Here is a 143,537-nt window from a genome sequence, read left to right as displayed (position 1 = left end):
GGCTAGAACTGCAGTAGGTGACTCACCGCCATGGACTTCGAGGTAGCAGCTTAAGGCTGTTACAGCCTAGGAGGGGGAGTGCATTCGGTCTGGTTTCTGTCCCTCGCTCAGAGGTGACCCTGCGTGTGAATGTGCTGGAGGAAGGGATCGATGGGTGTACAGGGAATCACTTGTGGCAAAGCTGGGGATGGGAATAGACATGTAGGCTAGCAGGCTTTGATCGCAGCATCTAGCCAAGGTGGTTTGGGCTTCAGGGCTGGGTCACACTCCCCCTGCATCCGCATCTGGGCAAACCTTAGACGTTGGCTGGAGCATGGGTCTTTCCAAGTGTCAGTGCCCGGGCCCCTTTGAGCCTAGGATAACGGGGGAGACTCATCCTTGAGGTGGGAGGCGAGAGCAGAGGGAGACACCCCAGGGCACAGCCAGCCGCCTTCGCCGCAGACAGTGTCTGGGGAGCTGTGGGCTGGGCAGAGAGGTGGGTTTGAGCTTTGGCCGAGCTCAGGAGGCTAGCAGAGAGCTGGGGGGAAGCGGGGGCAGGTTTGAGGCGCTGACTAAAGATGCTGGCAGCTCGTGGTTTTGCCACCTCTAAGCACCTCTCTCCTATCAGGGCCTGGTGGCTGCGACACTGTTTAATCAGAAACCCCCCAAGAACGCAGTGGGACCCGGAAAACCCTTCCTCAACCGGGGAGATGTCTCCTGCCTGAGGCTCTGGCCTCTCTCCTCCGGTTTAAAACTCGGTTTAACTGCTGGAGATGACAGCAGGGGGATCGAGCCCCAGCCCAGAGCGAGCGGCTCCGCACTGGTTTTTACACACCACACGTCTCTCATTTCTCCCGTCTCTGCCTTTCCCTCTCCCCTCCCCGCGTTATTTCACAGAGCACCATTCTTTCCTGCCAAGATCCCTACTTTGTAGGGGGCCAGGGCCATGACTGCCCCTATTCCGACTCAACGTCAGCAGCCAGCGTTGATGTTTCCAAGGAGACTTGGGTTTCTTTCTGGGCTTCTGGTCTCCTGGACAACACCAGGGCGAACCCACAAGAAGGACAGGCTCCGGGTAAGTGCTGCTGCCCCAAGGCTGCCGGTGTGCCGCTGGGAGTTTGCCCCGAAAGATGCCGCGGGGGGAAGGAGCTGATAACGCTTTAGCGGGGGGAGGAAGGGCAGGTCCCCACCGTGGTATGCACCCTGGAGGGAGGGGACGTGAGCGTCTAGCTGGAGACCGTGCCCCGCTCCGCTGCCCAGAGCTGCGGGCTTTTCCCCTGGAGAGAGGGCGCTTAACTTCGGGGTTCTCCTCCGAGCTTCCTCCCGGAGCCCATTCGCTTTGCAGAGTCGGGTCAAAGCTTCCCGGGGCCCCGGCTGATCCCGGTCCGCGGGCGGCCCCTTCCCAGCGCGTGGGTAGCGATCCCTGCGCTGTGTCTACACGGCGGAGCGGGGAAGAGCGGGTCTGGCTTTTGGCAGAGGGCTGAGCCGGCAGGGACACGGGCCCTCAGTCGCGGGTACTTTGCAGGCAGCTCCTGGGAGATGTTCTCAAGGTCTCCGGGCAGCACCAGCTTCCGTTTGACTTTTCCAGAGAGACAGGATCCCCCCGAGGTTACAGGCCTCGGGAGATTTCAGTTCCCAGTTCTGCCATAGCCTCCCTGTATGACCTGGGGTACATCCCTTAGTCCCGTAGGCCACCTCCTCAAAGGTAGTGCAGTGCCTAACTCCCATGGGAATCAATGGGAATTAGGCACCTAAGACCCTTTGAGGATTTGGGCATCTGTGCCTCAGTTTCTGCATCTGTAAAATGGGGATCACAATCCTTCCTTTCCCCCACCCATTGTCTGTCTAGGCTAGTTAAGCTGCAAGCTCTTTGAGACAGAGACTGTCTCTCACTCTGTTTTTAAACAGCACCTAGCACACTGTGACCCTGATCTCACCTGAGGCCCATGGATGCGACCATAATATAACCCAATACTACTAATAATCATTAATAATTATACACCCTGGGCCATAGTTTTGATTTTAGCAGAGTTGTATAACAAAGGAGGGATTCCGTGACCGGGGCTTCCTGGGTACTGCACTGCACAATTTCCCCCTGGGGAGGGGGTGAGACAGAGAACAAACCACAGGTGACATTATGATCGTCATGTTGCCTATTGTCCACACCAGTGGAAAGCTCTCCGGTTCTACGGGGCGGGATAAAATAGAAAGTGCACTCAGTAGAGCATCCGGCTTTCAGTCAGAGAGGTTCTGGTTCGTGTCCCTGCAGTCCCTACCTTGGTAGGAAGGTTCGCTTGTTTCCTCTCTAGCTTCCATGATTTGAAATGCTGTTGGGAACTCACCTCTTGTACCCAGCACCATCTAGCCATAGATCTCAAAACACTTTACAAAGGAAGGTCAGTTCGCCCCTTTTGAAGATGAGGGAAACTGAGATAGAGAGTGAAGTGCCTTGCCCCAGGTCACAGCAGAGCCCTGAATGGAACCCAGATATCCTGAGTCCCAGTACAATGCCCTGGCCACTGGCCCAGGCTGCCTGACAAACAACTCTCCAAGCTTTGGTTCCTCTTGTAAAGAAGAGGAATTTTAAACAAAGAATAAAGAGCACAAGGAAAAAGATCTTCCAGATGCCAAAGGTGTCTTATAACAAACTCAGATGATTTACTAATTTATTATCCATTTTTTAAAGGACCACTCTTTGCTGCTTATCAAGCAGTACAATTTTTCCTTGATTCAAATGAAGTAAACGAGGGATTAAAATAAACATGATTGTGATTTTACGCTTGGTTTGGAAAATGTGGGTTTCAGTTTAATCACTTCGATGTCTGCTTTTGTCCAGATCAGTTCTGTGGCTTGGATTTTACTATTCCAGATGACACGTGGCAAGGAGATCAGCTGTCCTCCCAGCTCTACAGAAACAAACAGGTAACATTTCAAATAACTCTCACACTGGAGAATAGAACTTTTATTTACAGTTTTAAAATGTTCTTCCACCCACCATCTTATGCTACTCCTAGAATTTCCTTTTACGGTTGCCTAAAGCTCTGGTTCAGGAGAATACGTTCATAAATCTGTGGTTCTCTGTACAATGAGTATGGAAAACATTGACAGCCCAGAATCTTTTATTTTCTCTCCTTCCTTATGCTGATGTGTAAAACTAGAATGACTTCAATTAGCAGCAGCGTTGCTGTCTGCCCATGTCACAAGTCCAGCAGCTTCACACCAGATCAGATTGCTGGCTTCCACCAAAAAAGCAGAGGCATCACTGGGAACTGCTTTAGGGTCTGAGGCTGCAAAGACTGACACACGTGCGTAAGGTTGCTCACATGATTAGTTCCGTTGACTGCAGTGGGGGTACCCACTTGAGCAAAGTTCGTCACATGCATGAGTCTTCGCAGGACCAAGCACCAAGATTAGAAGTCACCTCTCTAGCTCTTTTTCCTTTTCCATGAGTGCTAGTAAGCAGCAGGAGAGCCAGTGAACTCTTCAAGCTAAGCGGTTCCCATTGTAGCTGCTTGTATCTAGCTCAATGTTTAGATCACAACAGCGTGACCCTGAACCAAAACACTTGGGGCAAAATCTTGGCCCCACTGAAGTCAATGGAAGTTTGGCCATTGACTTCAATGGGGCCAGGATTTCACCCTCGGTCCAAATATCCACAAACTTCCTTTCTCTTGCCCGTTATGTGTCTTGTCTACGTAGAACACAATCTCTTTTGGGGAGAGATGTCTGTCACTGTATATATGTGCTGGACCTGGCACACTGGGGCTCCAACTTCATTTTGAGACTTGTAGGGTGTGTCTGCTTTGCAGCAGGGAGCGAGCCTCCAGCCTGGGAAGACACACTCACGCTAGCTCTCCTGAGCCTCGCACACTAAAATTAGCAATGTGAACTGCTGCATCTTGGGCAGCAGTGACGAACATAAGAACAGCCAGACTGGATCAGACCAAAGGACCATCCTGATCAGGGGGCTGGGGCACGTGACTTACGAGGAGAGGCTGAGGGAACTGGGATTGTTTAGTCTGCAGAAGAGAAGAATGAGGGGGGATTTGATAGCAGCCTTCAACTACCTGAAGGGGGGTTCCAAAGAGGATGGAGCTCGGCTGTTCTCAGTGGTGGCAGATGACAGAACAAGGAGCAATGGTCTCAAGTTGCAGTGGAGGAGGTCTAGGTTGGATATTAGGAAACACTATTTCACTAGGAGGGTGGTGGAACACTGGAATGGGTTACCTAGGGAGGTGGTGGAATCTCCATCCTTAGAGGTTTTTAATGGCTTGACAAAGCCCTGGCTGGGATGATTTAGTTGGGGTTGGTCCTGCTTTGAGCAGGAGGTTGGACTAGATGACCTCCTGAGGTCTCTTCCAACCCTAATATTCTATGATTCTAGCCCAGTATCCTGTCTTCCGACAGTGGCCAATGCCAGGTGCCCCAGAGGGAATGAACAGAACAGTGAATCATCAAGTGATCCATATTCCTGTTGCCCATTCCCAGCTTCTGGCAAACAGTCTAGGGACACCATCCCTGCCCATCCTGGCTAATAGCCATTGATGGACCTATCCTCCATGAACTTATCTAGTTCTTTTTGGAACCCTGTTATAGTCTTGGCTTTCACAACATCCTGTGGCAAAGAGTTCCACAGGTTGACTGTGCGTTGTGTGAAGAAATACTTTCTTTTGTTTGTTTTAAACCGGCTGCCTATTAATTTCATTTGGTGACCCCTAGTTCTTGTGTTATGAGAAGGAGTAAATAACACTTCCTTATTTACTTTCTCCACACCAGTTATGATTTTATAGACCTCTATTACATCCCCCCTTAGTCGTCTCTTTTCCAAGCTGAAAAGTCCCAGTCTTATTAATTTCTCCTCGTATGGAAACCGTTCCACACCCTAATCATTTTTGTTGCCCTTTTCTGAACCTTTTCCAGTTCCAATATATCTTTTTTGAGATGGGGTGACCACATCTGCACGCAGTATTCAAGATGTGGGCATGCCCTGGATTTATATACAGCTCAAGCCTGTAATATACATAATGACACCTGGATCTGAATTTTGCAGTCTGCATCCAGGTCTAGTTTATAATTTGCTCTCTCGCCCCCTCCTTTTCTCTCTAGCCAGGTAGAGGTTAGTGAGCTAGGGGTCCAGAGGAAGCTTAAGTACTCTTTGAAACGCAGAAGGAAGAAAACCGGCAGCATTGTGAGTGAGAAAATCTCTGTGTATTTAAAGGGCTGTTTGCAGTTCATTTCCCTGCACACCTCTATTATTCCTCTGCAGTTATAGTTTTTCAAAATAATCTCTTCAAACATTTGCTAAAGAATAGGAGAAGTCAAATGTGAGACGTGAACAGTCATGCCACTTAGCTTTACAGGGACAAGGGGTTCTTGAGGATTGAATTCACAAAGCAAACACCAAAATCATCACATCCCACCAGGCCATAGAGCAGGGAATTTATCGGGTTACAAAGTCAACAGAGCTAAGAAACGTCTATTCATCGATATCTGTATTTCACAGCTTCAAGACACTTTGCTACAGAAGGAAGAGGAACTTGCCAGGTTACATGAAGAAAATAACAACCTCCGACAATACCTGAATTCTGCCGTGGTTAAGTGTTTGGAAGACAAGGCGAAGGTACCGTGTTCAAACCTGCCATGAAAACGTGTGTCTGTGAGAGAGAAGGGAACGAAGCATTTAGGTGAAATGCCTAAAAGGCAAATGCAAATAAACACAGGTGTAAAAGGCCACATTGTGGGCAGGTAGCATGCAAGTGGAAAGGCCCTTCTAACGCTTCCCAGATTGGTGACCAAGCACTACCGATAGTGTGTGTCGTCATGGTTGGCCTTGCCTATGTAGACAGGGTTAAGCCGTGTGACAGCCCTGATCTTTAGCATTTATAGTGGATTTGGTTTATGATGCTTTGAAAGAGGGGGTTTATAAGAAGCAATGGACTAACCCTAACCCCTCAGACTTCTAACCAAGGAGCAGAACTCATTACACTGAAAGGACACCAGAAAGCAAAGCATTTAGCATTAATCAGCTTCGGAGTCAATAAAGCAGCTGTTCAGAGAGCAGAAGCACAAACCTGGGGATGGGTAACGAGGAGCATTCTGTTCTCCGCTCTGCTGCTGACTCGCCCTTGTCCTTGGGCAAGTCACTTAGCCTTTGGCGCCCCAGCCCCACCAGTTGCAGAATGTGAATGCTAATCAATTAGCTGCCCCCCCCGGGGCCATGGGGGTGGGGGTTCGTTAATAAACATTTGTCAGGCTCTTTGGGATGCTGAGCTTGATGGTGGTACTGAGGGGCTGAGCACTATTGCTAAGGATGGGCTCAGTCCTTACTCGGGCAAAGCAAGTGGTACCACTGGGCATGTGGCATGAGTGAAAACTGAGATCCTTGACAGAGGGTGAGTGCAGAAGTGCTCTCCTCACCTGAATTGCCCTAAGGGCATAGAATCATAGAATATCAGGGTTGGAAGGGACCTCAGGAGGTCATCTAATCCAACCCCCTGCTCAAAGCAGGGCCAATCCCCAGACAGATTTTTACCCCAGTTCTCTAAATGGCCCCCTCAAGGACTGAACTCACAACCCTGGGTTTAGCAGGCCAATGCTCAAACCACTGAGCTAGCCCTCCCACCCTGTGGATCCCAGGGCTATCTATGCTGAGGCGTGCGCTGTGTTCCCCAGCCCCCCTCCCACTCACTGGGAACCAGGGGAGGCATATGCATATTCCCCTCCCACCCAGTCCTGGAGCTCTGAAGGTGACTGAGCCCCCCGGTGCCAGATCAGAGCCTGCTGGCAGGGTCGGTATTGAGGACGGCTGTACAGTGCAGGAGCTTTCATTTCATGGCTTACTGAGTGAAAAAGCAAACAAAGCTCAGGCCGTGTTGACACTGTCGTATTCTTATCTCGTAGGGGTTTGGGCTGTTTCCAGAGACTGTACAGCACAAAGTAATTAGTGCCATCCGCGTTCGCTAACTGAAAATGAGCTCCGGGTAAACGGTGCGCTTTGTGAGAACCATGTTCGGCACCTGTTCGGATAAAGCCCGGGGCCAGAACCATGTTGCTCCTGGGTGATCAGCTTTTAATCTGCTCTGTCTTCCCTGTTCTCTTGTATAGAAACTGCTGCTGCACAATGGCCAGAAGAAACATGCAGTTCTCAAAAGTGGCAAGAGGAAATTTAAAGAGGACAGTTACCTGGCCCCTCGAGAGACTCCTCACCCCTCCAAAGCCAGGAGGAACCTGCTCCGTGATTTTACTGCCTGCGAAGAACAAGCTGCTCCACCCGTGGAGACCTGGGTACTGCAAACCCTGGGACTGAAAGATATCAACACCATTGATGAGTCTTTATCAGCTAACTACAGTGCCCTGTCCTCTGAACTTGGGAAAAGCCCGTACTGCCAGAGCCATGGGGAGGCAATGGACTATTGTAATGATGAGGACCCAATCGCTGCTTATGGCTGTGATCAGATGACTCCTATAAACAGCGCTGCCACTCCTGGGAAGCAGGGTTTACCCTACATCCAACCACTTTCTTCAGCACCATGTGCTTCCTCGACGCTGCCCAGCGGTGCCCCTTTCCCGCCTTACGGATTGCCTTACTTCGCCAACGACGTGTCACCAAACAAAACCGACATGGCCTTTACAACCTCCCTGAGCCCCCACCGCAACGTCAAAACACACACCTTCCACCAGGGACAGGTCTTTGTGCGCCGAGAGGAGGACGGAGGCTGGAAATTCACCTGGGTCCCCAAGCAATCCGAGTGACTCCCCGTTGCCCCCACTTCTGAGCACTGCCATCAGTGACATGTTTACAAACACTTACAACTGCAGAAGCCTTTCTTGCACTTGAGATTGATGCTGAGAACAGAGGCAACATCCCCTACAGGCTGTTATCTCATGCTGTGTGAAATGCTACATTATATCATCCACCCATTCACCTCTGCACGGTCCTAATTCTTGCAGGAACGGCTCCAGATTGCATTTGGAAATGTATCTGCGCAGGGCCAGATGTACAAACTAGCCCTCCATTCAGTTCAGCTCTCTCCACATCTGTGAGACCATCTACCACCACTTATTCACAACCCTTCCGCCACCTTGTACCTTCCTGGCTGAAATGTACCCAACCATTCCTTTTTCTGACACTCTGATGACCACCCCTACCTGGACTGGGAAGCCAGGAGCTGGAGCAAGGTTTTTGGGAGGACTGTTAAAGAACAGAGTCTCTGCCACAGCCCTTTTGTGCCGGCATCCTAGGCGACCACAGACAGAGAATGAAGGCTGGTTCTGTGGCTGTTAGATCAGTGATGTTCTGGAGAGTGGAACCCCCAGTGGCTGCATAAATTGCGTAGGAGGAAAGCAATTGCTGATCTGTTGTCCTGTAATGTAATGCTTGGTTGGTTTACATACAGTCAATTATGGCTGTCGTTTTTGGATGCATCCTCAAAATGAGCAGGATTTGCTTCTATTGCCTTCAGGTTGCCTTGTAAGTTACAAGCAACACAGCGAATCTAGTGGGTTTTCTGCGCTAACCAAGCAGCCAACGCATTTACCGCATGATGCTTTTCAAAGCTATTTCCATATCTCTGGAAACACAGATAATGAGTCAAGCCCTCCGCAGCTGTCAATTGGTGTAATTCCACTGACATCACCAATGGAGGGTCCGGCCCAATATATTGGCAGGAGAGGCTTTAAAAAGTGTGTAAAAAAATATATATTTGGTGCCTTACTAGCCACCACGAAAGATACATTCTCTTCCACTCACAATATTCTCTTGGCCTCGCCATTGGTTCACGCGCTGTCTAATACTGAGTCACTTCCAGGGACATTCTATGGGTTGTCTTCAATATTGTGCTGTGGGCTAGTGGAAACTCTTACTCAGGAGAGCAGCCCTTATCACACTAAGTTTCTGCTGCTTTCACAGGGCTACTGTGGACAGTAAAAGCCACTCTTGTGAAGTTTGGCAGTTGCTTTCCATTCCAGAAAATGACAGGTAGCCCATTCGGTTCTGGTTTCTTTTGATGGTGTATGGGGATTCAACTTTACACAAGAGCAACACTGGCCCGAATGTTTGTTTACAGAAATTGCTGTTAGTAATGACAGAATTGGGCTTTTCTAGTACACTTACTATGGGGAATGTATCAGAGGGGGAGCCGTGTTAGTCTGGATCTGTAAAAAGCAACAGAGAGTCCTGTGGCACCTTATAGACTAACAGATGTATGGGAGCATAAGCTTTCGTGGGTGAATGCCCACTTCGTCTGACCCACGAAAGCTTATGCTCCCATACATCTGTTAGTCTATAAGGTGCCACAGGACTCTCTGTTGCTTTTTATGGGGAATGTATCCCTCGATTAAGGGGTAGTATCATCGAGTGATTAAAGCAGTTGATTGCGAACCACGATTTCCATGTCCCATTCTAGGTTCTACCATCACGTATCTCCCAGGGTTGTGAGGCTAAATACATCTCTATCTGGAAAGCGCTTTAAAATCCTTGGATTCAAGGTGCTATTCAACTGCACAGCACTTTTATTAAACTAACAACAAAATGAAGTCAACTTACATGAAGTCAACTTACCAACCACATGTCTTATGTAACCCTTATTTGCTAATTTGTCTTTTTGATACTTAAATATTGGTAGCATTGAAAACCAAGGGACCAGTCTGGCAATCCTTGCTCTCATTAGTTGTCCTATTGACCTCAATGCGACTTGGCCTTGTGTGAGTAAAGGTCCTCCAGTTGCTTATTTTAATATAAAATTTAGATACAACTTTATTCTATATTGATGAGGATTAAAATCCATTTTCTATCCAAAATATTCTCTTGTGCCTTAAAATCTCAGTATTTGAGCTTCTGATTCAGGAGCTAAACTAATTCCTCCCAGGGTATTTAAATCAACAAGCAAATCTCTATTTGTTCGTAACTTATTTTAAAATAATAAGGCGGGCTTTCTGTGCATAGAATCAACAGTTTCAATGCTTGCATTGGAGGGAACATAAATTAATTAATGTTTAACCCAGTGCAATAATGCACATGAATTAAACCCCAGGAGTTTGATGCTATTTCCATTGAAACCAGTGGAGGTTTTGCCAACTTGAGCAGGAGCCAGGCTACTGTTGTTCTGTAGCAATGTAATTTGCTGCTTAGGTATATTTAAAATGAAAGTAGAAAAGTTCCTGGTAAAAATAACTCCTCCTTGATTTTATAAGCAAGACATTAGCCAGCTCTAGTCCAGACTGTATAGGATGATGTTGAAGAAAAGTACAGATAGGGTGATGTTTTGTACTGTTGTTAAGGTTACTGTTGTACAGAGCGTAGACAATTCATTGCTTAATTCCCTTTCCTTAACATGAAATGTGTTTGTGTGTGTGTGTGCTGAATACCAGGCTCAAAGTAATTAGACAATGTGACCATAGGATTAATCCTCAAGCTAGCTGAACATTTCTTATATATTTCAAAGCAACTACACAATGTGAGTAGAGAGTGCAATTCTATTGCATGAGGTTTAGTGCTGTAGAATTGAGTGACTTTTACAACATTAAAAACAACACTTTTTTAATCCTATAATTGATTTTTAACCCTAATGAATTAAAAATGAGAGATTAAGTCATTCTCTCTGCTTAATATCTTTCATTGATATTTATAGATCACTTGCTTCTTGGAGCTGGGGGCTTATCTTCCTCTGTGTTCTTTACTATACACCATTGGGGTGAAATTCACCCCCTGCAGAGTTCAAGCACGAAGTCTATGCAGCACTTAAGTCCCAGCTAAACTCTCAAAATAGAGTTTAAATGAAACTTAAGTGGTGCCTAGACCTTTGCCAGGCCTCTGAACAAGGATGAATTTCACCCTTCGCATTTAACAAATAAATTATAAAGCTGAGTGAATAATTCAGAATGAATAATTTATCCAATTTTTCCTGCAGTTTTCTCAGTGTTATTCCACAACAATATTTTAACTCTATGGTTTCTCACAGATTGTTCTCTAAGTATTTACTGTTTGAGGTCACTTGTGGTAGCTGGGGGGACTGACCAGATTAAGTCCCAAGGCATTGCTTCTGTTCCATGATTGGCGAAAACACTTGCACATGCAAATTTAAAAGTGTGCTTTGGGCAAATATTGCAACATGTGACTTTGAAATTTGCTCTTTGCAACCACTTACACTAATTAAATTTAATGACATGAATGTTCACAGATAGCAAACACAAAAGGATAATAAGAATTTGAGATAATATTCCTGAAATATTTTTATTTGCAATATTCATTTAGTTCTCATACAAAAGCAGACCACATTTCCTCTAGAAATTGCATCATCAGTTGAGTTGGATTTACTATGACACCAAGAGCATTAATAATAATAAAAAACAAGTCTTTCTTCCTTAGTTGGCTTACTACTTTTCCACTGTAAGAAAGTGAATCATAATGCCAGACTTAAGGAACATCTATCTTTTACTGTTCCTCTAAAAAATTATATATTTCCCAAGGGCCCAATCCTGCTCTCATTGACTTAATCAAGAACAGGTTCAATATTAAAGTGTGATTTGGGGTTACACATTGTTCCTGTTGTGATAAAGTTGATGGTTTATGGTGGTCTAGTAAATAGGGGGCTGGACTGGGATTACTCAAGAGATTTGGGTTCAGTCCCTGGCTAACCTATATGCTTACTGTGTGACCTTGGGCAGGTCATTTAATCTACCCCATTCCTCCATTCCCCATCTGTAAAATACGGCTAGTCCTTCCCTATCACACTAGGTTGTGAGTTTCAAAAGCAAATCAAGCAGTTAGTGCAAGGGAGTAGGCATCGGAAGTTCTGGATTCTGGCATTGACTCTGATTTTACTGATCCCAGTATAAAGGGACCAGTTCTTATCAAACTGAATAGAACTTGGGACACGAGCTGCTGTACATTACGGGGAAAATTTGTTGTAATGCTAACTGCCAAGGGCCAGCAGGCCTAGATACCACTTAAATTCTGGTTCCGCCCTTAAAATGGGGTTTGATTAAGTGAGACTTAACTGGTCCAGAAGCACTGGCTGCTGGCCCTTTGTGTAGGGGTGAATTTTATCCACTGTAAATATCCATCTTGTATTAACATTTGTTTTATTTTTTTATCTGAAGGCGTTTTTTTTCATTATGTGAATGTAACACATGCCAGCTGCACACTTTAAAACCAATCTGTGTCTTTAGAAATGTGTGATAATATAAACAGCAATTAATTTAACACTTAATATTTGGATGTTTATGATTTGTGTGTATGTGTGTGATTGAAAAGAGGTTCTAATTATATGTAAGAGTCAATTTTATTTGCATCAATAAGTTATGTCTAATAAAACCTGAAATAACCCTTGGGTGCTGTAAATCCCTCTCCTCCCAGCTCCCATGAACCATCATTTATATACCGTAGGTTAAAATTCACCCCGTGACAGAACAGTGACTACGCACTTAAGGCCAATTTAAGTGGCACAGAAACCTCATGCTGGCCAACAATAAGTGCTGACTCCCAGTAAGTGAATTTGTGCTCATGCACAATATGTGCACAAAATATTGTGCTCACCCCCAAGAAAAGAAGTCATGTGACAATTATAAGTACACTCATTTAAGTTCTAGCTCGGCAACATTCCATTGACGTTATTCTAATAAAACTAAAGATATCTGTGTAAGAAAACCACCAGCCCAAGGGATTACTGACACGCTCTCCTGATATACTTCAGCTACGTAAGGATTATATCCGGTTTATGGTTCACACCTACAGCACCCAACCTCCCCATCCAGCTCCCACTGAAGTAAATGGGAATTTTGCCATCACCTTGGACAAAAACAGAATCAGGCCTTTCAATATGAATTTTGGGTGCTCAGTGAATGCAAGATTGGGCCACAGATCTAGGCTGGAGAAAGGTTCCACATTGCATCCGTGTGAATTGGCGTGGTCTCTGCCAGTTCCCATTGGGAAAGCATCCACTTTACGAAGCTACGGCTACTCCCACGGGTACTTTTACTGGCAGTCTGATAAGATAGGCCAATGATTGACTGGTTCATAGATACTAAACTAGTCTGATGGTCCTTTGAGAGCTGTGCTCAGATGCATCATTTGAACAATGTACTGTCTATCCCATGCAGCACCTGCCTTAAGAGAGGATATCAGCCTTCAAACCAGTATTTTCCAGGACATTCTCTAAAATGACCTCACTTCATTTTTAATCCAGAGAATTTATTTCCATGGAGACAAAAATTCCTCATTCTCCGCAGAAATGTATGTCCTCATCCTTTTCAATCTTTACACTGATCACCAAATGCTGGCTCACAAATGGAATTAAGTTATCATTTACGAGGCTGGAGCCGAGAGCGAAAAAGCTTGAGTCAAAAATGCAAATCTTATGTAAGTCAAGTATCAGGGGGTAGCCGTGTTAGTCTGTATCTACAAAAACAACAAAGAGTCTGGTGGCACCTTAAAGACTAACAGATTTATTTGGGCATAAGCTTTCGTGAGTAAAAACCTCACTTCTTCGGATGCATAGAGTGAAAGCTACAGATGCAGGCATTATATACAGACACATGGAGAGCAGGGAGTTACTTCACAAGTGGCGAACCAGTGTTGACAAGGCCAATTCAATCAGGGTGGATGTAGTCCACTCCCAATAATAGATGAGGAGGTGTCAATTCCAGGAGAGGAAAAGCTGCTTCTGTAGTGAGCCAGCCACTCCCAATCCCTATTCAAGCCCAGATTAATGGTGTTGAATTTGCAAATGAATTTTAGTTCTTTAATTCATTTGCAAATTCAACACCATTAATCTGGGCTTGAATAAGGATTGGGAGTGGCTGGCTCACTACAGAAGCAGCTTTTCCTCTCCTGGAATTGACACCTCCTCATCTATTATTGGGAGTGGACTACATCCACCCTGATTGAATTGGCCTTGTCAACACTGGTTCGCCACTTGTGAAGTAACTCCCTGCTCTCCATGTGTCTGTATATAATGCCTGCATCTGTAGCTTTCACTCTATGCATCCGAAGAAGTGAGGTTTTTACTCACGAAAGCTTATGCCCAAATAAATCTGTTAGTCTTTAAGGTGCCACCAGACTCTTTGTTGTTTATGTAAGTCAATTGTACTTGACACCAGAAGTCGAGTGGTGTTACTTATTAACTGCTTCATCTGGCACTGCACAGGTTTATCAGTAACCATGCACCTGCTGGGACCAAAGAGAGAGGCACTTTTCACTGGAATGGGAACTCCTTTATTGTTCATCAAGAAGACACACATTGAGTCCTCAGCTTTAACCCCTCGTGCCCTCTAGAAGTCACATTTGAGTCTTAAACAGACATCTCAGTCAAATCCTGGACTGCAGCCAGATACATCTCCTCCAGCCATAGGCCTTGAACAGCCTAGGAATCATTTATAGGATGAGGTGTGATTCACCTAAGACTCCATCCCCCAAGTCATTCATCTGGCTTCTTCACTGTGCATCATTTAATTATTTCAGTAATAAACATTTCAATGCAGTGTTTGCAACCCCAACATATCAGCATTGTGCCAGGGCATGAGAACCAGAGTGTCAAATTAAATAGGCAATGAATTTCATGGGATTTAGGCTTCTTTGAAAATCCCACTTGTAGACAATAAAAGGGCTGTTTGATAAGAGCAACAGAGATTCCAACAGCTGCTTTTGAACTTAGCATTAGGTGAAGAACACGCTGCCTAACACCAGTGATTTAGTTGGGGTTGGTCCTGCTCTGAGCAGGGGATTGGACTAGATGACCTCCTGAGGTCCCTTCCAACCCTGATGCTCTATTATTCTATAAGTCTATGATTCATTCACTTGGTAAGAGTGATATTTTCTGTGTGTATAGCACCTTCCCTGTGATGACTGATAAATGTTCTCTGATCTTTAATAAATTTCGATTCACAACACCTGTGTGAGATAAGGCAGTGCATCCCCTCCATTTTACTGATAGGGAAACTGAGGCACGGAGGGATCATGACTTGCCCGTGGTCACCCAGCGGCTCATCGGCAGAAATAGGAATCCAACCCAGGCCTCATGACTTCCAGTTATACGGCTTAAAGAAAAGGCCATCCTTCTACCCCCTTTCTTGGAGCCCTCCGGCCCCTTATTTAAAAACATGCTGATTTGAAGGACGCTCATTGCTCTGACCAAGGTGCTGAAACCAGAAGCTGGCTTGATCATTAAACACTCCTGCACATTGGAAACATTGGTGTCAGAAGGAGCCTCGCTACAGCTATTAGGAATCCCAGTTTCAAATGCACTTTAAACCATCGCGGCACTTCATTATTTTGCTTCGGCTGGTTAGCACATTGCCAGGAAACAGACAGGGATTCGGCGAGACAAGCAAATAAGCACCAGTCGATTCCAAGAAGACAAGAAGTTTTCTCTGAAAATTTCCTACTGCTGCTGCCACAAATGCCGCACGATCCGTGGGAGCAAAGATGGGAGCCCTAGATCAGCGACTGGTGCCAGCAGTGCTTTAACCACCATGTCATCTGGAGCTTCTCTGAGCACCGTTACATGCCAGGGAGAGAGCGCCCTGTCTACAATAGCACTCCCAGAGCTGCACTAGTGGGGGCTTCATTGTGTCTCTCTAAGGAAAAGAATGTCTAGTGTTGGTACAATCAATATGCCTTAGCCCGGCTGTAGTTAATTCCCACTAGTGTGTCTTAAGCCTGGCCTCCCGGGAACAGAGGGTCAGTCTCCAGACCGAGGACACATCGTTTGTGAGAAGGTTCGTTGTCCTGTCCCAGAGCCTGACCCAAAGTGCACTGAAGTCAGTGGAAAGGCTCCCACAAGCTCCAGTGCTCTGCCTCAGACCCTTCTCACCAGCCCCTGCAGCACATGGCCAAACCTCTGTGACTGATGTGGCAGTGGGCATTATCCCTGCTAAACCCGGAGGGTCACTCCGCAGGCAATGGCAGTATTGACTGGAAAGCTGCTCTCCTCAGTGCTACCATCTCCTAGTCTATCCTGTGAGCAAAGAGCTAGTCTCTATTTCCTGCCTGCCAGGAGAGGCCAGCCTGGGAAATCCCTGTGATCTGTGAAGCATTTTAGACCTTTGATTTCACAGCCCCTGTTTATTTTATCAGGCCTGGACTCCACAGGACACAATCATGTCATTGATACCAGTGACTTACGGTCATTGTTATTCAGTATTTGTCTGAGGGCAGCACCCGGAACGTCCAGCCAGGGCCCCATTGTACTAGGCCTGGTACACACATAATGAAAGTATCCGAGGGGTAGCCGTGTTAGTCTGATGCTTAGGCATGCATCTGATGAAGTGGGCATTCACCCACGAAAGCTTATGCTCCCATATATCTGTTAGTCTTTAAGGTGCCACAGGACTCTCTGTTGCTTTTTACATAATGAAAGAGGATCCCTGCCCCCAAAGAGCTTACAATCTACTAAGGACTGGCAAACCCTCAAAAGGTTTGGCTGGCTCATGGTCAGATTCTGTTCACAGTTGCACCAGTAAGAATCTGGAGAAACCCAGTTGGCTACAGTAGAGTCCCTCCAGCGTGACAGTGGTGGAAATGAGATCAGAATCTTGAGCTCAGTTTGAATGATGCTTTGAGGCGTCACTGCGCAATATCCGATTCCCTGGGCTTGGAATCACAGGAGAACCAGCCTACTCGTGAGATTTCCAGAAGTACTAACAGGATTGAAATGCGGTGAGAATAGCCTTTCTGCTGGTATTTTAGCCTTCTTCCTCTCATCCCACTTGATACCCAACAGTGCAAGGATACCTGAAAATTAAGCCTAACTTTTGTGAACCTTCCAAAAGTTCCTCTCCATGTCCATTCCACATTTCAACCAAAGGCTGGCTCCTGTTGCTTCTTTTCCCATCCACGCTGACCCGCTTTATCATGGGATGTGCATAATCCCAACTGAGGTGTAACTCTGCACACAGATATCCACATACACAGCCAACCATCCCTGGGTCAGATTCTGAGCCAACTGACCCTGGTGCAAATCCAGAGCCGCTCCCCTTCGTTGTAGCCAGTGAAGTTACTCTGGACTAACACCGCTGTCAGTATGATCAGAATTTGGCCCAAAGAGACTTGTGCATGTGTACTTGTGTGTAGGGTTAGGCCTCGCTGTGATGGGGTGTAAAGCCCACTCCAGGTCTGAAAGGGTGAAAGGGAGCTGGAGGTAGGGTGGCCAGATGTCCCGATTTTATAGGGACAGTCCCAATAGTTGGGGCTTTTTCTTATATAGGCTCCTATTACCCCCCTACCCCCTGTCCCAATTTTTCACACTTGCTATCTGGTCAGCCTAGCTGGAGGGCTTAATTGTGTACCTCGTTGCACCTGGAGGGTGGGCCTGGCCCTGTTAAAGATGGGTGCTTACTATATAGAGAGGAACCCCAGACTAGAAGGAGGGCTTCAGGGAGAGGGTGAAAGAACTCTGCACGTAGCAAGGCCAGTAGGCAGACTCCTGCAGGGCCAAGGAAGGGCCTCAGGGCACTGGAGGGGCAGGAAGCCCAGGGGGGTGTTGGCCTTGAGATCTCCCCTGAGTAGAGAACTCTGGCCAGGGACCAGGAGCGACAGGGAGAAGCCACTGGAATGGAGCAGTCCCTGGTGCAGGATCTGGCCTGCCAGGGAGAGAGTCCTGGGAGCAGGGCCATCCTTAGGCATACGCAGCATACCCGGCTGCGTAGGGCACTCAAAAATGTGGGGCACCACCGGGACAGCAGGTAAGAGCGGGTTGGCTTCCGCACACCCAGCATGCGCTGCAGTCTCCTTAGGCAGGGGCCGTATTCACAGAGCCAAATGGACCAGCGCCGCGCATTCTGCATGAGGGAGAGGTATGGGGGTCTCTGCGGGGAACTGTGACTCTCCGCCACCATGAGGCGGGCCGGGTGGCTCGTTATCCTTTGCTGCCTCGTCTCTCCCCCACCCCGGGCTGCGAGCCTGGACTGCCGCAGCGTCTGCTGCGTACGAAGCTTGGTGTGTGTCAGCATGGAGGGGTGGGGTGACTGTGCCCCCAGTCGGGCATAGGGGCACCAATTTAATAATACTGTGTAGGGCCCCATAAATCCTAAGGACGGCCCTGCCTGGGAAGTGTTCAGCTGAGGAACAGAGCAGGGGGAAAGTAAGTGGGACCAAAGGTCAAGCTGAGGAGGGTCGAAGTGGGTTTAAGTTTATATTTTCACGGGGGGGTTGTTGGGGGACTCAAAGGGGAGCCCCGTGAATGCCTGGCCTGAAAGGAGGGTGAAATCTGGGGAGAATGCAGAACCCAAGGGGCTCAGGAAAGGGCTGTGGGGAAATCTGCTGACAGGCTGAGGTAGGAGGAAGCAGGCGGCCTGCTCACTCCAGGATCCCTGGGCTGGAGCCCCGAGCAGAGAGGAGTACCTGGATCTCCCTGCTGGCCCCCAGAAGATCTAGTGTGCAGGTCCCGGAGAGCAGGGGACTGTTGTTTGTTGGACTTCTGTTTCCCCGTCACAGAATGGGGGCACTACATGGGACCTGGTCAGAGGGCTGAGACACGAGAAGAGGCAGATCTCCCAGGGCCACAGCCGCTGTCGCAAGGGGCTCCAGATGTGGGACAGCCAGCCATGCCCTGCTTTGCCATGAGGGGGTGCCAGCGGTGAGCCCACCCGTCTACACTCACTTATTTAGAATTAGAATTAACTCTGGTCGAGCAAGTCAGAGTGAAGTGGTCCCTCCATGCGCCAAAGAGGAGCGTGAATCATTAAGCTTTCCCATGGTCATTAAATATCCCCATTAATCCCCAGGTCCTGGCCTAATTCTATTATGGATAGTTCCGTTCTGCCTCCCTAAATGCCCCTGGACACGTCACGCTGATATTCCGCATTACACAGCACTTTACTCAACAGACGCCTTACTCTTCTGTGGAACAGTTGCAATGTTCCTCCACAGAGACGGTTGCATTTCTGTGCTAGTGAATTAATGCATTTAAAGGGACAGATTTTGCTCTCAGTTACCCTGGCACAAGCCCACTGAGCTCCATGGGATTTAGCACTGCAACTGAGAGCAGAATTGCGCACAAATTGCTTTGGGATCCTTTTGAGGGATATGAAATCCTTTTTATTACCTTTGTGGCCCATTATAGTCACTTCAGAGGAGCGTGAACATTTGCTGGCTATCTGTTAGCCATTTAATTACAAAGCTCTTGCTATTATGTAAATATTTAACTACAGTGGAGGAGAGTAAATCAGTGTAAAGTGATCCTGTTCCATTCCACTGGGAACAGTAAATCACACACTGTCCAGACTGCTGGACTACCCTGGCAGAGCCGAGAGAGGGGAAACCAGTGGTGGCAAACCTCTCGTGTTAGGATCTGTGCTGATACCTTGCTAACTGCATTGCCTGGTCGGTACCATTAGGCAAGATGTTTAGCTGGAAAGCTACTGCCAGGGTACCGCAGACAGCTGCGGAGGGTGGGTAGCAGCGATGGGGTCTACCACCGATCCAGGAACCCTCCCAGACAGCTCAGCTAACTTGGCCAGGCAGGCAAAAGCCTTTTGGGCTAGATCTACAGGGTACCTGGCCAGAGCAGGTACAAGCCCCAGAGAACAGAAGCAGTTTGGGTCTCAGTAAATTACAACACCCAGCTGCCATCTATGTGAAGGAGGAAGAGGAAAGGAGTGGCTAGTGGTGGGTGGACTCTGTTCTCATTCATTTGCTGGTATGGGCAAGTCGTTACGAATAATAATGCCTATTGCTTGCATAGCATGTCTCCTCGGTAGATCTCAATGTGTTTCACACTCTTCGTTTAACCCTGTGAGGTAGGGAAGTGTTATTATTTCGTTTCTACAGATGGGGAACTGAGGCACAGAGAAGCTAAGTGACTTCCAAAGGTCACACAGGGCATCCGTGGCAGAGCAGGGAATCCAACCCAGGTCCCCACCTCCTAGGCCAGTTCCCTAACCGTGGATAATCGTTCCCCTCTGGGGCAGCATATGCCAATATATTGTGAGACAGTACCACTGTGGGGCCCATGGTTATGGTTATGTGGAAGGTGGGTAGCAGTGGTGAGGTCTACCACAGATCCAGGAACGCTCTGAGACAGCTCAGTTTACATGGCTGTGTAAGTGGCATGGGTCTGTTTACTGCACCTTTCATTTTCTAGGAATCTTGCAGGGGAGCTGCCATTTTGTGCTGCATGTTACAGAGAGAGACACACGTTATGCTCTCTTTCTCATCGGGACTTGACATTTGTTCTGTCTTCTTTTGATATGTCCCTTAATCTACAGTAAATTGACAGTCTGTCCCACTGAAGGTAAATGACTGCTCTTTGGTTATTGAAAACAACAATAATAAATCCATGGGTCATATGTATCCTGAAACCAGAGCCACATGCAGTGGGTGAATAGAAATCAGGGACTTCAGCTCCAAAAACTCAGGTCTCTGTGAGCTGAGTGAAGGGGACTCTCCATATGGAGGCCTTGTCAGTAGTATTGGGGCTTCCAGTGCATCCTCTTTGGAGACCTCCAGACAATAGATGGTGAGATAATCAAAACCACTTCAGCAGGCGTGGCTCCTTCCCCGAGGGGGCACATAGCACCAGACGGTGTGTTTCAGGAGAAAATTCCCATTTTCCGGGAGCTCTCAGATGAGCGGCTAGGGCTGCCTCAACAGGTGTGCTCCCCTTCTCAGGAATTCTCTGTCCTCCTCACATCCCCTCCAGACCCCCTTGCGTTGATATCCCCGGCATCGCCTCATCTCAAAGCACTTCAGAAGGAGGACCACGAGAATCAGTTCAATGGTTTGTAGGGCTTGGCTGGCGTTAGAGAGACACAGGGGCTAGAGAGGAGTGCGCTTTAGCAGAACTCCAGAGACTGGGAACCAAAGCAGGCTTGCCACCCCTCTCTTGCTCCAGACAATAGCATGCCACTCCCTTTGCTGGTCACTATTTCCAGGCCTTGAGGGGTTCACACAATGCCACCAGGCCTGGAACCTTGTCTCTGTTCCCCACAGGCTCAGGGATCCATCCTTAGGAGCAGAGGGAAAAGCAAAAGAAGCCCTGAAGGATGAGATGGGCCTGTCTAGCATGCTGTTCTCCTTATTTTGCGGAACAAATTATCTTGGGAGAGCCACTTGGAGAGCCCATGTGCTTGCTTAGCTTCTAAGACGACTGCCATTGGACAGGGTTGGAGGGCGAAGCCTAGATGCCTTTAAACACGTAGCTTCACTGCAAGGAAATACAAATGCAGAATGGCTCTATTAATAGAAAAGCATCAACCCCCTCCTTTGCTCTGATTGATCTGTTCCTTGTAATTAACGTCAGCCTGTACAGCCTCACCTGGCGCTGCCCAGAGCTGATGTTAATCTTGCCTTCGCCAGGGTTGATTGCTCTCTCCCTCCACTCCTCCATTCATTTTCCGCTTGGCCCATGTGCTGGTCCTAGTTGAGTGAGTGACTGCAAGCCCCAGTGGATACAAACAAGCCCATGTAGCATCAAGTTTCAATCCCTTCTGCCTCCCACATGGCCTCCCCGGGCTAAAGTCAAAGAAAGGCAGAAGAATCCAAGTAAATGAGCCTGTCAACGTTTCTTACCAACTTTAAAATGTGCTCACTGGTGCCAAAAAATAAAAAAATGCTTCTCTGCAGAATCAGCCCTTCAGGGTGAGTTTTATTGAAGGCCATTTCTTTTTCACTTGCTGCTCCTCAAGATCCTTGTTTTCAGGGGCCACATTGAGCCAGATTCTCCAAAACAGCTGCCTACGTTGCACACACAAAATATATGCCTGTCCGTCAACAGCATGTGTAACCACGTGTGCAAACGGGTGTCTGTGCCTGCCAGCCTCCATCACCACACCGCCCAGTTGCAGACTGCTGCACCAGGCAACCGCCATCGCCCGGTCTCCTGTAGAGCCCCAACCCCCTTCTCCAGTGATGCCACAACTTCATGGAGATCTTCCTTGTTGAGGGGAATCTAAGCCAGGTGGCCAGGATCAGCTGCCGAACGCTGTGATCCCATGACTCTCCGACGGATGAGTTGTGCCACAACTGTTTGCTAGTAGCGGTGCCCAGGCAATTGATATAAGGGCCAAACTTGCCTGTGTGCTGGCCACCGTCTTGGCCAAGGCCAGAGATTGAACTGGGGACGTCTAGAACTATAGCTTGAGCTAAAGAGCCCGGCTGAGAGTTGTAACAGACCCACCTCCTCTGCAGTTCGGGCACACACAGATCCTGTGCAATGGAAAACCAGGCAACTGCTTCCCAACTGGAATTCTAAATATCTGGGGCTGCAATATAGCCCCTTGTCCAACAAATAATCCCATGCAACCGAACAGGAAACTGATACACCCTGCCCCCAATAGCCCAGGAGAAGAGGGAGGGAAGGAGGGTGGGATTTTGCAGTGATGTGGAGGACCAGAGTGGGAAGAGGTCAACATTAACGTTGAACGTTGTTTGCAGAAATGATTTGACCAGGTCTCTTCTCCCGGGTGAAGACCATGGAGCTGAGGGAACCCATCCTGCTAGGGGAAGGATTCAGCACCTGGCTTAGGACAGTATCAGATCACAGCTCTTTCCAGGAGCGTGTAGTCTAAACAAGATGAAACCAGCCCTGCCTTGGCCAGTGCTTGGGTCCAGCTGCAACGGCTGAGGGGTTTGCAAAGGGGTGGTGCAGAGGGACAGTGCCCCCGTGCCCCAGGGAGCGATATTTATTTATTCACCTCCTATTTATTTTATCTCTAAGCTGCCACGGATCCCTTTGGAATGGGCTGTTCATTTCATGCCGGCCGCACACAGCAGCTTTGCTCCGCTGGCTGCGTTGTGCTTGCCAGCTCGCGTTGAGCAATAACAGGAGGTCACACATGGTGTCAGAACACAAATAAATAAATAAATGCCCCTGGCACGGTGGATAGAAAAAGGCATTGTGTTCGTGGCGATGAATTCAGACCAACTGAGGGTAGGATTAATGAAATCCGTGGCTGGCACTCTCTGCAGCCTGGCGGAGGCTACAATGAACAAAGCAAATGGACTGGCCACTGGCCCGCCGGATCGGCAAACCCTGCTTGTCCAAGGCAGCTGGAAGCCCATTGCCTTGCCCTGCGGGCTCCTCTGTGGGGAGGAGAATTACAGTGCCTACTTGAGCTCTTTCCTCCAAGGGATACCAGGGAATGAACAACTGAGGCAACCAATGCCAGTCCGCGGAGGTAGCGATGGAAGGGCCAGGAGCGGTGAGGGGAGTTTCCTAATTCTTTTCCTTTCACTCTGTTGATTGCTTTGCCCCTCTTGTGATCCACCTCCAATCCAACAGTTCCCTCTCACTCCTGCAGCCGAGTCCCCCGCCGTCACCGAAGCCAACTCATCTCCTGAGTAACAGCATCCTCTCAACCCTCTGTGGGCTCCTGCCATCCTGTTGTCTCCTGCCTCTGTTCTCTCAGCCCTCACCTCATGGTCACAGTCACCCATGCTGTCGCCTTGGGAGCTTTCCTTGTCAGTGCTGAGCAAAGGAAACCGTCACGTGACCCTCTTCGTACGCCTCGCTGTCTAGTGCCCAATCTCTCTTGTCTTTCCAAGACCCTGAACAAATGGAGCCTCTCTCTGATCTACCCAGAGTCTACAGCAGAGGCTTCTTAGGCATTGTTGGCTTTTGGCTCCCCTGCAGTACAGACGGCCATCTCCAGGTGTTTCCTGGCCTGCTCCTCACATCTGACAATGGTAGAACTGGCTGGAAACTGGTTTCCTTTGCAGTGGAAAATTTTGGCTTGTTGTTGAAAGACCAAATTCCTTTCCGTTTTTGAGCCCTGAAAATCAAACATTTTCACCTGAAACCTGCTGAAAACAAACAAACAAAATTGTTTATCCGTTTTCTGATGCAAAAATCAAAAAATGTCAAGTATACCAGACACTGTCCACAAATTTTCGTTTAATTGAAAATTCAATTTTCTGTCAAAAATAGTTTCAACAGAACATTGTCGATCAACACCATCTTTTCTCATCCTATGGTTTCTCAGAGCAGTGATTCCTCACCTTCTGAGCACCTCAGGTAGAAGTTGGTCCTTTCCTGGCATGATCCTACCTCTCTAATCCCACTTTTATTTCCACTGAAGGCTTTGCATATTTTCCTTTAATCCTTTCTGATAAGCAATGCCTCCAGCCTCTAACCTTGGTCCTTTTTTAGCCTTTCTCTGCTTTCTATTTTCCAACCAGCTCTCTTCTCTGAAACATCTCATTGCTTCAGCCTTGGACATCTTTTCTATATAGAACACAATCAAGCTACATTTACCCAACCCTCTGTCTGGTTCCTCTATGTACTATCTGCTTGTCTACCATGACACATCCACCTCTAGTCTATGCCAAATTTCTTGCTATCAAATGCACCATAAAGTAAAGCCCAACTTCTTGGAAAGTCCTTCCTGTCTCCTGTATGTAACCCTACATTATCCTTCTTACCGCCAACTAGATCCAGCAATGGAACCCAGAAATTCCAGGTCGCTAGCTTCCTGCTCAAACCATTTCAAAACACTCCATAATGTGCCATTAATTTCTGGTGGTTTCTGTATTAACCCCGGCTGCGTGTTCCTTCCCTTTCAAAAGGATGATTTGATCCCTACTGTTGTTTAAAATATAACTGCGTGCACCAAGCCAGTCACAAGCTGGGGGGTTTAATCCTGCAATATAAACAACTGAGATCAAAAAACCCTAATGAATTCCTCTCCTCTAAGATGTTTAAATGGGGATTCTTTCATGTTTAATGTTTAATATGACTGGATAGAATTGGTTATCTTCTGTTACAGTGTATTAACACCGATGATAGAAGCTAACTGCTCAGATGTATCCTAATTGGCCCCATGATGGTAAATGTTCCCAGCCAGTAGTCCCACTGCTGGAAAGAAGCCACTCTTCTTGAACTGATTTTAAGAGGGCCATTAGCTAAACATTAAGTTAAAGTTTGAAATGAGGCTTTCGCCAAGTGCTGATCTCTTACTGAAACAGTAACCCCTTGGTTGACTGGCATCCCAGTGGTAGGGTCTGATCCTTTTACTTCTATGGACATATGAACACGAGAAAGATTGCAGGATCAGATTCAGAGTGACAATGGAAAAAATGTCTTCATAACAGACGGTAGCCTTTACAGCTAGACCTTTTAATCCGGCCCTTGAGCTCCCGCCGGGGCGCAGAGTCAGGGGCTTGCCCCGCTCCGGCGCTCCAGACGAGGAGTGGGGTCAGGGGCTTGCCCCACTCCGCATGTGCCATGGCTCTATGCGGCTCCCAGAAGCAGTGGCATGTCCTCCCTTTGGGTCCTACATGTAGGGGCAGCCAGGGGACTCGGCACACTGACCCTGCCCCAAGCACCAGCTCTGAAGCTCCCATTGGCTGGGAACTGCGGCCAATGGGAGCTGCAGAGGCGGTGCCTGCGGATGAGGCAGCGCGCAGAGCCACCTGTCCGGCGCCGCACCTCCCTGTAGGAGCCAGAGGGTGGATATGCCGCTGCTTCCGGTGGCTGTGGGGGCAGCACCTGTGTACGGGGCAGCACGTAGAGCCATCTGGCTGCACCTCTGCATAGGAGCCGGGGGGAGGGGGGGACATGGAACTGCTTGAGGTAAGCACCACCCGGAACCTGCATCCCTGACTTCCTCCCATGCCCCAACCCCCCCCCCAGCCCTGATCCCCCTCCTGCCCTCTGAACCCCTTGATCCCAGCCCAGAGCCCCCTCCTGCACCCCAAATCCCTGACCCCAAAGCCTGCACCCCCAGCTGGAGCCCTCACCCCCTCCTGCACCCCAAACTCCAATTCCGTGAGCATTCATGGCCTGCCACACAATTTCCATACCCAGATGTGGCCCTCAGGCCAAAAGGTTTGTCCACCCCTGCTTTACACCCTTTTTACTGTACTATTATCAATCATAGTGTTATAGAAACGTCGGGCTGGAAGGGGCCTCGAAAGGAAATCTAGTCCAGCCCCCTGCCCTGCGGCAGGACCAAGTACGTCTATCCCCATCCTGACAGGTTTGTCTAACCTGTTCTTAAAAACCTCCAATGACGGGGATTCCACAACCTCCCTGGGGAGCCTTTCCAGAGCTTAACTCCCCTGAGAGTTAGAAAGTTCTTCCTAATGTCTAACCTACATCTCCCTTGCTGCAGATTAAATCCATTACTTCTATTCCAACCGTCAGTGGACACGGAGAACAATTAATCAGAGTCGTCTTTAGAACAGCCCTCAACATATTTGAAGATGGTTATCAGGCCCCCCCTCAATCTTGCCTTCTCAAAACTAAACATGCTCAGTCTTTTTAACCTTGTCTCGTAGGTCTGGGTTTCTAAACCGCTTATCGTTTTTGTTGCTCTCCTCTGGACTCTCTCCAGTTCGTCTCTTAAAGTGTGATGACCAGAACTGGACATAGTACTCCAGCGGAGGCCTCACCAGTGAGGAGTACACGGAACAATGACTTCCTGTGTCTTAGATGTGACACTCTTCTCAATGCACCCCAGAATGATGTTAGTCTTTTAACACATTGTTGGCTCATATTCAATTTGTGATCCACTCTAACCCCTAGATCATTTTCTGCAGTACTACGGCCTAGCTAGTAATTCCGCATTTTGGATTTGTGCACTTGATTTTTCCTTCCTAAGTGTAGTACTTTGCACTTGTATTTAATGACTTTCATCTTGTTGAATTTAGGCCAGTTCTCCAGTTATGCCAGGTCATTTTGAATTCTAATCTTGTTGAACTCCTCCCACTTTGGCATCCTATGGAAATTGGTTCTATCAAAAAAATGTCAACCAACTATTCTCAGCCTTTAATGGATAGAGAGGGGTAATGTGTTCCCAAGGGAGATACCCTTCCACTGAGAATGCCCTGCCTCCTACCCCAAAGAGACACGATCCACCTGCCTACAAGTGAAAGTGACACAGATGTCTTAATGAAGCTTATCACTCAGGATGGGACACAGAGAAGGGGAATGTCTGTTAAATAACCAGTTTTCAAGCGATGTGGGACTTTTGCCTACACTACATTGAAGGATGTAGACAGGGTGTTGATGCTGACTAATTATTTGTTGCTGTGCCGCTGTTCCTTCGTAACCGTCCCGTCCATGAGAAACTCTGATCCTCAGCTCCAGCGGATCCATCTGTCTTGTGCAAATACACTAACCAAGATAGAACAAACGCTCTGGCCGTGGGGTCGCCACACCCTTTTGAAGAAGAAGGAGGAGGTTGCGATAGGTGCGGATAAGACCAGCAAACTCAGGGCCAGGGGCTTTTGTTTTCTTTGCTGTGATCCTGAAGAGAGGCGTGTGCCCGAGCCTGCACAGAACGTTCCCACTGAACAATGTCAGCCACACGCCAAACTGGAGGAGGGCCAGCCCGCTGCCACCTCACTGCATTCAGACTTGGAAGGCAGCAGGAATGCACAAAGACTGGACCTAGGTTATCGCAGTCTTCCCAGTGAAGGCCAAAGCAGCTATTTGTCATCATTAAGTTAATGCGCTATTCTTATGTCTGTGCACCCTTGAAAGTCAAGAAACTCTTACTGAGGAATTAAAATGAGGGAAAGAACAACCTGAATCCCTGAGGCCAGCTAACTTGATGGAGAAAGTGATGGACGGCCGTCATCCCTGACATGTCTCCAGTGTGCCCTTCGTGAACATAGCACTATCCGCTGCCTGAACCGCAGTAAAGGTTCCATTTGCAAACTACCATGGAGACAAATGGTTTGGATCACATGGTGTTTGTCAATTGCCTTCTGCTAAAAAACAAAGCCAGCGTAAATTCATCACATAGCTGTAAGGTGCATAGTAACCTTCCGAATGCTACACCCAGCTTCTGAGCACGCTCACGCCCTGACCCAGTAAAGCACGCTAGCAGATGCTTAACTTTACACACGAGAGTTGTCCCAGTGGGTGCCTATTGTTATTTCTTTCTTAGTGGGTTGATTTTTCAGGCCCCTCTCCTGCATTCTTAACACCCCCTCAACTCCCATCAGAGTCACTGCAGGGAGTGCCCAAGAAAAGCAGGATTGAATCTGGAGTGAAGCTCTCCCCAGGCTGCTGTCCCCAAGTTTTCCTACAAGAGGTTTAACTTCTGCAAACTTTCCATAAAGGAAACTGACTGGACTTGATGAGATCAAGTGCTGGAGATAATGACGTGCTAGGACCTCTCCATTCCGGCAGACCCTAAAACAACACAGACTTGGGACTAGGGTGACCAGATGTCCCGATTTTATAGGGACAGTCCCGATTTTATAGGGACAGTCCCGATTTTTGGGTCTTTTTCTTATATAGGCTCCTATTACCCCCCACCCCCATCCCGATTTTTCACACTTGCTGTCTGGTCACCCTACTTGGGACCTCCAGCCTCAGCGTGCCGAAGCCATGCCACTGCACAAGGTGACGAGAAATGAAAATACCAGGGTTAATGGGAAACCAAGAGAAAGTCAAACAGAACAGGTGAGGGGCACTTGTGGAGACTCACTCATTAACTTTGCCATCTCAGATTTGATCATTTACAGTAATAGGCTTTGATTAGCTGCTTCCATGTTGACATTAGGCCTGGGTGAATGGTTCAGAGACGGTCAGAGACCTTTGAATTGTCTTCATTCAGACCAGCTGAGCTGAACTCAATCAGGGTGGCTAGGGATGGGTGAGCTGATTCAGAAAAGAAATCAGAGTTACTCTCTGTCACGGACCAGGGTGTGGGTGGCCAGGCCTAGTGATCGGAGCTGGAGCCAGCAGCCAGGACCGGCGCTGGGGGTCAGAGCTGGAGTGAAGAACCAGGAGTCAGAGCCAAGAGTTGTGGCAGGAGTCAGGAACCGAGCAGGGGAGCAGGACTGGAGCAGGACAGGAGGAAGGCCGGGAACAAGGCAGACACAATCGCAGCTGCAGGTGTAAGTGTTGAGCGGCTGCTTGCCTGGTGTTGCTGCTGGGCTTCAGAGCAGGCAGGGGGTCTGGTCCATCTGGGTGTTCAGTTGTAGGTCGAAGTGCTGGTCCCAGGCTCGTCTGCAAGCCCTGAGTCATAGAATCATTGAATATCAGAGTTGGAAGGGACCTCAAGAGGTCATCTAGTCCAACCCCCTGCTCAAAGCAGGACCAATTCCCAGCTAAATCATCCCAGCCAGGGCTTTGTCAAGCCGGGCCTTAAAAACCTCCAAGGAAGGAGACTCCACCACCTCCCTAGGTAACGCATTCCAGTGCTTCACCACCCTCCTCGTGAAATAGTTTTTCCTGATATCCAACCTGGACCTCCCCCACTGCAACTTGAGACCATTGCTCCTTGTTCTGTCATCTGCCACCACTGAGAACAGTCAAGCTCCATCCTCTTTGGAACCCCCCTTCAGGTAGTTGAAGGCTGCTATCAAATCCCCCCTCATTCTTCTCTTCTGGAGACTAAACAATCCCAGTTCCCTCAGCCTCTCCTCATAAGTCATGTGCTCCAGACCCCTAATCATTTTTGTTGCCCTCCGCTGGACTCTTTCCAATTTTTCCACATCCTTCTTGTAGTGTGGGGCCCAAAACTGGACACAGTATTCCAGATGAGGCCTCACCAATGTCGAATAAAGGGGAACGATCACGTTCCTCGATCTGCTGGAAATGCCCCTACTTATACAGCCCAAAATGCTGTTAGCCTTCTTGGCAACAAGAGCATACTGTTGACTCATATCCAGCTTCTCGTCCACTGTGACCCCTAGGTCCTTTTCTGCAGAACTGCTACCTAGCCATTCGGTCCCTAGTCTGTAGCAGTGCATGGGATTCTTCCGTCTTAAGTGCAGGACTCTGCACTTGTCCTTGTTGAACCTCATCAGGTTTTTTTCGGCCCAATCCTCTAATTTGTCTAGGTCCCTCTGTATCCGATCCCTACCCTCTAGTGTATCTACCACGCCTCCTAGTTTAGTGTCATCTGCAAACTTGCTGAGAGTGCAGTCCACACCATCCTCCAGATCATTAATAAAGATATTAAACAAAACCGGCCCCAGGACCGACCCTTGGGGCACTCCGCTTGAAACCGGCTGCCAACTAGACATGGAGCCATTGATCACTACCCGTTGAGCCCGACGATCTAGCCAGCTTTCTATCCACCTTACAGTCCATTCATCCAGCCCATACTTCTTTAACTTGGCGGCAAGAATACTGTGGGAGACCGTATCAAAAGCTTTGCTAAAGTCAAGGAATAACACATCCACTGCTTTCCCCTCATCCACAGAGCAAGTTATCTCATCATAGAAGGCAATTAGGTTAGTCAGGCACGACTTCCCCTTCATGAATCCATGCTGACTGTTCCTGATCACTTTCCTCTCCTGTTTCATAATTGATTCCTTGAGGACCCGCTCCATGATTTTTCCAGGGACTGAGGTGAGCCTGACTGGCCTGTAGTTCCCCGGATCCTCCTTCTTCCCTTTTTTAAAGATGGGCAATACATTAGCCTTTTTCCAGTCATCTGGGACCTCCCCTGATCGCCATGAGTTTTCAAAAATAATGGCTAATGGCTCTGCAATCTCACCCGCCAACTCCTTTAGCACCCTCGGATGCAGCGCATCCGGCCCCATGGACTTGTGCACGTCCAGTTTTTCTAAATAGTCCCGAACCACTTCTTTTTCCACAGAGGGTTGGTCACCTTCTCCCCATACTGTACTGCCCAGTGCAGCAATCTGGGAGCTGACCTTGTGCGTGAAGACAGAGGCAAAAAAATCACACTGTCCTGCCAGTCTCACACACAACTGCCCCAGCCCATGCTTTAGGCGTTCAGTCAACATCCATGTTTCATTAGCTTCACTTCCTCGCTCAGCGGCACGCCCTCGTGGAAACCCAGCAAGTTCCATTACGATCCATCACCTGCTTTCTAAGGTTTCTAGAGCCCTCTGCTGGTTTCATTTGAAGAACCAGTGGCCCCCAAGACCAGCCTTGCCAGGGAGAGAGCGACCAATAGAACCGCTGCTCCACTGGGGTGAGTAGGAAGCAGTGACCATTATCAACAGGAAGTTCCAGGAGGGCTCCTAGGTTTCATGAACAGGGGCACCTGAATATCTGCTATTATGGAGTCTCTGGATTGACAAGAGGCAGGAAGTCCAAGAGTTCTTACAAAGAACCCTGTCTCGGGTTGTTCCACAGTCCAGTTTTTTGGCTCCAAGGGGTTTGGATAGGTCGGAGGAGAATCCAGACCTTTGCATGCTTATCCTGCCTGAATACGAGGCTTGGCTCAGCTAAAGGTCTGAACCCCAGCTGGTGTAAATCCTTTGAAGTCTAGGGAGTTGACTTATTGGGGGGGAGAGGAATTCCAACACAGGCAGCGGCATGCAAGAAGGCTGCAGAGGGTATGTTTGCATGATGGTGGTGGCCCAGCAAAACCTTTCTCCTTGGAAGTCTGTCTGTCCCCAGAAGGGCCAGTCCTTTCCTTCCATCCTTACTCCAGGGATCGTCACCGCACTACATGAGCATGGCACAACATAAACACCTTCAGGTTTGTGTTGCATTCACCTCGCTTTGAGCAGGGCAACTGGACTCCCCATCAATGGGACATCAAGTGATGCCTCCTCCTTTTCGGACATCTCCCAGTGTGACGGAGGTAAGCAAAGAAACGCACAGGAAATGCACTCGCCCCATGTCAAAAAAGAGGATAAGGGAGCTGTTCAGGTTAGCCAAGATAAAAGAAAAGATTTAATTATTTGGTGAACTGCTAACTCATGGAACTCACAGCCAAAAGAAACCATCAGCAATTTAGAGGAGACAGTGTGGTCAGGAGATAGGGCATTGGCTCAGAGTCAGGAAAGGTGTGTTCAATTCCAAGCTCTGCCACTAAATTTCCATTTGCCCTTGGGCAAGTCATTTCTCCCCTGTTGCCCCTTCCACTGGCTGTTTGCACTGTAAGCTTTTTGGGGCTGTCTCCTCCTATGCGTTTGTGCAGCACCTGGCACCGTGGCACCCAGTCCTGGTTGCAGTTTCTAGGCACTGCTCTAATATGCACAATAAAGGTGACTTTTTCTGAGATCTAAAAAATAGAGTTAATGCCCCCCCCCCCAGCATCTTTCAGGACCCCTTCACTTCCCAATTCCGCTGGGATTGGACGAGTCAGAAAGAACCATGGGGCAGGGTTGAAATTTCAGGAGGAAGTTTGCAGATCAAAGACGTTCAGATAATTTGGATAGGAGTCAGCTAAAAAGATTCATGGCCTAATTTTCACCTGGTCCCCATTACTGCAATCTGTGATGTGCACAGAGACCCCACTTCCATGTCAGCGTGCAGACGAGAAATAGGATGAATAATTCTGCTCTTATGCCAGTTTTACACTGGTGTAGCGCCACTGAATTCAGCGAAGTTACCCCCGAAATACCCTGATGTTATGTGGGAGGAAGACTGTGCGAGAGTTATAAAAAAGGAAGTGCCAGAAATGATTGTACTGCAAGTACCAGAACGGTGTCCTGGCTTCTCAAAACACACCGGAACGGCAGTCTGGCACGACTCGAGCCATGGAGGGAACTCAGACCCAGAGACCTGGGGCACTAGACGTGGGTAACTGCAAGGGTACTAATGGCAGTTGGGTGAAAGTTTGGCTCCCAAATTTGGGGGGAACTTATTCAAACCAAATTGCCAAAACTTGGGAGGGGCGGGTTGCCTGTCACTAAACTGCTGACCTGGCCATTGTAATTGGGCAGAAATGGATTGTACTGCATCGCTTTGGAACAAAAGTACAACCCAGCCGTGAAAGGATCTTTATAGGAAAATTGGTCTTAAACCGTCTCCTGGCTTTACTTCCGCAGGCTGCGCCCGTATGCCACTAGCACCCCTCGAGATATGTGGCTCTGCCTTTCCTCTTTGAAACAACTGCTCTAGAGAAGCTCTGGAGTTAAAGTTGTGACAAAACCAAAGCACCCTAGGGTACGTGCTTTCAAAATACACCGAGCTGAGAGCTTGGTTTGGAAAACCTCATTTCTCATTGCCATCTTCTGGCCAAAAGCATGAACTGAATACTCTCCCTCATCCAAGGGACAATGTAGGAGCAGAGAGAGGAGAGAGAGATACTGGAGCAGGAGCGTGACATCTGATTGGCTGGAGTCCTCCTCTGGTGATGATGGCAGGAGACTCTTAAGTTCTCTGTCTATTAGAGTCAGTCAAAAACTTCCAAAAGGGGGAGGGGGGGCTTGAGAAATTTTACATTTGTTTTTCTTCTGGCGTGTTTGAAACAGAACCAATTTTGCTTATTCGCATTTCCCGTTTCCCCCGCCCCCCACATTGGTATCAGAAACATGATTAAAATGGTTATCAAAGCTTTTTCCATTTACCACCCCCCCTAATATAAACACTCCCCCCCCCCAAAAAAAAGCACCACTTGGTGTCTGTCTCATACCGCAACAGCATCTTCATGCAAACCTCAAAGGAGATAAAGGGATACAGCTGAGCTAAGACCATATTCCATGCACGAGCCTTGTGTCCAAGCATCATGAACTTCTGAGCCTTACCCAAAGCAGGAGGCTAGGGATGTAAGGAGTGCACTTGCTGAGACATGAGAGGGAGCAGCCACCCCCGTTTTTTGAATGCCCGTTTGTGACGGTAGCAGTGTAGGAAGGTGTGGCCCCACAAGCACTGCCATGCCAACGTGCCTCAACTCTGACCTCTAGGAGCCAGAGGGTAATTCAATCTCCACGGCCCCATTCCATCTTTGGCCTCGTCTGGGCAAAGTTTGGTCTTCTGTGCTCTAGGTAAAAGAGACTGTCATTGCTTCTTTCTCCTCTGCAGTGGATTCCCGGCCATGTACAGAGAGAACATCGGCCCAGAGTTGGCTTTCTTGACTTCCCAGGATTTTTTTTGGTACACGATTGTAGCAACTGTCGACTTGGATCAGGCCTTAAAGGTTTCTCCTGGCTCTCCCTCCAGGCTCAATGAAGTATTTAAAGTATCACATTCTGTTGGGGGGAGACTTTGTGTAATATTTGCCTAGGTCTTACTCAGATGCACCTGCTCAGCCACTGTGATTCACACGTACAATGGAGGAACCTGTTTAGTATTTACATATTTCATACCTATTTAAATCCTTCTTAATTTGGGCAATTTTTGGCCAGTTCCCAAGCTCTGCTCCCTTTATCCTTTAGTTAAACAAGCTGGTGGGTTTAGTTAGGAAAGTTAAAACAAGTTCTGAATGCTATTAGAGGTCTAAGTGAAGAGGAATAAAAGGGAATCGAATTAAAGGAGGAAAAAGATAAGTATCATCTTGATAATAAAGGCTGTTTTAGCTACCCAGGAATCAGCATGCAAGGTGGCCCCCACGCTGCAGGCCTGGTGCAAGAGCTGGGGACAATGCTAGTATCTGAGCCCCTGGGAGTGCAGCAGCTGTTCCTCTCGGGCTGCCCCTAGTGGAACACATCCCCGAAATCGGGTAGGGAGGAGGTAGCGTCACGTCTTCCTATCCCTGCACCCTGCTCTGCACAGCTGGGTAACTGCAAATGGGGTGCACACTGCACCAACCGAAGAGATGAAGCAGCTTATCCATTTCCTCAGGCTCTGGGGAGCTCAGACGGGGGTTCAATGGACAGAGCATGCCCTTCTAAACAGCACAGACCATACAGGGTTATACTCATTCAGACAGAGCCTCAGCCCCTCCTCAGGAACTTCCCTGCCAAGCAAAGCAAAGCACATTCTGCTTCACTGCTGCAGAAGCCAGCTCCATGGCAGTGCGTGGACTCTTCTTCCCCTGTTACCCAGAGGGAATGGTGCTTTTTGCCATTTTCACCAGGTGGGCTGTTCATTTCCTGGTTCTTCCAGTGAATCGTGAGAATCAAATTGGGGTTCTTTCTCCCTCTGGTTTGAAATAGTTTCAACCCTTAAGTTTGCTTAAAACCAGGATTACAAAGACTTTTACCCTGAAGGGTTTTTTCTTAGACTTGGGGCCTAGTTGAGTGAGCTCCAGTTGTTCCTGCCTGTTCTATAAATGGCCAAGTTACAGAGTCAATGCATGCTGGGCTCTTTTCTTTTTAGTTTAGATACAGCGGTGACACTAAGCACCTCTGTATTCACACCCTCTACACTAGTGTAATACTCTTGGTACAAAATATGCCTTGTGAGGTATCATTTAAAAACGAAGAACTCGTTGATCATTAATATTCTTGTGCGATGTATGTGCAGGGCGGGTATGAAGAGTTAGGATTATGTGCTGGGATTACCCAGCTGAAATGTGTGAACCAGGTTTGTCAGGCGGAGTTATTAAGGTCTATCCTAAACAGAGGAATGGGTGTTGACCTCAATTTACATATAAGCAGTAAACGGGACCATTAAGACACCAGGGGAGGAGACAGGGGATCCCCAGTCAGTGTTTTTCACCCCACTCCCTGCCCTGCCCCATCTTGATCCAAGGCAGAATGGCTCTCCCCTCTGTGAGTCCCTTTACAGACTCCTGCTGGGGTCACCTGCGTCTTTTGTTGGTAATTTTCTGCTGCTCTCACTCCCCCCTCCCTTCAGACAAGATGAGGAAATTTTGTCTCCCAGCTAGAGCAAACCCATTGTCCCAAGGTGCTCTACTTCGATCCTTGAGTGCTGATCACTCGCCATTGTCTCTGGCCCGGCAGAGACATGGCACTGCCCTGCTAGCTCATGGGGGATCCACACACATATAAGCTTCCATGACACAGTAATTTCATAAAACCATCCGCAAGTCAGGAGTGGTATAGACAGAACCAATTCATCACACCAAAATCCAAGCCATCTTTGGGCTCTCCCAGGCCTGCCCAAAAGACCTGGTTTCGCACTGGAATTGGAGTTTAATAATTTGCCCCAAATGAGTACAGTAGAATCTCAGAGTTACGAACACCTTGGGAATGAAGGTTGTTCGTAACTCTGAAATGTTCGTCGCTCGGAACAAAACATTATGGTTGTTCTTTCCAAAGTTTTCTACTGAACATTGACTTAATACAAGTTTGAAACTTTACTATGCAGAAGAAAAACGCTGCTTTTAACTGTCTTAAATGAAACAAGCACAGAAAGAGTTTCCTTAGCTTGTCAAATCTTTTTTTTAAACTTTCCCTTTATTTTTTAGTAGTTTACATTGAACACAGGACTGTACTAGATGTGGGGTGTGTGTGTGTGTGTGTGTGTGTGTGTGTGTGTGTGTGTGTGTGTGTGTGTGTGTGTGTTCTGCTGCTGCTGCTGCCTGACTGTGTACTTCTGGTTCCAAATGGGGTGTCTGGTTGACCGGTCAGTTCGTAAGTCTGAGGTTCTACTGTAGGTGAAAACTTTGCAGAGCAAATCCTGTGACTGCCTCGTGCCTCCCCAGCCTCTAGCAGCACAACAGCTGCTGTTACACTGTGCAAGGCGGGGGAAGGATTTGGGGAGATCACAAAGGGTGTTTACAACTCCAAGAGCGGCCCAGAGCCTGCCTCCACTGATGTAACCCACTGGGGAGTGTATTACAGGACACCCTCTGGGCCGCTCTACAGAGGATAGGCGCTGTTTCAGCCTGCAGCCGCAGAGTCTTGGTACAGCTACAGAGCCTTGCTCAAGCTGGAGCAGGGCAGCTCCCACTTTTAGCTCTGGAGAGCCCCCGCTGACTCTGCAGCCAAGAGGGCGGCATCATCTTGGGGTTTCCTGAGAGCTGTTGGCTTGGGATGGTTTGGAGGTGGAGCCGACAGGGCTACACAGCAGGGTCTAGTGCTCCAGAGAGGGTCAGGAATAAGGAACCCAGCCAGCCAGCTGGAATAGGTCACCTTGGGACAGCCCACCTCTACTCCCCATACACCCTGGGTTGCACGTTCCCTCTGTTCTGGCCCCTGAGTTATTTAGAGTGGGCACTGGTAGGATTTTTCTATTTTATGTAATGGCTGATCCTGCAAACACTCAGGTGTACAATGTCACTGGCTACAATAGGACAACTCGTGTGAATGAGGGTTTGCAGGGTAATTTACTGTGGTTTTATAAACAACTTCTGTTCTATTGCAAAGTCAAACAGAGATCTGATGGCACGTATGTAAATATACCAGGGAGTCCCTTTCATATCCTGCTAGCTAGATCACTGTGTAAATAGCACAGGGTGCTGTCCAGCACTGCATCACTCCAAAAGCCAATCATTAACACTCCTTTCCACCTGTGTTCAATTCAGATGAGGTCAGGACACTTTTCATGTACTGGGACTCAAGGTACAATTCACCCGTTCTGAGCCCGGATGCCAGGGTCACACAGAGATCGGTACATTTTCAGTGAGACCGGTCATGTTATCAAAGTTAAAGAAGCCTGCCTGCCAACTTGAAAGTTTAGAGAGAAATTGTGTAAAAAGCAGGTGGAAAGTGAAAACAGAAATTATTTCTTCCAAAGGCAATAAACAGGTGTCGTCAGGTTAGGTCTGAGCTGAAAATAAAAGCAAGTCAGAAACAGGCAGAGTACTTTGGGCAGGAATTAATTTCCTGCCCTAAAGGGTTGTGCTCTGTCCAACAGCTGCTGTCTTCCAGCTCAGGGGTGGCTGCATTTTAGTGCTAGGTGAAGCGATCTCTCTCACGCGTCTAATAATAACGGATAATAATAGCAGAATATTAGTTGCATTCTGGTCAGACCTGTAGGATCAGGACCTCTTCGTGCTAAGTACAGTACTGTACAAACACTGCACAAAAACTGGGTCCTGCCCCGAGGAACTTCGAATCAGCTGTTTGTTTGTAAAGCATTTGGGGCTCCTTTAGGGGTGAAGCAGAGAAGAAACCAGCTGACTTAGGCTGGCTACTGTTTTGTGGCTTGGGATACGTTTCCCCTCAGAATAAGCCCCAGCACAGAACGGTGGCAATCTTGAGAGTCCCTGACATAGCCCAGGCTCTGGGTGTTGCCTCAGTCCAGGGCCACCTCTCTACCGACCTCCAAGAGGGGCGCAGGTGGGGTCCATTTGATCTAGTTTCTCAAGTGCTTTGCAAACATAAAGTGCTCTGTCCGTCCTATGTGCCATCATCAGCATTAATCCTTGCTGATGGATTTTCCTCTGATTTTCCTGCTGGGGATTTCTTCAGTCTCACCAACACGCTCCCATAGCACCGGAGTGAAACACAGAGATTCCAAAAACCTATCAAGCAGTGTGACCTGTATCCATTATTAATGATCTCTGCCTATCCAGGGACAAAGAGCTAGATTTAAAAATAATAATAAAGGGGGGGAGGGAAACAGGTTCCTCCTGACTTTCTGAACTAATGAATAGATCTAAATATTTTCAATCAGCAGGTTGTGTACTTACTGTGTGTTAAACAACTCTCAGGGCATTCAGGGAAGCAATTAAAGGTATTTATTCCCAGGGCAGCCGTGCCTTTTCGCTGCCAAAGTACCTCACCCACCTTTATACACTATAACTGTAGAATTCTGTCTCTCTCTCTCTCTCTGCTTCAGACTCTCTGAAGTTAGCACTGCTTTTAGACTACGGTGGGCTGTTCATTCTGATTCCCATTCCTTTCCCCCTCGTGAAATGTATTGCACTGACAGATCAAGGGCCTGATTATTCTTAGTCGTTATATTGCGGTAGCACTGAGGAGTCGGACCAGGACCCTGTTGCAATAGATGTGGCACAGGCCCAGAACAAAAAGACGATCCCTACCCCAAAGGCTTATAGTCTTGTAACATCACACGAACAGGGTAACTGCCATCAGCCGACGGGAGGACTTCTCCAGGGTATACAGTCAGACCACTTTCCCTGCCAAAAGGGGCCTCCCTTTGCAGGAGGTGATGTCCAATGACATTAGAGGTGTGTCTTTGATACCCAGGCCTATGCCCAGGTTCAGACCCCAGGTTCAGCTAACTAGATGAGTCAGAAGACAATGCAGGATGATTCCGTGATTGCCATGGTAGAGGAAAGCTCCCCAGCTCGTGTACTGGAGCCATCTTCTGTCTGGGAGTTCAGCACTCCTCAGAGAATGGACCTTGAGACGCGAGCGCCATGCTTCGCATCAGCTCCCTTAGTTCCAGGAAGGACCCTTGGGGTGCTCAGGAGACATGAGAATTCCCATGTCCTCATACAACACGTAGCTGCATTCACCCTACAGGGTGGGGGCCTCTTCTGCGTGTCTGGCTGCAGCAAATAAAAAGCTCCTATTTCTTCTGTGAGCCTACCCCAAAGCTCAGTGAAGCCAATCGAAAGTCCTCCCCTCCCCACGTAGACATTAAAGATGCAATAGCATGTTTCATAAAAGTAAGAGTTTGTCCCAGTGTCCTTGACCAAACATTTCCACTTGCTCATGTGCATACCGTGCTGCCTTCTTGCTGTGTTTCAGTGTCGCTGCATGCATACCGTTTGTGAAGAACTGTGATTCTTTGGAAGGAAAGGCACTATTACTTTATTAAATATTTATTATTATTATTATTATTATTACTAATAATAGCATGGAGCTCTCTGATCCCTCTGTTGACAAGAAGAGGAAAAGAGAGCTGTGATCAGGTTTGTTTCCATGGTATTTACCCATAATTCCAGCTGTCATGTTAGTTGGTTGGGTTGGATTTTGTTTATGTTTTAAGTGTAAAATGTAATAATAAATAATTATCCAGACGGTGCTCAAGAAAGGGCATCGTATTTGTGTCAAATATAGTCTGGGCGAGAGGTCACCCTGAGTGAGCAAGAACTGGACTTTGGTTGGGTGGGGAAGCTGGGGCTCTGAGAAAGAAGAGAAGTGGTTTCCTCGGCGGGAGGGAGGATGTTGATTCCAAACAAGGACTGTGTTCAATGCTTCTTTGTGGTGTTTAGCACCCGAGCTGAAGCTTCTGTAGCTTGAGGAAGGAATCTACATGAATGGACCAGTGGCACGCAGGAGACTTCACTGAGAGCCGCCCAGTAGAGGTGAGTGATCCCATAATGCCCTTGGCTATCACCGACTAACTGGACAGGTGAGTGGGGTTTATGGTGAGACAGATTCCGGATCTCCAGCAGCTGGACACTTGCCGAGACTTGTGTGCATGTGTGTGGATGTGGATGTCCAAACTCCTGGTATGTTGAAAAATCATCTGGGCAGGTGACCCAGGGAAGTTTTAGTTTATTTCCCAGAGCCTGACTTAGGAGTATGGGTCCAGGAGGGGGCGTGAGCCAGTGTTTGTTTTATTTTTTCAAGGACTCCTAGACATTTTGAACCTGCCCTCCGTGCTGCCGCTGACACCTGGCAGAAGAGTTATTCTTGTATGTTTATGGGACGAGGATGATTCATCGGCTTTTTGAAAGCCACAAGGGACCACTATGATCAGCTAGCCTGACCTCCTTTAATCATGTCAGGACCCCGTTGTGCTAGGGTGTACAGATGTATAGTAAATGACAGCCCCTGCTCCGGGGCACTTAGTTTAAAAGACATCATAAGTGAATAAGACAAAGAAATGACCCAGGGGAGGAGAGGCAAGAGGACAGGAGTGACAAAGGAGATGTCTTTGTGTCTTTCATTTATGTATAGTAGTGTCCAGACCCAGAAGCCCCAATCAGGACCAAAGCCCCTTTGTGCCAGGTACTGTACGTGCACAAAGCAAAGGACCCTCCCGCCCCAGAGTTTACAATCTAGTTTGAGACAAGGTGCGGCTCATGATGGTGGTGGGGCTGCGGTGGAGAGGGGAAGTGATGCTGTCAGTAAGAGGGGCCCATGAGGCATAGAACAACCTTTCAGAAACGACTCTTGTTTTATTCATTGCCTTACATTTAGGCCAGGCTATTTTTATCTCCAGCTTTGTGGGTGTCTGTCTCAGTGCACGGCAGCCCACTTGGTAATTTTTAACTTCTGGCTCTAATTGAACTCTTATTGAAGCTGATAAATTAGGACTGGAATCAGCCCAAGACAATGCAATTGTCATGTTCTCTCTGCCCTCTCCAATGAGTCACAGCTCTCCAACTGCTAACAAACTCTGCAGCTGGATGGGCTCTCCCACTGCTGGCCAGTTCCCAGTTACTTGATTCCATTGGAATGTGCCGCCCCTCGGATTTATACACATATCCCATCCCCTAGTATAGGAACTGCCAGATTGAATCAGAGGTCCATCTAGCCAAATGTCCTGCCTCTGACAGTGGCCAGCACTAGATACTTCAGAGAAAGGTGAAAAAAGTCCACAATAGCAGTTGTGGGGCAATCTGACCCCCACATTAGGTCTGCCCTCTGCTCTCTAATATTTAGAGATCGGCTTAAGCTATAAAGCATGAGGTTTAGTATCCCTGATTTTTTTGTTATCATTAGTTATGGGCTCAAGGGCTTCCTGTGGCAGTGAGTTCCGCAGTCTAATCACACATGGTGTGGAAAAGTGTTTCCTTGTATTGCTTTTGAATTTGCAACCTTTTAATGTCATTGAATGCCCTTTGTTCTTGTGGTGTTATCCTCTGCTTCCTTCCCCTGAGGTAGTGGACAATGTGCAGAAAGAATAGCAAATATGGCAGCCGACCAGCTTGGCTTAACAGTGAAGTCTTCGATGAGCTTAAACTCAAAAAGGAAACTTACAAGAAGTGGAAATTTGGACAGATGACTAGGGAGGAGTATAAAAATATTGCTCAAGCATGCAGGGGTGTAATCAGGAAGGCCAAGGCACAATTGGAGTTGCAGCTAGCAAGGGATGTGAAGGGTAACAAGAAGGGTTTCTACAGGTATGTTAGCAACAAGGTGGTCAGGGAAAGTATGGGACCCTTACTGAATGGGGGAGGCAACCTAGTGACAGAGGATGTGGAAAAAGCTGAAGTACTCAATGCTTTTTTTGCCTCAGTCTTCACGCACAAGGTCAGCTCCCAGACTGCTCCGGGCCGGCTCCAGGCACCAGCTTACCCAGCAGGTGCATGGCGCGGACACTCCGGAGAGGGGCGGCACGTCCAGCTGTTCGGCGGCAATTCGGTGGATGGTCCCTCACTCCTGCTCGGAGCGAAGGACCTTCCGCCAAATTGCCGCCACAGATCTCAATTGCGGCTTTTTTTTGTTTTGTTTTGTTTGTAACCCTTCTGCCCATCTAAGTTGGCAGCAACAAGGGCCGGGTTCTGTATCTAGGGGTTCCGCTTCAATAACACAGTGCAAAACCGGCTCGAGCCCCCACCCAGTGACCTGGGACAATTACATACCACCCCCTGGGTGCCTCTAAGAGGCAATACTTCCCCTCTCGCAAGCACAGAGTCTGAGTGTAACAGAAAATGTTTAATAACATGAGGTAAGCGACATCAGCATTAAATTGGAAAAACACCACAACTAGAGTTCATAGACCAAACCATGAGCGAAGACCCACCCCAGCAAATTGGGCCGTGTCCTCTCCCGTTGGTTCTTGAAACCAGCGACCCAAGAATCACCAAAGTCCCAAAAGTCCGACAACCCCCCCAAAGTCTCTGTCCCTGATCAGTGCAGCCCCAGAGTTCAAAAGGGGGGGGGGTGAGCAGGGTGTTAAGGGGCACCTTACGTGATCCGAGGCCAACCGGCTGCTTCTCTGTGGGGTTCCACCCAGCCTTCACCACGAACTGCTCCACTCCACCCGCAGTCCCACTCCTGCCGTCCCACGAACTGCTCTGGCAGCTGCTCCGCTCCCCGACCTGTGAGCCGTGCCGCTCCGCCCTGCTCCGCTCCGCTCCGCTCCGCTCCGCTCACCGACCTGTGAGCCGCGCCGCTCCGCCCTGCCCTGCTCCGCTCCGCTCCGCTCCGCTCCGCTCACCGACCTGTGAGCCGTGCCGCTCCGCTCTGCTCCGCTCCGCTCACCGACCTGTGAGCCGTGCCGCTCCGCTCCGCTCACCGACCTGTGAGCCGCTCCGCTCCAGCCGTCCCTTGGGCCGCTCCCACAAGGTTCTGTTCTGTTAGCTGCTCCTCCAGCCGCTCCACTCACCAACCTGTGAGTCGCTCAGCACCACTCCAACCGTCCCACAAGGCTCCACTCTGCTAGCTGCTCTGCCAGCCGCTTAGCATTATAGCTTCAGGCTCCCCCACTAGTTAACACTGCCTCAGTGATCTCAGCTCTTTTGTGATTTCAGCTCTTTTGTGATTTCAGCTCATAGTAGGGGAGCCCCAGTGCTAGTGCACCACTGGCCCAAAGTGAATTCAGTTCAGCAGTCTGTAACTAGACTTCTAATGGAATCAAAAGTTAGCTCTGATATTCAACAGTGGAGAGAGGAGGTAGTGCAATTGGTGTTTCAACCCCCTCAGAGAGGGCCCATACCATCAGGTACAAATACCTGTCCCCATCCTCTCTCAATTCACTGGGTTTTGTAACCCATGCCCCTTGACAAGCACATGCTACTTAGGTAATGGTGAATGACTCACTCAGTCCTTCTGTCATACACAGTTCCACTGGCCTTGATTCACAGAATCAGGGTAACAAAACTTTATTCTTCCTGCCCCAATAACAGAGAAACTGGGGATCCCACACCAGCCAAAGTAACCACTTTGAGTTGCTGTTGTTTCATGCCAGGCGAGTGGGTGTGCCTATGCAAACAAGATCAGCCCCTTGAGTTCTTTTCCACACTCGCCATAATTCACCACCAGATGTCAGGGTAGAGCTCATCCTGACTCTGCTTACATGTTTTTTATTTTTTGTTTGGCTGCTTGGGGCGGCACTGGGCAGCACAGTATGGGCAGGAGGTGAGCAACCCTCAGTGGTAAAAGAACAGGTTAAGGACTATTGAGAAAAGCTGGACATGCACAAGTCCACGGGGCCGGATCTAATGCATCCAAGGGTGCTGAGGGAGTTGGCTGATGTGATTGCAGAGCCACTGGCCATTATCTTTGAAAACTCGTGGTGATCGGGGGAGGTCCCGGACGATTGGAAAAAGGCAAATATAGTGCCCATCTTTAAAAAAGGGAAGAAAGAGAACCTGGGGAACTACAGACCAGTCAGCCTCACTTCAATCCCCTGCAAAATCATGGAGCAGGCCCTCAAGGAATCCATTTTGAAGCACTTGGAGGAGAGGAAGGTGATCAGGAACAGTCAACATGGAGTCACCAAGGGCAAATCATGCCTGACCAACCTGATTGCCTTCGATGATGAGATAACTGGCTCTGTGGATATGGGGAAAGTGGTGGATGTGATATATCTTGACTTTAGTAAAGCTTTTGATATGGTCTCCCACAGTATTCTTGACAGCAACTTAAAGAAGTATGGATTGGATGAATGGACTGTAAGGTGGATAGAAAGCTGGCTAGATTGTCGGGCTCAACAGGTAGTGATCAATGGCTCCATGTCTAGTTGGCAGCCGGTATCAAGCAGAGTGCCCCAGGGGTCAGTCCTGGGGCTGGTTTTGTTCAACATCTTTATTAATGATCGGGATGATGGGATGAATTGTTCACTCAGCAAGTTTGCAGATGACACTAAGCTGGGAGGAGAGGTAGATATGCTGGAGGGTAGGGATAGGATACAGAGGGACCTAGACAAATTAGAGGATTGGGCCAAAAGAAATCTGATGAGGTTCAACAAGGACAAGTGCAGAGTCCTGCACTTAGGACCGAAGAATCCCAGGCACCGCTAACCAGATCAGTCAGAAATGTAAGGCTGTGACACTGTTCTGGGTTAAAAGACACTCGAGTAGCTCGGATGTAGCTACAGAAATGCTCTCTGCAACTTTCAAGAAAGCCACATCTCCTCCATGCTCAAAGCAGGGCTTCAGTGGGACTTGTAGGCTCTCCACACGGGGTGAATTTCCCCCAGTCTGAAGAAGGCTGGCAGAATTGGGCCCTCTTCAATCCTCACACAAGCCGAACTCTATTTGTTCAGGTTATCACGATTTTGCCCCGGGGGGGAGGGGGAGGAAGGGGTCCGCCTAAGCTTTAGTCACGGCGCTCCGCAGAGGTGGGGGCGTTCTCCAATTCCTGAAGCTTTAGAAGTGGGCCAGCAAAAACCGTCAAAAATGAACTTAGCTCAGCACAAGGTTGAAGACCCTGGGTCTGTCTACACAGCATTTTGGAGTGAGTCTCCCAGCATGGGTTGCAGCCTTGGGTTAGAGGAGCTCATGCGAGGGAGCTAATGTCTGCTGCGTGGGTGGTGTGGCTTGGGCTGTGAAGCCTAGGGAGGGGATGGACTTCGGCATCCAAACCCGCGACTTTAAAGCTCTGTCTACACAGCTGGTGCAAGCCCCACTCACCCAAGTCCGTCAAGCCAAGCTGGGGGGCTCACTCCAAAATGCTGCGTAGACAGACCCCAAGCGTCCAAACCTTCTGATCAATTCCTTTATTTCAGGTACCTCTGAGAAGCGGAATGAGCAGGGCACGGACCCAAAGAGCATCTCTGTGGCCGGACTGAAGCCATTCGCTTAGCAATCGAGAGCTGGTGATTAGCAACTGCAAAGCTTTGGACAAATACATGACTGAAGTTACTTCAGCCTTTAACTGTGCAAATGCTGCTTAATTGTCTCCAATGAGTGGGGCCCCAGGCTGGCATTTGCTCAGCTTGTGCATTATTTTCAAAAGTAGGCCTAAAGCACTTAACGAATCGGAGCGAAACACAAACAGGAGTGGGTCGATAGCTATTGACAATAGACTTAGTGTTCTCTTGTATATGATAGCTCTGTTTATCCAAAAGAATACATGTATTACAATGGCAACTCACCTATCCGAAGGCAGATTCATCAGCACGGTAACGCGTTTGGCAGGCATAGGCACCTGCGACTGAACAAAGAGAAACGAGAAAAACAAAATTACCAAGGAAGTTCATTCCTGCCCATTTATTTGAGCTGCTCCACTCCTCGCTGCACTGCAGACTTCCTCAGCAAACAAGAGACACAAAAGTCACGCTGGGTCAGCCATCCTCCCTTGAGGCAGTAAGACTAGTTTCGGTTGCACAGGTCAGAGACTGAGGCTTGGGCTACACTACCCACTGCTGTCGGTGTAACTACATCACTCAGGTGTGGAGAATCCACATGCCTGAGCCCCGCAGTTATCCCGGCCTAGCTCCTGATGGAGACCGCGCTGTGGGATGGAAGGGCTTCTCCCGTTGCTGCCTCTCGGGGAAGCGGAGTATCTATGCCAATAGGAGAAGCTCTCCCGTCAGCGTAGGAAGCAGCTTCGCTAAGCACCACCGCAGCACTTGAAGTGTACACAAGCCCTCAGCTTGCTGGCCTGCCTTTGCCAGGGCCGCGAGGGGTTATTCCTGCTGAACTGCAAGGCTGAGGGACATTTTTTAAGTGACCCTGATTCTTCTCTGACTGACACCAGTGTAACAGCCGTGGAGGGATTCCGGCTGGCACTGGAGCAAGAGAGAGGAAACTCAGGCCACAAACTGGCAACAGCATCTCTCTCGCTCCCTCTCACCTGGCCCCCCTCAGTAGTATGGGAGAGTCTCACAGGCATTGATGTATTTATCCTCCCACGCCCCAGGGCAGTAAGGCCTTAGTGGGAATCCTGGGAGGTGGGCGGGCGCAAGCTCACCCATGTCTAAAGGCCCCTCCTCCAGCCTTGCGGGAGGGACTGCTGGACCCAGGAACCAATCGAATATGGGGGACAACTAATGAATAATAGGGTCAGGAGTGAAGGCCACAGGTTCAAAACTAGGGATCCAGCGGGGGACACCGAGCAGAGAACCCCGGACAGCACCCACTGCTCCTCAAAGCTGCCTAGGGAGCCAGCGCTCGCCGCCCAGAGGAACTCTGCCTGGCGCCGTGAGTCCAGGGTGGAGTGGAGATAGGCCCCAGAGTCACAGAGCACCTCCTCGTCCAGCATCCTCCTCCTGGCGTTGAAGATGGCCACTTTGGCCAGGGCCAGGAGGAGGTTGACGAGGAGATAATAATAATAATAATGGAGATATCCCATCTCCTAGAACTGGAAGGGACCTTGAAAGGTCATCAAGTCCAGCCCCCTGCCTTCACTAGCAGGACCAAGTACTGATTTTGCCCCAGATTCCCAAGTGGCCCCCTCAAGGATTGAACTCACAACCCTGGGTTTAGCAGGCCAATGCTCAAACCACTGAGCTATCCCTCCCCCCCCGTGATGTTGTGACTTCATGGGCCCCCAGGGCACAAAGGCAGCGCTGTTATCCCCAGCTCACAGACACCACTCTGAGGAATGGAGAGACTAAGGGTGCAACTCCCGCCTTGCTCTCTGATGGAGCACCCCATACACAGCCAGAAAGGGCCATTAGCCCCATGGCTGGCTGCACCTGGAAGAGTCAGGGCTGATGACTTCTAACTAATGAGGAAGCTCAGTTGGGCAGGGGCAGGCTGAGCTGAGACAAAACCAGGAAGGGGTGAGCAAGAAGGGGCTGCCGGAAGGAAGACCGCAGTCACTCCCGAGAGAGGAGGGGAGCCGGTGAGAGGCGAGGAGGCAGGAGTATACCCTGGGATCCTGCCTGGGAATAGGGACTCTGGCAAGAATCCAAGAGGGTGAAGTAGCCACAGGGAACAGAGGAGGTTCCGGTGGTCACTCACCCAGGGATGGGCCAGAAGGGAGAGAAAGGGAAGTAGGAAAGAGCCCAGGGAAACAGCGACTGGGCATTGCTTAGATTGTAGTGGCTGGACGTAGCGTCCCTGGGCTGGAACCTGGAGTGGATGGCAGGTCCAGGTTGCGCTACTAGCCACTGCGGAAGTGGCGGAATCTGGGCAGAGCCTGAGAGACGTCATCCCGTGGGACTTTAATACCCCAGATGGGGAAAACTACAGTGGCCTGGCCAGAGGGCCAAGCCATGAAGAGGGACCACCTGAGTTATGAAGAAGGGACAACCTGACTCCAATGCGAGAGAAAGACCAAGCAACTGAAGGAGCAGGCATCAGGCTGGTCAGGAACTGGCCCAGGCACGGCCACAAGGAGGTGCCCCAATGGTGAGTAGAATACCCTGTGACAGGGCACTACAGAAAACTTGAAAATAGCTGGAGCCTGGAGCAGATTTCAAATGGTAACATGGTAGGGTCATGAAGGGCTGGATCCTGGCTGCATTGAAGTCAGTAGATGATTTGCCTTTGGCATTTTTAGGACCAATGTGTGAGCCACATTCAAGTCAGTGACCTGGAGATCACTCACTGAGGATCCACATTGCAACTATACTGGGGATGCTGCTTTCATGCTAAACTCTCTTTGGTTCATTGCACCTTCCAAAGCCTTACCTCCTTTGGTCAGTTTTGTCCACCTTCTGCAACCTGGCTGATGTGTAGATGTGAGCGCGCTGGGGCAGGGACGGTCTTCATAACTAGTTTGTACAGCGCCTAGCACATTGGGGCACTGATCTTTGATTGAGATTACTGGGTGCTACCATTCATCAGCAGTGTCGGGCAAGTTGAACATGACTGACCAGTCTTTATTTTTCCTATGCTTAGCCACGTGGTGGTGATTAACATTCTTTTGGAAGAAGGTAACTCAGACTGTGGCATATGTCCTTTTGACCCAGCCACGTGTGTTATACCCACGGTGTGACATTGCACTCCATAATGTTTTATGGAAATATGCTTATAAGTGTAAATATGATATAACTGGAATATGCTTTATGCAAAAGGTCTCTTGTAAGGTATCATTACAAAGCTTATGATCTACTGAGTGTGTTCATCCCATTTGTTTGCATGTATTATTTCTATGTCTGGCGTTAGGAGAATAAGATATAAACTTGTATTACTGATGTCAACATATTAAATGGAAGCCATTAAGGGTGCTTCAGAATCAATGAACTGCGAATGGGTTTGTTTACTTGCAAGCCCTCCTGTGTGCATGTAGACCAGCCCGTGGGTAATGAAGATTGGAGACAGGACATGTGAACATGTCACCTGATACTGGAATCCATCTTAAATCTGGTACTTTTCCATTTAGAAGGAGGGGTGGGGACCCAGAGAGACAAAGGATTTCCGCCTTGTACCAAAGCTATAAAAGGGGGTGGAGCAGGACAAAGAGGGTTCCAGTCATGAGAAAGCCCCTGCTTTTCACCTAAGATGCTTGCTGGAACTAACAAAGACTGTACCAGGGGAAAGGATTGGGCCCAGACTAGGAAGGAGTCTAGTCTGTGAAAGAAGCTTATTGGAACATCTCTGAGGGTGAGATTTTATCTGTAATCAGTTTCTTAATGTATTAGGCTTAGACTTGCATGTTGTTGTTTTTTATTTTGCTTGGTAACTTACTTTGTTCTGTCTGTTATTTCTTGGAACCACTTAAATCCTACTTTTTATACTTAATAAAATCACTTTTGTTTATTGATAAACCCAGAATAAGTGATTAATACCTGGGGGAGCAAACAGCTGTGCATATCTCTCTATCGGTGTTATAGAGGGCGGACAAATTATGAGTTCACCCTGTATAAGCTTTATACAGAGTAAAATGGATTTATTTGGGGTTTGGATTCCATTGGGAACTGGGTGTCTGGATGCTGGAGATAGGTGACCCGCAGAGCAGTTTTTGGTTAAAGTCTGCAGCTTTGGGGGCGTGGACCAGACCTGGGTCTGTGTTGCAGCAGGCTAACGTGTCTGGCTCAACAAGGCAGGGTTCTGGAGTCCCAAGCTGGCAGGGAAAACAGGCTCAGAGGTAATCTCGGCACATCAGGTGACAGTCCCAAGGGGGTCTCTGTGACCAAACCCATCACATGGGGTTCTCAACCTTTTTCTCTCTGAGGCCCCCCCAACATGCTATAAAAACACCACGGCCCACCTGTGCCACAACAACTGTTTATCTGCAGATCAAAGCCAGGGCCAGTATTAGGAAGTAGCAAGTAGGGCAATTGCTCTGGACCCCACCCCACAGGGGCCCCCGTGAAGCTAAATTGCTCAGGCTTTGGCTTCAGCCCCATATGATGGGGCTTCTGCTTTCTGCCCTGGGCCCCAGTGAGTCTAATGCCAGCCCTGCATGGTGGGCCCCCCCTGAAATCTGCTTGCAGCCCCCTAGGGGGCCTCAGACCCCTGGTTAAGAACCGCCGTGTTATACCATATAAAGCTGGTTTCTACACAACGCTGCTCCGGGGACGAGGGGACGACAACTTACTTTAAAAATATTTTGGAACTGGAAAAAAATAATTGCCACGGTTGGGTAACGGTGCATGAATTTTCCGATGTTTGCTTTTTCTGTGCTAGAAATCATTCCAACAGAGTGAAGGGTTTGTTTGCAAGTTCATCCCACCTGTTGTAATAATGCTGTTTCGCTCTCATGCTGCTTTATGAACTGGCTTGTTTGCCAAGTATAGAATTTATCAGGTCCCATTATTTCCTCTTAGATGTAGCAGGATACGGATGGACGGGGCAGGAGCGCTGGAACAGTGGGGGCCATGGCCCCCACCACTTTTAAAAGTGAGAGAGCTCTGCCCTCCCACTTTTTACTAGCCGTAAGGGCAAGCGATGGGGGAGGAGGCAGAGAAGAGCGAGTGGGGGCAGGGCCTTGGGGGAAGAGGCAGCATGGGGGAGGGGCCTTGGGGGAAGAGGTGGTGTGAGGGCGGAGCCTGGGGGAATGGGCGGGGCAGGGCCTCGGAGAGAGGGGCATCGCGGGGAGGGCAGGGCCACAGTTCGGGCACCAGTGGCCCCTCAATTTTTAGGAAGCTTCTGCCACTCCTGCCCACGCGGCTCTTAGACCAACCCAGCTCCGGCTCCTGGCCTGGCCGGGGGGCAGGGCCTCGGAGCCGCAACCTGGCCATGGTCAGAGCCACCCGGGCAGCTGTTGGGAGCCATGGACCCTCCACCTGGTCTGAGTGGGGGACCTGGGGACACAGGCTGGGGGCTGCTCTCAGGCCTCCGTACCCCAGGCAGGTGGAGGGTCCATGGCTTCCCACAGCTGCCCGGGCTCCCTGGCTGGGCTCCAGCTGTCAACCTGACTCGGAGGCAGGGCCTTGGGTTGAAGAGGAGGGGCAGGGGGCTGGACCTGTGGTGAAAACTGGACGGACCAGACCTGGCTACTTTCAAAAAGTGGGAGGGCCATGCCCCGTGGCTCCCCTGTTCTGGGCACCCCTGCACACAGGCAGCTATAGGGAGCTGCAGAACCTCTACCTGACCTGGGCAGGGGGTCCCGGGGGCAGGGACATGGGCTGAGAGCAGATCCTGGCCCCCTCCCACCCCGGGCAGGTGGAGGGGCCTGGGCTCCCCAACCCGGTTCCAGCTTCTGGCTTGGCTGGGGGGGGGGGTGGGCTTCGGAGGGGAAGAGGAGGGGCAGAACCATCAGGCGGGGCAGGGCCCCCTGGTCCCCCACTTTTGGGAAGGCTTCATTGCCCCAGCAATGCATCTAACCCTGCTCAGAGCATGATGCCGCAGTTGAAATGCCCAAGGCCTGTCTATGCGCTCAGCTTCCCCACCGAGTCTGCTGGTGGGCACTGGCGTATGTGAGTCCCAAATTTAACTCTGCATTTGCAGCCAAGATGGGGACTCCGTACAGATGGCACAGACACAAGTAAGCTCCCTGCTGGGAGCCAAAAGAAAGCTATCATCTAAGTCTTCTGTGTGCTTTTCTGTGTCTTAAAATAACACACTGAAGGGTTTAGGACTTACTCATGATTTGGATAAGAAAAGAACCCATTAAAAGGTGTCAGTGCGCCTTTGTCTGCCTGATCTGGGCTGTCATCAGAACAGCTGATGGTTATCTGCTCTCAAATGCATCCACACCTTTGAAGCGATAATAAAGCTTTGTTTCCTGCCAGACACTCTGGAATGCCTCTACCAGCTGGGGCAGATAGGGGAATTTATGCCTGGGGTGTCCCAGTTCTTCCCTTTGCAGTGAGCTGTGGTAGCTCTACTGCCCCGAGGCTGAGCTCTGGGAGGCCTAGGACTTGTCTACACTTACATTTTATAGCACTCAACCTTGCTGCGCTCAGGGGGGTGAAGCTCGGAGCCTGTCCACACTAGCGCTTTAAAGCGCTCAAACTTGCTGCGCTCGGGGGGGGTGGGTGTGATTTTTCACCCCCCTGAACCAGCAAGGTAGAGCGCTATAAAATGTAAGTGTAGACCAGGGGTAGGCAACCTATGGCACGCGTGCCGAATGCGGCACACGAGTGGATTTTCAGTGACACTCACAGTGCCCGGGTCCTGGCCACTGGTCCAGGGGGCTCTGCATTTTAATTTAATTTTAAATGAAGCTTCTTAAACATTTTAAAAACCTTATTTATTTTACATACAACAGTAGTTCAGTTATATATTATAGACTTATAGAAAGAGACCTTCTAAAAACGTTAAAATGTATGACTGGCACACGAAACCTTAAATTAGAGTGAATAAATGAAGACTCGGCACACCACTTCTGAAAGGTTGCCGACCCCTGGTGTAGACAAACCCCTACTCTTGCATCTCTACTATTATTATTTATAATTAGGGGGCCCAGCTGAGACTGGGGTTCTGTCTACATAATATCAAACAGTCCCTGCCCCCAAAGAGCTTGAAATCGAAATTGGCATGAAAGACAGGGTGGAAGGATGGAAGGATTAGTAATAGCCACTGTGCCACAGATGGCAATTTCCTGCAATATCTTTGGAAAGTCGTATTGAATTAAGTTTAAGTAACTCTGGAGCCCATTGTCTTAAATACATAAGAACATAAGAACGGCCATACTGGGTCAGACCAAAGGTCCATCAAGCCCATTATCCTGTCCTCCAACAGTGGCCAATGCCAGGTGCCCAGAGGGAATGAACAGACAGGTTATCATCAAGTGATCCAGCCCCTGTCACCCAGTCCCAGCTTCTCGCAAACAGAGGCTAGGGACACCATTCCTGCCCATCCCAGCTAATAGCCATTGATGGACCCATCCTCCGTGAATTTATCTAGCTCCCTTTTGAACCCCGTTATAGTATTGGCCTTCACAACACCCTCTGGCAAGGAGTTCCACAGGTTGACAGTGCATTGTGTGAAAAAATACTTTCTTGTGTTTGTTTTTAACCTGTCACCTATTAATTTCATTTGGTGGCCCCTTGTTCTTGTATTATGAGAAGGAGGAAATGACACTTCCTTATTTACTTTCTCTATACCACTCATGATTTTATAGATCTCTATCATATCCCCCCTTAGTTGCCTCTTTTCCAAGCTGAAAAGTCCCAGCCTTATTAACCTCTCCTCACATTGAAGCCATTCTGCACGCAGTATTCAAGATGTGGGCGTACCATGGATTTATATAAAAGCAATATGATATTTTCTGTCTTCTTATCTATCCCTTTCTTAATGATTCACAACATTCTGTTCGCTTTTTTGACTGCCGCTGCACACTGAATGGATGTTTTCAGAGAACTTTCCACAATGACTCCAAGATCTCTTTCTTGAGTGGTAACAGCTAATTTAGACCCCATCATTTTATATGTATAGTTGGGATTATGTTTTCCAATGTGCATTACTTGACATTTATCAACATTGAATTTCATCTGCCATTTTGTTGCCCAGTCACCCAGTTTTGAGAGATCCTTTTGTAGCTCTTCGCAGTCTGCCTGGGACTTAACTATCTTGAGTAGTTTTGTGTCATCTGCAAATTTTGCCACCTCACTGTTTACCCCTTTTTCCAGATCATTTATGAATATGTTAAATAGGACTGGGACCAGTACAGACCCCTGGGGGACACCACTATTTACCTCTCTCCATTCTGGGAAAACTGACCATTTATTCCTACTCTTTGTTTCCTATCTTTTAACCAGTAACCCATCCATGAGAGAACCTTCCCTCTTATCCCATGACAGCTTACTTTGCTTAAGAGCCTTTGGTGAGGGACCTTGTCAATGACTTTCTGAAAATCTAAGTACACTATATCCACTGGATCCACCTTGTTCACATGCTTGTTGACCCCCTCAAAGAATTCTAGTAAATTGGTGAGGCATGATTTCCTTTTACAAAAACCATGTTGACACTTCCCCAACAAATTATGTTCATCTATGTGTCTGACAATTTTGTTCTTTACTATAGTTTCAATCAGTTTGCCCTGCACTGAAATCAAGCTTACCGGCCTGTAATTGCTGGGATCACCTGTGGAGACGTTTTTAAAAATTGGCATTACATTAGCTGTCCTCCAGTCATTTGGTACAGAAGCTGATTTAAATGATCGGTTACAGACTACAGTTAGTATTTCTGCAATTTCACATTTGAGTTCCTTCAGAACTCGTGGGTGAATACCATCTGGTCCTGGTGACTGTTTAGTTTATCAATTTGTTCCAAAGCCTCCTCTAATGACACCTCAATCTGGGACAGTTCCTCAGATTTGTCACCTAAAAAGAATGGCTCAGGTTTGGGAATCCCCCTCACATCCTTAACCATGAAGACTGATGCAAAGAATTAATTTAGTTTCTCTGCAATGGCCTTATCATCCCTGAGTGCTCCTATAGCATCTCGATTGGCCAATGGCCCCACTGGTTGTTTAGCAGGCTTCCTGCTTCCAATGTACTTAAAACAATTTTTTGCTATTACTTTTTTGAGTCTTTAGCTAGCTGTTCTTCAAATTCTTTTTTGGCCTTCTTAATTATACTTTTACACTTCATTTGCTAGCGTTTATGCACCTTTCTTTTTTCCTCACTAGTATTTAACTTCCACTTTTTGAAGGATGCCTTTTTGTCTCTCACTGGTTCTTGTGGAACTATGTCAAAAGCCTTGCTGAAGTCCAGGTATATTATGTCCATCGCATTCCCCTATTCACCAAATCAGTTACCCTGTCAAAGAAGGAGATCAAGCTGGTTTGGCATGATTTGTTCTTAGTAAATCCATGCTGGCTGCTAGTGATCACCCCTTCATCCTCCCGGTATTTGCAAATTGAATGTTTCATACATTGCTCTTGCAGCTTCCCAGGTACTGAGCTCAGGCTGACTGATCTATAGGTCCCCGATTCCTCCCTTTTCCTCGTTTTACAGATGGGCACTAAGTTAGCCCTTCTCCAGTCTTCCCAAGCAAGAATAAATGTGTTTACTTGGAAAGGGCTGTGCACAGAGGCGGATTATGGTTTGGGGGGCCCTGGGCCAGAGCAAACGGGGCCCCCTCCCCAGCCCTAACACCTGCACCCCCCCACACACACACACACTCCTGCCACAGAAATGGGATTGAGGCGCGGGGGCTTGCCCCGCTCCACCCCCCCCCCCCATGGCACTCCTACTGGAGAGCAGGGTTGGGATACAGGGGCTTGCCCTGCTCCACTGCTGGGCGGATGGAGCAGGGCAAGGCCCCGAACCCCGACCCCACTCCCCAGTAGGAGCTCCTGGTGGGCAGAGCAGGATGGGGCATGGGGCGCCCATTTTTATGAGACCCCCCAATTGGCAAGGGCCCCTGGGCCCATATCGCCACTGGCTGTGCAGTAATTTATAACTGCTGGCAATGACACTGTTCCTAACTTTTGAAGAGAAAGCAAAGCACAGACCTGTTTAGGTAGTCTGCCTTGCTGGAAAAACGCTGGTGGTGAAGGCCACTCTTGCTGAGTGATTATATGAACATAACAGCCATACTGGGAAAGATCAATGGACCATCTAGCCCAGTATTCTGTCTTTCAACAGCGGCCGGTGCCAGATGTTTCAGAGAATATGAACAGAACATGGCATTTTTGAGTGATCCATCCCCTGTAAGCCAGTCCCAGCCTTTGGCAGTAAGAGGTTTAGGGACACCCAGAACATGAAGTTGTTCCCCTGACCATCTTGGCTAATAGCCATTGATGGACCTAGCCTCCATGAACTTATCTCATTCTTTTTTGAACCCTGTTATAGTCTTGACCTTCACAACATCCCCTGGCAAGGAGTTCCACAGATTGACTGTGCATTATGTGAAGTAGTACTTCCTTATGTTTGTTTTAAACTGGCTGCCTATTAATTTCATTGGGTGACCCCCAAGTTTTTGTGTTATGTGAAGGGGTAAATAACACTTCCTCGTTCACTTTCTCAACCCCATTCCGGATTTTCTAGATCTCGGTCATATCCCCCATCTCAGCCATCTCTTTTCTAAGCTGGAAGTCTTTCCATTAGCTGCAGTATGTATCAGACCCTAAATGCCACAGTCTGGTCCAACAACCCTATGTAGGTTGTGGGGAAATAATACCCCCATGTAACCACACCAATGAAAAAGATCATAACGGGACATGGCATGAATCAAAAATCCTGCAGAGAAGATCACTGTGGAACCTTGCAGCCAGATTGACACGATTCTTCCCACTGACTATTTTTCTTTTACTCAAACGAAATGGCCCATTGCAGTTACCACCCCAAGGGGGCCTTGTTCCTCCCACATGTGGACACTGTTCCTCCTACATCACCTGCGCCCCATGTCTCCTCTCCCGGTCTTCTTTTCTTTCCCACCCTAAGGAAACAGTCTCAGTTGATTTTACTTGATTAATTTGTCACCAGCACTAGTAACTTAAAGCAAAGCGATGTAGATTTAGGCTAAGGTTTGGGGTCACTGCACACAGATTTGGCATCCCTGGTGTAATGGTAAAGAACACTTAATCCTCCTTTTGACATTTCAGGCTCAGTCATCTTGCACCTTGTGTGTCGCCGTAAAGCGATAATTACTGTACCTGAGGCAGATCTGACAAGTGAAGGAGAGGATTTAATTACAGTAACCTGGCATGGCTGTGGGAGGCGAGGGGCGTAGGCGGCGTTGAACAGATATGCGGGTCTGCATTCGCGTGTTGTTCAGCTGGTTGCCAGGCCACGGGTTAAATGAAGACGAAAGCTCCCCTGTCATGGGAAGTGATGGAATGCCTTGTGCTGAATTACAGTTCTGAGGGGACGCTGGGTCACCAACTCCATGTGCTGTCACGGCGAGGGGCTCAGAGGGTATACTGTCCACTGAAAAAGGTGACATTGGAAAGAAAAGAACTACAGCCTGGCTGGAACACAGCGACAATGGCCTGGTTTGGTAACTCTGCAGTTTACTGACAGCAGAGAAGAGAAAACAGGCCTTGCACTTTTAGAAGCCTTTGTGGCGCTCTGCAATCAAATGCGGGGACAAAAATCTCCAATGACCAAGAGCTGGAACAGATCCTTGTATTTAGCACAAAAGGCTTCATGTGACTGTGTTATAGTGTGGCCTAGTGGCTAGTATGATGGATTAGGACTCAGAAAACCTCAATTTAATTCCCGACTGTGCTGCTGGGTGACCTTAGGCAGGTCATGTCACTGCTCTGTGCCTCAATTTTCCCCATCTGTAAAATGGGGCTGATGATACTGACCTCCTTTGTAAAGTATTTTGAGATTAACTCATGAAAAGAGCTAGGCATTATTCTAATGTCATCTAGGGCAATTAGAGCCTTATCCTACTGTTAGTGAGATGACTTGTTTGACTGCAATGTGAGCTTCAAAGGAAGGTCTGAAAGCTAGAAGCCTCTGGTAATTGGCTGAGCCTTAATCAGTGGGCGGGGCATTCACACAGGCCAGGGCTTTATAAAGCAGCGCACAAGCGACCAGGGAGCTTTTGCGACCAGGGGCTGCTAACAGGGAGTTTCACAAGGGAGTTGGGAAGGGAGCGGGGGTCCCTTTATTCCCCTTAAAACCTATAAACCAAACTACATTCAAAACCTCTTGCTTTAAACAACCCTTTCATTAACTAGGAGACAATGCAGGCAGAAGCCCAGCTGCAGAGTGGGGGCTATCCAGTTTATTGCACTGAGTGCGGCATGTATGATTACCTGTCCTGTGGGCGGGCGGTGTATGTGTGCACTCGATGCAAAGAGCTCCTGGCCCTCAGAGACCACGTACGGATTTTGGAGGACAGGGTAGCAGAACTGGAGGAGCTAAGGGAGGCAGAGAGGTATGTTGATGAGGCTTTCCGGGACACTGTAGAATTGTCCCACCTCCGGTCAGACAGCCCCTGCGCTGTTAAGGAGGATGAAAGGCCCAGGGAAGCAGAGCAGTCAACGGGAGCAGAGGGAAACCTTCCCATAGTTGGGACCCTCCTTCCAGACGGTGCTGGGGTTGCCTCTCGCACTGAGGTTTCCTCTCCGGGGGAGGGAACTCCAGTTGCTAGGAAAAGGCAGGTGTTAGTAATGGGAGATGTGATCATTAGAAACGTAGATAGCTGGGTTTGTGATGACTTGGAGAACCGTATGGTGACTTGCCTGCCTGGTGCGAAGGATGCGGATCTCTCGAGGCATCTAGACAGACTTATGTGTAGTGGTGGGGAGGAGCCGGTGGTCGTGGTACATGTAGGTACCAATGACATAGGGAAGGGTAGGAGAGATGTCCTGGAGGCCAAATTTAGGCTGCTAGGGAAGAGACTGAAATCCAGGACCTCTATGGTGGCATTCTAGGAAATGCTCCCAGTTCCACGCGCAGGGCCAGGTAGGCAGGCAGAGCTTCAGAGTCTCAATGCGTGGATGAGACGATGGTGTAGAGAGGAGGGGTTTAGATTCATTAGGAACTGGGGAAACTTTTGGGATGGGGGGAGCCTATACAGGAGAGATGGGCTCCACCTAAACCAAAGTGGAACCAGACTGCTGGCACGAAACATTACAAAGGTTGTAGAGCAGTTTTTAAACTAGGAGATGGGGAAAGCCGACTGCTGCAGAGGAGCATGTGGCTCGGACAGAGACGTCTCTTAGGGGAGAGTCTAATGATAGAGAATCTCCAGGTTATAGTCAGGAGCAGAGGATGGAGGAGGATAATGTAAGGGCCAGATCAGATGAGAAACATTCACATAAAAAAGAATCTGACACATAGAAAAGGGCAGACAAATAAACAGTGACAAGTTTTTAAAGTGCTTGTACACAAATGCTAGAAGTCTAAATAATAAGATGGGTGAACTAGAGTGCCTCGTGATAAAGGAGGATATGGATATAACAGGCATCACAGAAACCTGGTGGACTGAGAGCAAACAATGGGACACAATCATTCCGGGGTACACAATATATCGGAAGGACAGAACAGGTCATGCAGGGGAGGGAGTGGCACTATATGTGAAAGAAAATGTACAATCAAATGAAGTAAAAATCTTAAGTGAATCCACATGTTCCATAGAATCTCTATGGATAGAAATTTCATGCTCTAATAAGGATATAACATTAGGAATCTATTATAGACCACCTGACCAGGACAGTGATAGTGATGATGAAATGCTAAGGGAAATATGAGAGACTATCCAAATTAAGAATCCAATAATAGTGGAGGATTTCAATTATCCCCATATTGACTGGGAACATTTCACTTCAGGACGAAATGCAGAGATAAAATTTCTCGATACTTTAAATGACTGCTTCATGGAGCAGCTGGTACGGGAACCCACAAGGGGAGAGGCAACTCTAGATTTAGTCCTGAGTGGAGCGCAGGAGCTGGTCCAAGAGGTAACTATAATAGGACCGCTTGGAAATAGTGACCATAATACAATAGCATTCAACATCCCTGTGGTGGGAAGAACATCTCAACAGCCCAACACTGTGGCATTTAATTTCAAAGGGGGGAACTATGCAAAACTGAGGGGGTTAGTTAAACAGAAGTTAAAAAGTACAGTGACTAAAGTGAAATCCCTGCAAGCTGCATGGGCGCTTTTTAAAGACACCATAATAGAGGCCCAACTTCAATGTATACCCCAAATTAAGAAACACAGTAAAAAAACTAAAAAAGAGCCACCGTGGCTTAACAACCATGTAAAAGAAGCAGTGAGAGATAAAAAGACTTCCTTTAAAAAGTGGAAGTCACATCCTAGTGAGGCAAATAGAAAGGAGCATAAACGCTGCCAAATTAAGTGCAAGAATGTAATAAGAAAAGCCAAAGAGGAGTTTGAAGAACGGCTAGCCAAAAACTCCAAAGGTAATAACAAAATGCTTTTTAAGTACATCAGAAGCAGGAAGCCTGCTAAACCACCAGTGGGGCCCTTTGATGATCGAGATACAAAAGGAGCGCTTAAAGACGATAAAGTCATTGCGGAGAAACTAAATGGATTCTTTGCTTCAGTCTTCACGGTTGAGGATGTTAGGGAGATTCTCAAACCTGAGCTGGCTTTTGTAGGTGACAAATCTGAGGAACTGTCACAGATTGAAGTGTCACTAGAGGAGGTTTTGGAATTAATTGATAAACTTAACATTAACAAGTCACCGGGACCAGATGGCACTCACCCAAGAGTTCTGAAAGAACTCAAATGTGAAGTTGCGGAACTATTAGCTAAGGTTTGTAACCTGTCCTTTAAATCGGCTTCTGTACCCAATGACTGGAAGTTAGCTAATGTAACACCAATATTTAAAAAGGGCTCTAGAGGTGATCCCGGCAATTACAGACCGGTAAGTCTAACGTCGGTATCAGGCAAATTAGTCGAAACAATAGTTAAGAATAAAATTGTCAGACACATAGAAAAACATAAACTGTTAAGCAATAGTCAACATGGTTTCTGTAAAGGGAAATCATGTCTTACTAATCTATTAGAGTTCTTTGAAAGGGTCAACAAACATGTGAACAAGGGGGATCCAGTGGACATAGTCTACTTAGATTTCCAGAAAGCCTTTGACAAGGTCCCTCACCAAAGGCTCTTATGTAAATTAAGCTGTCATAGGATAAAAGGGAAGGTCCTTTCATGGATTGAGAACTGGTTAAAAGACCGGGAACAAAGGGTAGGAATTAATGGTAAATTCTCAGAATGGAGAAGGGTAACTAGTGGTGTTCCACAAGGGTCAGTCCTCGGACCGATCCTATTCAACTTATTTATAAATGATCTGGAGAAAGGGGTAAACAGTGAGGTGGCAAAGTTTGCAGATGATACTAAACTGCTCAAGATAGTTAAGACCAAAGCAGACTGTGACAAACTTCAAAAAGATCTCACAAAACTAAGTGATTGGGCAACAAAATGGCAAATGAAATTTAATGTGGATAAATGTAAAGTAATGCACATTGGAAAAAATAACCCCAACTATACATACAATATGAAAGGGGTTAATATAGCTACAACAAGTCAGGAAAAAGATCTTGGAGTCATCGTGGATAGTTCTCTGAAGATGTCCATGAAGTGTGCAGAGGCGGTCAAAAGGCAAACAGGATGTTAGGGATCATTAAAAAGGGGATAGAGAATATCTCATAGAGCTGGAAAGGACCCTGAAAGGTCATTCAGTCCAGCCCCCTGCCTTCACTAGCAGGACCAGGTACTGATTTTGCCCCAGATCCCTAAGTGGCCCCCTCAAGGATTAAGCCACAACCCTGGGTTTAGCATGCGAATGCTCAAACCATTGAGCTATCCCTCCCCAACTAAATCAGTCTTGCTCAGATCTGCAAGCTCTCAGGAACCTGGGTCCAAGGACCCTGCGAGTGGAGTGGGTCAGAGCCCAAGTTGCACCGAGACTGAGGTCCAAGCCCTGTCATTTTGCAGTGCGGACGCAGGTTAAGCAGCAGAGCTGAGTCAGAAGGTCTGTGTAGTGAAGTATGGATGCGTTAGCACAGCTGTGAGACATGCAATGGTAAACCTAGGTTTACACAGCAGTGTGGACCAACCCACTGGCTGTTGGGACCGCAACTTTCATCAGCCTTAATTCCACTTAAGAAGTTTATTTAAGAAACTTCCCCCGCTATTTAATCAGGGGAAGGAACTCTGGCTCCTTTTGCTAATCTCACTTGACCTTAGAAAAGACGTTTTTTTAAACCAGTAATTAAGTGGATGGTAAGATCAGTTCCTGCACGCATTTCTCCTAAGTGTACAAGACACCATGAAGAATAGAGATCTGTGTCTTGGCAAAGCGTGCCATCCAGCACCTTCCTTCTCCCTCAGCTGAAGTAGGAAATACTTAGCTCGTGCCCAACGAGAACAATCTCCCTCGGCAATAAATCACGGAAGCTGGTTTGTCCACATTTCTTTCTTTTCTTTTGACTGCTTGGCTAAATCTCCCACGGAGAAAGTTACGCCATGCAGGGGATTCAGCAAAATGAATGAAAATGTACACAGGTCACCCACAAACTCCTCACCTCTGGCCCCGTTCCAGTTGTGGCTCTAATGCAAGACAATGCCTTTTCACTTTCCCTCCCTGAACCTTATAATTGCAGCTGTTTAAACATTTATCATTGAATGTTTCAAAAAGAGGGAGTTCATTGTACGATGCTATCTGATCCTTCAGACCTGCCGAGGGTTTGTTCCTGGGACCAATGGAACCTGTGTAGGGTCAGGTGGCGTCCGTTCATGCTGCCCACCATGGGCTTAATTTCCAGACATTAAAAAGCTCTCTAAGATTCTCCTGATTTGCTACAAATGGGTTCAATGAACTCAGTGTTGGAGAAAGGATTCAGCATGATGGGGAAAGAACTCTGCAGCGTATGCACAGAACAGGTGGCGCATGAACAGGGATGGTACAAGCTGGTTCTCCCATGCCACACAGCTAACGTGCTTCAACTCTGTTCTGGAAGTTGAGCTGTTATGTCCATTTGGTCCTTAGTGTATCTCATGAGACTGGTAGCAAAGGGGACAGTTAGTGTTCTCTGTGATGTGGATAGCTGGCCACTAGGAAGTGGCTCTTGAGATCATAGCAGGCCACTGAACACATGATCGCAACGGTCTGTCAACTAATGTCTCACGCTAGATCTAGAAGTGAGAGTCTCTGCATACAATTTACCAATAGCCAAAGGTGTCCAGGCCTCTGGGGCTGCTTCATTACCTTGTAAACTAATCCGTGTTTGGAAAGCAAGGCTTAAAAAAAAGGTTACTTGTCATCTCCTGACATTCCCATTGGGCTTAATGGCTGCTCAGTGCTTCTGAAAATCAGCATATGGATTGTGGTGCTTAATTTTAACCAAACAAACCTAAACATTGCAGCCAGAGTTCCTTATCCTGCTCCCAATTAAATCCAAGGCAAAGGCGGTAAGTTCTCCCACTGTCATTAATGGGGGCAGGTTAATTCCCGTTGAAATGCACAAGAAGAGGATCAGTCCCCAAGTTCTCCACAACTTTGCTTATTGACCGCTTGTTTCCCTCAGCTCCGGCTGTCCGTGCATTTCCAAGGCGATTTCACGAGGTGGAGGCAGGAGGGAGACTGAGACATTGCGAGTTCCCAGTGCCGAGCAGCAGCCGTTCGTAAAGACCTGCCAGTCACAAACCATTCACCTCGTTCTCCCAAAGCCTTGCAAAGCCACCCTCCCTTCCACTCTCTGTCACCAGGCGATTTGCTGGCCTGTTTCTGCAGGTCAGTGAGGGGGAAGCTCACGTTAAGTTGTATCATTTTTCAGTTCCTTGCTCCCCAGACGTCGTGTGGGACGAGTCACGTAGGCCCCGATCCTTCAAGGCCTTTCAGTGCCTGACGTCCATTGATTTCCTGCCCGGATCAGGGCCTTAGCCTCTTTGAGGTGCTGGGCCTCAGTCCCCCCTCGGTCTAATGCCCCGCCTCACAGGGGGGCTGTGAGGATAAATTAGGGTGACCAGATGTCCCGATTTTATAGGGACAGTCCCGATTTTTGGGTCTTTTTCTTATATAGGCTTCTATTACCCCCTACCCCCGTCCCGATTTTTCACACTTGCTGTCTGGTCACCCTAGGATAAATACACTAACGGGTGTGAGGGGCTCAGGGTGTGGGGCTGGGGGCCAGATAAATACCGAAGGTGGAGAGAAACTGGCTGAAGTCTTAACTATGAGGTGCCCCCTGCCTCTCCGTAATACAGTAATTGGGGGGGGAGCCTCAGCTGGTGTCAGTCAGGGTAGCGTAACCCAGGCCTGCGTGGTGTGGCGCTGGGCCCCCCTCTAGTGGCACCTAGCCCTGCTAGAGATCGATGAGACTACTACAGCCGTGGCTAAGCGCCAGGTGGCTTTTAGCTCATGCAGTAGAAGCTCCTGCACTAAACTTCTGAGGTCCCAGGTTCAGTCCTGGCCACTGACAATTGGGGGTCTGTGGGTGTTGTTACAGCTCCACTGATTTCAGCGTCCTGGCCCTTCTGCTACGCCAATGAACACCAGCTGAGGATCTGACCCTGCCTGTTGTCTGCACCACATTCGTTACGCGGTCCGGTGTGGCCGTAAGCAGGATAATGAATGTCTCCACTAGATGGATTTGTACAGAGCAGTTACACAACCTCAGGAACCATAACAGTTCCTTGGGAGCAGGGCCATGCACGGGCAGTATTGACTTTGGCTCCGGCTCACTTGTGCAAGGGACTGACCTTCGGAGGGTGCCATTTCTGGGCTGACTGTCCGTTTCAGGGATAGAGCCCTTGTGTCTGCAGGGTCCTTGCTGGGCAGAAGAATACCAGCTGACACTCCTGAAAGGCAGATGCTGCAAGCCCCCCTCTCCTCCTTGGCTCGGCTGCTCTTGGCACCCAAGTGTTCCAGCCAACTCTCTGTTTGCACTTCTCCTGCCACGGGCTGATACCAGGTGATTTCCACTCCAAGTGTTTGCAAGCTGAAGGGAGCTGAGTGTGGAGTGCTGGGAACTGTGTCAACCCCTGGTACTTAATACACAGTAGGAGAGCTGGCTGCGAGACAGATCTCCAAGTCCACGGAAGAATGTTGAATTTGGGGAAATTAAGCATTGGTGCTGGTGCTGGGGGTGTTGCCGTACTCCCTGGTTTAATAACCCACATACATGGTTTCTGCCTTGTATATAAGGCAGAAAACTTATACCCCCGCTATAAAAATTGTTCCCACACCACTGAAATTAAATCCCCAAATTCAGCATTTTTCGTGGACCTGGAAATCGGCCATATTTTGTTTTGGAAACCCCCGCGGCAAGAATGTTTCCAAACCAAAATAAGCTTCCTGGGCTGTCAAGTTCCCCTGGGAGCCTGAACGCCCGGGGAGCCCTGGCTGTATGGCAGCCCACCTAGCAAGCTGCCCGGGAGCTTGGGATCTGGGGCTCCCAGGGTTGAGGAGTCAGGAGCCAGAAAGTTCTGGGAGCCGGGGCTTGCACACCAGGCCATATTGTAGTGCTCACTGAAGTGAGGAGCAGCTTAATTCTTACTAAAGAAGTGTCTTGTGGTGCAGATTCACAAGGGGGCAGAGTTAAGGTTGCACGGGCACCCTTTACTTGGCCATTTTCTGGCTTCTCAGTGCTTAGCTGTGGTTTCTTGTACGGCACTGATATTTTGTACGAACAGCATGTACAGAAAGGAGTTTCTTTTCACTCCCAGGGACACCGTGCGTCTGCGATTCACTCCTCCAGGGCAGGTAAAGTTTAACACCGCCTTGGCCTCGTTGGCTTCAGTGGAGCTACTCCTGACTTACGCTGTAAGAGGAGAAACAGGACCCAAGACTGCATGGTGACACTGTGCCCCAGAAACAGGAAACATTGGACAATGGCTGCCTCTGGGTGAAATTCAAACTCCTCCAGAAAAAGTAAACCTAGGTAATCCTCTGGGTGCTATTGTGCATCTGCCAACCACGCTGCTATTATCCAGCAAGCCCCACTCAGCAGCCAGACCTGCTTCATCCTGCAGGATACTACAGAAAAGCCTCCAGCTAAGAGCCTTGTGACCCAAGGACAGCAGGCCTCTTGGGTGAGCTACCTCCTGGCTATAAAATCATCATACAGCGACCTGCTTTGCCCTCTTGTGGTCATTAAACAGAAGACAGGGAAATTCTGAGCAATCTGCTCTGGTCAATAATAATAAAAAAATTAGCTATTTGCTATATCAGGCTGAAAGTCCTGAAGCAGCCAGTCTGTTCTGATCTTTTTTTGGCCCATCTCTGGATAAGTGTCTCCCTGTGCACATAGGTCATTAGTTCTGCGCAGGAGGGATGTGGTAGTTAGTGGGGGAGAGCGATGCTATTCTGAAAAGTTTAGAACAGACACCCTTAATGGGGAAAGGAATCTCTGGGTGCACTGGAAAGGAAAATTCCCTCTATTTCTAGCCTGCACGTGTGCCGGAACTGTGACGGGACTATTTTGAGGGCAAGGAATGGATGAAAAATGGAAGCAAAAATAGCCTCACCACATTCCTTTCCAAAAACATGTTGCCCTGGAACCTTCTTGAATCAATTGTCAATTCATCAGAATATGAGCTCAATGGATGGTCTGTCAGAAACCATTGGAGGAGCCTTGGGCAGGAAAAAATAACAGTGCTGAGCAAAGAGCCGTGGCAGAGAAGGAGGGGGGATTAGCGTCAATTCGATCGTGGTAAAAACCAGGACGTGTTTTCCATGAAACGTTTCTAAAGAACAGGATATTTTGTTTTTATTTTTAAAAAAATTGTGCACACATTTATTTCAGCTTTTGTTACACTTGCAGGAAAACTTTCTGGGTTTTGATAGATGTTGGTTTTAATTGAAAAAAAAAACAGAAAATGTCACTAGAAACACACGTTTTCTCAGACTCTCCCAACTCGCCGGGTTTCAGAGCAGCCTAAGTGGGAATATCTACACCGCTATTTGGAGCCCGAATCAGTTGACCCAGGATCTGAGACTCACTGGCACTGGAGTTTGGTTTGGGGTTTTTGGGGGGGTAGATGTACCCTTAGCCTCCTCTAATTTGCTTCCTGCAAATATTCCTTCAAATCATAAAAATGTTCCTTTTTTGCCAGAAGCTGGGAATGGGCGACAGTGGATGGATCACTTGATGATTCCCTGTTCTGTTCATTCCCTCTGGGGCACCTGCCATTGGCCACTGTCGGAAGACAGGATACTGGGTTAGATGGACCTTTGGTCTGACCCAGTATGGCCGTTCTTATGTAAAGACAGTGTCTTGAATAGGAGCTGGTCAGAAAACAGGGGCTTTCTCCATGGAAAAAATCAACAAAAATGGGGAGAAAAAAATTTTTTGTAGAAAAGTTCAATGGAAAATTTCTGGGTTTTCCCCCCCCCTCAGAAAACCAAAAACTTCAAAACCAAAATATTTTAGACAAAAATTATCTAAGACCTGGATCTCAACAGCTCTGAACTTTGAGGGAGGTTGGTGCTTGAAATCCAAACCTAGATACAGAGAAGGAATTTGGAAATAGTTGTAGTATGAGCTGAATCCCCCTGGACTGAACTCCTGAATCTACACCTCCTGGCATCAGGGTGTTTGTGACCCCATCTCAGTTCTGGGGCTAGCGAGGAGAGTGGGTGCTCACACTATGAGGTTACCACCATACTGTAGGACAGCCCTGAGTTTTCAGAGGTTCTCACACATGACTTGGAAGATAAATCTGAGGGACATTAGACAAATGAATCCTGAACTGAATTTGTGTTGGGGAGACCTGCCTTGCCTATATCCTGACTCCATGATAGGACAATGTCATGCCATGGAGTTATGGGTCAGTATTTTCTACGCCTGTCTGACAACACTTTGAGGAGACAGAACCCAACCCTTAACTCTGTCACTCCTGTTTGATGGCCTGTAATGGTCAAAGGGTCCAGGCTACCGATTGCTGGCCATTTGGGTCCACGGTCACCGGGGTCACTGAGGAAATGAATGGTCATGCTGAAGCTCATTGCTTACTTCTTCGGACAAGGACGTCTTTGTGCAATGTGGAGTGGTGGCTTCCCTACAGCTGATTAGGAACAAGCTATAAATAATTTCTGGGCAAATATATTTAACAAATAGTTTCCACTCTCTTGAGATGCACTGGTCAGGTTTGAAGTGTGTGTGCAGGGGATGAGGGGGGCTTGGACAGCATGCCTGCCCTACGTGTAGAGGGAATATCATGAGACTCCCAGCATGAATGTTAACGTAACGGAAAGGGGCCACGGCCCAGAAAACGTGTCCAAAACAAATGAACCCTTTAAGAAGTGTGGCTTTAGCAGGATAACAAGGTGTGTTGTTTTCTTTTAGAAACTTAGCGTGAGGCTGGTGCTGCTGAATGGGTGGGGCAAGGAGAAATGGTCGGCAAGGAGATATTGCATAGCGGGACTTGTGAAAGCCTCTGCCCTTACGACTGAGCTCCGCCAATGCCCCCATGGTGTCCCCTGCTGGCCAGGCATGGACACCTCTCCGGGGGAAACTGCTACATGTTTGATGAGAAACAAGACTTTCACCACTAGTGGCATTTTCACTGAGGGTGACCTCTTCTTGCCGGTTAATACAGGGACACTGTCTAATCTCAGGCCATGTGTATGCTACAGAGCCTATCCCAGCATAACCCCCTCGTGTAGATACAGCATACGCAGACAGAAGGAGTTCTTCAGCTGAGATGGTAACACCACCAACCTGAACGTTCCCTACGGCAATGAAAGCCCTCTTCTCTGGACACAGCTGTGTCTATGCTGGGAGTTCTGCTGGCTATGTCGCCGGGGGAGGGGGGTGGGGATTTTTTCACACCCGTACCAGACACAACTGTGCTGGCTGAACTTTGTAGTGTTGAACTGGCCTCATATTAGTAGATATCTGCAGCATTCAACACCGTGGATCACAGTCAATTATTGTCCCACCTGGAAGACTCAGCGATTCCCAGGCCAGAAGGGATCACTGTGATCATCTAGTCTGATCTCCTGCATAGACCTTTCACAAAATAATTCCTAGAGCAGGTCTTTTCGAAAAATATCCCATCCTGATTTTAAAACTGTCGGCGATGGAGAATCCACCACAACCCTGGGTAAGTTGTTCCAATGGTTAATTACCTTCACGGTTAAAAATGTACAACTTGTTTCCAGTCTGAATTTGTCTAGCTTCTAAATGTAGCAAAGGTTAATGGGAAAGCAGAGGTTTGGCTGAAATCCTTCCTTCTGGGCTGCATTGAGAGTGAGCAGGGACATGCAACTTCGCCTCTGCCACTAGCCTTCTCACCTGTGGAGTCCCAAGGCTCTAGTCCAGGGGTCGGCAACGTTTCAGAAGTGGTGTGCCGAGTCTTCATTTATTCACTCTGATTTAAGGTTTCGCGTGCCAGTCATACATTTTAACGTTTTTAGAAGGTCTCTTTCTATAAGTCTATAATATATAACTAAACTATTGTTGTATGTAAAGTAAATAAGGCTTTTAAAATGGTTAAGAAGCTTCATTTAAAATGAAATTAAAATGCAGAGCCCCCCGGACCGGTGGCCAGGACCCGGGCAGTGTGAGTGCCACTGAAAATCAGCTCGCGTGCTGCCTTTGGCACGTGTGCCATAGGTTGCCTACCCCTGCTCTAGTCTATCACCCATCTGGATGAAGCTAGTGGAGGACACCATGAGACGTCACTAACTGTAATGCTATGGATGACACCCCGCTTTATACCACATGCAGCACCATCACCCACTGATCTCAGAGCTTGGCCACGGTCAGCAACTGGATGAAAGGCAGCTGCTGGAAACCAAACTTGAGCAAGCCGGAGGGGTGGTTGTTGGGAAGAGGACACCATTCTGGAGAGCTAGCCACCACCTTAGCATCACCCAGCACTGAGGGGTGTCTGACTCCAAACAGTAAGTCTGGGAGTTTTAGAGTCTGGTCTTAAGACACCTGAGTAGCTACAGCTGCCAGAAACGCTGTCTGCCATCTGCATCTGGCAAGAAGGATGCAGCACTTACTGCCAGACCACGAGCTCACAACGATCCTGGCCTTTGTGCTTCTGGGCATGACTTTGGCAGGTCCCTGGACTAGGGGATGGGTGTGCCAACTGGTCCCACAACATCCTGCCTTCTAATCACCACCACCAAGAGCAGTCTCAGAAAGCCCCTGAGTTGTAGATGTCACAGATCTCAGGGACACAACTGGGCCGCTGTGTCCAGTGGGCCTGAAATCGAGACTTGTATCCTGGCTCCCTTGCCCACCACTGAAGTTCAGTTCTGGCTGTGAACTCCCCAGCTCCGGCCTCTCTCTGTAATGGGCTAACCTAGAAAAAGCCAGCTTGAACCACTCTGTGCTTTGCGGAAGTGTTGCTGCAGAGCTAATTGTGGAGATGAACTCTGTGAATCAGCCCCATCTGCAGATAAATCTAGGACTGTACATACCAGAAACATCCGGCTCTTTGTACAGATGGGAAGAATGGTCCATCAGTTGAAAGGAATGGAAAGCATGAACATCCGTGCCGGCACATAATGGGTACAGCCGATGGAATAGCAGGAAAAAGGTATTAATGGACAATCTTATATGACAAATTTCACGGGTTTTCAAACAATATAGATTCACTAAATAATATTGTGCCAGCTCTGATAAGACACTTGATGCCAGATAATGAGTCATTTCCCTGCTTTGCTACAGACTTCCTGGGTAACCCAGGGCATGTCACTTAGGGCCAAATTTTTAAAATGACTTAGGTACCTATCTCCCAATGGGAATTAAATGCCTAAATACCTTTACAAATGTGGCCCTTAGTATCTCCCCAGGCCTCAGTTTGCCATCTGTAAAATGGAGAGAGCAGCACTGCCTTACCTCACAGGGGTATTGGGAGGGTACATACACTTAAGATCATGAGGCCTACAGATCAGATACTACAGTGATGTGGAATAAAGAGTCCACCAGCAGGGTAACTGCTGCATATCCTTGTAAAAGCACATATTACTCTGCATGTGCCATGACGTTATCTCCGGACCTGTTCTGTGGTTACAATTTGATCCACTTCCCAGGGGAAAACCATCTTCAATTACCTTCATTTTCTCCTTCCACTTCCCAAGGGAAGAATGCATTTTGTAGTGTAACCAGCTCATTAGGACTGGGTTGTGGTAGATGGGAACCTAATCCCCTAAAGCATTTGTGAGCCCATTTGGCTTGAGGGTGTTTGGTTATTTTTCAGATGGGCTGCACTGGAGGGTTGCAGCTGATTTGATTAGTGTAAATTGATTGATGAGCTAACTAATTGGGTAGAGTATAAAGAGACTCACCTGAGGCTGTGAGGTCAGAAGTGGGGAGGGGTTTATGCTGGTTTCTCAAGCATTTGCTTTTCACTTTAGTAGTAAGATCACTTCATGGGCTTGTCTCACTTACTCATAGTTCACTGGGAAGTCAGTGGGGCTCTCTGGGGGTGGGTCTAATTACAGGGCTGGGGTCTAATGCGGGGTAACTGAGAAAGGACAATATAGGGAGGAATATGATAGACCAGGGGAAAGGAGAAGTGCCTGGGGGAGGCCTGATTTACTAATAGCTTATAATGGAGCATAAGCCTTTCTCTCGGACACTGTTTATCTCTGGAAAGGAAGAAAAATGTTCATTTAACTCCATTTGGAAATACTAATTCCTGCCAATGCTATTTTTAAAGCTAGTTATTAAAAGCTTCAAAATGCTGATTCACTCCTTGAAATGCTAGTCCTGCAACATTCAGAGGTATCTGATCTGGGAGTTATCTAGACCCGTTATAAGTGGGGCCACTCCCAAATGCAGATCCTGTTTTGGATTCCAACACTGTTTGAGTTTAGGGGTATTACCATCTGCGGTATTGGTTTGGATTGCTCTTTATTGGTTTTACTTCACAAAATTGCTTCTACTCAAAGGTGCGTCCTTACTGTTTCCCCACAGCAGTGGTTCTCAGCCTTTCCAGAGAACTCTACCCCTTTCAGGAGTCCGATTTGTCTTGCATGCCCCCAAGTTTCACCTCTCTTAAAAACCGCTTGCTTACACAATCAGACATAAAAATACAAAAGGGTCCCAGCACACTATTACTGACAAATTGCTGACTTTCTCATTTTTACCATATAATTATAAAATAAATTAATTGGAATATCCATATTGTACTTACATTTCAGTGTCTATAGAGCCATACAAACAAGTCATTGTATGGAACTTTAGTTTTTACTGACTTCGCTAGTGCTTTTTCTGTAGCCTGTTGTAGAACTAGGCAAATGTCTAGATGAGTTGATGCACCCCCTAGAAGAGCTCTGTGAGAAATGAGAACCACTGCTCTACGGCTCCCAGGTTTCCATCTACAGCAGGAGTGATCTGCACAGAGCTGCTGCAATATGAAATCTACCACCAAGCTGGGGCAGACAATGGGATTGGATTGAAGGCAGTATCCCACTGTCACGTGCTTGTGCTGCAGGACTTGGCAATGCATTGCCACAAGGCCTTTAAAACCTCGATCCTCATGTCTATTGAATTGCTCTCATAGAAGTGATGACTGCTCACCAGCCCTGCGGCAGGTAGCTCACACATCCGGGGTTTAGTGGTTTCAGGACGGGGCAGCCCCCACGTCGTTGTCATTTGAGTATGCTCCCTGCACAAAACTCTCCTCCTTGCCCAGTGTGTTAAAGTCAGCACGCCAGGCTTTTTCCTCTCCAAATGTCCCTAGGATATCGGTCAAATACTGGAACGTTTGATGAGCTGAAACCCCAGATGCTGCTTTGTTACCAGTGCATTGTCAGAGTCTATTTAAAGAGGAAGCCCAAACACCAGACTCAGAGGAGGAGAATTGAAAGGGATCAATGACATTATTACCAGCAAGGTTAGATACAGAGACAGTTGTATCCCTGGGACACCAAGGCAGGCTGCATTAGCAGTATATTCGAGTAGCTACAGCAACTACTCTAGGAAACAAAAATTCCAGGTGCTAGCCCCAGCTCTGCCCTTGACCTGCCATGTGTCCTTGGGTGAGTCACTTCTACTCTTTGTGCCTCAGTTTCCCCATCCATGAAATGGGGATAATGATATTTGTCTTCCTTTGTAAAGTGTGGGGATCTGTAGATGACAAAGCATATAGAGGTGCCAAGGGTGATTTATTGTCCATGCCAGTCATAAGCTGACAGGAAGGATGGCCTTGTGGTTCAAGCTCAGGAATGAAAGTCAGGAGGCGTGGGGTCTAGTCCTGGCTCTGCTGTGACCTTGGACAATTCACTGCCATTCTCTGTGCCTCGTAAAATGGAGATATCGGTGCTTTCCTACACCACAAGGGTGTTGTGGGGCTGAAGGCATTAACCCCTATAAAATGTTCGGAGATCCTTGCATAAAAACTTTTACAGAAGGGGCAAATGCTGTTTAGAAAACACCGTAAATGTCCAAGCACTATACAAAGGGTTGACCCCAAAGAGTTTACAGCCAACGAGACCTGGATCAGTAATTCAGGAAAGGGGCAGTACAGGGAGACTGCTGGGGAGGATCAGGAGGGAGGTAGTGTTCCTGGAAGGTGTGGGTTTGAAGGAAGAGGGAGCCAAACTGGACCCTGTGCCGCATTAGTATTCAAGCCTGGCACAGAGAGTCACGTCTCCCTCCCAGAATGGACCAGGGCTGTCTGCCTGCCAGCTGCTGTACTCCAGAAACGTGGCGACTCAGAGACATGAAAATAACAGGGACTTTCCAAAGTGAGTCCATTTATTAACTGATGAAAGGTGAAATGAGCTGTCAGCAGAGCAACGCTCCCATTCAGGCTTCTGCTAAATGATGAAGCTGCTGCTGAAGAATGTCTGTTGTGTTGACCCCTCCAGTGACTGCAAAGGAACGGCAGGGAGAGAACAGGGCGATGTTAGCCCAGCACACCGTCAGCATGGCATCCATAGCCAACCACTGACTATCCCGGTGGCTGGGATCTCACTGACTAAGCATGGAGATTCTTACAGCAGGGACTGTCTCTCACCACGTGTTTGTAAGTTGCCTGGCACATGCTTCCTCGGGGTGTTGAGAGGACAAAGACATTAAAGGCTGTGAGATGCTCAGATACTATGCGAGTGGGAGCCAAAGAAGTACCATAGATAAGAGCCGGCATTTCACTGACGGGTAAATGTGAGAGATAAGAAGTGATGGGGCCAAAGCAAATCTCCAGATTTTTTGTGTATGTCTCGGTCACATCCCAAATCTGTCTCCAGTCTATACGTGCAGCGTTTTGCCACCAGTGTGTAGAGTGCTTGGGGATATTTGCACACAGGAGATGGTCATGATTGCCCCCTCTGGCCTGATAGTGTATGAATGGGTGGCAGGGATGCTCAAGACCTCTGAAAGTCAGTCCCTGGAGTCCCTTCTCAATTTGCCCCCAAGTTCATTAAGAGAAATCCCATGTCTTTGTGACGACAGCATCTTAGTTGATCCTGGGATTGAACAGGTGACCTCTAGAGCTAAAAGTGTGAGTCCCTAGAGCTTGAATGTAGGGGACAGGTTCTACAGGTGGAACGGTAACAGACACTCGCTCCACAGACACAAAAGCGGAGGATGCCTCACACACGTGTCCCAGGGGGTTTTTATAGATTTTAAGGCTAGATCATCTAGTCTGACCTCTGGTATAATACAGGCCAGAGGGACTTCCCTGAATTCATTCCTGCTTCAAGTCCAGGATCTTTTCAAAAATCCTCCACAATCCTTGGTAAACTGATCTAATAGCTAATTATCCTCACTGTTTAAAATGTGCATCTTATTTATAGAATCATAGAACTGGAAGGGACCTCGAGTGGTATCTAGTCCAGTCCCCTGCACTCAGGGCAGGACTAAGTATTATCTAGCCCATCCCTGACAGGTATTTGTCCAACCTGCTCTTAAAAGTCTCCAATGATGGAGATTCCACAACCTCCCTAGGCAATTTATTCCAGTGCTCAACCATCCTGGCAGTTAGGAAGTTTTTCCTAATGTCCAACCTAAACCTCCCTTGCTGCAATTTAAGCCCATTGCTTCTTGTCCTGTCCTCAGAGGTTAAGAAGAACAATTCTTCTCCTTCCTCCTTGTAACATCCCGTTATCATGTCCCCTCTCAGCCTTCTCTTTTCCAGACTAAACAAACCCAATTTTTTTAATCTTCCCTCATAGGTCATGTTTTCTAGACTGTTTTTGTTGCTCTTTTCTGGACTTTCTCAAATTTGTCCACATCTTTCCTGAAATGTGGCGCCCAGAACTGGACACAATACTCCAGTTGAGGCCGTATCAGTGTGGAGTAGAGCAGAAGAATTATTTCTTGTGTCTTGCTTACAACACTTCTAGCGTGTATTTGTCTCACTTCAGCTTCCAGCCATTAACTCTTATTATAACTTTGTCTGCTAGATTGAAGAACGCTCTATTAACAAATGTCTGTTCCCCATGCAGATATTTATAGCCTGTAATCCAGCCTCAATCTCCTCTTTGATAACCTAACTGGAGTGTCCTCCTTGAGGCTTTCCCTATAAAACACAATTGTGAGATTTGGGAACTTGAGGATTAAAATGGCTGAAGTGTAGTTTAGGCGCTGACAACACCCAGCTTGTGTTCCAGACAGGAAGAAGGGCCCCAAAGTCTTTGCCTTGGCCCGCCGATGGTCTCTGTATCCTACTGCACATGAGAAGTCTCTTCCCCCTCTACAGCTGGAGGAGCAGAGTGAAACTGAAACGGGACTGCAGAGCTTCACAGAGCTTCAATTAGTTCAGCAGATCTCTACGGCGGAAGAGAATAAAAAAGCAGGGGTGGGCCAACCCAACCTCCACCTTCACTGACCCGCCTAGAAACATGCTCTGTTTGGACTCCTCATGCTTCAATACATCATCTGACCAGCAGCTGGGGCTGGAGCGCTCTGTATAAATATTGTACTAAAGGCTCTGTGCATTACGACTTTAAGGTTTCCTCTGAAGCATGAGCAGCTGCTCCTTGCCAGAGGCAGGAGATATTGGTCTAGATCAGTGGTTCCCAAACTGGGGTTCACAACATGTTACAGGGGGTTCTTGGGAAAAAATTCCCTAATGGCGGACAGAGCTGTCCCTAGGGACCCCGGACAGCACGGGGCCAGCAGCCCGGAGCCCCTGGACTTCCAAGAGCTAAGCAGATCAAAGCAAGCACATCTATCACACTGAGGAGATTTAAACTTCAAGACTCCTTATAAGAAATGGAAAGGGAGGTGGATATTTTTTGCTGTTTTTAAAATGAAATAGGCAGCTAATATTGTTTTTAAAATTATGATGAAGAGCAAGTTTAAGCTTTGTTGTAATGTCCGTTGTTTGCCTGCTTGTGTAGGAGGAACTCTGAGTTGGCTTCTTAAATACCTTCCTGCTGTTTCACATCTGATTCTCCTTGATGAAACATAGGAGCCTTGTCTTATAACAGGCTTATTCAAAGAGATACGAGCTACAAAAGTGAGATCTTGGAAGAGTGTTGCCGTTTTCATAATGTAATAATACTGTAATGATAAATAAATAATAAATGTGTCATAAGCATGTCATAAAAACAAATTGTGTATTTCCAAGATCACTGCTTTTATCATTTATACTCAGGTAAAGGAGAAAATCCCTGGATATATTCACTTTTAGGAGCGGGTTCGCGAGACTTGACATTTTTGTGAAAGGGGTTCACAGGTTGTTAAAGTTTGGGAACCACTGGTCTAGATGAAACTAACAAACAATCTATTCCAGTAGAGTAAACACTTATTAGCTTTTCAATCCAGCAATCTCAGTACAGGGGAAAACTCCATAGAGTCTGAATGTTTTACTGTACCAGGAGATTCTGTACATAGATCCCAAGTTGAGGAGGGAGATCTACTCACTGTGGCTGATCGTGATAACTGGACAGCTCTGCTGCGTGTGTGTGTGTGTGTGTGTGTGTGTGTGTGATACCACATACTACAGTAGGCCCAAGGTGACAACAACATTGTGCCGAGACTGAAGCGTTTCTATAAAATGTCAGTTTTAACGTTAATACCAGAAATGTGTCAAAAAAGGATGGATCTGAAAGTGCCTTTTCTACCCCCATCACCACGCTAAAGGTCTATGTATATCTCTGCATCTTTACCAAGAGGAGAGCAATGACTGTATTGTTAGGTCTGCACCTGCCAATAGCAGATGGAGTGTGAAATGGTTTAACTGTTATTCTCATGGGGTAGAATCCACCCCTGTGCAAAGGGCCCATCCAAGTCCTTATGCAATTCATAGTCCTGGTGCAGACCCTTAAAATTCATGTGATTTTTTAAAAAGAAATGTGGGGCTCATTTAGTTGCCTTCTGCTTTTGGAGCTGTTAAGCATTATGTTTTTACATTTTTCTACACAAGCATGAGGGCTAGAGACCTAATTTTCTTTAAAATGAAAGCCGAGATTCCCACAGAAATCACAGGACTCCGGGAGCTGGGATCCTTCTGTGCTGAAGTGATTTCCCCCCCAAAAGGATTAAGATGAGGGACACACAATCGGGAATGAACCTGACTGTATTCTAAGGTTCAGTCACTGGAGCTCTGCAGCTACACTGGATAGAGGAAACTATCCCAGTCATATTAGCACGAGCTGCCACAGAGCATTGCCAATTTTCAACAAATGAACGTCCACATTCTTGTGACATATCAAAACTCGGCTTCTCCTCCCAGTCGTTATAATAGCAAATAATCAATGATTAGGCCAGCTCTTTGGCTGGAATAAACTGGCACACTTCTGCTGAAATCGGTGGAGCTACACGCCCATTTCCACCATCTGAGGTTTTGGCCCTTAGCATTTTACTTCCTCCCTGCCTGGCAGGATGGGAGTTTGTCCCAGCAAGGGCTGAATTTGCCATTTTTACAGCCCTTCACAATTTTACCACCCTCTCCAACACATTTGACCGGCAGCTCTGTCCTTAACATAACTCACCACTTTACAACATGGTCACCCAAGGACAGAGCTCTCTGGTAAAACCTGATCTGTGCCTCCAATTAATGACCCAACCGGGCGATGATGGATCGTCAACTGGCTCCTGGCGATGATTGATTACAAAATATTTGGATTTCTTCGCTTGTATTTTCAGGTCTGTGAGACTCCCCCACAGTGAGGTGACACATCCAACTGCTCACGACGGAGGAGGCTAGTGTGTTTTCTTCCCTTTTAACGAAGCTCTATGCCATTTACTAGCTCTCCTGCCACACACAACCTCACTCCTCCTCCTCTACTTAATCACTCAAGGTTGATGTGACTTTATATGAACCTGGCTTGAGTCATGTAAAACTTGGCGTCATGCAGTACTGGAGAAAGACGGAGAGAAACAGTTCTGCTGTGGGTGGAATGATGGGCGAGACCTTGAGGATATTCGAATTTTCACACTAGACAAGGCTGCTCATTTCAGACTCAAGTTTCATTTGGAATTCCTCCACAACCATGTTTTTCTTTCTCCATTTCCTCCTAACGTTTGCCTCAGCTGTGCGCTACGTTTTTTAGTTCCTCGTGAATCGTAATGGGAAAGCCCCGGGGGTTATGTTCAATGACAGAGAAAAGGGTAGAAGATTTGGCACAGGAGAGAGACTGTGGAATGAATGCCACCTGTCTGACTTTCAGAGATGACAGGAGGGTCGGCAGTATTAATCGGAGGCAGATGTAGGCCAGACCCTCAGCACTGACTCAATGATGTCAATGCAGCTGCGTCCATTGACCCCAACCGAGCCTCTGGGCTGGTAGCCACACGCTTCCTACAGTGGATTCCCAAGGCATACCCCCACACAGAAGAAAAATTAACAACAGCCACACTTAACTTACAGACAAGCAATCAGACCGATTAAAGAGCTGGGAGAGGGATTAATTCCCAGGGAAAGGCCTCCAGAACTCAATGTGTGACATCAAATGACAGCTGAGGGGGTGAAGGTGGTAGTATTTGCAAACCCCCTGGAGGGAGGGGAATGGGTGTCGAGATGAAACCAAGCACAGGAAAAGGGAATTCAGGATGCACAGCAGGAAACACTGCTGCCGGACCCGAGGGATGAGATCAAGGGCCCTTTTCGTGAATCACTTAATGAGACACAGTCCATTTGAAATCTAGGACGTTTCAACAGTGGGGTTTTTAAGTGTGTTTCAGGCCTTATCTCGCCTCTTTTGGGGCTGGCCACCCCATGTCTCTAAATGTTAGTGGCTGTGTGAAAGGCCCATCCCAACCAACGGGGGAACTGGCCTGAAAGGGCCACCACTGAAACGGCCTGTGCACAAAGGGGAAGACTCTCGAAAGCGCAATGAGTGGTGGGCACCTCACACCCTCTGTCCCTCTGAAAATCTACCCCCCCCGAGTGTTGTCTGGAGAACACTATTTTTCACTCTTTCAGCTCCAATGACCTTAACGGTGACTTCAACCAGTGGCACGCTAAAAGGCCTACAGAGTCTCGGGGGTTATTGTTTAAAGTGATGACCATGTCCCTTTAAACCAGGATATGACAAAGCACCACAGGAAACACTGAAAAGGACCAATCCGGCCTCGGCAGGAGTTGGGGTTGGATCCTGCCCACAAGGAAATCAGTAATGAAGCTTTAATTGACTCAAAGGTGGAGGGTCAAGCCTGAGGTCACATCACACTTTTGTACCTCTTCATAAGGAGATTGTTTAGTCAACACCTCCCCTCCGATTCACCTCACAGGGACTCTTCCCTCTCCCATCTCCCTGGGCCGACTACAGCAACTGCTGATGGGGGAAAGCAACATAAGGGAAAGACTGAATGTCTTTTTATATCTATTTAGCAACCCAACCACGAATGCCCTGTGAGGCCCCAGAGGTCCCTAGATCAGTTAGGGACTAGATGGTCTTTCCCATCTCAAATGCCAAGGAGTGGAACATTTGGTAACATCACTCTGGCCCTCCTGCATGGCCGTCATTTGACTGGAAAAGAATGAGGACACGTGGAAGGAAGTGGAGCCAGTCCGGGAAATCCCAAAAACCCTCGTCGTTGCTCCATTCGCTTCGCATCCCCAGCGGCTCTGCTGTGGTCTGGGAACTCAGCTACAGAAGGCAGACGTCGTTGTTGTTGGACACATCGGTGTACTGGCAGAGCTGTGCGGCCGGGGGCTCCAGTCTGTTTCCGCCCGAGACCGGCTTGCAGAGGTGAGTCTCCCATTTGGACTTGGGCATGGCTGGGCGCTTCTGCCTGAGTTTATCGCCACGGTCACAGTACGTCACGCACCACTGACATGGCATGAACCGCTTGGCTCGGTGCTTGGTCTTTGGCCTGGGGTCTGGGGCCGCCCCGCTCGGAGCAGCAGCGCCTGTTCTGGAGCTCTGCGGTTCCCTCTGGCCTTTCAACCTGCTCCTCCTCCTCTGGACGGGATCCAGGCTGAGGTCGGACTGTGAGGAGCAGCTCTCGTTCCAACCCGTGCCAGAGCTCAGGCTCCTCAGGGGCAGGGCGAGGCGTAAGGCCTTCCAGAACTTGGAGCCAGATGGCTTGGATTTATCCCCGGCCCATGTCACAAAGGAGACGGACTCCTTCAGCTGGAGAATGCCAGGATGGGTGATCGGCAGCGGCCTGTACTCCACCACAACGAGCTTGGTGGAGAGGGCGTTCTGGCACACGAGACCCAGCTTGAACTCCAACACGCTGATGCTCTTCTCCGTCAGGTAATCGGGACTCAGCACCATGATCATCCTCCGGCTTCGCTGAATGAAGTCGAAAACTGCCTCGGTGGTATCTAGAGAGGCGAGGGAGAGGGAGAGGAGAACAAAGCCAAATGAGGCTATTTCACTGGACACATGCATTGCCCTTCCCAGCTGGAGAAGAGAGAAATTGGTTAGTGCAGCCCAGCAAACTTTTACTTGCCCATGGTCCCGGCACACAACAAATCTCAATAGCTGATTTTTCAGCATCCCCATCATGGTGAGAGTTGGCAGGCAGATTCTGTGTCTGTCTGGTATGTTTTCTTTACAAGGCTGCTAGTGAATTTAGGAGCAAACCATACTAAGTCAGATCAGTGTTTGATCTGGGCCAGCATTCTGTCCCCAGCACTGCCAGGGGCACCTACTTAGGGGGGGGAGGGATAGCTCAGTGGTTTGAGCATTGGCCTGCTAAACCCAGGGTTGTGAGTTCAATCCTTGAGGGGGCCACTTGGGGATCTGGGGCAAAATCAGTACTTGGTCCTGCTAGTGAAGGCAGGGGGCTGGACTCGATGACCTTTCAAGGTCCCTTCCAGTTCTAGGAGATGGGATATCTCCATTAAACTTAAACTTAAAACTTACTTCACAGGAAGGAGCAAAAGTCTCCCCAAGGTAGGGAATTACCCACCTATAGGGTTTACAGCTGTTTTGCATCACTAGAGCAATGCAAATGTCTTTTAGAAGATATCTCGGAATTAGTGTGGGGGCAGGTCTCTGGCCTGTGCTCTGCAGGAGGTCAGACTAGATGATCAAAAATGGTCCCTTCTGGCTTGGAATCTAGGAAAGCAACCGTTCACCTGGCTCCGAGAGCCTGTTTTTCAGAAGGCTACACCTGTAATGGACATCATTGGGGGCTTCTTGCCAACTCCAGAAAGCCGCCTCTTCTTGTCTCACATTGGACATCCAAAACTTGAAGCATCCCAAATTAGAGACCTTTGAAAATGTTGGCCCTTGACTCCTCTATGTCTCAGTTCACCCTTCTCTAAAATGGGGATAATAAAAGTCCTGCCTTGCAGAGGGCTTCATTAAAGTTTGTACAGTAAGGCGAGCTACTTAGATGGAAAGGTGGAAGACAAGCCCGTGTATTTACTATTATTAATCGTACTGAAATGGAACTGAACCAAGGAACAGCCTTAGCCTTTCTGGCTACAGCTCAGATGATGCAGGTTATACAAAGTGTATTAGTGGCTGATAAATGCAACAGTTGTGACTAATGGCTTCACAGTGAATGGGATGGGGATTAATAGGGCTGTGCCACTTAGCAAATTCACTCACCCGAATTGACATCATTGGGTTTTCATGGCAATAAACACAGAAGGGTTGGCCACACACTGTGAGTGATGGCATCTGGCACAGGGTAGCTGGGACTTGGTAGTGTTTGACCGGGGCAGAGCGGGCTGGAGGGAAAACTTTAATAAACACAAGAAGAAAAATCCCCTATAAAGAGCTTCCTTTGCACAGGAGAACAAACCCAGCAACTTCCGTCGCCCTTGTTCAGATCCCTGACGTCTAGGAGCTGCCACACGGGAAGGTTACGTTGCTGTATCATTCAGCAGTTTTAACAAGCTTATCTGGTCTCAGCTGTGCAATGCAGAACCAGACTGGGGGGAGGACAGAGATTGGCTTTTCCAGCAGGAAATGTTACTCGCTAGTGATTTCATTGTGAAGGTCTCTGGTCTGGTGCCTGCACATTTAGGTAGCATCTGTGTGCACCGCAGAGCACCCCAAAGTTATGTGCAAAAGGAATCTAAAAGTGACGCATTTCTATTAGCCCCTTAGAGGCTGTAAAGTTAGAGTATGTCTAGTGACCTAAGCATTCATTTGGCTAGCAGACTGGAAAGACTAGTTTGTGCATCAACAACCTGCTAGTATGTAGATAGGAAAGAGGTAAGCCTGAGCAGAATGAGAAGCCTTCCCAGACAAACGGATGATGGGAGAATAAGCGCCTAAGGGAGAGGTTGACTTTGATTAAGGATGAATTCCTAGCTCTGACACAGACTTCCTGTGTGACCTTGGGCATGTCACTTACTCACTCTGTGCCTCAGTTTCCCCATCTGTAAAATGGGGGTAATAGCCATGCCATCTCCCTTTTGTCTTTTTAGACTGAAAGCTCTTCAGGGCAGGAACTTCCTCTGTGTGTGTGTGTGTGTGTGTGTGTGTGCGCAGCCCCTACAACAAGGGGGCCCCTGATTGGGGCCTTTGGGTGCTATTTATATCATGAAGAGGTACCACAATTTGGATGGCATACATGTGACTGAGGTGGTACCTAGGCCTCATGATGCTGGGTCTCTGCCCAGGGGTGACTTCCACCCGCTAGGGTTCTATTTACAGTAGATGTTGCCACCAGGACAGAACATTTTGCCTTGGCTACACATATTTGCTGAGGAAGAAATGGAGTAAAATAAAACTCAGGAGAACCGTGCAAAGACTGAAATACAAAAGTGAAAATAAACATTTTATTTAAAAGTAAAATATATATATATAACCGAACAACACTGATACGTCACAAAAGTGAGAAAACGTAGAATGGAAAAAGGCCTTAAAACAGCAAATGAAATGGAAAGCACAGTCCATTCCAATGTGTGCAAAGCCAGTTGAAGGGTTAAAATCCATGAGCATTTTATGTAACCACCTGGTATATGGATTGTGCCAGCTCTTTTTCAGACCCAAAGTCCAGAGTTTGGTCTGGAGACCAGAGGCCTAGCAAATAGTGATTAGCTAAGAGAAAGCTGGGGTAAACAAGACAACATTGCCTTTGCTAAGACATGCTTGGTCAGTAGAAATGCCAGATGTTGAAGCAATAACTGAATAATTATGTTTCATCCAATGTTTCAGATTGAACAAAGGATCCCTGTTCCTATTGTGTTTCTCCTGTAGGAAAACAGTCTTCCCACAGATCCAACCTTGAGTTTATGAAAAGTTGGCACATGTCAGTATAAAGATATGGCATCCTTCCACCTCCCTTCCCAGGGACCAATGCCTGCCTTAAGACATAAAGGAGACAATCTGTACGGTCATGTACTTTCACTGTTTCTTTGCTTTAACCCCTAGGAATGTACCTGTTGGACAATCAAAGGAGCTGCTCCATTCCTATGGACCCCAAATCAGAATTCAACATATATATTTTATACTAATAACATTTTACCAAAGTACTAATTAAATGTTAACTTGCTAACTTGAGTCCATGGGCGGAGACATTGTGTAACCTTTTAACCATTGGCTATTGTGCTATCTTGTCTTGCTGCAAAACCTATCCCGGGGTGTGGAACTGCCTACCCCCGGAATCTATATATTCCATTGTAATCAACTGATTGACAGTATCTCTGAGCCTAATAAGCCAGGTGACACTCCGCCAGCGCTGTGTGTAATAAACCCCTATGCTTGACCTCTACACGGTGTGGATTTATGTCCATCACCGGTCCTCCTGCGCAGTGAGATAAAATGAAGGACTTTACATTTAGCTATCTATTGACTAATGTAACGCTACAGCACGGAGTCAGATGAACGCACCAAATTAAAGGTACGAGCTGTGCTAAAATCCTGCACTGGGAACCAAATGCCATTCATAAATAAGTGGATAGGCTTATTTGGGACGGGCCCCAGCATCTGCCCTACGCATGGGACATTCAAAAAGCCAAACGCTGACCTAACAGCTCTCATTGCAGTCAATGGTAACTTGCATGCTTTTATTCTTCACTGAATTGATGGAGATTGCCTGCCTCTTGGTAATCCTCTCGGGGAATGGGCACAAGCATCTTGAATCGTTGATGTTGATGGAGTTACGCTGACTGACACCAGAGGAGGATCTGGTCCATTATTTTTTTTTTAACTTTTTAAATCAGACAAGTAAAATTAAACACAGGGATTTCTTTCCTAAGATAAATCTCTACCACCCTATTAACAAAGGATCTCCTGGTACCTAAGCCAGCGGTGAGATGCAAGATGCTAATGTCTGGGAGATGTGGGGACATTCAGATTTCATGCATGCAGGCTGTTTTTTAAATCAACTTAGAATACAACAAAAAGTGTTTGGAGTGTGATGTGGGGCCTCACATCCTGCATGCAGATGTCAGAGGTGCTTGAAGATAACTCTGCCTACGTTTATAGCAAGGAGATGCTTAATGTTTCCAAAGCCCCAACAGGAAAAAATGGGACAAAACGATGCACATTACAGGTAGGACCGGCTCCAGGGTTTTTGCCGCCCCAAGCGGCGAGAAAAAAAAAAAAGCCGTAATTGCGATTGGCGGCACTCCGGCGCCAGCTCCACCGCGCCGCTTTCTTCTTTGGCGGTAATTCGGCGGCAGGTGCTTCCCTCCAAAAGGGACCTGCCTCCGAATTGCTGCCGAACAGGCCGATGTGCCGCCCCTTCCCCTTGGCCGCCCCAAGCACCTGCTTGCTGGGCTGGTGCCTGGAGCCGGCCCTGATTACAGGTTAATCCTGGCTTTACAAAGTTTTATAAACTGTGAGGTGCTGGTTATATCACAAGTGAAAACATGGAGACGGAGTTTACGACAGCAGGAAACCACACTGCCTCCTGCAGAGCCAGCGGTGGATGACGGCCCCAGCACAGCAAAATACCTGCTTTATCCTAAGCAAATGAGCAGTTCTGTTGACTTCCAGGAAGCCACTTGGGACTTGGAGTCACCAGGACTATTCATTTGCTTAAAACGAAGTATGTGCGTAAAGGCTTTGCGGGAATGGGACCTTGGCTGTATCTCCAGCACAGCACAACTATTCCTGTCCAGTTGGATGGACAGTGCACAGATTCCAGCTGTTTCTTTTTAACAATGGCTCCACAATGTGCATCCCGGTCTCACCAATGGGCATCACAGGACTGTGATGCTGGCAGTCCAGGTGCCAGCTCATGCCAAGGCCCCTAGGTCCCAACTGAACGCTGATGAATGCAGAGCTGGAAACCCGTCTGGCTCAGCTGTGGGGTAGGATTATTAAAATAGGCATTAAACTTATAAAAATGTGTTAACACTTTATGAAATATTTGTAGAATGCTGCATGTATTAATCTCGCTTAACATCTGTAGCTCATGTTATAAGGTCACATTAAGTGTTGGTGTTGTAAACCTCTAGCTGTGTAAGTCATCAAACAGGAAAGGACCTTTAACTCATGTAAAATGCTGGCTTCCTGCAGAAAGGGTTAGGCCCTGCCCTGCTCTGCAAGAAGGCCCATTAAAACCAAATGAGCCATTGTGAAACATCAAAGAACAAAGCCATTTATTGCATTCACCCCTTTTCCCTGCCCTCCCAGCAGAGGAGACCTGCGTGTAAACTCATCCCATCAATTTGAACTCAGGGAGGAAGGGAATAAAAATCCCCAGCTCTGTGCTGCCTGAACTCTTAGGGGCAAAGATTTCTAAGCCTAATCAAGAGTTCCCCAGGGCTTGGCCGGGGTTAGTCCTAAAGGACATAGAACTTGCATATTACAGCAACTTCTATTACCTCTTCGGAACCTAAGACGGAACCCATTTGTGTGTGTATGTTACCTGCTTTAACCTTGGAAATCGCTCTCATTTCTTTTCTTACTTAACACATCTTGTTTGTTTATTATAGGATTGGCTACAAGTGTTGGCTTTGGTGAGCTATAAAAGGATGCAACTGGCCTGGGGTCAGTGACTGGACGTTTGGGACTGGGAGTAACCTGAATATTGTTGTGATTTTGGGGGGTAAGGGACCATGTATCACAAGGACAAGCTTACGTAGGTGGCACGCTAGATCGGATTGCCCACGGGGACTGTCTGTGACTCCATGTTAAGGCTGTCCCAGTGCTTGAGTTCACACTAAATAGATGGTTAGTGAAATCTAGGTATAGGACTCACAACCAGTTTGGGGTTTGTGCCATTTCTTCACAGTCTGCCCTGAGGCTGGTATTCAAGCTTGTGAGCAGCTCCGGATAGCTTGACGCTACTCGGGTGACAGGTCAACCAAGAGTTACAATCTTAGCCACAGACAATGTACATGCATTTGCCAGGAGTAACGCTCAATTCCAGAATAAAGCAAAAATGCCCCCATGTACCAAGACATCTAGGTGCCTCAAGGGAGGCAGAGAATTTTAGGACACTAGTAAATGATTAACAAATCTACAGACACATGGAAAAACCAATCCTCCTTCCCTAGGGGAAAGCAGGGCAGAGCTGACCTGCCCTGAGAACTGATTGCCCTCGAATATGAAACATTTCGATCACAGCAGAGTCTCAAAGCGCCAGCCAGAGCCAGGCCCCACGATGCTGGGCTCTGTAATAAGACAGACGCTTGCCCCAGCGAGCTGACAAGGGGACAGGGTTACACTCCAGCACAGTGGCTTAGCATGCCAAGCCCTTGCCTATTCCATCCAGAGCCGCTGCCTCCTGTCTCATCCAGGGTAAAGCAGCCCCGAGTGGAATTTTTAACAGCTCCTGGCTTAACCCTGCTGCCACTGATGACAGGGGGGCTTTACCACTGACGTCACCGGGGGGAGCAGAGTGAGAGCATGAAGGAACAGCTGGAAGGCAGGCAGGACTGGTGCACTGGGGTCCAGCACCGACAGGCACTATTAAGACCAGGAAAGACACTTGTCAGGACCGGTCAGATGTGTGCCCGTGGCCCAGACCCGCTCCCCTGGTGCGTCACACTGCTTCTTGCACATCCAGCCCTGCTAGTGTCCTTGGTGCGTCTCACTTCAGAGAGTGGGAATTCAGAAACAAAACATAGGCTGGCAAATACACTTCCATAACGGTTGTTTTAAAAAAGGTGGATCTACAAAACCAAAAATCAGGACAAGTAAGAGACTAAATAAAAATGCTTTATTGCTTCATACTCCTTAAAAATCTGTGCAGGGGGCGAGGCGTTCAGCCTTCCCTGAAAATCTGGAAAGTATGTGCAGACTAAGGTGACCAGACAGCAAGTGTGAATAATCGGGACGGGGGTGGAGGGTAATAGTCTTCTATATAAGAAAACCCCCCAAATATCGGGACTGTCCCTATAAAATTGGGACATCTGGTCGCCCTAGTGCAGAGTCAGTCCCTGGTGTCTCAACAAGAGCTGCTGAGGTCTGCCTGTTATATACGGTGAAATACAAGCAATGTTGTCGCTGCTGCACTTCTGAGCCGGGAGAGCAGTAAGTGCAGACATCCCAGTGGAATGTGAGCTCTCTGAAGTGTCACCCCAAGCATGCCTGGCAGCAACAGATGTGCTGGTTGACTCACGTACCAAGGGCATGTAGATGTGGGCAGAACTTGGAGAGAGGTGGTTTGGGTTTTGGTTTTGAAACAAAATGTCTCCTTTAACTTCTTCCCCAGTGTTTTCCAATGCCCAGCAGCATAGGTTGAACAGGGACGCTGCTCTTCAGCAGTAAAGCGGAGCCGTCTGCAACCCTTGTGAAGTCCCTGAGCTTGTCCTACGAATAAGGGTCACGTGCATGGGAAGGCAGGATCTGTGGCACTGTATTAACGGAGAAACTCCCCTCGGTTCCGAGGATTGGGCACCACAGGGGCTTGGAAACTCAGAAGACTGCCATGAGTTTCTGAGCTGGGCCAGCTTTTGCCAGAAGGTATTTCTGTAAAACAAATACCACAAGAGTACCTTCAACACAAAACATAAGTACATTTCTGTGACGATCGCTTCACATTTGTAAAGTCCCTGAAGGGAGTCGTTCCCATGGGAACACGTCCAGGAACGGTACGGGCCAGCCGAGTGCTAGGTGTGAGCATGTATTGTAGTGTACGTCCCATCCTGAAGCAGAAATCAGGAGTGTCTGAATGAGCAACGTGGACACTCCTGTCTCCAAGGATCCTTACTGAAAGCATAACAGCCAGTCTGGTGACTTTGTTCAAACTGGCCCAGTGCTTCTATGAGGAGTGGCTACCGCCACGAGCCACTAATCAGAAGGGACGAAAGGTCATAAGGAGAGAAAGGGGGATCGAGGTCCCAGAATAGAGGGGCAGGGCTCAGGTCAGATCCCAAGAGTGAGAACGCTGACCCATGCAAACGCCTCCCTTCCCCCAAAGGTGCTTGCACCCCTCCTGGATGGCAAATATTTAGCCCCTGAGAGTGGATGTAATGCTGACCGGTCTTATCCAGCTAAATAAAAGGCGGCACGTTTGAAACAGTGGCCAGTGAGCTCTTCTCTGACCAGGGCAGTTTGAAACGCCGTAGGGAGGTGCCGTTCTGAAATGCTCGAGACGGAATCCTTCATTGTAAACCCTCAGAGCCCACGTTCTTGTCCCCTCCCCAGCCTCGCTATCCCCTCCTCTATCAAACATTTCGCAGGGAGGAATTGGAAAGCTCCTGCTCGCTGATGGTAGGGCGCCTGGTCGTCTTCTTCAGTGGCAACTCCACCTGCAGCTGCTTCCAGAACCTGCCCCGTGGGTACTTGGACTTCTCGCCTTTCCACTTGATGACAGTGAGCGCAGTCTTGGCCCGCTTCAGCTCCTTCACTTTGCTCTTCTTGATGGCTTTGTACTGGACCAGGATGACTCGGATGCTGCCCTGGGAGACCATGTTCTCCAGACCGGCTTTGAGCTCCAGAAGGGCTTGTGTGCCCTGAAGGACGTAGTTGGGGCTCAGCACAACGAGCAGGCGGCGGCTTTTCTGGATGAAGCTCAGAGTTTCGTCTGTGACAACTGGGAGAGAAAGACACCGAGCTGGTTAGTGACGGCGGCAAACGCGCCGCTGAGTGACTGCGGCAAAGCAGACCCTCCTGAGAGGTCAAGCCCCCTGTGTGACTGCATGGGGATATCCCAACCACTTCAGGCAGGCCTCCGCTCCAGCAGCCAGCACCCCCCCTTGCCCAGCAGCTGGGCCTTCTCTGATCCACAACGGAACCGCTACCCACTCCCAACCCCTTCTCTCCAAGCCACATGGCCGGGCTCCCCACGGGCAGAGCGTGGCTGCGGTCGCTCAGAGCCAGTGCCACGTAAACGCCATTGCGCCACGTTGCAGTGATAGTCTCGATCGCTGGGGGATGGCTGCGTGTGGACAGCGAGGCTGCTTTGGGCCGGCCTGGATTTATCCCAGTTATAAATGGGACACAAAAGGAGACCACGCAATCTAATGGAGCAAAGCACGGCTGTCACGGGGTGTCATCCACCTGGTCAATGCTGTCACCTCAGCTAGAGGGAGATGCGATCTAAGAGAAGCTGGGACCATCTGCGTTTTAATCCTGCTGTCACAGACAGGCCTGTGGGTAAATCATTTCACTCCCCTGCCTCAGTTTCCCCCTCTGTGAGACGGGGAGAGTAATTATCCACCCTCAGGGGTGTTCTGAGGGTTAATTTAATGTTGAATTGCTGAGTTCTAACTACTCTCCTGGACCGATTTATTAAGCTACTGCTCCTGGCTCCCACATCACCGCACCGAGGACACCTCCACGGTGTTCCCAGACGCAGGGACCTCAGCCGCACCAGGCTTTTTAATGTGGGGTCTCTAAAGCGACACTGTGAGAGTCAGTGACACGGTAGCGGATGCCTTTGATTTCCAGCAGCAGCGAGCAGATTTGCCTTAGCCACCTTCACAAAACTAATGCAAAGTCCTTCTGAAAGCGCATCTCCCAGCGGCTGCTTCCGTAGTTCACGGGCAGAAAACAGAATGGAAAAGAAAGTAACGGCACTGAGCCGCCAACGGTGTCTGACTCGCTCCTGCCAGCAGAACTGGAGGGACAATCCATCTCCCTCTGCTTCGTCATCAAGGACAGCATAATCCTCTCCCCATCACACAGGTGCACGCTCTGGGGCAGGTACCAGCTGCCCAAAGCTCTCTCAGGGCCCGCCATGTTTCCCTAAGATGTAGACGAGTCGAAGCCCAGCAGTGTGTGATGGGCGAGCAGCAGCAATGCTGCATGTGGCACGGCAACTGAACATGACCTCGCCGCTGTCCAGGTGGGCCGGGACGGGCACTTGGGGGACCTAACCAGAAGCTGCTGAGCATTGCGGTGAGCCTGCGTCACACGGATGGGTATGGAAGCGCCCCTGGTTGGGTTTGAAGGCGAGGGGTGCCTAGATCGGGTTGGAAAGGAGAGACAGCAAAGGGATATGGGCAGGCAGGAGAGAAGCAGAGACGTGAGCGTGCAGAGCAAGAGAAAGAGAGGTACGCTTGCAGGCACAGCATGGCAGGCAGATTCCGGTGACCCACTTTCTTTGGGAATTCGCTGGGGCCTGTCAGGAGTTAGTGGATTCTCATTCTAGGAAGTCATGGTTAGCAAATCTGGCTCCCCTGGTCACCCCAAGAGACGAGCTGCGCCCATGCCAGCCACTCCACTGTCCAGGCCGGAGGCAGCGAGAGGCAGATGTGTGGTGGGGACTAGAGCTCACACATGGAGCGTCACTACCTCTCGGGCACATTCTCTTGTTTCGGCACAGGAGGTGGCCGGTGCATTTTGCAAGGGAGCATGAGGGTGAGGAGAGCCCTTTTCTGCACTCCTTGTTCCACACATCCCCATGGCACTCTCATGGTCTTTGCTTCCGGAGCACGGCACAGGAGGTTGGAGCCACATCGTAGAGGCTGGTGCTGGCCAAAGGCAGCTTGGGGCCACGCTTGTTTGACCCGAGCACCAGATTCGTTTCTTCCGACAGGGCACAGGAGTGGCCAGAGTCGCCTGGCGATGGGTGTCGTCAGACGCGCGGTGGCAGACATCACCATGCCCCACGGGGGATTTAAACAAGGAGCTTTTCTTTTTGTGCAAGGACACGCAGCAGAAGAGCCCAGCCGCTCAGACACAAAGCGACGGCTACTCTGCCAATTACCCACACTACGGCTGAGCTCGACTGAAAGCTCTGCCCTCCCAGGAGTTCTTAGCACAGTGCACAGCTGAGCGGTAGTGCTGGACTTGGCTGATTTATTTCCTTTAGCTCTTTATTTTTTTCAATCAGATCCCTGCTGCTTCTCTCTCTCTGTAGAGAATTTAGGAAGAGGATCAGGCTTGCCCGGAGGGCAGGATACCGCTGTCTGCCTGCAGACCTGCCACCTTCAGATATGATCCTGCCAGATCTTACAAGGCAACGAGAGGAAGACTGTATCAACTCTTCGCTGGAAGAGTGCCACGGATTGGCTAGGGGCTGCAGGGAGTGGTGCTGGCCAGTCAGCAGATGCTGGTTAGAGCTGGCTGAATAACAGTAAAAAACATTTACCAAATAATTTGAATCATGTACCAAAATGTGTGAATAACTTTTGGCCAGCTCAAGACATGACTGTCCCACTGAGTCACGCTGAACTGAAGTTCTGGTAGGGCGCGAGGGCACCATGCTGCTGGAAATCCCACCTTCACACACTCACCACCAGCGGCCTTTGAAATTCCCATGGCCCTTTTCATTGTAGGCAATTCATATGGACAAGATATTCCTCATGTCCTGTGCTAAACAACCCCTGGGTTCCACACACAAGGCGGATGAAGCAATCCCTGTGCACACTGGTTGGAAAGCGCTTTGGGACCCTTTGAGAGGAAAGATGCTCTGTTGTTTTGAACTGGACCAGTCCCCGAGGAAGCAGAGTGGGTGATATCGCACATGGAGAGAAAGCGGGGTGAGAACACCAGAGCGAAAGGCAGAGAACGATTTATAGTTAGTTCCCAAGGAAAATGTGCATTTGCTGGGTTATGAGAGAATCACAGCAGACAGCACCCTTTGAGAGCCAGGCAGGAACAGAACAGAACAGTGGAGCTGTAGGTCAGATGCAGAGCTGTCCTTCCTGCTGATATAAAATAGCTGTGGAACATAACGAGCAGAGACGTGAACCATAACGAGGCAGGGAAGAGAGTAGTCAATTAATGGGCATCTGGGACCAACACCAGAAGGAAAGGAAACAGGTTAAGCACTTCCTAAAGCAACCAGTCAATCTGCTCTTGAAACATTCAGCCCCATGCATGCTTGGCTTCATTACAGTAATGTAGGACTGGACAGGGCTTGGAGAGGTCGTCTAGTCCAACTCTCTGCACTGAGGCAGGACTAAGTATTATCTAGACCATCCCTGACAGGTGTTTGTCTAATCTTAAGAACCCCCAATGACAGAGATTCCATAACCTCCCTAGACAATTTATTCCAGTGCTTAACCACCCTGACAAGAAGTTTTTTCCCAATTTCTAACCTAAACCTCCCTTGCTGCAATTTAAGCCGATTGCTTCTTGTCCTATCCTCAGCGGTTAAGCAGAACAATTTATCACCCTCCTCTTTATAACAATCTTTTATGTATTTGTTGAAGTCTGTTATCATGTCCCCCCTCAGTCTTTTCTTCTCCAGGCTAAACAAACCCAATTTTTTCAGTCCTCCCTCAGTGGTCAGGTTTTCTAGACCTTTAATCATTTTTGTTACTCTCCTCTGGACGTTCTCCAATTTGTCCACATCTTTCCTGAAGTGTGGTGCCCAGAACTGGACACAATACTCCAGCTGAGGTCTTATCAGCGCCAAATAGAGCAGAAGAATTACTTCTCGTGTTTTGCTTGCAACACTCCTGCTAATACCTCCCAGAATGATGTTCACCTTTTTGGCAACAGTGTTACATTGTTAACTCATATTTAGTCAGTGATCCTCTATAACCCCCAGATTCTTTTCTGCCATACTGCTTCCTAGGCAGTCATTTCCCATTTTGTATTTATGCAGTTGGTTATTCCTTCCTAAGTGAAGCACTTTCGTTTTCTGTTACCGTCTTTCCTTCCTCATTGAGTGAGGATCCTCCCATTCATGTTCCAACAACACAGGCCTACCCTGTTTCTGCCATCATTGTTCCTACTCTGGGGCCATGGGACCTTAGTCCTGGCTTTGTGCCACATCTCACCCTTAATGACCTGCTCTGCCTGGAGCTTATTGCAAAAATGACATTGGGGGTTCCAAGTGTATCGCCTCTCAGGGACTCCAACTTATCTGCCCGCAAATACGTTTTATGTCTAACTGCCAGCCCTGCAAACCCTACCTGGGATCTGAGAGCCAAGCTGGATTCTTTCCTTCTTGTACATCACCACCAGCAATAAAGAGACGGTAGGCTAAACTATGCCTTCCAGTGACACCTGTGCCAACACACGACTGGAACTTCATGAATCAATCCTGCTGATGCACAAGAAGGGACAGAACCTCTCTCTCCCAGAGCAGCATCAGCTCTGCAAGGTGAACTGGAGCAGAAAACCATACAAATATCAACTTGCTGATCTGACTGCTAACAGACACCGGGAGCAGATCTGCTGCGGAAGGAGATGCCAAGTTTACGGAGTCTCTTCTCAGCACAGAACTGCACTTTTTAGCCCACGGCTGCCTCAAAATTGTGTTAAGAAGTAGAATAAACCCTGAAGATTTAGCCTAGAAAAAAACAAAACAACTTAAATCATCCGTGTTCACCAAACCCTCCCTCTGCTGTCTGGTGCTTTGCAGGGGCTGAACTAACATGCTATTTTCACTTTGAATCGGTGCCCAAAGCCCCCAGTCAGGACTGGAGCCTGCTGTAAAACTGTAAGTTTTTGTAAAAGGCCAGATGATGCTGTCAAGTGACACCCGTGCAAACACCTGGTGGGAACTGCTCTGTGGCTCCAGGGTTTGGTGACATAAAAATGGTTCTTCTGAGCCTCCTCCCACCTGGGATTGTCAGTGGGTGGAAGGAAGGAGGAGCCACGGTCCTTCCCCTTTCTCTCAGCATTCACACCCTGTGGGATGCAAGGCCTCCGTCTACTGACCACTGGCCTTAGCTAGGCAGACGGGAACAACGTAGAGTGAACAGCTGCTGGACTGAACTATCCAGGGCTGGCTGCAGGACCCTGCTCCTTCCGAGCATCTGCCAGAGCCTGACCATTGGCGAAAACAAACAAGCTGGCGTATGGCTCGCCTCTTCGTGCAGCCTTTGCATTGACCAACCACCCAGGGGCTTTAGCTGGTCACCCACTTGGTGAGTCATCTTTGCTTACTTATCTGTCAAAGGGGTGGTGCCCAAGCACCTTGTCAACGGACTCTGCATGGGACTAGGAGAGCAAAAGGACCCAGGGTCTGATTCTGATCTCTTGCAGCTGCTCAGACTGGTGTATGACTCCAGGGGAGTCACTCCTGGTTTGGGGTAACTGAGTGCACAAGCCGCTACTTTGGAACAACCGAGCTAGTGATTTTTACCAGCATACGTTCTGACACAACCAGGCCCTCACCCAAAGTCCCCTGAAGTCAAGAGCAGTCTTTCCATTGACTTCAGTGGCGGTGGTCCTTATCTAGCCTCCTACTGGGGTTCTGGCATCTCTGTGCCCTGTAGCCATGTGGGGTTCCCCAGGAGATGGGGCATTTGGAGCACGGGTTGTTCTTGCATCTTTGCTTCTGCAACCCCAGGTTTGTACAACTGATCCAAGGAGGGTCCTGGATTTGGCCACTCCCGGGTGTGGAGCCCCTTGGCCCTGTCCATCATTAATGGGTGGGCCCCCCCAAAATACAAATGTCGTATTTGCTATTCAGGGTTATGAGTATGCTGATACTTACTAAGGATAGACATGCTCCAGGGTATGAGCTACTCTCTAACTAATGGGGATTAGTAGGGAACTTTCCCTGAGGACTGGTCATCCCATCACTGCTATAGCAGGGTTTACTGCACCTTCCTCTGACGCAGCGGGTGCTAGCCAGGGTCAGTGACGTGGTAATGCACTGGATGGATTACGGATCTGGGCTAGTACAATAAATCCCCTATTCCTCAGTCCACCCCCCAACTTTATCCTCTCCTCCTCAGGCCAGTTCAGAAGTTTTATTTAAGGATAGGGGTCTGGTTGCCTTGCAGTGCTTTTAGAGCGCAGTTCAACACTCCTCCTGGAAAGAGCATTGAAAAATACCCACTGTCATTTGACCATGGCAGCGCCCCGCACGCTGGCTCCAAGTGTTTGCAACATCCCGTGAAGCAAGATGCCGGAATCTGCTCCGAGGGATGTTTAACGGCGTGGGGGACATTGCTTTGAAATAAAGTGTAACATGAAAGGCCAGGTTGTTCTCACCCTCCTCTCAATCACCACGGCCTCCCACCTACTAAAGGGGAAGGGCATGAACGGCGGGCATCCCCCGGGACATACTCACTTCCCCCGGGGAGGCTGTCTCTGTCGAAGATACACAGCTTGTATCCGAACTCATTCTCCAGGACTCCACGCAGGGTCAGCAGCACAAACTCCTCCTCCTCGGCATTCCGGGCATAGGACACGTAAATGTCATACTCCTTCCCGTCTGAGAGAGACACTTCGGTTACTGGCTACGGCCCGTGCCTTCCTCCGCCATTCAGCCCCCGCCTCCCCGCTGCCTCTCGAGTCTTACAGACGCCGGGGACCTGTACCTATGAGCCATCTCGCCAGACAAGGCTCTGCGCTTCTCCAGCCTCGGCCGGACTCAAAGCGCCTGGCACACATTCACGGGATCAGCAGCAAACCTGCCATTCCAGCCAGGGACCTACTATCATCCCAGTTCTCCATAGGAAGAAATAGCGGTGCGGCGTGCCTGGGGGATGAGCTCAGAGTGACATAAGAAGTCTGATTCTGTGCTCGAGACAGAAGACCATTCTTTCCACACCCTTAGCAGAGAGGCCAGAGACCGGACAACATAGCCCTGTCCCTCGAGACGGTCCCATGAAGCAATGTGTGGAGAGCTTACACTATCATGGCCATGCCGCACCTACTGCAAGGATACCCTCCTAGACCCTGCCTCTGGCTCTTCTTGCAAGCACTCCGTTCACCCCAAAAAGGGAAAACAGTTAAGGACGTTTAGGGTCAGTGATACCCTGCTTCTGGAGGGGTAGAAATGGCCTGACACAAAGTTATCTCCAGAACCAAAGGGACTGGCAGCAAGAAGCAGGCCCTGTAACTCTGTGAAACCCTTACCTAGGATGGCTTCGTCCGTTCCAAAGTGAGCCCGGTAGAAGAGAACCATTTCGAGCCAATAAACGTGGTAGACGACGATCAGGATCACCACCAGCAAGACGGTGGATCCTAGTCCGCAGGCCAGTTCCACAGTGTACCTTGGAGCTAGAACTGGGGTTAAAAACAGACAGGTCTTTTTTCACGGAATACGCTGGTCTTCCATTTGAATGGGCACATGGCTGGATCACAGGCAGCCGAAGGGCATAATACAATGGAGGTTTCTGTAGGACATCAAAGGCTAATGCCTAAATAAACACACACAAACACACACACGCGAGCCCTGGGCAGTTTTTGGAGGCTGGGCAGTTGCAACATGAAGGAGGCAATTGAAAGGGAGACAAAATGACTGAAGGGCCAGTTCTGCTCCCCATACAGACACTGAAGATGGGCCACTCCCCACATCTTCCTGGAGCAAGACAGAGGCCAGGGAGGAATCTCTGAGCTACAGTTCCCTTCTGCTGCAGGATGGCCCTCACTCTGGGCTGGGCCCAAAGGTTCAAGCTGGCCCCAGAGGGTACGATTGTGAAAGCCGCCTTTTCCAGAACAATCATAGCCTTGGAAACAGCATGTAGCAAGTGCAGTGGGTGTGATCGGCGCATGAATACGGGGAAAGCCAGGCCGTAACCAACAGCCCCAGCCTGGAGAGGAATAACTCATGGCCACCATCTTATGCTCCTCTCATGCCTTGTCCCAAAGAGATAACAAGTATGTCAGTAGCATCCCCCAAATGTTTCTAGTCACGAACCAGAAGGAAGGCTCTGAGAAAACACTGGAAAGACTGAAATGTTTGCAAAGAGGTAAGATGACTTGTTCTAAGCAAGACAGACTCTCTCATGAAGCCAGCATTTGCTAACAGTAGTATCTGAGATGCCCCTGTTTTTCCCCCATACTTAGAACAGGAATTAACGTGGTAACTGTGTGGCATCGCTAGGCAAATACTGCTCTTTGAATGGGCACAGCCGAACTATGTGACGTGTGCAGCGGCAGTTGGGATAGAGAGCCATCAGCAGTAAGTAGAAGCATCACAAAACTCGTGAATATAACTGAGCTTTATTAGCGAACAAACCAAACCACCAGAAAGAGAATATACAAACTGAAAGAATCCACCAAGTCTCCGTGGGTAGCAAACAGTACAAGAGATACACGGAACCGTGAAAGAGACAATCCCAAGAAGAATAAAACCAGGAGCCAGAAATGAATACAAACCAGTGGCAAGGAGAGGGGGGAATTTTTTCATAGCCAACATAAAAGAAATACAAGCCCACTTGCTAACATTTATAAGGCAAATGGTACTGAGAGGTTAGGTCCTGGCCAGGAGTGACATGATGTGATGGTCTGCAGCTAGTTGACTTTAGCCTGCTGTGGTCCAGGCTGGTTCTTGCACTCTGCTGTGGAATGGAGCAGAAAGCGAAAAAGAGGACATACGTAACTTGTCTACAGAAAGAGAAGCTTCCAGTCAACTCTCCTGGGGTCTGACAAAGTGGACAGGAGGGAAAGAGAGACAGTTGCAGACAGCCAAGCATCAGTCAGCCAAGAAACAGTGTTCTGTGAGGTCCTGGATGGCTGTGTTTTCTAATCAAAGGGTCAACTTGCCAGGCATCTCCATTTTCCTATCCAGAGACAAGAAGTAAGTGCATAGACACTACAGGGATGACTGCTCGAGAAAAGCCTCAGGTAGGCAGATAGATAGATGGCTCTAACCCAACTCTGGCCTTGATTAATTGCATGCTCTGTCTGGGGCGCCTGTGTGAAGAGACACACAAAGATTGTCGCGAGTGGACAATTCGATGAGAATAGCTGCAAAGCGGTCGTTAGTGAGGAAAGCCTTCCTTCGAGTCAATCATGTCTAAACTCCCAGCAACCCTGGCGGCAGCAGAGTGGAACATGAGGAGCCAAAAGGCTATTTTTTGGCATCTTGCCTTTGAAATAAGTTAAACAGGGCAGACTCCACTCTGGTGGAGCTTCTTAGAAACAGCAATCTTTCCTGATGTGCCGCCGGGCAGTCTCTGTACAGTGCTGTCCCCCACTTGAGGTTAGTGAGGTAACAGAAATGTCTGCCTGGCTAAGGAAACCTGGTGCGGACATGCCTGAAGAAAGGGTTTTGGCTGCTGTGACATGGGTGTGTGAAACAGGAAAAATACCTCTCAGGTTAAGAGAGAAACAGCTCTAGAAATCTGTAAAAAGCAACAGAGGGTCCTGTGGCACCTTTGAGACTAACAGAAGTATTGGGAGCATAAGCTTTCGTGGGTAAGAACCTCACTTCTTACTTGCATCTGAAGAAGTGAGGTTCTTACCCACGAAAGCTTATGCTCCCAGTACTTCTGTTAGTCTCAAAGGTGCCACAGGACCCTCTGTTACTTTTTATCTGGAATTTGCCCCCAGTCCTGGCAGTTCTAGATCACCCTCCCACAGTGACCGAGGCAGGAACCAAAACCAGAGCGCGGTGCGGTGTGTTTCATACTCCAAGGGCTGTTTAGTCTCCCTCTGGGCATCTCAAAGGAACGTGACCTAGAAGGGTTTCAAGCACCAGCAACGTCCAAAAGGCATTTCCTGTCTGTCCGGTCACACTGGCGGGGAAGCAGTAAGGTGGTGACCTGCCTCAGGGACACTCTGCCAGGAAACCCATCAGGAGAGACCACGAACGTCTTTTCTCTTCAAAGAGGCCCCAGGGTCAGAGAGGATGCTCAGATTAGCATTTCCCAGTGAAGGGCAGTTATCTGACTCACGGGCCTGTTCTACTGATGCACAGGCCCTGGGTCACCCCACACTAAAAATACTGGGTTTAACAGGGGTGAACAGCTTCGGTGGGAAGAACCTGTGTGCTCGTGCCTTGGTGAGTTTCCACTGACCCTCTTGCAAAGCGGTGGCATGTTTAAAGCCAGGAAAAGAGCCTGAGCAGCACCTGGGACAGTGAGCATTGCTAGGCTAGAAAGGGAGGTCAGCGCATCGCTCTACCGGCAAGTCTAATCAGCCCATGTTTTTTTCAATTTCCTGGTACACAGTCCAGAAATGCCAGGCCTCAGCAAAAGCTCCCCCAGCCTGTGCTGACAGCACCCACTGCATGTACCGCTTGGCATGGGGTTGGAGGAAAATATTCTTCCATCATTTAGGGCAGAATGGTTTATGTAGTTCAGTGACCGGGATCCTGAGCTCTAAAAGAAGAGACAGAGTACAAAAAAGGCTGCAGCTTCCCACATGAACCCAGCTTGGTCAGCAGAAATGAACGTAGAAAAGCCATCAGATCTGGCGGCTGCAGGATGAATCTTCTCCTCCCGCGGTACAGAGATAAATGGGAACCGTGTCCATGCACCACGGAGATAACAGATGTCTAAAGAACAACTGGATGGCACCTCCGAGAGGGGTCTGACCACTGACATAGTGTAACAACCTGGTGCCGGCCCCTGAACTGGAAAACACCTCAGGGCAGAACACCATGAGCCCCTGCTCCCCGAGGGCTAGATTGAGCCTTTAGGCTCAGCCCAGGGAAGGGCAACAAGTCCCTGCGCCACCCCAGAAGCGGCACCAACAAGGAACCGTGACTCAGACAGAATTCTCCCTTGCTTTGAGGGAGAGTTCGTCCTTTCCTTCCTTTCAGGGTGCAACTTACTAGCCTCTTTGGCCCTGCTCCACTTGGTGCCTAGAGGGACTAGAACCATGGTTTCACACCCCATCTTTCTCCACACCCACCTGAGCACAGTGGGGAATATCAGGCATGCAGCCTCCACTCTCGTCCCTATAGCCGGAAGTGCCATCTGGGTAGCAATAAGAAGGCTACACAGGAGCAGAGGGAGCAGGAAATATTTACTCCCTCTATTCCCTTGTATGACCGCGTTCAGCCAAGGCCCATCTTGCCCCAAGAAATTTCTTCCATATTCGACCATGCGTCTAAGATTTTTGCCTTGCTGCATCCGTTAAGCCGCGGTTGAGCAAATCCATTACCTTTCATTCTCACCAGGGCCGCATGGTGAACCTCCCCTCTGGTGTTTCTGGCATGACAGGTGTAGTTACGCTTCAAGTCCTTGGCTGTGACCTTGGGAATGGTCAGAGTCTTTGTGACCTGCTTGTGTCCAAGGTCGTCAGTAACGACGCTGGAACAGAAAAGTTAAAGGGTTGCACACGCTAACGCTGGCTGCACTGTTTGTGATTTTTATATACATACACACATATACACACACATATATACACACATACACACACACACAATTCAGTCTTTTCTTTTTTGCAAAATCACACCCATATTTAGGAATTGCTTCATTTTTCACAGGAACGTTTACAGCAGAACGGTTTGACCTTTTGGTTGCTCTGTGAACTGGTTTCGTTTAATTTTCTTGGCATTACTTTTGCTTATTGCCAGCGTGCGAAATATGATTGTTTAACTGGTGTCCTGGGGCATTTTAGAGGGGAAGGGTGGGCTTGCCATAAGGCACTGGACAAAGACTCATGAGATCTGGGTTCAGTATCCACCTTCATCACAAACTCTCTATGGGACCCTGGGCAAGTCATTTAGTCTCTCTGTGCCTCAGTTAGCCATCTCTAAAATGGGGATAATAAGATTTCCTTTCTTCTCCACTTCGTTTTGTCTGTCTAGTCTGTAAACTCTTTTTGAAACAGGGACTGTCCTTCAATATGTGTCTGTACAACAACCAGCACACTGGACCCCCAATCTTGGTTGGAACCTCTATGTGCTACTGTAACACCTAGTCATAGATTCACAAATTCCAGAGCCAGGAGGGAGAGCTGTGGTCACTGAGTCTGACCTCTTGTATAGTGCAGGTCAGACAACTTGCCCCAAATCATTTATAGAGCAGATCTTCTAGACTGACACCCCATCTTGATTTTAAAATTGTCATTGACGGAGAATTCACCACAGCCCTGTTCCAATGGTTAATAACTCTTGCTGTTAAAACATTACGCCTTATTTCCAGTCTGAATTTGTCTAGCTTCAACTTCCAACCATTGGATCATGTTCTACCTTTTTCTGCTAGATTGAAGAGCCCATTGTTAAATATTTGTCTCCCATGTAGGTACTTTTACAGACTGTCATCAAGTCCCCCCTTAACCTTCTCTTTGTTAAACTCAATAGATGGAGCTCTTTGAGTCTACCGCTGTAATGCAGGTTTTCTAATCCTTTAATCATTCTCGTGGCTCTTCTCTGAACCCTCTGCAATTTATCAACATCCTTCTTGAATTGTGGGCACCAGAACTGGACACACTATGCCAGCAGTGGCTGGAAATTACGGCAACAAATAGATGTAAAATAATCGCTCTGCTACTTTATATCCCCCTGCCCTCCATCCCAGGATCACATTAGCTATTTTGGCCACAGCATCACACTGGGAGCTCAAGTTCAGCTGATTATCCACCATGACCCCTAAATCTTTTTCAGAGTCACTGCTTAGGGTGCCCCATCCTGTAAGCAAGGCCTGCATTCTTATGTACATGGCATTCTAATGATGATAATGCTCATCTTCAAATGAATTCTGTTTCATCCCCAAGCTAATTATGGATTGGTTCTACTACCCATCATATTTATTAATATTCTTATGAACAAAATGATGACTGTCTGACCCAGTACGGCCGTTCTTATGTTCTTATGTTCCTTAGAGGGCAGTGGCACACCCTAGCCAGTTTGTGATGCTATTCCCAATGATGAGCTCTCGTTAGCTTATGGAGTCTCTTAACGATGTCTCTTTTGAAAGAAAACTTGGTGACAAACAATGAGCAGATCGTGGTTAAGTATCATAACTACGCACGGGTGCTGCACTGCACCCTGAAGGGATTTGATCTGACTAACACTAAGAAACGAGTGACCCTTGGCTCCTAACGTTTGAGACTTGCCAATAACCTGAACAGGCTTTTTCCATTGGGAGCTCCAGGTGTTGCCAAAAGGGGCAGTGCTGTTGAATACCCCAGGCCTCTCTCTGTGGGATCCCGTGTGCGGCTAGCGGAGAGGGCTGAAAAAGCTATGCAATGAACGTTACGAAACGTTACCTTTCGGAGACTTTTATTTTCAAGTCCGTGATATCGTCTGTATTTTTTCCATCAACCGTCCACCAAAGCTCCGTTCGGGAGTCCTTCAGAAAGGTGAAGTAAACTTCGCAGGGCACAACAAGCTCGGCACCTAGGAGCAGAGGATTAGGGTGAAGTGGACATAGCAGCAGCAGCCTTGCATCGCTTCTACTGTCCAAGGCCTTTCATAGCCCGAGTGTAACTAGAAATGAAAAGGAACAGTCACAAGAGTGAAATGCCTGCAAGCTGCATGGAAGCTTTTTCAAAACACCATAATAGAGGCTCAAACTAAATGTATACTGCAAATAAAAAATACAGGAAGAGGACCAAAAAAATGCCACCACGGCTAAACAACAGAGTGAAAGAGACGGGTAGAGATAAAAAGACATCCTTTAAAAACTGGAAGACAAATCCTACTGAGGGAAATAGAAAGGAGCATAAACTCAGACAAGTCAAGTGTAAAAGTATAATCAGGCAGGTCAAAAAAAGATTCTGAAGAGCAACTAGCAAAAGACACAAAAACTACCAGGAATGTGGCCAAAATACATTTTCAAATGTCTGATAACCGTGCAGTAGTGGGAATATTTCACTTTTGTTTTACAAATAAACAGCAAACAAACAAACAAACAACTCTCTCCCTAACCAGGTACTTAAGTGGTTCCTACCACCACATTGTGAGCGCCTGTGGTGCGGTGTTCACCCCATACTTGCCCTGAAGGGGTTAATGTAGGCTAAGGAGCAGGCCAATCAACCAGCCAGGCCACAGCTGAGGGCAATAGGAGGTTTAAGTAATCCCCTGGCTGACTGAGGAAGCCCAGAGGAGGAATGGGCTGGGTTTATAAAGGCAGAAAGCTGATAACAGAGGGGGCCGCGGGAAACAGCCTGCAGTTACTGCCAGGGAAAAGGGAGGTGTGTTTGGGGCTACCGAGGCAAGTAGCCTACGGTTACTCCCTGGGAGCACTGAGCTGTGGGGCTGGCAAACCCAGAGAAGTGGGGAGAGCCGGAAGGTAAGGAAGGGCTCAGGGAAAAGGCAGCAAAGTCCAGGGTGGAACAGCCCGTGGCTGCAGAGTGGAGGGTCCCTGAGCCGGAACCCAGAGTAGAGGGTGGGCCCGGGTTCCCCTACCTGCCACTGGGGAAGTGGCACCAGTTAGGCAGTGACTGGGAAGATGGCTTTGAAGAGACTGTGATACCCCCTAAGGGGGAAGCGCGCACAGCGACCTGGCCAGAGGGCCAAGTGTCACAGAGAGTGCAGCAGTAGGATGTGCAGCAAGCAGCAGAAGGGGGGCCCTGGCCCTGGATGGTGCTGGTCCCAGAGCGGCCAGGAGGAGGCACCCCCAGCTGCCAGTGAACCCCATGACAGTGGGGTCCCCCCCCACACACAATAATTGGTTTATTCTCAACACCCCTGGGAGGCCAGACGGGGCTATTGTCTCCATTTTACAGATGGGGAACTGAGGCAGAGAGAGAGTAAATGACTTGCCCAAGGTCCCACAGGAAGTCTGTGGCAGAGCAGGGACTGATCCCAGATCTCCTGAGCCCAAATCCAGTGCCTTCAGGACAAGATCTTCCTCCTTGTTATGAATCATGTTTATTATTTATTTATTACTTGTAATACTGCAGCTCCCAGAAGCTGTCCGTGCCTAACGATCAACAAAGAATGTGCTAGGAGCTGTGCAAACCCAGAGTATCAGACGGTCCCTGCCCCGAAGAGCTAACAATTTAAAGAGACCAGACAGGCAGAGGGCCGGGGAAGCGGGAAAACACACCAGCAGAGTGAACTATGTGAGGGTGGGCATAATTTTAGGAGGAGATCGGCTAAATAGAAAGAAAGGGGTGGGAGAGAGGGCAGGAGAGAAGACAGGCAGGTGTGGAGTGAAGATAAGCTAAGGAGACTGTGGGAGGGGAGGGTTAGCACAACCAGACAATCAGCACGGGGCAGAGAAAGTCCAGTTAAACCTGTAGAAAGTTCTCTGAATGTCTGCAGATCCCTGTCTTGGCCACTTCTGAGGAACGGACGCCCCCAGCTGCGCCCCATTTTACCCCCTTCTCTGCTTCTGAAGCTGCTCCTACCAGCTGGAGCCTGATTTCCATGTTTATTATTTCAGTAAGTCTGTCTGCTCAAAGAACTGCCTTAAGCTGTGTTCTCGTGTCCCATAATTGGGCTTCGGCAATTTGGAAGCGACAGAAAAGAGAGAGGATCCCATGCTGCTTGCAAAGCAATCCTGGCCCCCATATTCTTCAAGTAAAGACGCGAAGGAGAGCCGTGGGAAAGCAGGCAACCGAAATGAACCCCTGTGCTTGTTAATTACATGGCTTAAGATAATCTTCCCCATCACTGTGGGCAGCTACCACTGTGATTTACCTGCTTCGAGTTCGTAGATTATTTTCGCATTTGGAGAGAGAATCTGCGGTGGCATTGCCTTGTTTGGAGACCCTGCAGAACAGAAAACAGAATCCCCCCCGGGGTCCCAGTTGAAAACACAATCAGTCTTCGTTAGGATATTGAATGATTTCAGACTATTTTATAGTAACTAGCCATTTGCATATACCCTACCCTCTGTGACCGCAAACTAGGGTCACTCGCCCCCCGCTTCCCTGAGCCCCCAGATGTGTGTACCCATCTCCTGCTGGAATTGCTAAGAATTGTGCATATGTCCCAAAGAGCAGAAGCTGATCTGAGTAGAGAGTGGTCCCAGTCACAAAACTTGGTGCCCAATCCAGATTTTGAAAACCCCCAAGTATAGGGCTGTCTGGATAGATGATCTGGGCCCAGTTGCAGTCCGGAGGAATCACACCTCCATCTAGGCATTTCGGCCTTTACCTACAGTTCACCCTATCCCACAGATTTTTCTACTGCTGCTCTTTAAAAACAACAACAAAAACTGGTTTTTCCTGCCAGCAGTATTCTCTCCTCCTACCAGGCATTCCGTGAGCAGCTGTTACCACGTGACACAAGCACGTTCTAGTGTCTACCAGGGCTTTACATTCTGCATTGCGTTTGCTGCCACTTAGGCCTTGGCTACACTTGCGGATTCACAGCGCTGCCACGGCAGCGAGCTGAGAGCTCACTCACAGCGCTGCAAGTACGCCACCTCTCTGAGGGGAATAGCGTGCCGCGCTGCAAGCGAGCACTGCAGGCGTTGATTACACTGGCGCTTCACAGCGCTGCACTCGCTGCGCTCACGGGGGGTGTTTTTTCACACCCCTGAGCGCCACAAGTGCAGCGCTGTGAATTGCCAGTGTAGCCAAGGCCTTAGACTGAGCATTCTTTGTTACTTGCATAGCACCACATGTGTGTGCTACGCACACTGTAGGCAGCTCTGAAGAGACAATCTCTGCCCTGAAGATCCTACCGTCTGAACAGATGAGCCTGCTAGTTTTACAATACAGCCTGAGAGATGGTAGGAAACATACAGCAGCCACTGGAAAAATGAGACACTGTTTCTAATCGTGAGTTGAGAGCACCATGGACAGACCGTAACGAGGCGATGCCAGCAAAGGCCAGCCTAGATCATCTCATCCTCACTTGCACTACTCACCCAGCCGGAGATGTGTCCTGGGCATTCACACGCCGGGGGAGGCTGACCCCAGCAAACCGAAATACACACCTGGTGGTGGCAGATTAATTAATTTATGCCAAGGAGTCAGAGATGGGACCAATAGTCAGTCACTGATTGAGCCCGCAAGAGCCTTCTCCAGATCTTTTCATCTCTGCCGCTACAATTCTGCATGGTTTTTTTATCCTCCTTACCTACTACCTTCATCCTTATGCTTCTGGTGAGGTTGTAGGTCCTTCCGTTCTCCGTGTAGCTCACAATGCAGGTGTAGTTGCCTTGGTACGCACCGCGGACAATGCCAATGATGAGTGTTGAGTCTCTGGGATATCGGTCGTGGAAGCCATTCACCAACACACAGTTCTAGAAGCAGACAGCAAAACACTTACATTGTTGGAACAAAAGTTCAGAAACTTGTTTTCAATCCCTCTATAAAAATCTAAAGCTCTGCTTGGAATAAGCCTAGCAGGCAGTATTTGGATTTTGATTCAATTCAGGCAAAGGTCTAAGTTCTACAGCATCAAAATCTCATGAGTCCAATAAGGTGAGGGGGACATTTGTCCACCCTTTGCCTCGGTTTCCCCAGATGGAGCAAGTTACTTTTCAGGAAAGATTAAGGCTGGGATAGTCCAAGGAACTGGAAGGAATCAAGGCACCCAGCTCCCGTTGAACTGTATGTCTAATTCCTCTTCGCCTCTCTTCCAAGCGGTATGAGTTGTTGGGGCTCTTCAGGTCAGTTTCCCATTGATGGAGAGATCACTGATGTGGAGTTGGGTACTGCCTTTGTTTAACTTCTTTTTTCACACTATAGGCACCTGTGCCGGAACAGAGGATGCTACAAACAGCCTGCAGGCAAATCCCCTCTTTCAGAAATATCAGCCAATGCCTGGTTCCCAGGGAGCAACTCTGCCTCAAGAATTAGAGAGATTGAGACAGACAGCAAACTCCCTTACTGTTATAACAGCTCCCCCAAAGATTCCACATCACAAAACTAACCATACAGCATGTCTTCGGACTGTACGCTGCTCGCGCTGTAAGAAAGCGAACAGGTGAGACTGTAACAGCACCTGCTAGTGTCTCCTGCCATAACATCCCTTAAACTCCTGGGCCATTAGGCTCTTTTAGGCTGTGATTTTCAAAGCACCCACCAAAGCCAACTGGATCTGCGGGTCTCAGCCCCTCTGGAAACCAGCCCATAAATGCACACAGTTTAGCTAAGCAGTGAACAAAGGGGAGACGTAACTACCTACAGGTTATTTAGAGGGTACAAACACCAAGAAAGGAGAAGAATTATTTAGCTCAGTACCAAGGGGTATAATGGGATGAAATTAAAAAGGAAAACCTCTGGCTGGAGATTAGGGGAAAAGTCCCAGAACAAGAGCTATGGGGCTGCGGAAAAGTTTACAAGAGAAGTGATGGAACACGCTGGCAAGTAAAACCTTAACCACCTTTGCACTTCCAATGCTTTTAATTAGGACTATAACAGCGTTTAAAAGACTAAAACAGCGTTTAAAAGAGAACTGGATAAATTCATGGAGGTTAAGTCCATTAATGGCTATTAGCCACAATGGGTAAGGAATGGTGTCTCTAGCCTCTGTTTGTCAGAGGGTGGAGATGGATGGCAGGAGAGAGATCACTTGATCATTACCTATTAAGTTCACTCCCTCTGGGGCACCTGGCATTGGCCACTGTCGGTAGACAGGATATTGGGCTAGATGGACCTTTGGTCTAACCCAGTACGGCCTTTCTTATGTTCTTATGTTCTTAATCACTGGAGTATCCAGGCACCAACAAAACTGCCTTAATAAAATTTTGTCTCTACTGCTCCCCTTCGTGTGTTGGGTTTTTCTTCTTTCTCTCTATGACAGCGAGCGCAGATACTGCAAAGAATAATCTTGAATAGGCAAGGCGAAGGAGTAGATGACTCTAGTAGGTTTATTCCAGCTCTGATTTATCAGGTTCTATAAGAGAAAGAGCTCTTAGCGATGCTGAGATGCTGGAAGGGTGAGGGGCCCAGAAGAAAGAAAGATACAGAAGTAAAAAAAAGGACAAGAACTAAACTTAACTCTGTTCACAAACTGACACCAAGTTGCACGGACACGTCTGCAGCTGGCATAGCACTTTTGCTCTCAATGAGACTACGCTGATGGATGTCAGCTGAGGATTTGACTCAAAATGAGCAACTGACCAAAAGAAATCCACAGGACAGGAACCTTAATAAGCCTTCCTCTTTGTCAGAAAAAGCAGGGAACCTGTCCCAAGTGCCAAGTTACAGGCCCCTTTTCAGAAAGGTTTATATCCTCTAAATATGCTGATGATAACTTGACTGTCATAAAAGCCAAAGATTTGTACGTTTTCCAAGTGATTATTTCTGAATGGTGCGTTTCCAACTCAGATTTATCTTAATGTGACAGTTGAAGACAGAGGTAATATACCATTGTTAATGGCTTTTACTAGGCCAAATGACTTTTACGGCTTGCTGTCTGCAAAATGATTTAAGTGGGGCTCTTTGTTTCATTCTGCTAATTGATTGTCAATATTTGAACATCAATAGATGATACAAATTAGTCATGTAAACCACCAAAATGAAGCTATTCCTCTTGGCCCAAAGGGAAGTTAGACCAGATACACTAATTCCCAAATGTCGTTAGTGAGCAACTAGCTGCACACCTGCGGCACCTTCCATCTAAGAATCTCAAACCGCTGTACAAAACATTGGCGATTTTAGCCTCCCAGCCCTGTGTGGCGGCATCTCCACTGAGACTACCTCGGGGATTCTCTCCCTGCCGGCTTGGCAGGCAGCCCCTAACATTCTTACCCCTGTGTCACCTAGCCTTGCCAGGCACGGAGCTGGACACTGCAATGCCTGTCGCTAGCCACGGCAAGCGGAATCTCAAAAACCTCAAAGGAGACATCAAGATTTTAAAAAGTGAGGAGCAGACACCGCAACTGCAGACACCGGAGAGGGGCCTAATTTTCAGGCGATGCCTCCAGTCGGGCCCCCAAAAATCACTCGTCACTTTCCAACCTCTTCACCTAATAGTAATAAATGGGACGTAGATGTCCAGGTGCTTTACAAAGGAGGTCAGTATGGCTAGCCCTATTTTATAGATGGGGAAACCTTGAGGCACAGAATGGGCATGTGACCTGCCCAAGGTCATTCAACAGCCCAGGAACTGAACCAAGATTTCCTGAGACCTGGTCTACTGCCCTCTCCAGAAGGCCACCCTACGGCTAAACTCTTCCTTGTTAGAACATAAGAACGGTCATACTGGGTCAGACTAAAAGGCCATCTAGCCCAGTGTCCTGTCTTCTGACAGTGGCCAATGCCAGGTGCCCCAGAGGGAATGAACAGAACAGGTAATCATCAAGTGATCCATCCCCTGTTGCCCATTTCCAAACAGAGGCTAGGGACACCATCCTTGCCCATCCTGGCTAATAGCCATTGATGGACCTGTCCTCTATGAATTTATCTAGTTCTTTCTTGAACTGTGTTATAGTCTTGGCTTTCACAACATGCCCTGGCAAGGAATTCCACAGGTTGACTGTCCATCGTGTGAAGAAATACTTCCTTTTGTTTGTTTTAAACCTGCTGTCTGTTAATTTAATTTGGTGACTACTAGTTCTTGTGTTATGAGAAGGAGTAAATAACACTTCCTTCTTTACTTTCTCCACACCAGTCATGATTTTATAGACCTCTATCATATCCCCCCTTAGTCATCTCTTTTCCAAGCTGAAGAGTCCCAGTCTGATTAATCTAGGCCCCAATCCTGCGTCAGTGCCAGCAAGGGACGTTTTACTGCTGACTTCAAAGGGAGCGAGATTGTGGCAGCAGCTCCAGTAATGTCAGTGGAGCTGCATCAGGGAGTTTAGGGTAGAATTTGGCCTCCTGGTTTGTCTATGGCAAGGATCGCACAGCTGTCTCTTTCAGGTGAGAAGCACTGCACCCCGCTGCCTGGCCCAGGCTACAGTCCCACTACTCCCTTTCTTACCCTGTACCAGTGGACAGTTGGTTTTATGCTGGGAGGATAAAAGCCATCAATATCCGGACAAATGATCTTCTCGTTAGTATGCTCCAAATAGAACAGCTCTTCGGTGGGTTTTATTGATTGGCTGACGCAAGAATCTTGGTCTTTCTGCACAACCTCCAGGGGAAACGCGACCTTGCTGCAGTAGGTTGTGTTTCTAAGCACAGAGGAGGGAAACGCGATTAGCGTGGTCTAGTTTATACATGTGGCATTATGAATGAAATAAAATTAAAGGTCACAGTTTGGGTCAGAGACATGACGACTCTGATGAGATAGATACAGCTTGAATTGTCGTATTTGCATGTAGGAAAACTCCAGACAGACACTGAGACAGACACAGTAGCCGCACAGTGCATTAGAAAAACCTGAAGACTGTTTTCCCCCTGCAAATACAACTCATGTACTGCACCATCCTTTACCAACGTCATGAAAACAACGGGGCTAAGACGTGAAAAAGGAAGACAGACTGAGAGCTCCTCTATTGCTTTGGGGATGCTACATTCATTTTCTCCTGCACCCGGAGCTGTTTTTAATTCCCTGGAACTCTTTTGGGGGGTCAGGAAACTTTGGCAAATTAGCATCCAGTTGACATATTACCCTGCCTCTGAAGCTATCTCCACTTCTATATAGAGATTGCGCCTTACTGGAGAGGGCGTGTGGATTTTGCCAGTATTCTCTCCATGGACACTCTCAGTTAGCACGGAGAGGTATGTGCATTAATGTCCGCAAGGTGCTAAGCATTATTATAATATAAATTGGCTTGGCACTGAGAATTCTTGTAACTGTCACATTCTTTCACCATTAATTCTTATGCAAGTGGCCATCACCCGACAGCAAGATATTAAGCTAGCAACACAATTTTCTTGTTATATAAAAGGCATTTCATGCCCTAAAGTCTGATGCCTACTGCGCTGCTTACCTGAGCATGCAGGTATAATTCCCAGTGTCATTGAGAAGGGCAGGCCGGAACCAAAGGGTGTCTTTTTCCTTACTGATCCGATTGTCTGGGAGACGGAAGTTGATTGGCTCCTCTAGGTCCCGGTCCTGCCCAATCCGGTACCAGATCAGGGTTAAGCCAGCCGAATGGGCTGTACTGTAGTTGTATTTTAAGAAGGCCTCGAAGAGCGGGCATTTGATCCTAGCTGGTTCCCCGTCGTAGACCTGGATTTGTTTCATGGTGTCCACTCCCCAGTCATCGCAGCGTTCTAGGGCCAGAAGGAAGAGATGTCTTAGCTTTCACGTGGGCAGAAAAGAACTGCTGCGTGTGCTCCAGCTCCCACTGAAATCAACATGTCTAGTGGCGTCACTGGAGACAGAGCTGGGGATGCTACCTTCAGAATACTGGGCACCTGGAACCTGCCTTCTTCTTGGTGTTCCTCCTACAATTCCCCAAGATATGCGTCCCTGCCAGGGCAACCTCACAGGACTCGCGTGGGTAGAGCCAGGCTTCCCGGACAGCAGGGAGAGAAATCTTACCTGAAAATGCCTCCTTGATGAACTTTATGCCACCGCGGTGTGTGCGTTTGTGTGGGGCAGCAGGGGCCAGGACCGTAGGGTATTTCCTGGTGGCAGAATCGGTTAACGTTGCCGCAGGACTTAGGGGCTGTTGCTGCAGAATTCAGTGGCACTGTGCCACCAACTACACAGGGACCTGTTTCTATGATAGTGTAGGCAAGGAAACATGGGGGCTGGGCAAGGTTGCTGGTGGTACAGCGGGAGGACCTGGCATGGGAGGAGGCACAGCGTACTTCTTTGGGGAGGGTGCTCCAGCATGGGAAAAGGCACAGAGCCCTGAGATGCATTCTCATGGCCCCACACGTCGTAAAGCAGGATCAAGGGGGGCTCACTGCAGGGTCTGACAGAGGGCAGACGCTGGGCTGGGAGGAGAAAAGCTGCAGAGCAAACCCACATTCATCTCCGTCCATAACAAAGGAATAAAGACAAAGCACAGGCAAAAGGTCAATTGTTCTTTAACCGGCATCTCTTTTCCCCGTGTTTGCCTCCGCATGGAAGCTCCTCAGTAAAATGGACACGGCATGCAAGTGAATCGCAAAGCCACCGTGCTGGCTAAGCGCTGTGTTTCCTAATTCTCCTCTGCGAGCCAAGAGAGGCTAGTGGTGTGACAACACATCCTGCCTCAGCGGGCAGGCCCTGCACACACACAGGAAACAGGGCTGGCTGGTGGGAGTGCAAGGCCTCCTACTTGTGCTAACCCAGAAAACCAGAGTGAGTCACACAGAGAACTGAGTCAGCTGCAGCAGTGCCCTCAGATACCGTGACAGTGCACATGGAAGGGGATTTACCACAGCCTCTCATGTGTGCAGAGATCGGAGGAGCTTTGCTAGACAGAAAACCAGAGTCCTCGGACCAATCCTGCTGTCTCCCATTGCCTTCCAGGGATCAGGCCCTTTTGGCACATCCTCCTCCTCCTCAAAGGGACAGTGGGAAGTATTTTGGCCCCAAATTGACATTTAAAAACAAACAAAGTGAAGAGCGGGGCTAACACAACCGAACGGGACAGACTTTGCGACCCTTGCACTGAGCAACACTAGCCTGCATAACGAAGCGCTCCTTAAATGTAAGAATTGCAGAATCTGGCCCAATCTGAATAGAAATGTTTGTCCTGTGAGTCTAAAAATGTCAATGAAAACTGAACGTGTATTCCCTGGGAACGTGAGAAACCCAAACTAGCAGGAGAAACCTAGTGAAATGGACTGTCAACAGGAAGCCAAGCTGAGCGGTGTCATGTCATTCTTCAGAGAGCGGATAGCAAACGGCATAAAGAGTGAAAAGTGAAACTAGATTTTTAAAAATTATTTCCCCTTAAACTCTCTGGCTGGTGTTTTCAGCATTGGCCTAACTCTGCTCCTAGTGAAGCCAGTGGTAAAACCCCTATGGGACTCCTCTGGAAACAGAGTCAAGCCAATGCTGAGTTCTACTGAAAATCTCATCCTGTAAGTCTAAAACATTGGCTAACCAACATCACGGTCAAAGCCCAATGGGACACATACATCATGGACAAGGCCAACTGTGACCAATACATTGCTAAGCTACTTAGAAGCATGAGGTCCAAGCTACTTGATTTATACAAGGTCGGGACTTCAGAGTTGTTAACAAAGCAGACTGCTCAGTCAGTGACTGCCTGCTAAATGCATGATGAAGCTTTACTGCTATTTGCTTTAGGGGTATTTATTTTCACAAAGAAAGCCTACAGCCTCATCCCTTCCTCTGCTTCCCATTAAGGGAAGGGAGTGCTGTCCTTCCTCTGTGAACAGGGAGTGATGTCTTGGGATTAGATCAGGGGACCGTACATGAGGGCTCCCTGGGGTTCGTTCTCACCTGCGCTCCATGTGCCACTGACTTTGCTATGTCCCCTTGGGCTGGGTAAGTGTCAGTTGGCTTTATTTCTTCAAATGGCAGGGCCAGAGGGGAAAAGAAACCTACGTCAAAATGGCAATACTGAAGTTCTGGGCTCAAGGCCAATGAACTCCGCAATCCTGAACAATCCTTTGTACTTTGGAAGAGCTCCCAAGTCAGCACTGCCCATGGTGTGGTGGGGGGTTGGTGTTGGTTGATGGCCACCTAAAAGAGAATTGTGGTTTTCCGTGATTATCAATCACTCTGGTAACCGGTGGGCAAGGAGAGGTGTTACCTGGGCTGGGTAAATTTTCCTGACCGTTTAGTAAGGCTGTCACGAAAGGAATGGCCAGCAACTCCTGAGTCCATTGCACGGATTGAGGAGTCAAGACGTGCTGAGGAATCCCAACTTGGAGAAGTTGGCGGGCTGCAAACCTCAGTGAACGAACTCAAAATGCAGCAGGTGGCCATGCTGATAAAGAACGGCTACACCATTCACCACAAAGCAGGGGTCTGGCTTTAGAGAGGTTGACTGCTCCCCAGCCCTCTTGGCTCCATAAATCTTGATAAACGCCCCAAGACCGCAGGAAGGAAAGCCAAGGACCGTCAATCTCAACTTGGACAGCAGAAACAAGTGTTGCATCTGACATATAAACCTTTCAGGGCATGAGACGGGCTCCCCTCTACCCCCTCCTACCTGGCTGAGGCTGCTGTGAAAGGATGCAGCCAGGCGGCCATACCCACAGGCTGATTTCGATTTACCATAGTGGGTGCCTTGTGCCTGAGAGGTTGGGTTTTGTCTAGGAGGACAAGTGACGTGATCTCTCACACACACAAAAGCCATTTCTTCCTCTTCAGTTGTTCAGTGGCTCTTTTCCCAATGCTGATAATGCCCTTTGCTGCTGTGACTAGCCCGCTGCTGTCGCAGAACAATGCAGAACCTGCTGGGTTTGTCAGACTTGGAGAGAGCTGGTTGTATCATTTGCCCAGGATGTGGGGGATTTAATCTGTGCTGGAAACTGATCTTGATCTGATTGCATTCAGCAGTGTTTTGTGTGCCAGCTCCCTGCTGCACCCCTCCCCCTCCCCAATCTGTTAGGCTTCATTAGAAGTTCAGAAACGTATTTACTGCCGATGCCAGCAAGCCCATAACACTTCAGTTGGCGATGTCGGTCTCAACAGGTGACAAGGGCATTTCGTCCTTCCCTGGACACTTCAAGCCCCGCGAATATCCTTCCACAACGCAAAGGATTTCATTCTAAATACTGACGGGATAGTTCAGCTCCCGCCATACTACGAAGTAGAACAACGACACCAAGAGGGCTTCGGGGATCAGTGCAAGAGAACCGTCCAGAACTCAGGGTGCAATCCTCAGCTGGCATAGCTCCACTGAAGCCAATGGAGCCACGTGGGCTTACACTACCTTGGGCTCTGGCTTTCACAATCCAGGCCCAGGCAGTTTCCTGTCTCTGAAACGTTCCCTGCACAAATTAGACCTGTTGGAGGTAAGCTAGGTGGAATTAGCATTCGCTCTGTGGCTTGAGGGACTTGTGTAGACTTCTGGGCTTGGGCTGGAGGCTGGGCTGCGGGACCCTGCAGCTCAGGGAGTCTACACAGCAATGAAACAGCCCTGCAACCCGAGCCCCGCGAGCCCAACTGGGCTGGCACGGGCCAGCCGCGAGTTTTTCTTTGTTGTGTAGACAGACCCTCAGATACTGTAGCAAAGGGCACATTAAAGCTGCCTAACAGAGAGAGCTGATGAAACTCCGTTACAGTCCACGGATACTCACCCTGGAGATGCCAATACAATTTAATTTTAAAATTATGCATGCAAGAGTCACTATTATTAGCATTAATTTGTACTGCTGCAGTCTCGAGACTGAAGCCCCATTGAGCCTGGTGCTGTACAAACACACAGGAAGAGACCGTCCCGGTCCTGAAGAGTTAAAATCTGAATTGACAAAGGGTTGATGAGCTACGTGTTGTTATACCCATTATACAGCTGGTGGAACCCAGGTCCCGAGAGACTGCGCGACTTGCCAAAGGTCACGCAGCGCGTTCATGATAGAGACTGGAATTAGACCCAGCTCTCCTGAGTCCCAGTCCAACACCCTAAACCATCAACCTATCTCAGTGTGTCAGCAAGAGGAACAATGCATGCCGAAGGGGAAAGGAGAAGTGGGATGGGACAGGTCGTGGAAAGCCTGCATCAGTAAATACCAGTGTGCTCAGCGGCTGAAGGCCCCAGGGAAGAGGCTGGTTTACAACCCTGCCAGGGAAAGGGACGGGGAGCAAGCGAGGTGCAGGGAGGTGGGCAAACTTGTTCCAGCCGGTGTGTCAGGAGCCAACGATCCACCTCCAACCCAGGAGGCCGGAGAGCAGAGACAAAGGTCATTCTAAGGCCACTGCCCGTGTTCAATGTTCCTTGAGAACAGGATGAGAAGGGAGGACTCCCTCCTTCTACAGTTCTTCTCTGATGCACGGGGAAAAGCAGCTCAGATGGGGGAGAGGAGTTAACTTTGAATGGCCCGGGGCTGTGGGTGTTACAACACCAACCTCGCACGCAGGCAGATTTCTTTATTATCATCTTTGCTCTCTTGCTTTAAAAACCTGCCCCCTTGCTCAGCCTGGCTGTATCATGGGTGAGTAGGCTTAGCAGGGAGCCGGGACCCTGCTCAGAAGCTGAGCAAAGCTGGGGGGTTCCTCTCCGCACAAAGGAAAGTGCTGGGGAAGGAGGGAAAATAACGGTGTCGCTCGACCTCCGGAAAGTAGAAAATAAACATTCTGGAACATTGCAGCTTTGTTCACAATGCTCCCCACTCCCCCATTAGGAACGCCCCCTATGGACACACAGACCATCTCCTCCACACACACGAGCACAACACACCAACAGAAGCGCCCATGCACACACAGATATACACACACATACGAGCTAGGGCACTGAGACTCTGGGGACCTGGGTTCTATTCATGGCTCTGCAACTGGCCGGCTGGGTGACCCTGGGCAAATCACTTCCTCAATCAGTGCCTCAGTTTCCCCATTTGTAAAATGGGGATAATAATGCTGACCTCCTTTATAAAGCGCTCAGAGCTATAATAGATGTGATTATTAAGTGGGTACATTCTTTTGTAAATTCCTGTAAGGGGAAGGACTTTAAAGCAGGTTAAGTTACAGATATGCCAAATCCAGAACCCTCTATCCCAACTTCCTCAAACTTTCATGGTTCAAAAGAAGTAGGACCCAGCTCTAAGCCCTTGCCAGCTCCTTTCCGTTTTTTGTTTTTCAAAACTCCTGACCAATGAAATTCTGCCGTACCAACCCCACCCCCAGTTTTGTCCATCACTAGTTAAAATCTTGGAGATGGCATTACAAAGCGCTGCTTATGCGACAAGCCATCTACCCTGCTGGCATCTGCTACTACGCCATTGCCAAATAGAAGCATCCTTTTTAATTGTCTTGAATCCTTGGAAAGCTGCCCTCCCTGCAAAGGGTTTGATTGCGCGCTAACAGCAGGCGGCGAGCCAGCGATGGGGGTTGTTTCTTAGTGGATACGGAGACAAGGGCCTGATGCTTTGCTCTAGCAAACACCAGAGCGAGCTTCAGCCGATCTTATCTGCGCTTTCCTCCAGCACACCCATCTCAGAAGCAACAGCGAGCAATACCCCATCCCGGTGGTTTTCAATCCGTGGTCCACAGACTATGGCTAAGATTTCCAAAGGGGTCTGCACCGTCATTTTGTAGGGGTCTGCACGTGAAAAGAGGTTGAAAACCACTGGTCTACTATCATCTTAGCAGCTTCCTGCCGTCTTTAGGTGCCGCTGCCTTACCATCTTAAGCAGAACTGATTTGACTCAGCAATACCCTGAGCTGGGAGGAGGGAGCCAGGCTCACATTCAGCTCGCTAAAGAATCAGCATCAGTAAGACGAGAAAAGTAGAAGGTAGTAATGACCGAAAAATCCCCCACCTTCCGCTCCAAGCCAAGATTGCAGGGGCTGGGGTCACGATTCCGGAGGAAGAGAAGGCAGCAGACTGAACACAGTAGTGCGCGCCAGCAGCCAAAGGTGGGTACGTTCACCCAGACAGCGGGAGCTGGGCAATTACCTGTTCCCTTCGTACCGACGGTGTCTTATGAGTCTACCTTCGTACACACGTTCCAGCCCAAGACCGTTCCACTGCCGTGCCTGCTACATACTGGTAAATGGCACAGGGGAGATGCTCCCCAGCAAACCTCCACACCACACCCTCACGTGGTCTCTCGATTCGTGCAGCTGCACAACAGCAGAGTAATTGGGGGAGGGGGAAGAGCAGAGCAAACGTGACTACCATCCAGGATACCCTTTCCCTGCGCAGGACGAGCAATGGGTTGATCCAAAGCCCAGGGGGCTCTTTGGTGATCTCAGGTTCCTCATTTTCCCACAGCTTCTCTGTAAGCTCCCGTCTCACACAGCCCAGTGCCCGTGACACCAGGCAGGAGCATTGGCCGCTCCTTGCAGCATGCTGGGGTTTCCATGGACGTCTCATGCAAGCGCAGCCCTGCTTAACTTATACCTTTTGACAAGGCTACTGCAACTACTGCCCCTGGCCGCCAAAATCCAGTTACGCCTCGATGGGCCCTCAAACTGCGTCTCACAGGTTTTTAATCAACGGCTGAGTCAAACAGAACAAAACCCTCAAAAGAGATGTGAGACATGGACGTTGCTGGCTGGTCTCCAAGCGTAACCCCGGCCACTCTGGCTTATAACTTTGGTTTATTACACAAAACTAAACCGGGGGGAAAAGATTAGGTGACTCAGATAATAGGATATGGAGCTTGAATCAAAGAGGTCACCAGTTCAAATCTGATTCACCTGAGGAGAGACTGAAAGTGACCAACTAACCTCAGATCAGTGACCTAAGTGAAATGGGCTCCTCTCTTCTGAGAGCTGCGGCCAGCTTGGACATAGAGACTGAACTCCGCTCTTGTCTGCAGAAGGAATCCCGGTAAGTACAACATGGGGGTAGCTAACTGCTCTACCTGCTTTGCAGCTAGACCTCCCGGTTCCCCCCACGGCTGCGAATCTGGCATCTTTCCCCAGCATCACTTCACTTTAAAAGTTGGGTGGGGAACAACCTAACCTCAAAGCATCAAAAATAAACCTTGGAGATGAAAGCAGCTCCAGAACTGGGCTTAACAATGGGGTAGCAGGTCATAAAAACATACCTGAGCTGGCCAGCAACTGGAACAGCCAGGGGAATGGAGGAGGAGAGGCGAGGCAGGAAATATTAGAAGACGGGGTAGGGGGGTGGTTGTTCATTTAAAAAAAAAAAAAAAAAGCAGACATTTCCATCTACTTTTCTTGTCACTTTACACCCTAAAATACGCAAGCTCTGGGCTTCTGGGGCTGTCACCACTCCTAGGAGAAATAAAGTCACTGGAACTCCATCATTCGAATAACAGCTGTGTAGCAATACTTCCCAAGAACGGATACAAGGCTTTGCCTCTCCAAAGTGTTTCACAGACAGTAATTTATGAATCCTCAAATCATCCTTGGCCATAAGTAACTACACACCCATCCGAACGAGACAGGCTAAATCAGTGGTGGGCAACTTGCAGCCCGTGCCGCTTCCCGGAGCTCCCATTGCCCGGGAACGGCGAACCGCAGCCACTCAGAGCTGCGGGCAGCCTTACAAATGTAAACAAACTGTCTGACGGCCCGCCAGCAGATTACCCTGATGGGCCGCATGCAGCCTGTGGGCCGAAGGTTGCCCACCATTAGGCTAAATTGATCCCTGGTAGGAGGTTACACCAGGGATGAATTTGACCCGCAGGGCCTACTTCTGGTCTCTGTTCCACTGAGGGTAGATGAGTTACGGTGGCTTTATACCAGTATATTGAAAGCCTCAATTCCGCACCATTGAAGTCAACTGGAGTTTTGCAACTGATTTCAGGGGAAGCCGGGTCAGGCCCTGAGAGCAGAATCTGGCATAGAATCATAGAATATCAGGGTTGGAAGGGACCTCAGGAGGTCATCTAGTCCAACCCCCTGCTCAAAGCAGGACCAATCCCCAACTAAATCATCCCAGCCAGGGCTTTGTCAAGCCTGACCTTAAAAACCTCTAAGGATGGAGGGTAGGAATTAATGGTAAATTCTCAGAATGGAGAGGGGTAACTAGTGATGTTCCCCAAGGGTCAGTCCTCGGACCAATCCTATTCAACTTATTTATAAATGATCTGGAGAAAGGGGTAAACAGAGAGGTGGCAAAGTTTGCAGATGATACTAAACTGCTCAAGATAGTTAAGACCAAAGCAGACTGTGATGAACTTCAAAAAGATCTCACAAAACTAAGTGATTGGGCAACAAAACGGCAAATGAAATTTAATGTGGATAAATGTAATGTACACTGGAAAAAATAACCCCAAGTATACATACAATATGATGGGGGCTAATTTAGCTACAACAAGTCAGGAAAAAGATCTTGGAGTCATCGTGGATAGTTCTCTGAAGATGTCCGAGCAAAGTGCAGAGGCGGTCAAAAAAGCAAACAGGATGTTAGGGATCATTAAAAAGGGGATAGAGAATAAGACTGAGAAGATATTATTGCCCTTGTATAAATCCATGGTACGCCCACATCTCGAATACTGCGTACAGATGTGGTCACCTCATCTAAAAAAAGATATACTGGCACTAGAAAAGGTTCAGAAAAGGGGAACTAAAATGATTAGGGGTTTGGAACAGGTCCCATATGAAGAGAGATTAAAGAGGCTAGGACTCTTCAGCTTGGAAAAGAGGAGACTAAGGGGGGATATGATAAAGAGGTCTATAAAACAGCCATCATAACCCATTCTGCACTGTAAAATACTGGCTATTATCTGGCCAGATTCTGATCTCACTTAAACCAGTGTCAACCTGAGTAACTCCACTGGCCTCAAACAAGTTACTCTGGATTGACACCAATGAACTGAGACCAGAATCTGGCCCACAGTATATCGTGCTTCCATCCATGGATACCAAAGTGCATCCCTTCCTGATAACAGTTAACTCCTTTTTAAGGCGGAGCCCAGGGGAGCTATGGATTCTCAACCCCTTTTCACAGTAGGCCTGGGGTCCCAAGGAGGGCACCCAACAGCTGAAACACTAAAATTAGTGGACACTTCTTTGAAAATGTGAACTTAAGTGTCCTGCCTAAGGATACAGAGCAAGTCAGGGGCAGAGCTGGCCACAGAACCCAGCAGTCCTGGCTCCCAGTCCCATAGTCTAATCAGGTTTCAGAGGGGTAGCCATGTTAGTCTGTATCAGCCAAAAGACCGAGGAGTCCTTGTGGCACCTTAGTCTAATCAATAGACAGGGCCAGTGCTAATATTTAGGCAAACTAGGTGGTTGCCTAGGGCGCCAAGATTTGGGGGCGCCAAAAAGCGGTGCCCCCAATTTTTTTTTTACATCGTTCCTACACCCCCTCCCCGAGCGCGCGGTCGCTGCTCCACTTCTCCCGCCTCCCAGGCTTGCAGCACAAATCAGCTGTTTGGCGCCGCAAGCCTGGGAGGGGAGGAGAATTAGAGTGGGGGCAGCGTGCTCGGGGAGGAGGCAGAGCAGAGGTGAGCTGGGGTGGGGAGCTGCTGCACGGCTCTCTGGGGGGAGGGGAGCTGCCACGGGGCGGGCGCCTCAGGGCGGGAGGGGGGAAGCTGCCACGAGGGGGGGGGGCGCCTCGGGGAGGGCGGGGAGCTGCTGCAGGGCTGGAGGGGGGGCGGGGCGCAAGGTGGAAGTTTCGTCTAGGGCGCGAAACTTCCTTGCACCGGCCCTGTCAGTAGATCATATTACCCTAACTCATAGCACCCGCTTCTGATGTCCTCATTTTAGCACAAGCCCGAACGAATCCAGCAACACCTGCAGAGGCAACAGGACAGGAGCTACAAACCACGGCACTGCGGGGAACTGGATTTTGCTCACTGGCTGGGGCTTCCCAGATTTGTCACCGCAGCGAGCGGTGGCGTGAAATGCTCCGGTAACGCTTTCTGGTGCACTGCCAGGGAGCAGCACCCTACCCGAAATGGAAGGGGAGATTGTCTACATTGTAGACAGGGCAGTTTTGATGCCACGGGAGAAATGCACAGAAAGGTGAATCCGACCCGCTTTCGCACCCACCGGGGGCTTGGGGCTCTCGGGACCCAGCAGAGCCAGGACAGCTCCAACGGGCAAGGGATGGGGTCCCACTTAGGGATTCCGGGGAGGGGGTTATCCAAGCGCAGGCTCGGTAAATGGTGCAACAAGGCCGATGCCCATGAGGGACATATCGAACCTCCACTGGCCGCCTGGAATGTTCAGTCTTTAATGGGTTTTCCCTAATAAAGTTAGAGCTTGTTCCCCCCTCCCCGCCCCTTTCCGTTTTCCTTCTGTAAATCAATCACGACATCTCTCCTTCGCCCCAGATAGGAAGCCTGGGGCCGATACCGATACAATCCCCCTCTTCATGAGCAGCCCAGCTGAATGCGAGCCAGACGGCCCGTGAGGATTACAACATATTTCCTGCTAGGAACGTGACTCAATGAGGCTGGCATGCGAGCTTGGCCCATTCAAGAAGTTCCATTCTCCGCAGCCATGACTGAGACGTGAGTCAGACTTCAAGGGCCAGAATCTCGTGTTCCGGATCCAAACAGGAAGGAAAGATTCTCAGGTTCAATTCCCGGCCCTGCCTGACTCACTAAGTGACCTCGGGCAAGTCATTCTCCCCCCAGCCCCCCATACCGAGTCTCTGTTTTACCAGCTGTAAAATGGGATAATGTTAGTGACCAGAGTGTTGTGAAGCTTGTGTTTGCAAAACTCTTTCAGATGCCCATTGCATCCAGGAATATAAAAACAACAACTATTTTAAAGCAATAAATCCATCCCTGCTGAGTTCAAAGGCCCAGAGATGAGGCTGTGCTTCCTGTCATGAGTGGGAAGAGTGGAACCTAAGACACTGCCTGCCATTTCCTAAAACAAAATCTGACCGCTCACTTACCTGAGCTGCTGCTGAGGGTGGCCATGCACAGCCATAAAGTCACCAGCAGGAGGCAGCACAACTTCATCCTGTCAATACAAACACACACAAAGAAGTTCCAGTTATTTCAAAACTCTTTTCTCACCGACGGGAAGTTTTGTCCTCGGCAGTTTTGTTCTGGCACCTTCCAGCACCTCTGCGTTTGATTTTAAGGCTTTTTAACAAGTTTGCATAGAGACACCATGGGAGCACAAGGCGCCTAAGCCCAAAAGCATAGTTAGAAAGTGGAAGTCAGGTCTCAAGTTCAACCATTTCAGCTCAGTGTAACATTCAGAGGCAGCGTTTACGCACAGATACCATGGGCATCTGCCAACTGCAAGCATACAGCACGGGAAGCAAGAGAACTCTTGAGCTTTGGCTCCAAAGCCACAGTACTGGACCTAGTGTGACCAGATGTCCCAATTTTATAGGGACAGTCCCGATTTTGGGGTCTTTTTCTTATGTAGGCTCCTATTACCTGCAGACGGACGGTATCACTCGGCAATTGTCACAGTGCGCACCCTGCAGCCTAAGCACTGATGCAATACGTTTGCATAAAGCATTAATCTAATGATTCTGAGTAATGAACGCATTTTACAATCTGACCGTTGCAAAGTCTGTTTGCCGATAACTTGCAAAGGAGGAAAGGCTACATTTGACAAACAACTTGTTGAATGCGAATAGTTCACCCAGATCTAGCGGGCAGGTCGCCTAGGAATGAGGCTTAGGCTGTGATTGAAACAGCTTTCAGTCAACTCCAGATTTGAACCGGTGACCTATAAATAATTAAAGGCTCCAGATCCCAGTACCGAACCCCGCAGTCCAGTCACTCCAGATGTTTTAAAATCAGCCCATCTCCACAACGAGGTCTAGAACCTGGATTTCTTGATTCCCAGTCCTGTGCTCTATCTGGTGCAATTCATTACAGCTTCAGGGCACAGGAATGTGAGCCGACACATACGTCTGACATTTGGCATTCTGCTCTCACAAATCCTCTTGGTCATTGAAAAGCAAAGTTCCCTGCAGCTCCAGGCCTTCCCAGCATGCCGAACAGAAGCGGCAGGTTATGAAAGCTGACATTTAGTAGATGCTCTAATTAGTGGGACTGAAGCCTTCATCGACATTCCCAGGTGCCAGGAGATCGGGAAGGCAGGCAGACAATGGAAGTGGTGAAGGCAAAGCTGATTAGCTGTGTGTGTCAGTGGGGGCGATCTCTAGGAGCACAGAGCCCCGAAGGCAGCAAAAGTTCAGTCACCAGTGGGAGCTGTGTGCGCTTAACTCTGCAAACCAGGCCATGGGTTTAAGGCAGGGGTCGCCAACACGGTGCTCGCGGACACCATGGCGCCCACCAGGGTGTCTAAGTGCGCCCACGTAATGGCCGGCGGACGAGCATCCGCCGAAATGCCGCCTAGAAGCAGCATTGTCCAGAGGCGTCCCCGCCGAAATGCTGCTGATTCGCCTATTGACGTTGCCGCTTCTCGGCGGCATTTCGGCGGACTCTCATCCACCACCACGGTCCTCCGTGGCTCGTCTGGCACCCGCCAGACGAAAAAGGTTGGGGACCACTGGTTTAAGGGTCCAACTTCCGGCACCTGCACTTAAGATTGTCATGATGCTTCCCCGTGCTGGGCCAGCCTCTCCTAGCAGCAGAGGGAAACAGGCAGGAATCCTGCGCTTCTCTGCCGTCCCAAGCAAAGGGCAGCATTCAGCTACCGGGCTGCGAATGCAAAGCTGGCTAGCCAGGATGGTACTGGCAAAGAGCACTGCTCCACTGGCTAATAACGGAGACCAAAGCAATGCAATCGCACAGGCGTTCGCTGCCTTCTATACAGCGCTTAACGAACAACCGCAGGAGCCTACAGGGACCCTCGTCTAAACAATGAGCCCTGATGCAGCCACTTTCATGTGTGTTAAGGTCGGGGCTCCTGGAGGGATGACTCCCCGCCCATCCCTTCTCCCAGCAAGCGCCCTCATCTGCCCCAGGAACGCTCCCTCCTTCTTCCCAGCAAGCTTCCCCAAAGCACCCTGCTTCCCAGCCTGCTGCTTCTCCCCAAACCTCGCCTGACTTTGGATTAAGCGGAGGGAGGTTGGTGGGCGCCAGTCACACCAGGAAGTGGGCTAGCAAGCAATAGGCAGGATGATGGGGCAAGGAGTGTAAGCTTGTTGCCCCTCTGGGAGAGGGGCCGTCTTCCGGGTCTCAGGAGGTGGAGTTGGGAAGGTAGGATCGGATGCATTTTGCCCACAGAAGGGATGAGGAGGGATCTGAGGAAGAAAGGTTATCCATCTCTGGCCCCTCAGAAAAAACAGCAAAGATCCATAGATTGCAAGGCCAGAAAGGCCCCTTGTGATCCTCTAGCTGACCTCCTGTAGAACACAAGCCAGAGAATTTCACCCAGTAATTTCTGCATCTAGCCCATATCTTGGTGGTTGAGTTAGAGCATGATTATTTTAGAAAAAAACATTCAATCTTCAGTTAAAGTCTCCAAGTGATGGAGACTCCACCACATCCCTAAGTAGATTGTCCCAAGAGTTAATTACCCTCACTGTTAAAAAAACATGCATCTTATCTCAAGCCTGAAATTATCTAGCTCCAACTTCCAGCCACTGGATTTTGTTCTGCCTTCATCCGCTAGACAGCCTTCTACTCTCAGAATACTCCCCATGTAACACTAAGATCACTCACCTCTTCACCTTCTCTTATTAAACAGACTGAGCTTCTCAAACCTTTCACTATAAGGCAGATTTGCGTTGAATGTGCTTGGCTCTAGAGTTACAGAGCACGAAGGTCCCACTGATAGTCCATTGCGAGGACTCATGACAAATGAGGTCCTACTCTCATCTCTCGTTGGCTGTCTCTAAACATGCAGGGAGCCAATTCCTGCTGGTACGTACCAGGATTGTTCCCAGAGTCTGAGCACTAGAGATCAGTAGAGACCTGACAATCCAGGCATTTGTGTTTGTTTTTCATGAGCTGTTTTCTTCCTCTGGGAGCCAATTACCAGCCCTCAATAAAAATGAAGAGACCTGGTCTTCTCGCGGCATTTCTGTCATCCAAAGTGAAATGCCATCAGATAGCCTAATCCTGCATTACTGCTGCCCCGTAAATACCTGCCTGAGTCATTCAGAACAGTTCCAGGGCTAAAAAAGAAACAGCAGCTCTGCTACCTGCCAGCCTCCCTCACGGACAACAAAACAACTCTTTATTTGTTTTCTTTTAGGCTGGTCAGACGGAGGAAAGAGAGAGGTCGCGACTGCTCAGTGGGGAACAGAGAGCTGACAGCACAGAGGGCTGGAGCTGGGAAAGGCGATACATTTAATCAGAAGTGGGGGCAAAGTTCTCGCACCGCCCGGCTGTTGTCAGATCTGACGATGACAAACATCACAGCGTCTTGTGTGTTCTCTTGCGTGTGCAGAGTCCACTCTGTGAGCAGCAAAGTCTTCCCTGTTTCCTCATCAAAATAAGTCCACAAATGAGCCCTCTTCCTACTTTTCATGGAACCCACTCCCTCCCCATTTACGCAAAACAGGACAAAGTCAGCCTTGGTGGAAGAGGCTTTAGGGGAGCTTCTCCCGCTTACCCCAGGGCTGAGTTTGGCCCACTGCCATCAGCTGGGCTGCTATACCCTCGCCCATCGTGACATGAATTCAGCCTTAATCTCAATGGGCTCTTTTTTGCATCCTTTAGCTGTGCAGATGAGGACTGGCTCCCCCAAACAATCCTATTAAAGCCAATGGGTCTCTACTTCCAAGAGCAAGGTGATCCCCTAAGGGCTCCACAAACTGGCCCCAATTTTTTTTTTTTGGTTTTTTTTTTTAGTATGAAATCAAGTGTTTCTGCAACTTCCTCCCAGTTGCATTATCCGGAGCAGCGCAACAGTTTGATTAATTTTTGGTTCATTCCAGGCTCTCCGGAGATCTTATCATTGGAGACAGACACAGAGCGTGTCAGATTACAGCAACTTCTCCATTCCTGGTCTGGCACTCATCGGCTGCTCTGCCATTGAACAAGTACAATGGCATGCACAGGGTGACGGAGGGGAGCATTTCTTTGCAGGACACACTCAGAATTAAGAGCTGGACCCCTAGGAACAATGGCACAGGCCCCTAATGCCCAGTCTAAGCCGACACTGCCGGAGCTTGCTCCACTAAAGGTAATGGGAGTTCTGCAAATTCGCTACTCCGCTCTCTGCATATGCATCGTTACCTGGAGTTCTCATACACCACCCAGAATCGCTCACTGCTTTACAACGTATCCAACACCAGGGCAAAAAATACCATCAGAAGTAACGACAGCTTTTTCTGTCCAAAGATCCTGCGCCCATTCTAAAGGACAACGACGCTGTATTTTCCACTACACTGCCTCTGTCCTTGAGCCCCTCTAAAGACCTGACAGGTTTTTACTTTTCGCGGAGAAGCCACGTTACTGCACATGGAACGAAAGCTCCCCTCAAAGACTTCCCACTAAGTGCTCCGGCTGAGAGGGCCGATAAAGTTAATGGGACACTTCAGGGGGGGAAATAACAGCCTCCAAATGGCAGGAGCGGGGTCTGCCCTGCTTTCTCCCTGCAGTTCTCTCCAGGATCAATCCTGCAAGGCGCTGAGTAGCTCTGAGCACTCTCAGCTCCCACTGCCTTTGCTGGGAGGTTAATATGCTCAGCCCAAGAGGAGGGCTGCAGATGTGGGAAAGCTAGCAAGGCGGATTGAGTCGGCGTGCCAAGTTTGGTGAGCAATTGGTTCCATCCCTTTATCGGCTTTCATTTCTCCCCTTTGAATTCGGTCCTTGGGGAAAGCAGCCCTGGAGGAAGACAATGGGCAGCACGGCACAAGCTTCTGGGATGCACCTATCTCGCTATCCGGCCCCCCGTCACCGTGGGATCTGAGAACCGTATGTTCATCCTCGTGGCACCCCTGGGAGGTGGAGCAAATGAGGCACAGAAAGACAAGGCACACAGGGAGGCGAGAGCAGAGCAGGGAACTAAACCCGGGTCTCCCACGCCCCCGGCTATCCCTCCCCACTAGTGCACCTCAAGCCAGGCCAGCAAGGAGCTGACCTCTTGGGGTGAGAGGCTGGTTCAGTCTCTGGCCTCCCTGCTGAGACTGACAACCAGGAGGACAGCTCGCTCTGTCCTGCACTGCCTGGATGTACCTGGAAGGGCTCCAGGGAGGCACTGGGCTGGAGGATCCAGCTAAATGGGTGATAGATGCAGGCTAGGCGCTCTCACGGCTCCACCCTGTGCTCCAATCGTTTGCCCATAGGACAAAACGACCCTTTCTCCCTTGGGTTCTCAGGTCTCCCATAGAAATTGGCTCACTGCAGGGGGACCAGAATTCTGGAGGGGTGCACACAGGGGTGTATGTCATGTGCTCGCCAGGGCTCCGTTCAATGGGGCAGCAGGGCCAGAGACCCATCACTTCATAGATTCCTTCCCCGATGGATGGCTTCTAGTGCCCAGCACAGCCCCTGCACAGTGCTGTGCGGGAGGAGGAAAGGATTCCTTTCTTCTCCTCATCAGAGGAGGTTTCTCGGATCATTCACAGATAACACACCCAGTCAGAGCTCAGCTCCTCTGGAGAACCTGGCCCACACCTTGCACAGGACAAGGGTTGAAGACTGACAAGAAGCAATGGGCCTAGATGGCAAGGATGGCCTAGATTGGACACTAGGAAAAACTTCCTAACTGTCAGGGTGGTGAAGCACTGGAATAAATTGCCTGGGGAGGTGGTGGAATCTCCATCATTGGGGATTTTTAAGAGCAGGTTGGACAAACACCTGTCAGGGATGGTCTAGATAATACTTAGTCCTGCCACAAGGGCAGGGGACTGGACTAGATGACCTCTCGAGGTCCCTTCCAGTCCTATGATTCCATGGCTGGTTGCTTAGTTAGGATTTTTTTATCCTGGCATTCAAGGGATACAAGAAAAAATATAATTAAAGCAAAGAAACTAAGAGAACCAACGAGGGGGGGAAAGGGACAGTCAACAAAAGCAGCTGCAAAGAAAAAGATAAATGCACTAATGGAAGCTGGGAAAAGGCCCTTCAGCCCTTAAGGACATATTCTTGCTTTTCAATATCTGCAGGAGTAAATCAAGCAATGAAGAGAATAACTGTAGCATAAACCATCTGGGCTCCATTTAGCTGGGACTTACTGTGGTTTTTTTCGGACCAGATCACTCTTCCGGAGGCGATTTTGGCATTGAATGACACTGCCGTTTGTTCGAGTTTCTCAGGGTTTCCGCACACATCTCCCAGGAAGCAAACCATTAGTGTGGTGAGTTTGCACGTTCCACGGAGAGCTCTTCCGAGCAGCCTAACGTCACACGGGACTGTGCCGAGAGCATGAGCAATAGCAGACGCTGTGGGTTTTCAGACCCCAACGTTCCCTCTCTGGGAAGCAGTGTGCTCATTAAAGTCTCCCTTCGCAGGAAGCTTTTAAGAATGCAATAGGGGGAATTGCCACAACAATCCAATACTGAATACACTGGCCAGTCCACTACACACAGAGTACCCTAATCTCAGAGGCAGTCCGGCCGGCCAACGAGGTAGGCTGAATTCTGCCCGTAGAAAAACACATGCATCTCGCCTGAAGGTCAAATCCACCCCGGCTGTGACTATACTACAGCCAGTGGAGTTACATCCGGCACGAATTAAGCCCAGAATCTGGCCCCATGTCACCAGTGACACAGAAGAAGCAGCGAGACAGAATGATCTAGGGACACGTTAAGAATAAAAGCCCCTGATGAAGGCCCAAAACAATTGCCTATTGCCACTGAAAGGATGGTACAGTGCTTAGGGAACTACTGTAGGATTTGGAAGACATGAGTTCATTTCCCTGCTTTGCCACAGACTTCCTGTGTGACCCCAGGTGAGTCACTTAACCTCTGTGCCTCCGTTTCCCTCTGTACAATGGGGATAATAGCACTGCTACATAGGGCCGATGGGAGGATAAATACTAGAGGTGGCCAGGAATTTTTGTCTCGAAAATTCTTTCATTTTACATTCTATTTTATTTTAAATGTCAAAATCAGAGTGAAACATTTCGATTGCATTGAACATGGGGGAATTTCATTTCATGGGCAAGTTTGAAATTTTTGCTTTTGTTTCAGAACAGAAAAATATTTTGAACTTGTCCTATTTCCCATCAAACGGAAAATCCAGCTCCTGCCTAGCTATAAGAGATACATCACAGACTGTGAGGCACTCAGATTCTATGGAAATAGGGCCATAGAAGCACCGACAAGAGGCAGAGAAATTGACTCCCTTTTCCCCACCCAAGAAATTAAAATTCGGATCCCACATACGCCAGCAAGAGTCAGGAATAACTCCACTGATGTCAATGGAGCTACACCGGTAGGAAACCGGCACAAGACAGAGTAGATCTAAACCCTCCTCTTAAGCCAATCGCTCACTACTGGGAATTAGAAAGAAATCTGCCTTGGGCCAGGTAACACCATCGCTGCTTCTGCAGGGGACACTGTCAGACACTACTTTCATTTATACCAGGCCTTTCAGCTCTTTCCAGTAGGCCGGTAGCTTTAGTCCTCTGGCTAGTAGGTGCTTGGTAAATGTTTTCCAAACCCTGTATTATATATTCATTATAAACCCTATACAAATAAGATACACATTGCATTGGCTCAAGAGGGGCCCATAAGCCTTCCAGAAGTACTCTACTTTGGCCCGGGTGATTGACAGCAGACAGGAAGGCAAATTGGAGCTTCGCATTCTTGTAGCGCTGCCTGCACCAGGGATGTCAGAGCAGAAGGAGGGTTGTTTCTTCTTCTTCCCATAACCTTAAAGCCCCGCAGTTTTGAAAAGTGTTAATCCTTCGCTATGAAGCCCGATGTGAATAGCAGGTAGGGAAACAATGTTTTGCTGTTCTTTGGGGAAGGGAACCCATCCTCACACCAGGAGCAGCATTCAAAGCAATCCAACACTTTGGGAGAAGTGGGAGGTGGGGGGAGTGAAGGAGGGCACATGTCACAAAACTTGGGGGAGCGGTACATAATGCAGAGGACAGGTCACTGATTCGGAGGGATGTGGATTGCTTACTAAGCGGGACACAAGCAAAGTGCATGTGTTTTCATGCAGCTAAATGTATACATCTAGGAACAAAGAATACATTCTTTGTCATGCTTGCAGGATGGGGGACTCTATCCAGGGAACTCTGAAAAAGATTTGGAGGTTGTGGTGGATAATCAGCTAAATATGAGCTCCCGGTGTGACAGTGGCCAAAATAGTTAATGTGATCCTGGGATGTCTAGGGGACTCGTGAGTAGGAGTAGAGAGGTTATTTTAACTGGAGTACTGTGTCCAGTTCTGGTATCACAACTCAAGAAGGATGTTGATAAATTGGAGAGGGTTTAGAGAAGAGCCCAAAGAATGATTAAAAGATTAGTAAACTTGCCTTATAGTGATAGACTCAGGAACTCAATCAATTTCACTTAAAGAAAAGGTTAAGGGATGATTTGATCACCAGTATCTACATAGAATTGGAGGGGACCCCAGGAGGTTATCTAGTCCAACCCCCAGACAGATTTTTACCCCTGTTCCCTAAATGGCTCCCTTAAGGATTGAACTCACAATGCTGGGTTTAGCAGGCTAATGCTCAAACCACTGAGCTATCCCCCATACATAGGGAATAAATATTTAATAATGGGTTCTTCAATCTAGCAGACAGTATAAAATGAACCAAGGGTTGGAAGTTGAAGCTAAACAAATTCAAACAGCAAATAAGGCGTACATTTTTAACGGTGATAGTAATTAACCACTGAAACAATTTGCCAAGGGTCGTGGTGGATTCTCTATCACAGATCAATTTCAAGATTGGATGTTTTTCTAAAAGCTCGGCCCTAGGAATTATTTTGGGAACATTCTCCGGACTGTGTTCTACAGGAAGTCAGACTAAATGATCACAACGGTCCCTCCTGGCCTTGGAATCTGTGAAAAAAGGAGGATTCCCGGCTGCATGGCTTTGACTGGCCCCGGCATACAAACAGAAACAGATCATGCAGGGGATCACAGCAGCAACCCACATCTTCAAGGCGACAAGGCAGCACTCCAATGGACAGAGTGCTTGTATCTGGAGCTCGGCTGGTGCACGGGAGATGTTCGCTGAGGAAAGCTCCTGGCTGGATCCCGTGGCTAGTGGTTTACAGCATGAGGAAAATTGCCATGGCTGGGTGATGACATTTAAATCCCACCTGCTGGAGATCTCTGCAATCAGCAGATTTGAAATAGGAAGTGGCTTTTTTCAGACAAAAGGAGACCATCAGCAGAACCAATCTGTGCCCTGTCCAGTGGAGGGGACGGAATGGGAGGCGCCTACTGGGGGGGTGAAGATGTCTGAAAAATGTCACTGTCTAGGCTTCCCTTTCAACAAAACTTTTTTCTCCCCACCAAAAATACCGATTTATCAAAACCAGAACTGTCTGTAGAAAAGAGCTAATTTTGAGGAATTTGCCAACTCAATACAGTTGGAAAAAAAAGTGTTTTAGAATTGTCATAACAGAACATTTTGATATTTTTCCAAATGAAAAGTTTTGGTTTTCTGGTTCAAAATGACTTTTCGTTGCAAAATTTCACTTAATATTAAAAACAGAAAAAAAACCAGATCAAAATCCATAGACATGGAGGACAGGTCCATCAATGGCTATTAGCCAACGTGGTCAGGGATGAACCCCATGCTCTGTGTCCCTAAGCCTCTGACTGCCAGATACTGGAACTGGACGACAGGGGATGGATCACTCGATAATTGCCCTGTTCTGTTCGCTCCTTCGGAAGCACCTGGCACCAGCCACTGTCGGATGACAGGACACTGGGCTAGATGGACCATTGATCCGACCCAGTACGGCCATTCTTATGTTCTTATAAATTGAAATGAAACATTTTGGAATTATCAGAACAAAACATTTTGATTGACATTAACTGACATTTTTTTCAGTTTGTCAGTTCATGAAAATTTAGCATAAAAATCAATAATTCATTTTTTCTTCCTGATTTGGGAGAGGAATTCTTTTTTAAAATCTCAAACATTCTGGTGGGACAGAAACCTGTCTCCTGCCTACCCCTTACGTTGACACTTCACAAATCTCTCCAATTCTCTGCCCGTCCTTTGACCCAGCAAGTCACTCATCCAGACATCGGCGAAGAAAAGTTCCCCAGTGTCACAATGTCCCATTTCAAGAACCATGAAGTTTCATTTTTCCCCATCCTCTGCTGTGCAATCACCACCAAACCCCACACGTTGCTACATCGCCAGCTCCGCAACCAGGCCTACACAGACCATTTTCAATAGCTCAGGCATCTTCTCCATTGGGATGGGAGCCAACCGTGGAGCTACTCCAGTATCAACCCCTAGCAAAGACACAGTTTACACTCATGCAGCATGATTTCCATTACTTCAGCGCACCCGGATGAAAGCTGCACTGGTAAAAACCATCCAGGCATTTGCAGCACCAGCAGCATAGTTGCCTCACTGGCTAAAATCCCTGTGTAGACAAAACCCAAGTGTTTGAGACCTTAGCTGAGAAGCAAGGCTGACTTTTTTTTTTAAAAACCATGTATCCATCTTTCTTTGGAGTGTGTCTATAATGTCCTTATTTTATAGCAGACACAAGACAGCAATAGCTATTGTTAAAGCTGCGTCTGTTATAATCCTTTGTTTCACACATTCCTCCTTTTAGGACTGAGCTTTTGCAAACTTGGGGTCTGTTCCAACTCCCACTGAAGATTCCCATTGGCTCGGGTGGGTTTTGGATCGGGCCCTATGTCTCTGCTAGAAGGCAGATTTGATGTCATTTATATCTTGATTTTTCTTAAAATCCCTATAGCCATTTGCAATTCAGCCAGAGTGAAAAAAAATAGCGAAAAAAGACCCATTCACCTCTTGGGAGCCAATTCAAATCCAGCCTAGGGCAGGGCTGAGGAGCACTGGGACAGTGACATGCTGGTAATATTTTAACAAGGGGTCCCTGCAAAGCCTCTGTCGAAGCCCATGCAAGGGGGCAGGGCCAAGCAAATTGCTGAGGGACCCAAGTATGGGACAGGGCAATCTGTTCATTCCCCTCCCTCCCCCCATTTAAACAAAACCACCTGCTCATAATCGTAACAAGGGAAAGAGGAGACACCAGTGGGGAAACAAACTCATCCGAGGGTGGGATTTTTGCTGACCAGGTTTATACTTAATTCCTAAAAAACACACTGAGTGCACTGAGCAATGTTAATGGGAAGCGGTGAGTGAAGGAGAGACCTGATACGTGATGCAATCTAATGCGCTAAGGAGGGCCGAATGGTTAGGACGCTGATCTGCATTCGATTTTCTCCAGCACAGACTTCCTGTGGGACCTTGAGTAAGTCACTTAGCCTCTCGGGGCGCCAGTTCCCCATCTGCAGAATGGGGATAATAGCACTGTGCTACCTTAGACAGGTGTTGGGAGGTCAAACACCACACAGATTGTGAGGCTCTCAGATACCATGCTGATGGTGGCCTGGTAAGTCTGCTGGATGGATGGATTATGACGGCAAAACAAATCTGCTCGTGAGAAATATTTTTAAGAGCCCTGAAGACAGATGATCGCTGGCGGGAGGGGGTGAGGGGTGAGCTCCCTAAATTGGCTGGGAGGATTTTAACAAGGGGGATTCCAGATGGCCCCTAGGTATCCCCAGCACACCACTAAGCATGGGAAACTTGTCCCAGCCGTGCCTGTGCTTACCTGCCCAGAGGACACAACTAGGCACCCTTCACCAGCAGTATTAAATGTACTTTGAAACAAAGGGACCCTAAAATACCATGGAAAGCATCTAGAGAGCAGCCTTCTAGGAGAACCTGTGTCTCATGCACCTACAAGCAGGGAGGGCTGGAACGGAACTCAAAGTAGCAGTGGAATGCTGTGATGATCATCAATATTTATTATTCAGGGAGAATATGATTGATTTCAGGAGGTCAATGAATTTATCCCCCAAGCTGAAGGACAAACAAAAGGTAATGTATGCAGTGCTGACATTTCCAGAGGCTGCGAGGCGCAGGCACAAGGCAGACAAACCACTTCAGGCTAAAACCTCCACAGTTCCAAGTGTCTCATTTCTGGGGTTTTCAAGTCCCAGCTGCCAGGAAGTGGGTGCTTTATTACTGTAAAATCTGCACCGCCCACAACCAAACCCCGCCGCCTCCTTACTGCTCAGCCACGGCATTCCTTTAGAAAGATCTATGCACACACACAAAAAATACAGTCAGAATTTCCCCTTTCGCCCCTTGACGCTGCTTATCAGCAAATACCCGTTGGGTGCACCCAGTGGATATGGACAGAGCTCCTTTGAATTTCACTGCCTTACGCTGTTATGGCCCTGAGCTAAGCGGCGGGGCTGAAAAACCACGGCCCGTTGCACAGCATGATTCGCTGGTGCTGAGCTGTATCCCTCGCAGTACGGAGCGAGAGAGGAGGAGGACGGCGGCCCTGGAGCAACAGGCTCACCCCCTTTGGCAACCACCACTTAGACTCTCTGTAACGTAGGGAGCCCGGTAGGGACGGACGCACTCTGTTTGCCACGTGGCAGGAACGCTGCATTCGGTGAGCTAGGAATTCCCAGCCCCTCTGGGTGGATTCCGTCTCCCGTCCCATACTCTTACTCTGTCCTGGGTGCTGCACACTCCCACAAAAAGCCAGTCCCTGCCCCAGACACTGACAGTCCCATAGCCTGGCCCAGCCCAGGTCTGCCTGGCCCTGTCGGCAGCATGTGGTTACTGAATCCCACAGGGACTCGGGCTCCAGCTGACGCGGGAGGAGAGCTGCAGGCTGCTCCTCTGACACAGAGCTCCAGGAAGGGGGAGAGGTTCTCCCTGGGGGACAGGGAAAGATGAATATGGCTGGGCTGAGCTCCTACCCTCCCCAGAACAGGCCTCGGGGTCCCCAGTCACACTCGAAGGGCTCCCCATTGGCGCTGTTCTCCCCACACCCACACCTTGGCTACCCCTCCCAGCCACCGGGACTAGCTGCCCACACCCTGGCCTCTCTCACTAAGGCGGTGCTCACCCCCGCCCGGCATGCTCTGCGGCTTCTCCGACACAGCGTAGAGGACTCCAGCAGTGACGTTGCGGCTGGCGGGGCGGGTGAGGAGGCAGGCTGCACACCTCTCTGAAGACACCTGCCCGGAATCGGGTGGGGAGTGCAACGAGTCTGCTTTGCCAGCCCACCCCCAACAATGCAGGTGGGTGGGCAGGAAAGGGCTAGGTGGGCATTTTCTGGGAACCAGGAGGGGAGAACGGGACCAGCAACGTGCAAGGGACCAGCTCAGACCATCAATGTCCCCTTCAGACATTGGGTAAAGGTCCCGGGCTCAGCGCAGCCCATCATTCTGGCAGGAGGACGTTATTTGTCTGAAGGCGTCTGAGTGTCAGACCCCTAAGGTATTCCCCACATCTCCATCTGCCGGCGCCTGCCTCTAGCAGAACTTTAACAAGCACGGGTGGCTAAAGTCAAGTGTTTCGAGAGCCAAGAGACAGTCCTTGTGCAAGAGCGTGTGCTTATTCAGTGTACACCAACCTCCACATCTTTGCCAGCCTGACCGAGTTGTGCAACAGTGTAGAGATTTTCCTGCCTTATCGCAAGCATTTGTAAATAAGGGCGGGATCATTCGGAAGAAAATAAATAATTTATCTGTATTTACAATTTGCTTGCAAAGCCCTAGACTTAGGGGTAAAGGATTTCTACGCAGCTCAGGGCTTTTTATCCGCAATCACTGACAAATCTAAGTGGGCCGAGGCGGGATTCTTTTTGTTTGGTTGGGGTTTTGTTTGGTTTTGCACTGTGCCTACCTTTTGCAGTGTGGTACTAATTAGAGCAAGGGACTAGGAGTTAGGGTTCTGCTCCCAGCTCTGCACATGATTTGCTTTGCCCTTGACTATGTCCCTTAGGAAAAGTTTTCTAAAGTGACCCCTAACTTAGGGTTCCTCCAGTTTTGGTTGACCAACATGAGACATCTAAGCCCTGACTTTCAGAGGTACAGACAGGGCCGGCTCCAGGCACTAGCCGACTAAGCACGTGCTTGGTTCAGCACCTTGTAAGGGGGGGCGCTCGGGGTTTTTTTTTATTTTTTGTTTGTTTTCTTTCGGGGGGCCGGCGCAAGGGGGTTTTTTTGGTTGGGTTTTTTTTGGTTCAGCTAGGCGGCGCTCAAGGTTTTTGTTTGTTTTTGTTTCGGCGGCGCAGCGCTCGGGGGGGGTGTTTTGGTGGGGTGGGGCAGCATGGTGCTTGGGGGGGTGTTTCGGCAGGGCGGCGCTCGGGGGGGCTGTCGGCAGGGGAGGTGTTTCGATGGTGCAGTGCTCGGGGGGGGTGTTTCGGTGGCGCGGCGCTCGGGGGGAGTTGTTACGAAGGGGCGGCACTCTTTTTTTTCGCTTGGGGTGGCAAAAAACGTAGAGCCGGCCCTGGGTACAGAGCACCCACGGTAGTCAGCCCTTCTGACAATCAGGACCTTGGTGACTCAAACTGGGCAATGGGAGTCAGGTGTCTACATACCTTTGAGGATCTCGGCCCCCAAAACTGAGATGCCCTAAATTAGTGGAAGCTCATGAGAATTTGGGCCATAATCTTTTCATGCTACACTTTCCCCACCTACCTAAGGAGTACAATACCTTCCTACCTCACAGGGGAAGTGTGAATCTTAATCAATGTTTTTAATGTGCTTAGAGATGTGAGGCTATCAAATACCCTGCAGGTGCAAAATATTCAATTAATTCCCTTAGTTCTGTAGGCCGTGGCGGGGTCATGGAGGAATGCACTGGTTACCCACCACTGAAAACACGGGTTTAAATAACAACAATTATTTAGCAACTCTCCTTAGAACAAACTGTCTCTGGCTGGTTTGCTGGGCACATGGGAAGCCCCAACAGATGGGCGCAAAAGAAACGCAATTTATTGCTGTGAAAAAATAGACGTCTTTCAGTAAAACCTTTGCCGGAATAAGGGCTCGTTCCTGTTCTCATAGAAGTCAGTAGCTAAACAACGACTGACTTCAGCCTGAGCAAGATTGAGCTGCTAGGTTTTATTAAAAAGGATGTTGAGCATATGCCCAAATGCATTTTGTAAATCTAACTACATTCCTCTTGGTTTCTTAAATGATTAAAAAAGCCAGATTAAATATCACCAGGAGAATCTTAAATCAAGCACCAGAACATTTGGCCTCATTCCAAGTCACAATGTAACACCTTAAACCACTAGTGTTAACCTAACAGGTAGAAATGATTTCTACCCGTTCAAAAATCTGATTCCCCTATGGTGGAATTAACAGCAATTAGGTCATTATTTAGACCTAGGACCAAAGGTAAAACAATCAAGAAGAAAGAAAGAACTACAAGTGTAAACAAAAAGAAAAAGGCAAAACAAACGTAAAATCTCTCTGAGGAAAAATGTAGCATGCTTCTTACTAACCCTGATATAAATATAGAGCTAGATAAGGTTATGTGCATCATGCTGACCAATACTGTCTCATTGTTTCCTGGTACTCTCGCCTCAATCTATATCCAACTGTTGTCTCTTGTCTTAGACAGTAAACTGTTTGGGGCAAGTAGTGTCTTTTTGTTCTGGGTTTGTATAGCACCTAGCACAATGGGCCATGTCTAGGGCCCCTGGGCACTATGGTAAAACAAATAAATAATAATAATAATATTAGGGCTGTTGATTAGTTGCAGTTAACTCACGCGATTAACTCAAACAAATTAATCGCGATTAATCGCACTGTTAAACAATAGAATACTAATTGAAATGTATTAAATATTTTTGGATGTTTTTCTACATTTTCAAATATATTGATTTCTATTACACCACAAAGTGCACAGTGCTCACTTTATATTATTATTTTTATTATAAATATTTGCACGGTAAAAATAATAAACAAAAGAAATAGTATTTTTCAGTTAACCTCATACAAGTACTGTAGTGCAATCGCTTTATTGTGAAAGTGTACCTTACAAATGTAGATTGTTTTTGTTACATAACAGCACTCAAAAACAAAACAATGTAAAACTTTAGCGCCTACAAGTCCACTCAGTCCTACTGCTTGTTCAGCCAATCGCTCAGACGAACAAGTTTGTTTACATTTACAGGAGATAATGCTGCCCACTTCTTATTTACAATGTCACCTGAAAGTGAGAACAGGTATTCGCATGGCAACTTTTGTAGCCGGCGTTGCAAGGTATTTACATGCCAGATATACTAAACATTTGTATGCCCCTTCATGCTTCAGCCACCATTCCAGAGGAAATGCTTCCATGCTAATGATGCTCATTAAAAAAATAGTGCGTTAATTAAATTTGTGACTGAACTCCTTGGGAGAGAATTGTATGTGTCCTGTTCTGTTTTACCCACATTCTGCCAGTCTCGGATGCTGACCCAGCACACATTTTTTTTTAAGAACACTTTCACAGCAGATTTGACAAAATGCAAAGAAGGTACCAATGTGAGATTTCTAAGGATAGCTACAGCACTCAACCCCAGGTTTAAGAATCTGAAGTGCCTTCCAAAATCTGAGAGGGATGAGGTATGGAGCGTGCTTTAAGAAATCTTAAAAGAGCATCACTCCAATGCGGAAACTACAGAACCCAAACCACCAAAAAAAAAAAAGAAAATCAACCTTCTGCTGGTGGCATCTGACTCAGATGATGAAAATGAACATACGTTGGTCTGCTTTGGATTGTATTGAGCAAAACCCGTCATCAGAATGGACGCATGTCCTCTGGAATGGTGGTTGAAGCATGAAGGGACATATGAATATTTAGCGCATCTGGAATGTAAATATCTTGTGACGCTGGCTACAACAGTGCCATGCGAATGCCTGTTCTCACTTTCAGGTGACATTGTAAACAAGAAGCGGGCAGCATTATCTCCTGCAGATTGTAACCAAACTTGTCTGAGCAATTGGCTGAAGTAGGACTGAGTGGACTTGTAGGCTCTAAAGTTTTACATTGTTTTATTTTTTGAATGCAGTTTTTTGTGTGCATAATTCTACATTTGTACGTTCAACTTTCATGATGAAGAGATTGCCCTACAGTACTTGTATTAGATAAATTGACAGATACTATTTATTTTGTTTTTTACTGGGAAAATATTTGTAATCAAAACTAAATATAAAGTGAGCACTGTACACTTTGTATTCGGTGTTGTAATTGAAATCAATACATTTGAAAAAATAGAAAACATCCAAAAATATTTAAATAAATAGTATTCTATTATTGTTTAAGAGTGCGATTAATCACATGATTAATCACGATTAATTTTTTAAATCGCTTGACAGCCCTAATAATAATAATTAATAATAATGTGACATTCAGTTAGCTCTAAGCATGAAGGCCAGTGTCGTGCCGTCACTCATGCACATGAGTAAATTATAAACAAGCATGGTCCCATTGAACTATTCACATGCATAAAGTTACTCACGTGCATAAATGCCGGCAAAATCAAGGACTACGACAAAATTGTCTGTCTTGCTTTTTGATTTGTCTAATACAAGGAATCTAGAAAGTTTAAGAAAACACTGTGCATCTAAATTAAAGAGACGGTAACAGATTAAACATTTCTTTTTTAACAAACTGTCCTTGCAGTCCTGACAACACCTTAGATTACTACAACTGAAGACTCTTCGAAAAGCCAATTTGCTTTTTCATTATTTTTCCTGTACTTCTGCCTTTCTCGGTCACACAACAAAAACTGACACTTCAATTTCATGTCTCTCCAGTTTCAAGTTTTGTCCCTCCTGTGAATGCTGCAATGTTATGGGCTTTTTTCAGAGAAACATTAAATTAGCCTTATGTTTTGGGGAAAAAAATCCTAAATTCAGGCCCAAATTAAGAGGATATTTGGTGTCAATCTAGCAGAAGCCTAATTTCAGGATGCTCCATTCAGCTGATGGCAGCTTGTAGAGAAGTTAGGGTGACCAGATGTCCCGATTTTATAGGGACAGTCCCGATTTTGGGGTCTTTTTCTTAAATAGGTTTCTATTAGCCCTCCCACCCCTGTCCCGATTTTTCACATTTGCTGTCTGGTCACCCTAAGAAGAAGTGGGCTGGGGTTACAGGCCAGGCAGCTCCACAGTTGGAAAAGGATTTGCGTGAGCTCTGCCTCCAAGTAATTTCCAGATTCCCAGGTGGCCTGGAACTGGCAGGGACAGAGAAGTCAGTTTACGCGTGGCAAACATGACAACTCTCTATTCTTTCCTTCTGCCACTGCATCTGGTCTACCTTGCTGAGACAGCACTGCTGGAAGGAACACCGGCTGTGAGCCACAGGGTGCTACCAACTCAGCTAAATAAGCAGGACTGTCCAAGGATGCAGTTCTCCGCTCTGCTTTCAGTGTCGGTGAAAACCACCAGCTATGCTGGGAGAAAGACACCCCGAGGAGGTCTTGAACTCAGATCTTCAACACTGCACGTGTCTCAGCTCATTGCTAACATGGAGCCACTTGTATTTTTAGGCGAATGTATTTTTATTTTCTAAAGCACTTCACTTCACCTTGACTGTAAGAGTCAATGAAAGACCAGCACAGCATGGCTGAAGCAGTTGGCTGGCATATTTTACACACATCCACACACAGGTTGCAGCTTCTCTAACTACCAGCCCTGAAAACTCAGCTTGGACTCTACGAGACAAGCTGGGTTCTTTCCTTCTCACACGTCATCAGCTGTAATAAGCGTTCTGCAGGGCAAATTCTGCCTGTGCCACCCCAGACTCCTATCAAAAGGAGAGAGGGTTTGACAGCCGGCAGCGTCCTCTGCTTGTCAAGGACTGAAATAAAATTCAAGGGGATGATAAGAGATGGGAGGGAATAGGAGGCAGCGCTGGGGCTTCCTATGGACTTCAGCAGAAGCTGACTGCATGGCTCCTAGTTGGAGGCCCACAGCGCCTCGCAAGGTCAGCCCTGAGGAGTGCAGTTCAGACAAAAATCTCTCTCTCTTCTCCACCTTCTAGGGTGTGCGCTTCAGAAAGAGACAATCCCGGCCTGCTGAGCTTCCCCTGGTCCTACAGCTCACCTGGGCACCCCTTGGCCTCAGTGTCTCTCCCAGCCCCCTAGGTTCCTCTTTATCCCCAGGCCCCCGCTAGGCCTCTAAGTGGCCTATCACCTCCTTGCCTCCCCTCTTCGCCCTTAGGCAAGCCCCCAGAGTCCCCTCACTTCTATGCTCTCCATTCACCCTCATGCATCCAGTCCTACCTACCTCCTCACCTCATGCACCTTCCAGCCTGGAGCCCACCCACCCTCTCACCTTTATGCACCCCAGCTACCCGTCACTGCCCGCTCCTCCAATTCAAACCTTTACCCCAATGTTCCCCAAACCCCTCTCATCCCTAGGCTGCCCCTCAGTTTGTCCTAGCCACCAAGGTCTATCTTTCCCCCGCCAACACGCTCCCCCAGCCCCTTGTTTCTGCCTCAACACCATGTTCTCCACATCCCACCCAGCCTCCTATGTCCGATTCTCACTCCTCCCCATCTCTGCCTACTGCTCCCCAATGCCCCGTGCCCAGCCCCTCTCCCATGTTATGCCAGAGCAAAATCACTTACCCAAGTGGAGCATAGAAAACAGACAAATCCGGTAGATAAGTCCATATCAGAGGGGAACTCTGTGGGTATTTCCACATGAGCAGCCTATACAACACGCATCCAGCTGTATCTTTCACTGCTCACCAGAGCTACATACGCTGTGGGAACAGGAAAGCAGGGTGCCTGTGACAGCACCCTACAATATAATCACGAAGCTGCTTGGACAAGGTGGTGCCCTGGCTCCCAGCTCCATCCATACACATGCTAGATATGTTTTCTGCCAGGTGCATGACAATAAAATACGCAAATACCCTGGGGCTGCCAAGAGCAGCCTGTTATAAATAGCTCTTTATACTGTCTATAGTACAGTTAATAAATGATATTGGACGTCAGGTTGCAAGCCTTCTCTGGGTGTAAATCTAAGTTCAGGGACTTCTGCTCAGCGACCAGTCGGGGACCACAAAGAAGGCAGCAGAGTTAAAAACAGACTGTCAGGAAAATTAACGGCTTTAATTACATCTGATCAGGTGCGTGCTGGGATCTCAGAAATAAAAGAAGCAGTTGGTGCAATGACAAAATAAATGAAAATAAAGCCAATTATTTAAAATAGGAAAGGACGTTTAAAACATTTTGCCAGCGCATCATCACTAGCTGAACCACGAAAGAGTGGCCATCAGGAAGACCACAGAGGTGTGTATGTGTGTGTTTTGTATTACAATAACACCTACAGGCCTCAAAATCAGGGACCCATTCTTCCAGACACAGTACAAACACATAGTGAGAGACAGTCCCTGGTGGTGTTTATTAATCAACTCATGTGAAACCCACATAGGTCACAGAACTGCAGGGCTTACAAGATGTAGTCCCCATGCTCTGCCTTTCTCCCTGCTCCAACAAAACAAGCCAGACTTCATCAGTTTCTCTGTAAATACTGCTATAGAATGCTTTCTATCTGCAAGCAGCTGACCTCCACAAGCACACATGGCGAAAAGGGTCCGGCTGCTGCCAGCGTCTAATCAGGTTCAGATTGTTCTCTGTATTGCCAAACAGGAGGGAACGCTGCATGCTTGGATATGTCCTTTTCATTCTATTTTCATGTTGTATCTTCAGTATGACCCACCCTCACCCCCTTCTTCTCCCCATGTACAGCACAAGAGTGCCGTTGCTGAAGGCTCTTCTGCTTGAAGTGCAGATGAAAATTAAAGTTACACCCCGTGCCACTGGACGCGTGGCAAGGAATCAACATGTCCAATTTCCCTGCACACACCCCAGTCCAAAGGAGAGAATTAAAGCAACTCGGTTTGCATTTCTGGGAATACAGAGAATACTGGAGGTGCTGCGGAAGCAGCTGAGGTGTGCATTTGTGGCCCTTTTCGCTATGATCATTTTAATACTGGGTGCGTCCTCTATCAAATCTATCTTGCACGGTTTAGTGCATCTTTCCTTTCCACCTAATCTCTACTATTCTAAGTGACCTTGGGGATCTGAAAAGCTGGTGTATGTAAATTTATTGAGCCAAAGCAATTAAATTAAATTAAATTACAAAGCTCATTATTTACCTCGCTCTCCATTTCATGATAACAGTGATGACTTACAATGCCTTTCATCTCAAGATCTCAAAACACATTATAAACATCAATGAATTAAGCCTTTTAACCTTTCTGCTTCCTCCTCCTGCTCACATATTTGTGATTTACTTTGTCCCTTTTTTCACCAGGTCAAATTAATTTCCCCATGTTATGGACGGGGAAACTGAGGCACGAGGCGCGGGGTTGGGCGGGGGGATTAAGTGATTTAACTAGGGCTACATCTGTGGCAGAGCTAGAACACAAAGAAAAAGAAACTGTGCAGGATTTTTAAAAATTAAAAAAATAAAAAACTGTTAAGATTTAACAAACAACAACAAAAACCCAACCCCCACACATTTCGTGTTTGCAAAGTTTTCTGCAGAGGGCTGAAAGTTCGCGAAATCGCGTGGGACACAGGCCTGCCATCCCTTAGCGCACCGGAGCGACTGCCCATGGTCGGGCAGCCGCGCTCAGGGGCCGTTTACACGCCAGGGACCAGCCCAGGGCGAGAAGGAACCCAGCCCGCCTTCCCCGGGGCTCGCAGCCGGGGTGTCACGGGCGGGGGCTCCCCGACACCAGCCCCGGAGAGGATCGGGAGGGGAAACGAGCCCCCCAGCTCCCCGCGATGCCCGCTGAGCAAGGGGGAGTCGATCCGGAGCCCGGGCCCGGACCCACAGCTGCGCTTCCACATCTGGCTCTGCACCACCCCACATCTGGCTCTGCACCACATCTGGCGCTGCGGGACCTCACATCTGGGACCCCATATCTGGCGCTCCAGGACCCCACATCTGCCCCAGCGCCAACCCGCGACCCGGCTCACTCACCTGCCCCGGGGCGCCAGGGGCCACGCAGCCGGAGGGTCCCGCACGCAGCGCAGCCCGAGTGCCGCGACTTCTTCCCTTTTCCTTACGGCACCTTCCCCGCCGCCCAGCGCCCCTCCCAGACTCCGCCCTCCGCGGGGTTGATTGGCCCGGCCTCCCCCAGTGACGTCTTATTATGCAAACGAAGGAGGGTTTCCTTCCCCTCGGCGGCGTGGGCGGAGCTTTCCCGGCAGCAGGGACGAGCCCTCCAGCTGTGCGCGGGGAGGGAGGGGCGGGAATCTGCCCTGCCAGATGTGCCGGGAAA

General features: G+C 48.5%; 2 protein-coding genes across 4 annotated transcripts in view; one reads left to right on the top strand and one right to left on the bottom strand.

The window, feature by feature from the left end:
* Positions 1 to 9,158, top strand: part of GMNC (geminin coiled-coil domain containing) — a 9,706-nt gene extending 548 nt beyond the window's left edge. Inside the window, exons 2-5 of the mRNA XM_054040367.1 lie at positions 877 to 1,054; positions 2,816 to 2,901; positions 5,483 to 5,599; positions 7,084 to 9,158. Coding sequence (XP_053896342.1) covers positions 877 to 1,054; positions 2,816 to 2,901; positions 5,483 to 5,599; positions 7,084 to 7,731 — 1,029 coding nt within the window. The 3' untranslated portion in view covers positions 7,732 to 9,158. The remainder of the gene's footprint in view (positions 1 to 876; positions 1,055 to 2,815; positions 2,902 to 5,482; positions 5,600 to 7,083) is intronic.
* Positions 9,159 to 78,539: 69,381 nt separating this feature from the next.
* IL1RAP (interleukin 1 receptor accessory protein) lies at positions 78,540 to 143,312 on the bottom strand. Of its 3 annotated transcripts, none has more exons than XM_054040812.1 (11): positions 143,237 to 143,312; positions 121,312 to 121,379; positions 109,897 to 110,182; positions 108,942 to 109,134; positions 105,147 to 105,312; positions 103,758 to 103,829; positions 101,378 to 101,507; positions 99,326 to 99,474; positions 95,348 to 95,497; positions 94,557 to 94,700; positions 78,540 to 79,593 (listed from the first exon to the last, which is right to left on the bottom strand). In XM_054040812.1, the coding sequence occupies exons 2-11, from the start codon at positions 121,376 to 121,378 to the stop codon at positions 78,911 to 78,913; spliced, it is 2,040 nt and encodes a 679-aa protein (XP_053896787.1). In that variant the 5' UTR covers position 121,379; positions 143,237 to 143,312; the 3' UTR covers positions 78,540 to 78,910. The 3 variants fall into 3 exon arrangements, with proteins under 3 accessions (XP_053896787.1, XP_053896785.1, XP_053896786.1); XM_054040810.1 differs by lacking the exon at positions 78,540 to 79,593 and adding an exon at positions 86,327 to 88,166; XM_054040811.1 differs by lacking the exons at positions 78,540 to 79,593; positions 94,557 to 94,700; positions 95,348 to 95,497 and adding an exon at positions 95,544 to 96,774.
* Positions 143,313 to 143,537: the final 225 nt, after the last annotated feature.

Source organism: Malaclemys terrapin, chromosome 9, assembly GCF_027887155.1.
Source record: "Malaclemys terrapin pileata isolate rMalTer1 chromosome 9, rMalTer1.hap1, whole genome shotgun sequence".
Taxonomy (NCBI): domain Eukaryota; kingdom Metazoa; phylum Chordata; order Testudines; family Emydidae; genus Malaclemys; species Malaclemys terrapin.
Note: the sequence above shows the minus strand (reverse complement) of the source record. Positions and strands in the feature narration are given on the sequence as shown.

What these genes read in the sequence shown, in the direction of transcription:
- IL1RAP (XM_054040812.1), bottom strand. Translation starts at nt 121,378, where the DNA reads ATGAAGTTGTGCTGCCTCCTGCTGGTGACTTTATGGCTGTGCATGGCC. An exon ending in CAACTGTCCACTGGTACAGG is followed by an intron (nt 105,313 to 108,941) that starts GTAAGAAAGGGA and finishes GTCTGCTTCTAG; the next exon opens with AACTGTGTGTTGGTGAATGG. An exon ending in AAAATAAAAGTCTCCGAAAG is followed by an intron (nt 99,475 to 101,377) that starts GTAACGTTTCGT and finishes TTTCTGTTCCAG; the next exon opens with CGTCGTTACTGACGACCTTG.